The sequence below is a fragment of the Lissotriton helveticus genome, chromosome 3_1 (genome assembly GCF_964261635.1).
Source record: "Lissotriton helveticus chromosome 3_1, aLisHel1.1, whole genome shotgun sequence".
Taxonomy (NCBI): Eukaryota; Metazoa; Chordata; class Amphibia; order Caudata; family Salamandridae; genus Lissotriton; species Lissotriton helveticus.
The window spans coordinates 1,973,635,958-1,973,757,853 of NC_136061.1; the positions used below are offsets into that span (position 1 = coordinate 1,973,635,958).

Sequence of the window (121,896 nt, forward strand, 5' to 3'; positions counted from 1 at the left end):
TATTATATTAAGGATATATATTGGTGTGGTGGCCCCTGGGTTTTGGTGGCCCTGTGCAGGTGCACAGCTTGCACATGCCTAAGGCCGCCCCTCCTGGGGGTCAGCTTCGTATGGGAGACTTTCCCACACATTGATGGCAGATATATTGCTCATTTTGCCTTTCACTTGCTTGAATGACATAGCTGAAATCTGAAAAAGAAAACAAAACAAGAGGTGAAATGTGATACATAAAATACTTCATCTGATTACGTGCATAACAACTAAATGAATTTAAAAAAGTGAGGATAAAAAACATTTGTTAAAAACAATTGGTTTCATACGGTTCAGCAATTCACGGTATTAGAAATGAAAACAGGTCACTGACATTTTATCCCAGATGTACAAAGAAGGCCTCGTCACCATTGTGTCCCCCTGGATACATAGTGTGATACTTAATGATCATTTTTGATTCAAGGCGTCTTAACTCTTGTACTCTATCCTCACCTCTCTCTCTTATTGGGATACAGTCTAGCACGCAGAATGACAACAAGTTACCATTTTGGTTGTGCTTGGTCTTAAAATGTCTTGCTATCGGATATTGCTTGTCATTGTATTTAATCACCCTCATATGTTCCACGATTCTTTTTTTGGCTTCATGTATGGTACTACCGATGTAGTACTTATCACATGGGCATCTGAGGGCATATACATCAAATTCTGTGTTGCATGAGACATGTTTCAATATTTTGAAGGGTCTACACTCAGTGGATAATTTGACCTCTTTACACTTAGTACTGTACTTACAGGCTTTATACTTGGCACATGTAAAGAACCCTTGTATTGTACTCTGTTTTCTTACTGTAGTAGTTAATGCCTGACAGATTGTGTCTTTCAAAGACTTAGCTTTTCTAAACGTAATCTGTGGGTAGTCCTCCAAATGTTTATCTAGGTCAACATCTGTTTCCAAAACATTCCAGAATTTCTCAATATATATATATATATGCTTCTATGTTCATGATCAGGGTAGTTTTAAAAGCAGTGGTTAATCTGATGACTCACTGATTGAGAAAGGCTTCTCAGTGATTGTTTTTGCCGAGTTTGGTGGGACCTTACCTCATTAAACTGGCTGGAATGTTGAATCCTCGTGTGCGTGTCCCCTTTTTCATGGTGAAGTTGGAATTTGCTTTGATACACATATATATATGCTGAAAGCGACAGATTAACATTGCAACGCAATATTGAAGAAACAAATGAGGAAATTGCTAAGTTGGAACAGAGGTAATACACAAATACAGAAATGAAATGTTAGTCTGATTACAAAAGGAGGAGGACATAATTAAAAAGAGAAAGACCTTCAAGTTTCACCGAGATAAATGTGATTATGAACAGGGCTGTGTGTTCAAATTCGCTAAAAAGTTTGACAATACTAAACCAACCAGTACTGTGAGTGTGATCAGAGAGCAACAACCAAGTACCAGCAGAAATTTAAGTATGCAGTCTTCCTCATCCGACATTAGCTCTGCCATTGACAGTGAGCCTGAATTGGACCAAGCGAGAACATCTAAAGCAATGGGGTTTTCAAAACGGTCCGTGGCGCAGGAAGTCGACTGCCTGCGCCAGGACAGACGACAGACCCACAGGTCCAATGTAAGAAATTTCGATGTAACAAGAGCAGGAATCAAAAGCGGAGAGCAAGACGCAGATGTAGCAAAGCCAAACAAAAAGAAAAATGTAACCAAAAGGTGGCAACGGAAGCGTCAATAAAAGAGGCCGACTCCAGTAAAATAATCAATCTGACAAACATGGAACTTAGCATAAAGGAATCAAAAACTTTGTCTCTAGGTCTGTCATACAGCCCACAAGTGAATTTTGACTATGCCAGCACCAGGATTGATATGTATAAGTTTGTTTGTAAATTGAAGCTGCGCAAATACCACACTTTGCGAGGGACAAATAAAGGAACTCGATGAACAATGCATGCAGCGTCTGTAGCTAATCTCGAGGAATTAACTACACAGGAAAATGTACTTTTGAATGATTTGGAGGATTTACATGCGGAGAGCAATATAATCTCACAAGTATCCTTGGAAGGGGAAATAAGAGGGAATGTGCACACTCCATTTAAACCCAAATTGACATTTTGCCCGTTAATGCTGAGAGACAACTTGGACTTGTTTAGTGAAAAAGTGACTAAGGAATTAAAATCACTTTATTATAAAACAACGCACTCAGCAAAAAGATTCAATTATCAGAATAATGAATATCACAAATTGTTGAAAAAGTTACAAAAACAGCAAAAAACTATAATTCGCCAATCTGATAAAGGGGACAATATCGTGTTGTGGCCGCATGACATGTACATGTAAGAAGCTCTGGGCAAATTAAACAATAGGGAATGCTACAGACACAGTAATCAATTGAAGGTTAACACAGCGCGCAATGAGTTCTATGGAAAACTTATAGCATGGAAGTCAGCAGGTTTACTTTCTATGGATGAATTTAAATTTTTAAAGAATGATCACCCTAAACTTCCGGCAATTTATTTTATTCCGAAGGTTCACAAATGCATCTCAACGCCCCCTGGCAGGCCCATAATATCGGCCTGTGGTGGTCTGCTAGAGAACACATCACGTTATGTGGACTTCTTCCTACAGAACCACGTTAAAAGTCTTCCTTCGTATATAAAAGACACAAGTGACTTTTTGAGAAAAATGAGTGGAGTAGACTGGCAAGCAGATCATTTATTGATGACTCTGGTTGTTACAACATTATATACCAGTATTAATCACCGTGATGGTATTCGGGCAGTTGAGTATTATTTGAACACAAGATCAGAGGATATGCATTTGCACAACAAAATGTTATCTACCATGATTTTAACCTGTCTCGAGAACAATTTCTTTTCATTTACTAACCAGATTTTTAATCAAGTCAGGGGAGTGGCGATGGGGGCCTGTTTTTCGCCCAGTTACGCGTGCCTCCATATGGGTTACTGGGAGGAACAGGTCCTGAGGAAAGAATATCTGGAAATTTTAGAGAGTCAGGTTTTATGTTGGTATAGATTTATCGATGACATTTTCTTGATCTGGAGGGGAACTGAGGAAAGGGCTCAGAGATTTGTGGAATGTATTAATTGTAACTCAATTCAATTCATGAAGCTTTATTCGGTGCATACAAGATGACCATAAAAGCGCAACAGCAAATAAAAAACGGATAAAACATGATTACAATCAAGGGTTAAAACATGATTCTTAAAATATCATACTCTTACGTGCCCTAATAGACTGATTTAAAAAAGTAGCAGTAAAAAAACAGATATCTGCAGTTTCCAGATTAAATAACAAACTCATTGCCTGGTTCACTGTACATACACCATGATTTAAAAACAAGGGCTTCGGGTAAGCTATCCTAAAATTCAAATACAATTTACAAATCAGTAAAAAGTGCAAGGTGCTTTGTTTGGTGATGCCATCACATTGGCACGGCCCTATTGGATGTTTCTTAATACTTGGCTGGGCCACTAAGTGATGTGCTACTCCAAACCTCAGTCTTGTTAGCACAAACTTGTGGGATGGTCTTGTCACCAAACATAAATATCTGGGAAAACCTTCATTGATTTTGTATTTACTAAAGAGCTTAACTGTGGACAGAGAACCGTTTACTGACCCCCGTTTCCCGGCCTGATGTGCCATAAAAGTTACTTTCAGCTCGGCTTTTGGGATCAAAGTAGCGGCACCCGGGTCAGTCAATATGTTTAAATTAAAAATATCTAGGAAACAATCAGCCACATATCTTAACCAAGGAATATTGCGATATTTATCCAAAGATAGACAATCCTCAATGACTGATCTATTTAACAGCTTCTCATCCTGTAGCCAAATTGACCGCCAGATCATAAGTGGCCTCAAGGATAAGACATCAGCCAGATAGTTAATATCCAATTCCCGGTGAATCAGCTCCGTTGGGGCAGATTTTGGCAAACATAAAAGCTTTTTTAGGAAGGAATTTTCCTCCACCTGTAACTTATGATTACAAGTATAGCCCCATAATCCTGCTCCATACGTTGCAATGCTAACACATCTGGATTGATAGATATGGAGCATATCCTTTGTACGTCTGTCCCCGACTTTAGCCGCGAATCTAAAAATACCATATGCATTTCTAGCTATTTTATTACTAATATTCATAAATTCGTTTGTCCACTGTCTGTCCTTAGAAAAGGTAATACCAAGATAACAAAATTTACCCACATCTTGCACCTTATCCCCCTCAATAAAAAAGGCCTTAGAGGTCCTACTTCTGTGCCCATATGCCATAGTATGTGTTTTCCCCTTATTGATGGAAAGTTTCCTATCCTTAATAAAAGTCAAAAATCTGTCCATCAGACGCTGTAATCCAATAGGGGTTCTAGAGAGAAGAACAGCGTCATCGGCATACAATAACACTGGGACAGAATTGCCTTTGATCTTGGGTGCATCCGCATTTATAGTTTTTAAAATGGTATCTATATCATTGATAAACAGTATAAAAAGCACAGGGGCTAGTACACACCCCTGCCTTATCCCTCGCTTAACATTGAACTTAGGGGTGCATTCTCCTTTGGTGCCATAGCGCACACAGGTTTCTAGCTTTCCGTATAACCTAGCTAAAAAAAAGATTATACCCTCCGGCGCTCCAAGCTGTAGCAATGTAGGCCATAATATAGAATGGTCCACCATATTGAAGGCACTACTAAGGTCAGCAAAACAAAGGTATAATGAACCCTCCTTAGCTTCCGTATATTTGCCAATCAATATTTCAAGGTTAATGCACTGGTCAAGAGTAACCCGACCCTTCCTAAATCCATACTGGCTGTCTGCCAAAATACCTTCTTGTTCGACCCATTCTTCTAATCTAACCAGCATGACTCGGCTCATGATCTTTACTGACGAGTCAAGGAGAGAGATTGGGCGGTAATTTTTTGCGGCTGCCCTTTTTATATATTGGGATTATGATGGATTCCCCCCATGTATTAGGCGCCTCTGCTCCCACGGCCGCGTTAAAGACTTTGGTCAGCACAGGGCTCCACATCTTTGGGGCGGCTTTATAGACATCGATCGGTACCCTGTCGGGCCCCTGGGCCTTACCCCCCTTACTGGCTCCAATACCAGATTCCACCTCTTGGACAGAGATGTCCAATGGGATAACAGGTCAGGCATTATTACTGCTCGCTTCGCAGTTAGCAGATCCAAAAATCTGAGAAAAATGGGTAACCCAACCCTCACTAGATACATTGGATGTTAATTCGGGGATATTATCCTCTTTAAGGAAGGCTGAGTTTACCGTTGCCCAGAACAAGGTATTATCGGATAGCTCTGCGGCCTGATTAAGTGAATCCAATGCCTGCTGCTGTAGTTCACCCTTTCTCCTTTTTAAAGCATACTTGTACTCTAACCTTAATTTGGTAATATGGTCAGCGTCCCTAGGCTTTTTTGCAAGAGCCTGTTTTAGCTTAGTTAACAGGCTGGTACATGTATGGTCAAACCAACCCCGGCCTTTTCCACAGTGGGCATGTTTAGGTCTAGTGAACTTGGCATTAATAGATTTGTTAATGGATTTAAAGGCAGCTAAAACTTGCACGTTGTCAATGCCGTGGGTCAATATGAGGGTAATATCTGTCAGACTCTCACTGACGATGGAGTTTAGCAATTCACTGGCTTTCTCCCCTATCCATCCGATCCTTACACCGTTTGTTCTATGGGGTTCTACATTGGTAAGAATATTACCTACTTTAACAGTGCTACTCCCCCATAAGGTACAATCTAAGACTATATAATTATGGTCACTTAGGGAGCTCACCTCGATCCTAGGAGAGGCACAGTAAGGGATGATATTAGATGAGACAATCACATGGTCTATAACTGAACTACTCTGCCTGTTTTTAAAGGTAGGGATAGTCTGACCAAATTCATCTTTAACGAAATCCAGGATTTCCAGGTTATGACATCCCATAAACTTGTTCAGTATTTCGCCATAACTATTATGTTTAAAGTGAAAATCATCCATGTCATCATTATTAAGAACCCCACATACTGTTTGTGTAGACAATTCACATAAAGATAGGTTGAAATCACCCACCCAGATAAACTCAAAAACGACATTAAATTCTGTAATGATATTCTCAATTGCACTGGCCAAGTTATGGACTACTGTCGTCCTGGTGCTATCAAACAAATTATTATAGTAATTGACCAGTAGTACATTACAGCCCTGGTCTGCGGTTAGCCAAAGAATCTGTACATGAGCACCCACACACCAATACCTTTTCACTATAATCTGTCGCCTGATAGAGACCAAAATCAGGAGGCCCCCCTTTGCTCTCCCAGAGGAGGAATCTTGTGCCAACAGATTGTATGAGACGAAACCATCATAATTAACTTCCTCCCTGCACCAAGTTTCCTGGAAACAAAGTATGTCATAGCTATTGATAAAATCATTCCAGCCCAAAACATTCCCCTTGGACTTAAGTCCAGCAAGATTCCAACTGACAATTTTAATACCATTGGTATACGTAATATTATACATTGTAATAGGAGCTACTGGGGCGGCTATTACCATAGCACTTTCCCCCATCGTTACATTCCCCTTCGCTATACCCCCACATCTATTAGACTCAGATCGTTCGCCCGGTTGGATTTGCTCCGGAACTGGATTATTATTATTTAATTCGATGTCCAGGCTTATAGACCTTGTCATTTTAGATGACCCACGGCCTTCGGGATTGTAACTCTTTTAATCTTGGTTTTACAGCACAAATGAGCAGAGACACTATGAATTTTTTAGATGTGGAAGTATACATTTCTGAAAATGGGGTGAAAACTATATTGCATAGAAAAGTAACAGATGGAAATACAATTTTACATGCTACAAGCCATCACCCTGCTTACCTGATTAACAGCATTCCCTACGGGAGATGCTTCGAATTCGCAGGGTATGCATTGATGACAATGAGTGCAGGATAGCTCAGTTGAAAAGTAAGAATAGGTTCCTGGACAGGGGCTATTCAGAAAAAGTACTTGATACTGCCATGAGGAAAACAGCTATCCTTAATCAGAAAGAAGCACTCATAGCTCGTAAAAGATCATCGTCTGCATCAGATGAGCCTGTAACCAGACTTATTTTAACGTACAGCTTACAACACAAAGCCATACGCAAAATAGTGAACAAAAATTGGGCTTTGGTCAAAAGTGACCCAGTATTGAGCATCCAATCCATCCGGTCACCATGTATTACTTTTAGGAAGGCTCAATCGATGAGCAATTCTTTAGTAAAAAGTAGTCCGGAGGTCTTGCTAGCCAAAACCTGGTTAAGCCCAAAGAATTGCTTTACACGCTGTAAGATCTGTAAAGCATACAAATATGGGGTCGACAAAACAGACTATATAACACCTTTTAGGCTGAATCCAGTCCCTATAAACAAAAGTCTCAATTGTAAAACTGAATACTCAGTGTATGTATTGGAATGCTCATGCAAACTGCAATATATAGGAAGTACTAAATTGCAGGTACACAAACGAGTGCTCCAACATTTAAGAGCAATTGTCAACAATGATGTAAGCTACCCAGTTGCACGTCACTTTAAAGAGTATCATGACAGTAAACTGGATAATTTAAAATATTTTGTCATTGATGCCATTCCACCCCATAAATGATGGGGAACCCGGGAGGCTTATCTGCGTAGATTAGAGACACAATATATTTTGGAATTGGATAGTAAAATACCTCGGGGCTTAAATTCGAGCGAAGACTTTTTGGATATAACTTTTTTACAAGAAAAAAAATAGATTTTTTATTAGATCTTAAAATCTATGTTTAAACTGCTGCCTGCATAACTGAAAGGTTTTGTTACCTTCCGTTCTTTTTGCGCACATTTTGCATATTAGTAGGTCATGGCTGTGACCACTATATGTTACACTTTTTTTAGCACAAGTACTTGTTTAGGCCATTTAAATTCATGAAAACATTATTGATTATGGCCCACTTGGGCAATATTATACAGAGTCATATGTTTACATATCCCCCTTTTTTTTCGAATTTGCACATAATTTAATATCCAAACAATTATGCAATTGAATGTGGTTGATGCAAAATAGTTGTGGTTTTTTTTAAAACTCAAAATGAGGTTTTTTTTTTTTAAAAAAAGAAATATTTTAACCATAATTTATGCCTATTTATATGTATTTTAAATGTTGATAATATTTATTTATGAACATTCATTATATACGCATAATTGTTAAAGGATTGTAATGTGAATCTTGTGACCATCAGAGAAAAAAACGGAGTATGTTTTTCATGTTTATGCCTATGACGTGTTAACCTTTGCACTTGCACTTTAAATATGGGAGGCACTCCACAGGCACGTCATGTGATCAAGGGCACTGTGTTGCCCGAAACGCGTCATGGCGGTGGTGCAGGGCGTTATAAAGGAATAAAATAACATCGCACCAAATCTGGGTCTGCGTCCGTTGTTTGGAGTGAAAAAGTGTCACGAAACGGAGAAGCCCCAGTTGCCGGTGTCACTGCATGCTGCTGGAGTAACGCGGCTGGAGAATGGACATGGGATACAACACCTCGTCTCCATGGTAACCAGCTGGCACGGAAGGGGGTAAGCTACAGACACCTCCCACTGGGGCTTGTACTGACGTAATTGCCTGCACGCGATTAGGACTCGGAGAGAGAACCTGTAAGACCCTCCCCCTCAGCCAGATGACGGAGCCTCTACCAACCCGCATGAGGCTCTGTGTATTTTAAAATGGACTGCGAATAGCAAGAAGGACATTTGCATTTGACAAAGGCGATTGGATGCCGAAACGCGTCATGCAGCCCAACTTGTATTAATGAAAGGTGTGCATCCCATGTTACCTGTGTGGGCTGCTTTCATCCGGAGAGGGAAGGAACTGGTTGTATATATATATATATATATATATATATATATATATATATATATATATATATATATATATATTACCTACTGGCGGTTGCCACTAGAAAGTTGGTACCATGTTTTCATAGGAAAAGCTTTTTTTGGCTTACTATATCTTGAGCACCGTTTGATGAATCTTCACGACATTTCCCCCCCTAAAAAGTGCCCAAGTGTTTCTTGTTGCACATGGAAAGTTTTGGGGTGATCTGTCAAGTAGGGGCCAAGAAAAATGGGGTTTCAAAAGAAATGTTTTCCCATGTTAACTTCCATGGAGATTTTAGACACGAACACAGCCTGAACCGCTGGACAGAATTACATCAAATTTGGCAGAAGGTAGCTCTTGGTCCAGAAAGAACCCTTTTTGTTATTTGGTGTAAATTTGTTCAGTAGTTCTCGACTTATTGAAAAACAAATCCAGATTTGTGTATATAGGGACACAGATCCTACAAGGATTCGACAGTCCCCGTGCTGAAATGTGATTTGCTACCAACACTTGACCCAGAAAGGGGTGGCAGCCTTCTTGGGACTCAGCTTCAGCTGAGTCCCACAAAAAACATTTAAAAAAAAGAAAAGAGGGCAGGGTAGAAGTACCATGACTCCTAAGCTGCGGTCATGCGATGGAGCCTCAAATCCGTAGACGTTTTTTGTACATTCCCCCCAAAACATTTTTTTTAAAAGCACAGCTCCACGCTTGTTTTGAATAGAGCCTTGGGGTGGGCCAGGTCCAATGGGCATTTCTTTTAAAAAGGAGGGCGGTGCACGGGCCCCCATCTTAAGGATCACTGAGCCCTGGAGACCACCACTTCCTTATTTAAACAAAAGGAGGGGGTGCGCGGAGCTCCTTTCCTGAGGCTTCATATGCCCTGGGGTCACCCCGGGGCTAAAGAAACTTTGAAGGGGTGCGCGCTGACCCCCGATCCCCAGAGACCTCAACTCCCCAGGGCTATAATAAGAATGAATGGGTGGGGCAGACACGGACCTCAGGGACCACCACCTCCCAGGGGCCAAAATGTTTTTAAAGAAGTCGTAGAAGAACCATGCTGGCCTCATCCTGGGCCACATAGGACCATGAGGACCACCACATCTCCAGGGTGGCCCATGAACAAGGAAGGAGGGGGTCCCTGGGGACCACGACCCCCCAGGGCCAGCTCCTGCTGTGCCCCGCGATGCCCATCCCTGGGACATAGCTGTTTTATTTTGGCTTGGCGGAAGCCGACAGCTCGCGCCAAGCAAAAGCAAACACTTTGGTTTCAGCGGATGGGAGCTTTCAAAGTGCTCCTGCACTGCTGGAAGCAAAGGTTTAATCTCTTTACATGTCTACAGACATGCCCACTGAGGGACTCATGAACCCACTCACAGACCCACTCAGAGACTCACTCACCCACTCACAGACACACTGAGACACCTATACACCCACTCACAGACCTAATAAGAAACTCATACAGTCACTCACAGATCCACTCAGTCACATACACACCCACTCACAGATTTACTTAGACACTCATGCACCAACTCAAACCCACTCAGAGACTCATGCACCCACTCAGAGATCCACTCAGATGCACACACACACTCACAGTCCCACTTAGAGTCTCACACACACTCAGAGACTTACGCACCTACTCACATACCTACTCAGAGACTCATGTACCCACAGACCCACCCAGAGACTCATGCACCCACTCTCAAACCCACTCAGCGACTCACACACCCACTCACAGACCCACTCAGAGACTCATGCATCCACTCACATACCCACTGAGTCCTGCTGCCACTTCCGCTCACACACCCACTTAGACACTCAAGCACCTACTCTTATACCCACTCAGAAAATCATGCACTCATTCAAAGACCCACTGAAAGACTAATTCACTCACTCACAGACCCACTCAGAGACGTGTGCACCAACTCACACACCTACTCAGAGACTCATGCACCCACAGACCTACCCAGAGACTCATGCACCCACTCAAGACCCACTCAGAGACTCGTGCACCCACTCACAGACCCACTCAGAGACTCAGGCATCCACTCACAAACTCACCTAGTCATGCAGCCACTCACAGAGCCACTCAGACACTCCCACTCACAGACCCACTCAGAGACTCAAGTCCCTACTCACAGACCCATTCAAAGACTCACGCACACACTCACAGACACACTGAGACACTAATAGACCCACTCATGCACCCACTCACAGACCCCCTCAGACACTCGGGCACCCACTCATAGACCTACTCAGAGACTCACGCACACACTCACAGACCCACTCAGATTCATGTACCCATTCACAGACATACTCAGAGACTCACACACCCACTCACAGACACACACCCACTTACAGACCCACTCACTCAATGACTGACTCAAACACGCACACACACACTCACAGACCGACTCACAGACCCACCCAGGCTCACGCACCCACTCACAGGCCCACTTAGAGACTCACACACCCACTCATACATACAGTGAGACACTTATTCAGCCACTCCCAGACCCACTCAGACAACTACACACCCACTCACAGATCTACTGAGACACGCATGCACTTTTTCACACACGCACTGTCAAAGGTTACTGGTTACAGTTCGAAAATACAAATTTAAAAAACAGAAATTGACTTGAAAAACAAAGGTTACAGTGATGTTATAGTTAGGAAATAACATTAAACAACATAGTAATTTACTAAAAAAAAGCAAAGGTTACATGGACATTATAGTTAGGAAATTGAATTAAAAAATGTTTTGTAATCCAGTGAAAAAAACAAAGGTTACAGGACGTTATAGTTAGGCTCAGATTTCACTCATACAAAACCAGTGAAATTCAGCAGCTAGTTACTAGAGCTAACTTTGAATTGTAGGGGCGTAAGTTATAGTTAACTTAGGTAACTATAACTACTGAATTTCACGGGTTTTGTACCAGTGAAATCTGAGCCTAACTATAACACCCCTGTAACCTTTGTTTTTTCAGTGAATTTCTAAGGTTTTTTAAATTCTATTGCCTAACTATAATGTCCCTGTAACGTTTACAAACCCATGTACAAAAGATTATTTTAGCCTCTTCAGGCTCTATGATAGAACAACTCAAGACCTTTCTAGCTGGTCTTCCTGAACCTCCTCCTTAGTTGCCTTCAGGAACCTCTGATACAATTTCCAACAGGGCAAAAAATCACAATCTAAACGTGGTGCTTTGGAAATTTTAAAAAAGGCGTTGTTGGATACTCTGGCCAATGATCCAGAAGAAGGGGACGAGTAAGACAGAGCAGAGGGTATAGCCTCATTCCAAGACATCAATAAGGCAGATATCAACACTGATACCCAAGATGACGATAATAAGACATAATTGCTTACCATTCCCAACAGAGGAAGTATGAGCATCCTTATGCAGGGAAGGGCCCCTCAGGTTATGCCCCCTATCCTGCGAGAGGCTTTTGACCATGAGGATATAATTCACCCGCTTTCTTCATAGTGGACTGCTTCCGCAAAGATGGTTGCTTATGAGCAAAATATACTGCATAAAGCTTTCTCCAAAGAGGTACATAATAGAGTGCGTGTAGAGTGTCCTTGTCCCTTCCTATTGGGCATGGTAGCCATGAGACTGGACACAGACCCTAGGTTGTCCATCTTCTTGGGAAAATTTGGTAACCACCCTAAGAAGTGTATTGGTAGATATTGGAAAGCATGCCAAGATAAGCTTTTAGATTTGTCAGGACCTCACTCCAAAATATTGGCATTTTCGGCAAAGCATCAAGGTACCTAGATTTAGCTGTATGTTCTGGGTGGATGGACTCCGATTACAGTTAGGTGGAGTAGATTATTCAATTTACTAGCCTTGCTTATAAGTGACATTCAACTGACTAAAGTGTGATATGTTGAGCGACACTTTATCGCTAGAAAAATCAAGTAACAAGGTCCATATAAAGAGCTAAATATCAGACACTCCCACCTTTTGTGCAATGAGAAGCACTGTCCTGACTACATGGTCCATTGTAACCCTTTTAACCCCCAATAGAATCAGCGTGGACCTGCCCAGTCCCTTCCAATAGCTCCATTCCCTATCTGAACCAGTCAGCCCTGCCGAATGTGTTCAAACACCAGTTCAAACCATTCTAGCGCCATGTACATAGACCAGAACCATAGGGTTGCCATATGGCCATCTTATATCGATCTGGCCAGTATTTTAATGTTCCAGCTGGCAGAAAAATAAAGAAAATAGTCTAAAACCTATCTTTTAACCTCTTATCAGTATATCTTATAAAACACAAACATAAGAAAAGACTTTAGAACTTAGTTCTTGGGCTGCCTTAACCGTGACTGGTAATTTAACCCCTTCCCTACTTATGACGGAACCACGCCGTCATGAGCCACGGGCGGTGTGTGCTCATGACGGCGTGGTTCCATCATGCTGCGGCTACTCTGCCCACGCGGCACTGATTCCCCACATGTGTGTGCGAACTAGTGAGTGGGCGGAGTCCTGACGGAACCACGCCGTCATGAGCACAGCTCGCCCGTGACTCATGGTGGCATGGCTCCGTCACGAGCATGGCGGTGCCGCGCTCACCCTCCACACCCCCAGCGCCACGGCGGAATTACCGCCGCGGCCTATAGGTTAACAAAGGCAGAAAAGAAGTATTAAAAATAAACACCACCTCCTTATATATAAAGTCCAGTTTATCATGTCTCACCTGTGCCAAGTGTCAATCGACCCCACCATTCCTCTTCAATACATCAGAAGCAGATTTTGGGAGCTTGTGTTTAGTATTCTCAGCTGGAGTCAGTACATATCGGGGAGAGGATATAGCCTTACGGCTAGAGCTGCTTACTTTGGAGCTGGGGACCCGGGTTCGGGCGTTGGCTCAACATCCTGTGATCCTGGGCAAATCACTTAATCTCCATGCGCCTACCAAATAATGAATGTGTCCTTGTGTAACATAACTGGTGCTCATGTAAAGCGCTCCAATACCTTCGGGTCGAGTTTGTGCTATATGAATCTGCAACAAAAGAAACATATAGTCCATTTCTACTGCTCCTCCATAGTTGTGCTGTGTCTCAATATCTTTAACAATCTGTTGAGGAGAGTGAACCCGGTGTATGTAAAACGTGATCAAGAAATCAAGAGGCACTGCCAATAGCGTGCTTGCTTTTATAATAGACAATTTGAGCTTGAGCAGATCAAGCTCACACAGGTACATTTGATGCAGGCGAAACAAATTGTTGAAGGTAGTTTCAGTATTCTTTTGAATGGTTGTCAACATTCATCTTTACCCTTGAACACACACAGAAAGCCTGATTCTGAAGCTAGAGTACATCGTGCAGCATTATTAAATTACTGAGCTATCATATTGTGCACATCTAAGTGTGCAACACTTGACAGGCATCAATCATCACATACCTGCAACAGGAATGAGTCCTCCTTCTCCACTTTTCCGGACTCCCTTTAAGACACATAGCTTAGCTGTATAAAATGGTTAACAGTTTCTTTTCCATCATAGAATGCCCAACAGTAAAGGTCCGTACAGTGGCATTTACTACTCCTCTCCTTCAGACGGTTACTCCCGGCTTGGGCCTAGCAGCGCGCAAGTGGTGTCAAAGGTGCTAATAATGCGTGACTATGCATTTTAGTACAGTGATGCCGACTACAACACTAAAATGAGTATGCCTAATCCCTGATGCGTGGTACATAGGGTTGCCACCTGGCAGGTTTTCAATCAGCACCACCAGTATTTTAATGTCCTGGCCAGTACAAAAATAAGCAAAATATCCTGAAGACAGTATTTTAGGACCTTATCTGTAAATACTTCAAACAAAAAAATGTAAATAGAAAACACTTCTAAAGCTGTTCTAGAGCTGGATTAGAGATCCCTAACTAATAATTAAAGTAAACAAGGGCAGAAAAATCATGTTACAAATGCTTTTTGGTTTTGTTTAAAGTCCTACTTAGTAAGATGTCTGGGCCTTTGTATGCTTAAAAAAACAACAAATAGCCTGTATTTTTTAGGTCTCGCCTAGGCAGCGCTTGTGCTGTCTCTTCGAGACATGCTATATCTGGGATATAGGCTTGAAAAAACGTCCATCTTTTTCATTGGTTCCTCTTGCTGTCCTTTCTAAATGCCTACTTTTCATTAGTTAATATGTTTAGTAGTCCCTCCTTTTCTACTTTTGTAACCTCCCATGAAGACTGCCTCTTTTCCATATGCTGTTACTCTTCGTGTTAATTTATGGGATTTGGAGAGCACTCTTTTCTTTTTGTTGCCCTGTCTCTGCTCGTGTGGTAACTTTAGTTCGCACAGAAGGTTCCTGGCAGAATCATTAACCAGTGCTTCCACTTCACGGCAAGCCCCCGGTTGCTCATGCTTCCGCCCGAAGGACTAGCAGGCGCTGACGATTCCTTCTCCTGGGTCCAGCCGTAAAGACTCCTGGGGTTTTGCACAGGCACCCCTATTGTGCTCATGAAGAGGTACCCTTCTGTACAATTCTACCTCCAGATTGCCCTGTAACTCCATCTGCAAAACAAACAAAAACATTAAATAGTCGTGCTCCACAGCCAACACACAGGGTATGCGGTAGGGCTGGAGACGGCGTATCTGGCAGCAAAGAGTGCGCCCAAAAGACGTGGGCAGGTATAAATACCTTCCCCCAACCCTCAGTGAGCAGTAAATATGCGGCCCGCCCGTCTAGCTGTGGGACTCCTCCCAGGGTCACAAGAGTAGAGGGGATGTAGTGTGCCTAAGTGGCACTAAGGTAGCTTTTAGTTGGCCCACTGCATGAGCCGCGGGCAGCCGCATTTACAAATGGCGCTTGTGCTTAAGTGATGCTTGCCTCCACAATATATATTTTGCAACTTTAGAATAAATAGCTGATGATTTAATTGCACATCACCTGTGTCTAACAAGTGAAGTCAAATGTATTCCCACTCTTCTATCTCCATGGAATTTGCTATCACTGTGCTTCACTACTACATGATTTTATTTTTGTTTATGAAAATATCGTTCCCATTCAGTGGTAAAATACAAGTAGTGCCTGTCAATGTTAACAAAACTTTATGCTGATATAAATTGCAATTGAGATTTAAAAAAATCTTTACTTTGCTTCCTATATTACAGCCAACATTTTGTGCGATTCCCATGGCCACTGGAGTTGCTGAAATCCTACTTGCCAGCTTTTCAAGGAACGCAGACTTGTAGCGCCACATTACACATATGCAGCCTAGGTGCTGACTTTTGGTTCACCTTTATTTATCTGTGCTTGCCTTGCCTCCTTTTATGTGAAGCACTTGTCCAGCTTCGTCTAAGTGCTGTAACAAATATGCTGTGAATGGGGCTCATTATCTATGCAGGTTCCCCTCATTCCATTCAAGCCTCTCTCCCTCCTCTGCTCTTTTCACTGTGGGGAGGAGGAGGAGCTCTTTTCATAACCAAAATGTTAACAAATGAAACAGAGGATGAAAGGATACCTGGACCAGCAAGTTCTGTACACCTTCCTAAACATGAGTATCCTCTTTAGTCTGCATCCATATGTGTTAGTCCTCACTTTGACCATATCTATTTTTTTTTTTTACTTTCAAAAGATAATGCTATTGATAAAGGTAACCCAGAGTCTTTCTTCCACATTTTCAATGTAAAAAACGTACGCAATTGTTTGTCCTGATTTGCAATTATTCAATCAATCAGGGGTTTGTATAGCACAGCTACTCACCTGTTAGGGTTTCAAGGCGCTGAGAAGGGGTGAAAGGAGAGGACAGGGGGGGGGGGGGCTGCTGATCCTTCTGGGCTCTGTGGTTCAGTCGAAAAGCCAGGTCTTGAGATCCTTCCGGAATTGGGTCAGAGACGGGGATTGCCTGAGGGGGAGAGGCAGGGTGTTCCAGGTCCTGGCGGTGAGGTAGGAGAAGGATCTTTCTCCGATTCTGGTCTTGTGGATCCGTGGGACAGTGGCCAGTGTCAGTTGGGCGGAGCGGAGGTGTCTTGTGAGTACGTGGAATGAGAGGCTGTGGTTCAGCTATGTTGGTCCTGCATCGTGGAGGGCTTTGTAGGCGTTTGTGAGGATCTTGAAAGTGATTCTTCTGTTGACAGGGAGCCAGTGGAGTTCTCGAAGGTGTTCTGTGATGTGGCTGCGGCAGGGGTTGTGTAGGACCAGACTGCGGCATTTTGAACGTTCTGTAGTTTCCTGATGAGTTTCTGGGGGATGCAGGCATAGAGTGCATTGCCATAGCCAAGTATGCTGATGATGATTGCGTGGGTGACCGTATTTCTTGATTCGATGGGGATCCATCTGAATGTCTTTTGAAGCAGGCGAAGTGTGTGGAAGAATGATGAGGATACAGCGTTGATCTGGTGGTGCATTGTGAGCAAGGAGTCCAGTATGATGCTGAGGTTTTGTGCGTGGTCCATGGGGGTGAGGTTCCCAATGCGGCGTTCCACCAGGAGTCGTCCTAAATTGAGGGGTGGGCCCCAGGATGAGGACTTAGGTCTTGTCCAAGTTTACTGTGAGGCAACTGACTTTTATTCAGGTGGCAACAGCCTTCATCCTTCTGTGGAAGTTGTTTCTGCCAGCTGTGGGTCACTGGGAGTAAATCAGCTGGGTGTTGTCTGCATGGGAGACGATGGTCCATGGTTCCTGTTGATGGCTGCGAGTGGAGCCATTTAGACATTGAAGAGAGTGGGGCTCTGGGAGGAGCCCTGTGGCACTCCGCAGCTGATAACTGTGGGTTCTGAGAGAAACAGAAGTAGTCTGACTAACTGTGTTCGATCGGTGAGGAAGGAATGGATCTGTGGTACTGAAAATTTTGGACCTGTGTCAAAAACATCGTCGTATCATGACGATTTTAGTATCAGCAGACCGAGAATGACGAGTACACTACATACTCCAATTTTCGTCATATTTGGGCGGCGAAGTCACCATTAAATCAGGGACTCCGTCCTGAACCCTCGGGTTCCATTTTGTATACGGCATCCATTTTGTGGTTGCCCTCACATAGGCCGGGGACTAAGGCCAAAAACGAGTCTGAAGGACACGTTTACCTTTGCTGACTCCTACACGACCTGGGCAAGCTGACTCCACTGCCCAAGGCAAAACCTGTTCGGTCAGTTCCTCTCCCAGTGGCCGGTCGAGATAGTATCAAGGCACAACATGCCATAAACCCTTCATCGCACACAAACCCTTCCTAATCTTACACACACCTGCCTCTGTTTCTTTCTTTATGACTTGCTTTACGAGGAGGAGGCGCCCGTTTTTATTGGGGTTTCGTCGATATCTGATGAAAATACTGGGCCTTGACGGGTAATTGATTGTGGGCTGAACAAACTGAAATATGGGCTTGTCATCATGACTCTGCTTTTTCTTTGTATTGAAAATATGTGAATGGTCAACTGTAAAATAAGGAATGTTTGCCTGAAACATAATATTTTGTATAAAAAGAGAAGGCTGGCTTTGTAAGATTGAGCAGTCTCCTGAGAATATACACCGGGTTGTACTTCTAGGACGCCTGTTACTTGGTTGCAGCCAATAAACGCGATCTTTGACTTCACCTAGAAGACTCTGAGTTTCTGTAGTCTGAAACAGGAAGGACCCGAAGTCTTAGGGTGTGTCCCTGGCACCGCTGGGTTCCAAAAAACCCAGTACTTCAGTTGGCGCCCAACGTGGGGCGATATCAGCGGTACCGGTCCAAGCCAGAGGTTCGTGAGGAGCTTTGTGTGAAAATTCTGGAGGAAGGCCGCCACTTCATCGACCCCTACATGTCGACGTGGTCCGAAAGTCTTTGCTGCGAGGTACCCCGCTTCCCGACGGCTACGAAGGACTGCTGCCCTGACTATCGCCCTGTTTTGGACCCTTGATGATTGGTAGAGCGAAACGATAGACGAGTCTTCTGGTGACGTCATCGATACCTCAGTTAAGTATAAGTGGAGCTTCTCCCAGTCCTTAGTTTGGTTCTTAGTTTGGGTATCCCCTTGGGATCTTTGATTTGGAACTTGCAAGTACCAAAGCAGAGGGACTCGTGTATTCACTAGGCTATCGTATTCGATAATCCTTTGAAGTTTGAAGCTAGACTAGAGAGCGAAGATGCCTGGTCTTAGCAGACTTGGAAACTTGTTTTGTCTTGGTTGTAATAGGGATTCCCGATTGGAGGACTCGTGTCCGGTTCCTCCGATTGGAACTCCAACCTATGAGCTCTACGTGAAACACAGCGTGGGCCCCATCACGTATAATGAAGTATGGATCCAATACACCAGAAAGGATGGTGTTTTAAAATGGCCCCAATATGGTAGTTTTGACACAGAGATATTAGATAATCTAGAGGTTAGACTTTTTAAGAAGAAAGCCCGGTCGGCGATGTTTGACTCTTTCTGCCTATGGCGAAAGGAAGCCAAACAGAAAGAAATTAAATTAGCTAAAAAGAATAAAAGAGAAAAGGGTATTTCGATAATGCAAGCTGCTATGCAATATAAAGATGACGAGGAAGAACAAGCGAGTGAACAGTTGCACAGGCAACGTAAAATGGCGATCGATAAATGTTACCCAGTTTTGCCGCCTCTTCAGCAAGATGCAGCAAAAGAACTTGAGAAAGATCCTTTAATGTCTCACTTATTGAGTTCGCCACCCCCCTATGCGCAGAGTGCTACTGCACCTCCGCAACCTTTAGTTGTGCAACCTCCAGTTGTTGTGCCCCAGGTTCTTCCACAACCGCCAGCTCCTCTTCAGCTGGCTCCTACTGCTACGGCTCAGCCTCCTCAAGGGCCGCTGACTTTGCTACCTGCTCCCCCTGTACTTCTTACAACTTTGCCTACTACATCGACTACCTCTTCTGATATTCCTACTACTACTACGTCTGCATCTGCATCTGCATCTGCATCTGCCTTGCCTCACTCTGCTTTTACTCCTGTTCTTTCATCAACTTCTCCTTCTGTTCGACAGAGAATGACTAACACTGTTGCTAGTCTTCTGTATCCTCTTTTTGGGGCAACAAGTATGACCCCTGTTTCAACGAGCAAACAGTTGCGTAGTCAACTGCCGACTCTAGAGAGCGGGAAACATTGAATTATTTGGCACACAAATGGGTTACAGAGCCTACGAGATATGAGCTAGATTCATCAGTGGGAAGAGCCGAAACAGAGATACGTTTTTGAGGAAATGTGTACTTTCCTTTGTGAGGAATTGGAGGAAAATGATTTAGAATGCAACCCACCTGAGCTGTGTCGTGTACGGTACGAGTTTGCAAAAGGCACACTTGTGGGTTCTGATGTTGAAAAAGCAGTTGCGACATTGTTGTCGTTTAGGAGTGAGGGTGTTTCTCGGTTGTTGTTTGAGCATGATTCCTCTGTTAGGAGGAAAGCGCGACAGTATCCCATGAGAGAGGTCCCTCCGGTATGGAAGGAAGCAACTCAGGCTGATGTTGCTAATAATATCGATGCTGTTCCAGCACACTTTCAGCGTGTTTGGGTACATGTGCCTTGGAAACGAGCTGAAGTATTGGCCCTTAAACAGACTTTACCTGACCCCCGTAAAAATCCTGCAGGGTATTACAAGGAATTGTCACAGACTGCAGGCTCATGCATTATGAATTTAGCGGATATAGACATGTTGTTTGGAAATGTTGTTCCACAGCCTTTATGGGGAAAGATTCGTCATGCGGATCATGATCAGGAGTTAGGTGATACATGGGTTAATATTGCTGCGGCCGATGGCAGACAAGTTGGTGGTGCTAAACCCGAACCTTTAGTGGCAGACCTCCCTGGTAGGATCATTACTTACATGAAGACTTTGATGCCTGCGATGCGGGTGAATTGGGACAAATTGTCTGCGTGTAAGCAGAAGAAAGATGAGACCGTGTCTGATTTCTTCACCAGGTTCGAAGAAACGTTTATCGACCACAGTGGTCAAGACATGAGTACAGAAGGTGTTCGTTGACAAGTTCGTTCATAATTTGCTTCCTGAGTTGTGTAAGAAATTAAAAGATTCAGAATGTTCGTGGGCCGTTTCCTCTTCAGCACAGATATTGGCTAATGCCCAGTATTACGAAAATCGAGATAAAGATGAGAAAGATAGAGCAGACAAGAAAACGAAAGAGTTAAAAACAAAGGTTCTTTTACAGCAGGCGTACCCGCCTCGTGGTGGTCAGAGTAACTATCAGCAGCCTCAGCAGTTTCAGAGAAACATGCAAAGGACCGAATATCCTCAACAACGCTTTCCTGTAGGCCCTAATCAGTGTGCATATTGTAAAGAGGAGGGCCATTTTAAAAGTAGCTGCCCTGCTTTATTACAGCGTATGAATGGTGTTTCTAGCGCACGAGGTCGAGGTACTCCACAAGCGCCTAGAGGTAGAGGACGTGGAAATTTCCTACAGAACGGGCGATCTTTTCCGCCACAGAACTCAATGAATAGTTTTGATCAGCAGAATAACGCGTCTTGTAGGAATCCTCAGTACTATGCTGATGACTACTATGCAGAAGATGAGAATATGGAAGGTAATGATTGCTAGGACAGCCATAGACAAAGAGAGAGAGTTGTTTCAGTTCCAGTAGATCAGAGTGGACTTTATGTTGAGGTGATTACATCAGGTGTGTCAGAGCCTTTTCTGTTGGATACTGGTGCTACAAAGAGTTCCATTATGCACTCTAAACTCCCTGGCGCACCTTTGTCTGGCGAAATGAATGTTTCAGTAGGTTTTTCTGGCGCCCCGGTTAGGAACGCAATTTCTAGTCCTATGTCACTTTCTGTTGGACCTTGTGAATCAGAAGCACCCCTTATTCTGACAACAGGTTGCGGTGAAAACTTGTTAGGATTGGACCTGTTGAAGAGATTGTATGCGACATTGTATTGTTCTCCTTCGGGAGTGCAACTTACACTAGGTAAGAAAGTGGTTTCCCCAATGTATTTGTCAAAGGATAAACTTCCGACAGAATTGTCGCTTCTTCCTGATATTCTTTGGGCTACTGGTCCTAATGATGTGGGTCTTTTGGAAATACCGCCATATGTTGTGACATTGAAAGCCAATGTTAAAATGCCACGAATTCCCCAATATAAAATATCTAGTGAAGGTGAAAAAGCGTTGCTAGCGATAATTTATGATTTGATTGAAAAAGATGTAATTGAAGAGACAAGAGGCAACGTTTGCAATAGTCCTGTTCTGCCTGTTTTGAAGCGTACTGACCCTTCTCAGCCACCCGTTTACAGATTTGTAATTGATCTTAGAGAAGTGACCAAAATCGTTGTGCCACAATTTCCAATCGTTCCTGATATCACTGCCCTATTGACTATGATTTCAGCTTCCGCGACTTGGTTCTCGGTGATTGACTTGAAGAACGTGTTCTTCAGCATCCCGATTGCCGAGGAGAGTAGGGATATTTTCCGCTTCAGTTTAGGAGGTCGCAGCTTCCGCTTCAAACGCGCTCCCCAGGGCTACTGTGAAAGTCCATCAATATATAGTCAAGCCTTAAAAGCACAGCTTGACACAATTGTTTTACCTGATGGCGCTACACTTATTCAATACGTTGATGATTTGCTTGTTGCTGCAGATACTGAGAAAATCTGTAAAGAAGCCACGTTGTCGTTGTTGCGTCATTTGTCTGACTTACATCACAAAGTGTCTCTTTCAAAATTGCAATATTGTCGACAAGAAGTGACCTACTTAGGTCATCTCTTATCGAAGGAGGGAAGGAAACTGACCCCAGAAAGAATTCAGGCAATAGCGAAATTGAGTGTGCCTAGGACAGAGAGAGAAGTGCGTGCTTTCTTGGGTATTACATCATATTGCAGACAATGGATACCGAATTTTTCTTTCTTGGCCAACCCTTTGGTGGCATTAACTTGTAAAGATACACCGCATCCCCTCCCATGGTTTGAAGAGTGTCAGAAAAGTTTTTTCGAATTGCCCAATGCATTATGTTCGGCTCCTGTGTTGGGTACCCCCGACTACAGTAAGCCCTTTACATTGTATGTCCATGAGAAAGAAGGTTGTGCATTGTCAGTGTTGACACAGTTATTCGGAGACAAACAGCGTCCATGCGCGTATTTTTCGTCAACTTTGGACCCGGTAGCTAAAGCATTGCCAAGTTGCTTAAGAGCCACAGCGGCAGCAGCTGTTTCTATTCGGCAATCTGCTGGTTTAGTCATGAATAAAACATTGGTTGTGATGGTTCCACATGCAGTGGACACGTTGTTAAACCGGACCAAGACACAGCACTTAACTAGTGCTCGATTGTCAGGTTATGAGGTGACACTTTTAGCGAGTCATGTACACATAAAGAGATGCAACACATTGAATCCAGCTACATTGTTGCCGATTGTAGCAGAGACAGATGCTTCTGAACAGCATGATTGTTTTCTCAGAACAGAAGAAGAAACGAAAGGGAGAGTAGACCTTCAGGACACTCCTCTTGTGAAGTGTGATGGTACCTTATGGGTGGATGGTTCATGCTTCAAGCTTCCGAATGGTGATACGACTGCAGCATATGCTGTTACGACTTTTCATACGATTGTTGAAGCTGCACGTGTCCCACATAATTCCGCTCAAGCAGCAGAGTTGATTGCACTTACAAGAGCGTGTGTGTTATCAAAAGGAATGAAAGTGACCATATATACTGACAGCCAGTATGCATTCGGTGTGGCCCATAGTTTTAGACGATTGTGGAAAGAACGTGGATTTCTGACTTCGCATGGAGCTAAGATACAGCATGGTTAGTTGGTGAATGAGCTTCTCGAGTCACTTTGCCCCTGCAAGTTGCGATTGTGAAATGCAGTGCACACAAGAAGGTGACTGATGATGTTGGTCGTGGAAATGCATTTGCTGATGAAGTCGCAAAAGAAACAGCGAGGGATGTGATGAGCCGAATGTATGTTGCAGGCCCTGCGAGATGGGTTGGTGACATTGGAATGTGTGAAGACACGATAGAGAGTGTGAAGTCTATTCAAGCTGAAGCTACAGAGAAAGAGTTGAATATGTGGAGAGAGAGTACGGGTAAAATGGATGCGAATGGTTGTTGGGTTGAATTGTCAGAGCATCAGCGATGGTTGTTACCCGATGCGTATGTGCTTGCAGTGGTTACAATGGCCCATGGAATGGCTCACTTCAGTGTGAAAGGGATTTGTAAGTTGTTGGCTCCAGTATGGCAAAATGCTAGAATCCCAAAATGCGCAGAGAATGTAGTCAAGAATTGCATGGTGTGTCTGAAATACAATCCTGGTAGGGGAACCCCAACTCCAGCTGGTCATTTTGCGCCTCCAACGTATCCGTTCGAGGTTTTGCAGCTAGATTTCATCCACATGGAAAGGTGCAACAATTTGAAATACGTACTCGTTGTTGTTTGTGCCTTTTCTAGATGGGTAGAAGCATACCCCCTGAAGGACAACACTGCCTTATCCACAGCTAAAGCCCTTGTCAAAGAATTTTTCCCTAGGTTTGGAATGCCGAGAATGGTCTGGAGTGACAATGGGAGTGAATTTGTGGGTCGAGTGATGAAGAAAGTATGTGAAGGGCTAGGCATCCAACAGAAATTCCACCCTGCAAATCACCCCCAATCAGCTGGACTAGTAGAGTGCTACAATGGCACGTTAAAACTAAAATTGGCCAAGATTCAAGCAAGCTCTGGTCTTAAATGGCCTGACGCCCTGCCTTTAGCACTCCTATCAACAAGAATGACTGTGCATTCGCGAGTGGGACTTAGTCCCTATGAAAAGTGTTCGGCCGTCCGGCCAACATATGGAGAGTGCCAAGGCCGACAAAATTCAGTTAGATCGAACACCCTGTACTGCTTGACTATTTGTACGAATTGACCGCTAAATTGCGTGTTTTACACCAACAGGTTCACAATACTCTGCCTCAGGTTTCTGAAGATCCAGGTCACATCATAGATCCTGGCTCATGGATTTTGGTGAAGAATTTCCAGCGGACAAAGAATGATCAGCCCCGTTGGACCGGCCCCCACCTAGTCCTGCTGTCAACGAGATCCGCCGTGCGAGTGGAAGGCAAAAAGAACTGGATCCACGGCGTACACTGCAAGAGGGTCCCTTTGCCTCTGCTGTATGACCGGTGGGTCCAGGAGGGTGTTGCTGACTCTGAGACTGAGACTGTGCCTCGTTTTCTACCTTTCAGTGATGCACGCATAAAAGGAATAATTTCTGAACAGGAAAGTGACAAACGTTTGCAAGGAGCTGTGCCACCGTCAATTCGATTGGACACTGCAGAGACTGAACTGTTGTTTCAAGACCAGACATTACCTGGAAAAAGACGCTATAACCTGAGGCCGAGAGCTATGGACTAATACATTTGTCTTTCCTTTGCTATTTTTGAAAGTGCAGCTCTCTCATCTGAGAAACTTTTTTTATTTTTGTTTTTCGAACCACAATCCGGGTTCAGCTGTAGGGTCGCGGTTGCCCAAGTCTTTGGAGTGCAGCTGAAGACGTTAGGTCGACAGTTCTGGTTGGTCTAAGGGAGTTGCCCTGGACTGACAGAAGCATTCCTTAGCATAGAACACCCTACCATCGCGAGCAGCAATTAGAGAGGATGGAGTTTTTCGAGATGGAGAGACCTGCCATAAAAATGAACTTTAAAGCTAAAATATGTAGAATGATGACCAAGAAACGTTTTTTGATATTATGCATTTTCATGTTGTTCAGTGTAATGATGTTTTTAATAGGATATGTTTTATTCTCTTTTCGAATGACATTTGCACCCACTACACTGCCCATACCTCCTCCTACTATTTCCTCGCATTCTTTCCACCCTTTTCCTGAGCATGAGTCCGTTAGGAGAGTAGAGTTTATTAATAACTCCTTCGTTCAGCTTTTGCACCAACACCAATTAGTAATGAACCCCACTAACTGTTGGGTGTGTGATCTTATGCCTCACACAACGGATAAAGGTATCCCTTATCTGGTCCTGCCTTTCAGCCATAATGGTTCTGTGTGGGCATACAGAACAATGTTCATCTACGCACATGAAGTCTACCCCCTACGTTCTGTGAAAGATAATCCGAAGAATAGTGCTCTAGTTAAGGGTATAGTAGATATGATTAGGGAAGATACTTCCTATGAGACTATCCCAAGAGATGAGACACTAGCATACATTGGATGGAACGTGACCGGATATGGAGTTACTCTGGGTGAGAAACAGCGAGCTAAGAGATCCTCCCCGATTGGGATTGTACCCATCAGGGTCACCTATGTCTGCAAGGTAATGGCAAGAATCCCAGAGCTCAGTTAGGGAAGAGCATCTGCACTGAGACATATGTTTTTGCGTCTCAGACTTCCCCTTTGTTCTTAGCAGCTAAGGGTACCTATTTCATCTGCCATGATAGAGCCTATACATGGTTGCCCCCCTGACTTTTCGGGCACATGTTTTGTTTCGTTCCTATTGCCTCCCACCTACACAGCTGCGGCAGATTACCACAAGACCAGGATAGTTAGAGGTGTCTTCAGTAAAAAAGACACTGCAGGACAAGAATTTGGAGACTTCATGAAGGGTTTTCTGCCGTTTTGGGGACCCATGGTTAACAGCAGGAACATAAGGCAATTGACGAGGGTGGTTGAATCCACCGTAGATGAAACGGCCGGTGCCCTTAGTAACTTGACTGCTGAGCTCCAGTCGGATAGTCTTATGACCCTTCAGAACAGGGTCGCGTTAGAGGTCATACTTGCAGACCGAGGTGGGGTATGTAGAGTGATCCAATCGAGTTGCTGTGTTTTCATTCCAGATAACGCTCCAACAGTGTACCAGGCCATCTCCAAACTACATAAGATCTCTGAATCTATTCATGTGGATAAAGGAGATTGGCCGTTGATGGGATGGGTCTGGGAACTGATATCCGCCTGGGGATGGAAGATTCTGATGGTCATTGGGATGATCTTAGCCGTTCTTTTCCTGTTCTGTCTGTGCGTACAGTGTGCTCCTGCTATATGTGGCCTCTGTGCTACATCGTGTGTAAGGAAACCTGTATCGAGGGACGAGCTAAGTAATAGGATGATGCTACAGCAACATCTCAATGATTTTAGGAATACAGTCCTGGACTCAGATTAGCGTGAGGATAAGTTGATTGCCTATGTAAGGGCAAAAGGAGGGTCTGTGGTACTGAAAATGTTGGACCTGTGTCAAAAACATCGTCGTATCATGACGATTTTGGTATCAGCAGACCGAGAATGACGAGTACACTAAATACTCCAATTTTCGTCATATTTGGGCGGCGAAGTCACCATTAAATCAGGGACTCCGTCCTGAACCCTCGCGTTCCATTTTGTATACGGCATCCATTTTGTGGTTGCCCTCACATAGGCCGGGGACTAAGGCCAAAAACGAGTCTGAAGGACACGTTTACCTTTGCTGACTCCTACACGACCTGGGCAAGCTGACTCCACTGCCCAAGGCAAAACCTGTTCGGTCAGTTCCTCTCCCAGTGGCCGGTCGAGATAGTATCAAGGCACAACATGCCATAAACCCTTCATCGCACACAAACACTTCCTAATCTTACACACACCTGCCTCTGTTTCTTTCTTTATGACTTGCTTTACGAGGAGGAGGCGCCCGTTTTTATTGGGGTTTCGTCGATATCTGATGAAAATACTGGGCCTTGACGGGTAATTGATTGTGGGCTGAACAAACTGAAATATGGGCTTGTCATCATGACTCTGCTTTTTCTTTGTATTGAAAATATGTGAATGGTCAACTGTAAAATAAGGAATGTTTGCCTGAAGCATAATATTTTGTATAAAAAGAGAAGGCTGGCTTTGTAAGATTGAGCAGTCTCCTGAGAATATACACCGTGTTGTACTTCTAGGACGCCTGTTACTTGGTTGCAGCCAATAAACGCGATCTTTGACTTCACCTAGAAGACTCTGAGTTTCTGTAGTCTGAAACAGGAAGGACCCGAAGTCTTAGGGTGTGTCCCTGGCACCGCTGGGTTCCGAAAAACCCAGTACTTCAGATCCAGACCAGGGCCTTGTCGCAAATGCTGGCACCATGGTGTCTCGTGGTTAGGGTGAGATGGGAGAAGGTGTCGAAGGGGGCCAAGAGGTCCAGAAGGATGAGGGTTGTGGTTTCGCCCCGGCCGTCGATGTTGTCGGTGGCGGAAAGGCGTGCGGTCTCGGTGCTGTTGTTGCTTCGGAGCCCAGATTGGAGATGTCCAGGACGTGGTTCACTTCAATGACCTCAGAGAGTTGGGCGTTGATAACCTTCTAGATGGCCTTGGCTGGGTAGAGGAGCAGGGAGATGGGTCTGAAGATCTTGAGGTTTGTCAGAGCGGCGGATGGCTTCTTCAGCAGGGGGTTGATCTTGGTTTGTTGTCAGTCATTGGGGAAGGTGGTGGGCTTGATTAAGCAGTTGATGGTGCGGCGAAGCTAGGGACGATGGAGTTGGCTGCTCTTTGGAAGATGTGGTGCGGGCATGGGTCAGAGGGGGCTCCGGAGTGGATGATCTTCAAAGTCTTGAGTGTGTCCTCAGTGGTGAGCAGGGTCCAGTTGAGAAGGAACTGTAGGGATGCGGCGTGTTTGGGTGCAGGTCAGGCATGGTGGGAGGGTCTTGGGTGTCAAACCTGTCATAGATCTGCCTGATCATTTGGTGGAAGGAGGTGCTGAGTTTGTTGCAGAGGTCTTGGTAGGATGGGACATCTGTGGTCTCGAGATTGGGCCTGGCAAACTCCTTGACGATGGTGAAGAGTTCTTTGCTGTTGTGTGCGTTGGTGTTGACTCTGTCTTGGAGGGGCGTTTCCTTTGTGGTTTTGAGGAGGAGGTGATGTGCGGTTTCCGGGATTTTGTTGTTCCTTCATCTCTTCTTGAGTCGTCTACAGATATGTCTGAAATTGTGGAGGATGGGCGTTAACCAGCTGGCTTTCTTGGAGTGTTGCTTGCTGGGTGCCTTCTTGAGGGGAGCCAGAGTGTTGGAGCAATTAGAGATCCATTGGTGGAGGTTGCGTGCTGAAGTATTAGCATTGGCAGATGACGCCGGTGTGGTGGTGCTGAGGGAGGTGGTGAGATGTTCTTCGGTGACCTTGTTCCAGCTATGGAGGTAATGGGGGCAGTGAGAGTGGTGATGTACAGTGGGTTTGATGAAGGCGAAGTGCACGCAGTGGTGGTCGGTCCACAGGAGTTTGGTGGTGTGGCTGTAGGTGATGCTTTCGCTGGTGGATAAGACGGGGCCAAGCATCTGTCCTGCTGCGTGATTTGCAGACCATTTCACATTATCCGGGATAATTGGTTTGATGGACCACATATGACCGATAAGCAAGTGTGTTATGGAGTAAACGAGCATCTCCATGAAATACTTAATACATAGTATATAGCATTTTCCTAAATTTGTTGGGATTTATACAAAACTTGCCATGGCTAGTTCTCTATTTTGTTGATTACTATGTTGCTTCTTTCTCTCTTGCACTAGCACCTAAATGTGTCTCTGGTTCATTGCTCGGGTGCAGCTGAGGTACTCTTGCACACTGTTTCCTAAAAAAGCATAATTTCTGCTGTATAGTTGTTCTGCTGCTTGAGTCTTTCAGTATGTTTGTATGTTTGGGTATAAGGTTGATTAGTGAACACTATAACCTTTATTACTATTGACTAAATATAGGAAGGGATCTTTGCCTTTGTAACACAGTGCTGCTAGCTGCTTCTCTTGTCCCAGTGGTAATTACTTATTCTTAGTCCTCTGGGCAGCGCTGCTAGCTGCTTCTCTGGTCCCATCTGTAATTCTTCATTCTTTAAGTCCTCTAGGCAGTGCTGCTAGCTGTATCTCTGTTCCAAGTGGCAATTCCTCATTCTAATTCATATAAACAGTGCTGCTAGCTGCTTCTCTGGTTTCGTTGGTATTTCCTCACTCCATATAAAACTCATCAAATAAAATAAAATAAAATAAATAAATAAGTCCTCTACACAATGCTGCAGCTGCTTCTTTGGTCATGTTAGTTTTTCCTCCATTCTAAGTCCTCTACAACAGTGCTGCCGTTGTGTCTCTGTACCCAGTGGTAATTCCCTATTCTTAGTCCTCTAGGCAGTGCTGCATCTCTGTTTCCAGTGGTAATTCCCCAATCTTAGTCCTGTAGACAGTGCTGCAGCTGCGTCTCTGTTCCCAGTGGTAATTCCTAATTCTAGGAATGACCTCCTCTATACAATGCCGGAGCTGCTTCTTTGGTCCTGTCAGTTATTCCTCCCTTCTAAGTCCTCTATTTTATTTTTTATTTTATTTGATGCGTTTTATATAGCCCTGGCTAGACCCGGAGGTATCAGAGCGTTTTACATAAGAAAACAGCGAGTTGCAAGTTACAGAATTTCACATAAATTACAGCATGATTACCTAGTCAAGACAGAAGTTACTAGCGAATACAAAAAACAAGACCCAAAAAGACCAAGAAAGCTGGAGGTCCACAGGGAGGAGACAGCAGCAGAGAAAAAGACGTGAAATATGTCCGGGGTCCGGCTGGGTAGGTGATGGCCATAGCGGTGAGCCGGCACCAGTCTCCCCTATAGCTGTCGGTGCAGCGCCACCGGGAATCTGCCATGTGGCTCGTGCTCTGACGGATTAGAATGAAGATCATGAAGTGACCGAATGTCTTGTGTCCAGAAACGGGAGAGTGAAGATGACGAGGATGGCAGGATAGGGAAGGGTATGTAGCTTGGCTGCCATCTTATAGTCAGGCAATTTGAGTCTGTTGATCCCCGTGACACTGCAGCTGGGCTTGTCTCTAGTTCTGTGGTTTGTTTACTCAGCTATGCCATTTATCCGGATAGAACATCGAGACCCCCTCATCTAATGAGACATCTTCGCTCTCCGTTGGAGATACCTTGGCGGGTGCCATTTTGGGGTCAGGCTCGGCGAGTTCCGATTTAAAAGTTGAGTTTTATAGGGGATTAATTTAGGTGACAGCAGGTCCTCTGAACCCACATTGGGATCGCATATGGCTGTTTTTCTGCTCCCCTGACTCACCGCCTTTGAAGCGCGTTCGCTGTGGATCTCGGGGGACACTACAGGTTCCCCTCCCTCTCCAGCCGCAACCGTACCTTATCAGCAGAGCGGGTACGCAACATAGCACAAAGCGGCGGGATCCCCTAGTGGGGTCAGCAGACACTTAGAGGTGAGGGCTGAGGGGCAGGGGCATTGATTGCTGGTTGGTACGGAGGTCGGCGGCATCACCGTGCACTTCATTCGGCACCAGGCGCTTGTTCATAGCTTCTGGGGCACCATCTTAGCTTATTCAATGGGAGGGACGTCACAGCAGATATTTCTGCGAAGATCGATCGGAAAAGGACAAAATTGGTCTCAGAGTGAGCCGCCTACATTCCGGTTGCGGAAACTTCGTAGAGGGTGGAAAAGCAATTCGGGGAAAACGCTGTTCTGGAGGCTGGAGAGAGGGTTTGCAACGGAGCTTCAGCTCCGAGCAGCCATGACGGGAGCTGGCTCCTCCTCCCTCCTTCTCTACAACCGTGCTACGGCTGTGACTCTGTTCCCAATTGTAATTCCCTATTCTTAGTCCTCTAGGCAGTGCTGCAGTTGTGTCTCTGTTCCCAGTGGTAATTCCCCATTCTTAGTCCTGTAGGCAGTGCTGCAGCTGCGGCTCTTGTCCCAGTGGTAAGTCCTCATTCTCGGTCCTTTAGACAATGCTGCAGCTGCGTCTCTCTGGTCCCAGTGGTAATTCCTCATTCTTAGTCATTAGGCAGTGCTCCTAGCTTTTTCACTGGTACTGTCAGCAATTCCTCATTGTAAGTTCTCTAGGCAGTGCTGCAGCTGCTACTCTGGTCCCAATGGTAATTCCCCATTCTCAGTCTTCTCTGTAGTGCTGCAGCTACATTTCTGTTCCCAGTATTAATTCCTCATTCTTAGTCCTCTTGTCAGTGCTGCTTGCTGCTTCTCTTGTCTCAGTGTTACTTCTTCATTCTTAGTTGTCTAGGCAGTGCTGTGCAGCGGGTTCCCTGGTTGCAGTAGTAATTCACCATTCTTAGTCCTGTAGACAGTGCGGCTAGATGCTTCTCTGGTGGCGTAGGTAATTCCTCATTCTAAGTCCTCTAGGCAGTGCTACAGCTGCCTCTCTTACCAGTTGTAATTCCTCATTCTAAGGTCTCTAAACTTTTCTAGTAGAAAACAATATCATTTACAACGCCAAGAGCTCTAACTTTCAAAAATGCAAGACCTATTACATTGCAAATCCTTGTTCTATTGGAAAGGCAGACACCCGAGTGGTACAGTACTTGGAAGGGCTGCCTATAATGTGTCCCACATCGATCTATGGCTATGCCATCTCTTCTCTCTCTATCTCTCTCTCTCTGTCCTTGTACTGTCTTTCCTTGTCATTCTTGTAGGAGAGTGGGGTCTGCAATCCTATGGTCACCCCAGATTTTTGCTTTTTGCTTCACTGGTTTACGACTTTCCCTGGCTGTGGGCCTGCTAATCAGACCCACAGCCTAGCTGTTCTCTCTCTAAATTGACAACCATGTACTTTAGGTGCATTTACCAATTGGTACTGGGCCACCTTATCAGTCCCTGTACTCAGGGCATAGGTGTACCCAGGGCCTACCAGGGGCTGAAGCATGTATTATGCCACCCCTGGCTGGCCGTCTAAATCTGATACAACTGGCTGCATGACAGCTGGGGCAAGGTGGTGTAAACACCCTTTGCTGTAGATATAGTATACCTATATCTAACCCTAAAATGGACACATATATTCCTATCAGTCACTCCTATGGAAGGCCTTATCAATCCTGAAGGCAGAGTGCTTGGATTTATGTGAGATGGTGCTCTGGCATGAGCTGAGCCCGTTTGCAGCTTGCGGAACCAAGTCCTAATAGCTGTTCCATGATAACGCTATACCATATACTCTTAAGTGCATTATCAACCTCGCGGTTAAATGCTAACTCTGGTATAACATTATCAAAACATGTCGAGTAAGGTGTCATATGATTTGGAATACTACCCCCTCGCCAATTCTGGCGACGGGGGTAGCATTCCACCCTTCTAGAGGGACACGACATGTATGTAACTGTGAACCCCGGTTAAAGTTAACTCGAGCCTCTGCATCACAAAATGGATGCTGCCACCACAGACACAAGTCTGACCTCCTGCTGCTGGGAGTCCTTCCAGCGAGGATGGCTTGGACAAAGGGTTTCCTGCCTTGGGAGGTGCTAGCACCACCCCAGCCAGATTTTGTGTATTGAGGTAGGGAGGCCTGAAAGGAATGAGATATGCCTGGGGCACACAAGGTGCCCTGTGCATACACCGGTTCAAACCAGTTGCTGGGGCATCCCTGCCCCAGCTCTGGCGGGAAACCGGACAAAGGATAGGGGGTGTAGCCACCCCCCTTCCTGGTCCCACCCAGGGGAGGGACCTAGTCAGTAGTGCAGCCCCCTTTAGGAGAATAAAGGTAGGAGCTGGTCCCATTCCAAATTAGATTATCCTGAACTATTCAACAAGAAGAAACTCTGGCCTTCGACGTTCTGCTCCACAGAAGACTGAAGAATCCCCCTTGTGGACAAGGAGTGTCCACCCTGCAACTGCAGGCACCATCAAGCGTCCAGCGGCTTCCCTTTGTCGTCTTCCCTCGAGGATCTAGACTTCAGAGCCCGACGAGACCCAGATTCCCAGACCTCTCCGACCTCAACCTACATCTGCAGCACAGCTGAGATCCGTGGGTGGGACGAGACACGTGGGACCGGCCATCTTGGAAGAAACTGCACTTCGCTTCCAGCACGACTCCCGAGGTAAACTCGACCAAGTGCTTTGGGGACTGAGAAGCCCCAACCCCGGGCAGCCCCTGCACCGAAGATCAGCCCTCCAGCATCCACGAGATCTGCATGGGGCCCTTCTGCTTTGTTGCTGCTCGACGCGTTGTCTGATCACTTGCCGGCTGGCTAGTGGCCTCCCAGACGATGAACCTTTGAATCTTTGCTGCTGGTCTGGTTGCTCCAGACTGGCCCTTGCTCCCTTCCAAAAGAGGGGCACCCCGGACTCTCCTAGTCGGCACCAGACGCTTTCTTCACTCACCGCGTGGGTTGCCTTTGCCAAGGCCTGTTGAGTCCAATCCCGGATCCGACACCGGCGACAGTGAGAGCCTGCGTGGGACAGCTCGTGCCTCCATCCTGGTCGTCGAAGACACCTCCTGGTACACGTGGCTGCAGAGTCAAGCGTCCACTCTTCACCTGATCGCGACGACGACATCTGGTTCCTTCCTGGTTCCACTCCAGTCACTGGCGAGTGACTGTGAAGATTGTCCCCTCTGCTTTCAGGTCTCCTTCTTCTACAATCCACCCTTGGATTGCACCAGACATCTTCCTCGTGGTCGCCTGCAGCATCTTTTCTTTCAGGCTCCATTGACTTCAACGCGAGAACCCGACGAACTTTGACACCTATGCACCCGCGGCCCGTGGGTGAGGTAACAAGAGCATTTCGGTGCTCAAGGGTAGTTTAACTGTCCTAGTGTCCAGTTCCACAGTCGTTTTAGTCCTACCTAGTCAGGATTGTCCGTACTCACCTTTAACTTGAACTGTACTGTCCATAGACGTTGTTACGCATCTCGCGTGTGAGTTCACACTCTGCACACGCGTTCCGTGGGCCTCCTATTACTTACCTGAAGTTAGTATAGCGTGGTCCCATCGATCCTACAGCCTCTGGACAGCTCCATTCCTTTTATCGACTCTCACATTCCACTTACTTAGTATATGGTTTGTCGTGCCCCTAGGGCACCATTGTAATTTTGTGCAACTTGTAGTATTTTTCGTAAGAGATTGTCATGTGCTTAGCCCTCTGACCTCATAAAGAGTTCAGAGGTGTTGTTATTAATAAATATACTGTTTATTTTCATAACAACCTGTGTGGTGTCCTTTCACTTGGTATTCAAGGGGTTATATTGTGGTAAAACAGCTGGCTTCACATGCCAAAAGAGTTTAGCCTAAGACCGCTTTGTCCATGCTACCATTAGGATAGCTGGTCTATAAGGTTGACTTACAACCAATCACCATAAGGGTTGTTTGGACTGATACAAGGTGATCACTAGAACTACTGAGCATCATATATCAGGCCAACTTCTCACAATTCTGTTCTTCACGTGTGCTCTGGTAAAGTGTCACCAGTGGTAGAAGTGGGCGGGGACGGAAGGGCACGGCGTGCCCCTACTTTGAAAAATTATTACAGTCCGTTCCCCTACTTCTTTTATTTTTAAAAAGCGTCCCGGGACGGCAGGAATGTTCCTAATTGAAAATTACAGCTTTAGCATTCAGCCAGCCGTGTCCCCTGTGTGGTGTCTGAGCAAGGCCTCTGCAGTGCCCACGGCCTCCTCCCGCTTCCCCTCTGTAACTGGGCGCAGGGGCCTCCAAAGCAACACTGAACGGGCCATCAGTCTTGGGTTAGCACGCCTCTGATGGCCCTGCTGTGCAGTGATTTACAACTCATCACTGCCGAGGCTACCTGCCAGCCCCCACTGTGACCGATACAATGTCACATCAGGATGCTTTGGTGGCCCCCCTTGAACTCCTCGGCCCTTTATGAGGCCGAGTGTGAGACACGCCAAAAAAATCACTTCTAGAGACGCCACTGAGTTGGAGTGGGGCACAATTCAGGGACTGGCTTGAGGGCAAGCTGCAAAACTACATGGGTGAGGGGTAGAGAAGCGACAGATGGAGGGAGCTGGGTGCATGGTAAAGGGAGGGAGGCAGCGGCCAGGCAGCATCTCACTCGTTACCCTGAGCGACTCCTTGTGGCCATGGGTATTTCTACCATTACCAGGTAGAGCCCCTGAAGCCCCCTGCTTCTTTTTAAACTTGGTGAGTTTGTAAGATTTTGCACAGCCTTATAAACGATAGAGTGCATCGTCACCCACATAGATTGAGGAAAAAGGTAGAATGGCAGCTGTTTAGGCATATCATTTGGTTTAATTTGTATCAGTTTTGGGATATAATTTAATTTATCTCAACAAAATCTGGCACGTACTTCAGCTTTGTCAGGTACATTTTATGCTAACTGTACATTATATAAACATACTGAGTACTATAAACGCTTTTAAGATAGAGCCAGGCTGATCGCAATTGCTGTAGCACCATCTTGATACAGTGATGTGTTGTTATTGTAAAGTTGCATTGACAGAGTTTGCAGTTCATTAATGCACATATAAATACACAGAAGATGTGTTTATATACTGACAACATTTGTTGTTGGACAGACAGTTGCGCAGTCCTTAACTGTGCAAGCTGCAGTAGTGGCCTGTATAATGCCCATCCCCAGTTCCCACGTGTCGGTGAGGGGGGAGTTGTGCATAGTGTTTACAACAATTCAGAGCACACAGATGCCATTGGCTATGACTTTAGGGTGTTGCGCACTCGTCCAGGTACCAAACATCTTACAGATGTGCGCTTTATAAGCAGCAATCTCTTAAGTAACAGATATCCCAACTGATGCTCAGCTTTCATGCAGCAAGGCTAGCCTGCGGGTTATTCGTGTTTTACAGAGTCACACAATTATTCTTCAGGTTACAGGCTCAGGCTTCAGAACTGCCAACTGGACAAGAGAAGATATTCAGAGTCAAACCTCAAATGGCAGAGCCAGCCAACATTATAAATATGTCTCAAGCTTTGGGGAACAAACCTATCCATATCACTTAAAAGAGAGATCGTAGAGGCTAAAGTCTCAGACAGCGTTCCAACTAACGGATTAGACAGCTATTCCCGTCCCTTTTTGGGACATCAAAGCTACTCCATATGGTACTTTTTTCAGGCTATGGCAGCTATCCCTAAGGTTACAGAGATGGTTCAGGTTTAGAAATCCTAGCTTTCCATGGTGCTACAGAGATTGTAGAGACTCCTACTGTAGCGACAAGAGCTATTCCAAGTGGCCTACACATCCCAGACTTTGTATAACAAGTCTATCTTTCATGGTAAATACTGCACACAGGCTAAGCTTTCACAGAGATGAATGCTTCAAATGCCACATACCTCAAAGGGTGGCAAAGCTATCCCTCCGGTCACAAATCTCTAATAGACTTGAGGTTGATACTTACCTGGGCGACCTGGGAGTACCGGGGGAGAGCCAGGGAGCAGCGCTCTTCTCCCGTCGTGGGCAGCAGCCTTCCAGCGCCATTCTGACCCTCACAGCCCTACGAGGACCGGGGACTACATCCCCCAGCGGCCCCACTGCGACCGGAAGTCGCGCACGCCCAGTCCCGCCCCCGGAGGTGCTCTTAGTGCACCGAGAGCCCCCGCGTCGCGGGACGCGCGCGGGAGTGCGCCGGGCTAAGCCCGGGCAAAGGGCGGGCCCTCTGTGGCCCTCAGAGGCCTGAGGAGGCCGGGACGGGCCACCCCACTTTGTTCCATCACAGAGGGAGGTATCGTGCTTCAATATTATTTGACATATTATTTGCCTTTCTGTAAACTATTATAAACACGATGTCTATATGGGAAGAACTCAACGCCCTGTGTGGTACAAAGTACGTCCCTGATCCTATAACCTCCCCAACTGTGGATTCTTTCTGTCTCAAAGCAAATGGCCCTGCTGATATAGCTTACAACCAAGTAAATGCTGCGCCCCTGGGTTCCTACAATAGATGGAAGCATGACATCGAAACTAACTTTGGGAACAATACAAGTAAACAAATACTGTGCACCAATGTTATACCATTACCTGCTAATCCAATAGCATTCATCGAGGACCCGGCCGCGGACAAATTAGAGGATCCTCTTTTGTCTCTAAATACGACTTTACTGGCCAAAATTGAGCAACTGCTGGTTGCTACCATCTCTCCCTTGGTCACAAAAATGAATGATTTAGGGGAAAGGCTGACCAATATTGAGTCAGTAATAAGAAAGCACCCGCTTCCAGCTACTATGGCCACATGCGTCTGCCCTAACCCTACCATCGCCCCCGAAATGTATAAATCTGGCAAGGATGCTACCCAAATACAGCCATCATGCACACCTACTCTAATAGACCCCAAAGTATTTGTCAAACCTGCACCAAAAACCCATACAGTGGCTAGATCCGCCTTGGCAAGAATGCCACATATCAACCTGCCCCCTGAGGCCGCCCCGTATGTGTCTGTCCTCTCTGGGGTTCCTGCCCTCACCCAGGGAACACGCGAATCCCAGCAGGATCTGCTAAATAAAGCCATCTATTGGCTAAAAAAGAATAGACCCTTGCCGCCGGGGCTAGACGGGGGTATCTTGAGTGTCAGGAGGGTGGGATAGTTAGGGACGCTGCCCAAATGCACTGCTGGGGATCTGGTTCTAATTAAATTTAAAAACACCAATGTTGCCCCCTTTTTACGAGTTTGTACCCCCAAAGAAAGACAAGGCACAATTCGCATTTGGGATCTGTATGATTTTTACCCGAGTTCCCCTTACATTACATAGGACTAACTTCCAAGCTTTTAATGGTAACTGAATCTTGCACAATAATTGTTGAATGATGGTTTTTTACTGTTTTTTACTGTGTCTATTCCTAGTCCGTATCATAGAATGCTCCTGTCCCGTTTACGCCTTGGGTTTTTTTTTATCGCATGGTAACTTTACCAGATATGAACAATTGGTCAACCACTAAGCTGTCCTGCACATGCGACAATATCGCAGTACAGTCTAATCTGCACATAATGTTCTTTTGCACTTTTTATTCTAACCCCAGAAAACTTTTCTTGAAACCTCTCCTAAATCGCTGGGGTATAAGAAATTGCAGGCCAGCTTTCAAACTGTCATTAAGTTGCGGAAATCCATGTGGTAAAGCATCCCTCTTGTGGGTCCTATCCTGCTCTTCGTTTCAGTCACCAGATATTGCACTTTAAAATGTTTAGCATCTGAAATTCTTTTACTTGTCCGACTATCACACTTGTTTTTATCTTGTATGTGCATATGTAAGTATATATTAATTGTGATTATGACTTGATATATGTGCTGTGCTTTTATGATTTTATATGAAAATCGAATAAAGCTATATTTACACTTACACTCTAATAGACTCAGCAAACAGATCCCCAAACTAGAGATGTTAGATAGGGGTAAGAGTTGCCAGTCAGCGTACAAAGATACACAGGCTCGGGTTTCGCATAGCATAGCTGGCCCACGTGCTACACATGTATCCCAGACTCTGGGCAGCAGACCCATTGCTTAGATAGAGGAGGTCTTATAAGCTTAGGTTTCATTCAGAAAAACGATCCTTGAAACACACAGATTTCACTGGGGGCACTAGTTCAGATAGTTATCACCTATGTTTTCATTTCTGAGCTGCACCATGGCAGTTTAAGACCCAATGTAAAACTTCACTGATGGATTAAAAAAAAAAAAGAAAAACACTCTTGCGAGAAATGCCCTTTTTTGACATTTTTCTATTCCAAAGTGCAGCCTCGGGATGGAGAGAAATAAAAGGTTTTAAATATGAAAAATAAATACATAACTAAATAAAGCAAAACAGAGTGGTTGCAAAGTGGCCAGATTGTTTTTATTCACATCCAAACACATCAGTCTCACTTTACAGACTTTGCAGCGAAGCGCTACTTTTGTTTTCTCGTCTTTCTTTGAACAGCATTGTTGTCCCCAGGTGGGGAAGTGTACCATTCCTGGAGGTACTGCAATACCTGGTTAATGGGTGGATTGGAAAACAAAATGTGTACCTCTGTGTTTATGGATGTAGTCTTTTTAAACCATACTATTTATGTTTATTAAGGATATAAGCAATGGACATTGAAACGGTCCCCTTCAGGGCCCTGTAGTCATGTCCTTAACTTTTTAGGTAAAACCACTCACTGATTTCTGAATAGTGAGTGAGAGGTCGTTAAGGTAACTATGTTGTTTCTGCTTACATTTCACATGTTTTACTTAATCTTGCCCTCCCTATGAGTGTTTGCTTTTACTTTTTTGTTTTTCAGGCAGCATATTACTCTTATCAAATGCATAATTTGAATTAAGCCGCATCCTGGTGTTTATAGCAGGGCACAATTGGGTTGCAGCTGAAGGCAGTGTGAGTTTTTCTCAGTGGGGCACTATGGTGTTTAGTGGGGGAGAGGATGTGGCACTATGGCCAGAGCTGTCGAATTTGGAACCGGGGAGCCGGGTTCAGCCTTCATGACCAGTCCACCAGACCACTTTCCTGCAGGAGCATATTCCCATGCTAGACCTTAGAAAACCCCACTTGCTGATTTCTGAATAGTGAGTGAGAGATCGTTAAGGTAACCATGTTGTTTCTGCTTACATTTCACATGCTTTACTTAATCTTGCACTCCCTATGAGTGTTTGCTTTTACATTTTTTTTTTCAGGCAGCATATTAATCTTATCAAATGCATAATTTGAATTAAGTCGCATCCTGGTGTTTATAGCGGGGCACAATTGTGTTGTAGCTGAAGGCAGTGTGAGTTTTTCTCAGTGGGGCAGTATGGTGTTCAGTGGGGGAGAGGATGTGGCACTATGGCCAGAGCTGTCAAATTTGGAACAGGGGAGCCGGGTTCAGCCTTCATGACCAGTCCCCCATACCACTCTCCTGAGGGAGCACATTCCCATGCTAGAACTTAGAAAGCCCCACTAGACCTTAGAAGCCCAGGTGTCAGCACCAGCAGGTGGACCTTTGCAGTGGCATTGTGGGTTAACCTTGAAGGCCTGACCACCACAATCCATACTGAAGTTCACCTCCAGCCTTGCGGGCAGGCCTACGAAGCAGCACACCCGAGAGCAACTGTGATCCAGTCACTGTGACTCTGTCACTGTGGTCACGAGTACCTATTTCGGGTGGGTGCGTAGTGTTTGCAAGTATATTATGGTTTTAAAAAAACTTGCTGCCTCCTTCCTGGCCTCCAGGAACTTTCAGCAACAATAAAGATGTCATGAAAACGTTGTTGATTAATGTTCTTCCTAGAGAGAGATCAGAGTTGTGTCTAGTGGAAGGGTTGACTCCTGGAAAGGTGGCACAGAGGGTTAATGTGCCTGCTGCAAAGAACATGTACCATGCAGGTCACAAAGTGCACATAATGTTAACCCAGTTACTGCTTGTGTCAGAGAGATTATTTTGTTACTTGCAGTTTATAAGTGAAAATCCTAACATAGAACAGTGAGCTATTAAACTATACTGCCTACTAGTATGGTTGACATGTGGCTTCCTCACCTTGTAGTCCTTTGTCTTATGTAACATTTCCTATACAGTGATTTACACACGTATACATGTTTGTCTCTGTGTAGTGTTCAAGGCGTAGGTGACCTTTGGGGGCACCAACAAACATTGTTGCACAGGGCGCCACCAGCACTAAAGCCGGCCCTGCCATCGTGGCCAGTCTGCAACACCCATTGGTACCTCCATTGGCCTTGTTTCAGCAGTAGTAGCTGTAACTCAACAAGGATCTGCAATGCAGGATTTGCACACACACACCAAACTAAGTTTGCAAACTTCACACTCTCTGCTTCATGCACAAGCACTTTTAGCATGTGCTACCTGCTCTGGAGCCCCTGGAATGCAGTAATGGGGGACAAAATGATGCTGTAGTGTTGACTACATTATGCAACAGAAGAAAAGGCTGCAGCATAATGCAATATATTTTCTTATACTTTATTATTCAGACATTTTTACACATGTTAAGTCTCTGCAAAGAATCTGCCCCATTAGTATCAGTATAACATGCAAATGCAGCAGTGAGAAAGGTGATCAGTCAACCTTTGCAAAGGGTCGTCCACTTTGCAGCAACTCAAGTCACGTTTTTAGTAGCTTTTTATCCGTTTGAGCTACAAAAATGATTAGTTAAAACTGCAAGATTATGCAGTGGATGATGGATTATGTGACAAATATGGCAGAGCCATAATTATATAGAAAACATTTGCAAACTAAGATATTTTGCCATTCATGTTTGAACTACTCTTGTGGAAGAAGGGAGGAGAAGTCATAATGAGAGAAACTGCATGGCTTGGAGACAAATGGCTTGTCATTCCACATTTAAGCATATTTGGGACATTGTGTGATTGGAAATGTATTCCACTTTTTGAATGTATTTAAATGCCAATAACTCCTATTAAACCTTACATAATCAAGTGTATCCATTGGTTGAATTCAATAACACAATAAGCTGTAACTGGTCGGTGAAATGCCAAACAAATACTAAACATTGGGATGTTTGGCACATTCTGGCCAAACCTCTGACTCCACCTACTGATCCAATCCTTGGGTTATCCCCGCCCTCTGAGTCTCCACCCACAGTTCCCCTACTTTTTCCCCCCCACTTCGACCACTGACTCACGCATAATGCAGGAAATGTGACACATATGCAGGCTAAAAACATGAAAATGTCACAAATGGGCAAACTAAAAACTTGGCACCGCTGGGACCTAATTTCCATGGTAAACTCGAAAGCAAGACCGTTTTAAAATACTTCTTATTCAAAATGCCAGCCCCTTTCCCGTCTGAGCTCTTCAAACGTACAAAACTATCGCTTTCCCACAGGGAGCCTCTTTGAGTATCTCTGCGATATTGTGTCATTAGGAGTGAACTTTAACGTTCCAGTTCTCGCTATTAAATTGTGCCTAGCATCAAAGCGGGCGCAACATCAATCACGTAAGCATGGCGGCCATCTTAAAAGGTTAACCACAGGATTGGATATATAATGTTTTTATAAAAATATGCAACAGTAGAAGTCGTTTTTTGTTTTTCAATGAAAATTCCCAGAAAAATATATATGGATATCATTGTAGTATTTAAGTACTGCTTCAGACTGCACTCGTGTCGCTTTAAATAAAGCAAATACTGTAGACTTTTCTACCTACTTTCAAAAAAAGTTTTTATTTTACGACTTTCCTTAATAAACAGTGTCACGGTAGATATTACTCGGTGCCACTACGAGGTGGTTGTGCTTGCGTGACGTGTATTGTCCTCTAGTGATGACGTCACCTAGGACGCACGTTTAGGGCGCGTTTCTCAGGCGTGTTTCTTGTTCTTGGCAGAGCCGTGGAACAGAAAGTGTGCAAGATGGTGAAGTTAACCGCAGAACTCATCGAGGGGGCTGCACAGTATACCAACGCCGTGAGGGACCGTGAATTGGACCTTCGGGGTAAGCATGTCACGGGGACGAGGGACACTTAAAGGTGGATGAAGAGAGTAAGCCGTCTGTAAGGGAGGAAAGGAGAAGCCAGTTAATTGCATTTTGGAAAGGAGTGGATGTGATTGGAGAGAGGAGTTCAGGGAACAGGTAAACTTCCAGCAGAGAAATCTCGAATCTAATTCGAAGGGCTAAAAAACCCTGGAATGAACCAAAGTTTGAGGGCTGAAACGAAGTATTAGATTGCGACATCAACACGAGATGAAAGGGTTGTATATTCTGTGGTGTTGTGGTGATAGTCCTGAGAGAGAACTTCTTGGGAGTCCCTCGAGAGGGCAACAGGAGTGTGGAATTTGTGTTTTAATCTACTAGTGCTGCGAGCAAACTGCTACCGAAATCTAATTGCCTTGTATAGAAATATATTTGTCCACTTACTTCCTAGATCAATTAGAATGCTGGATCAAACCCGTTTTTTTCCCTCTCGTATTGAAACTGTCCAATACTGCGAATACTCAACAATCTGATAATGTGACATCTATTTCTTCTTACTAATTACTGTAAATTTTTGTGTGTGACTTTGGTACATTTTCAGAGGGAATATTTGTTTTTCACCGTAAAACTCAATTGGTGTACATGATGTCAAGGGAGTTCTGTGTGCTGTTTTGCTAATGCTCAAACCTCTAAAATGTTACGTGCATATTGTTGCTCTATGTGCATTGACCCACGTATTTAGGATACCAGGTACAACTTGTGATAAATTATATACAATATCTGCATTGTGTGCATTAACCCACTGATCTTTCGCTCCAGGATTAGATCGTAGTCTAAGGAAAAGGCAATAATCACTGCCTTTGGTGCATTTATTTTTAATTTTGTAATTAAAATATGTATACTGTTAAACCCTTAAACTATAGCATCAGAAGTGATACCCCTGAACAGCTGCAATTTAGTAATATGCGCTTTTCGTTGGACGTCTCAGTAACATTTTAGCTTACAACAAAGATGTCTTTAATATTCTTTTTCATTTTGCTAATCCTCTTTTCAAGCGTTGATTTCTAGGCCTGTGATTGTTCCTTTTATTGATTTTCTGTTCTAACATACGTTTTCTTATTTTCTTTACTACCTTTTGTTAGTCTGCATTTACTTTTTTCTCCCTACCTAGTCTTTGCCCTCTTCCCATCTTTTCCTAATTCTTCTCACACGCTCATTGGCAGTGAATTGCTGGTAAAGTAACTAATGGTGCGGCAGGGAGTAGGGTGGGTTAATGTGTGTGCGTTACACCCCCCCCCCCCCCGGCCAGCTCATGATATCTACAGTGTAGATTCCAAGAGGAGTGCCTGAAAGCACAAGTTTGCAGACGCAACCACATTCATTTCCTGCAGCGACATGCAGTCTTCCATGAAACACACACGTTGATGAGAGGAATGCTTGCAATTTGTCTAATCACTGGCAATCAATCTCTTGGGGTAGCATCACAACACATTGTTCTTTTGCCCACTTGGACACAGCGATATGCAAGTCAGTTGTGACCCTGCTCCTAGTGGGAACCGTCCATCCCAAACTGCCATGCCGGGTCCTTTCTGAACTGGAAAGCAAACAATCCATGACCATTTTTGCTCTAGTTATGGGCTCATCAGCGGGTTACAGCTTGATTCCAGTTACACATAGGGTGACCAACTGGCATTGGTGCAAATTCAGGACTGTGAGTGTAAAAATTCAGGACAGGAGGTCAAAATTCAGGACAAAACTTCAGGACAATAGGTACGTTTTACAGACACATCAGAGGTCGCGCAATAGTATGTAAGTAAGCCCAGCCATTTCCAAACATATTTAACCATTTGCAAACCTATCCATCATGTATCCTTCCATCTATCATTTCACTCATCCATCCCTTCATCCATCTCCTCATCCATCCTTTCACTCATCCTCCATTATCCATCCATCCATCCTTTCACCCTATCCGTCTGTACACTTATCCATCCACTCTTCATCCCATCCATTCAGCCATTTACCCGTTCACCAATCCAGCCATCCTTTCACCTACTAATCCTTCCACCCATCCACTCTTTTAGTCATCCATCCATCCTCCCTTTCTCTCTCCATCGACCCTTTCACTTAGCCTTCCATCCATCCATCCACCCACCCACCCATCCATCCATCTACTCATCCAGTCATGAATCCATCCATTGACCCTATCACTCATCCATCTATCATTTCACTCCTTCACACATCTATTCATCCTTTTGTCCATCTACCCTCCCTTTCACTCACTCATCCATCCTTACATCCACCCTTTCACTCATACGTCCATTCATTCACCCTTGCACTTATCAATCCATCAATCCAGCCATCATTTCACTCATCCACCTACCCACCCATGATCCACCCAACCATTCACCCACCCACCCACTCGTCCATCCTTTCACCCACCATCCCATCCACTGATCCATCCTTTCACCCACCCACCATCCACAGACCCACTCATCCATCCTTTCACCCACCCACTCATCATCCATCCATCCTTTCACCCACTCATCATCCATCCATCCTTTCACCCACCCACTCTCCATCCATCCATCCTTTCACCCACATATCATCCATCCATCCCCTCATCATCCATCCATCCTTTTCCCTCATCATCCATCCTTCTACCCACTCATCATCCATCCTTCTACCCACTCATCATCCATCCATCCTTCCCCTCATCATCCATCCATCCTTCCCCTCATCATCCATCCATCCTTTCACCCACCCCCTCATCATCCATCCATCCTTCCCCTCATCGTCCATCCATCCATCCTTCCCTTCATCATCCATCCTTCCCCTCATCATCCATCCATCCTTTCACCCATCCATCCATCCATCCTTCCCCTCCATCTATCCCCTCATCCATCCATCCCCTACTCCATCCATCCCCTACTCCATCCATCCTTCCCCTCATCCATCCTTCCCCTCATCCATCCATCCATCCATCCTTCCCCTCATCCATCCATCCTTCCCCTCATCCATCCTTCCTTTCATCCATCATCCATCCTTCCCCTCACCCATCCACCCATCTCATCCATTTATCCTTCCCCTCATCCATCCATCCCCCTCCATCCATCCTTCTCATTCATCATCCTTCCCCTCATCCATCATTCAGCTACCCTTCCACCCATACATCCAGCTATTTACATTTTCTCTCCATCCTTCCCCTCACTCATCAATCCATCCTCTCTCGTTATCCATTTATTCAATCTTTCATTCATCCATTCACCCTTTCACTAATTCATCCAGCCATTCACCCATCCCTTCACTTACTTACTCGCCCACCTTTCCATATTAATTTTGAGCTGAGCCCTTTTGAGAAGAGGCCCATCAAGAACTTCACCCTCGCTGCAGGGGCCGTTCCAGGACTGGGACAGAAGCCACCCAGGGCGGAGACAGGATCCACCACATGGGGGGAGAGAAGCCATCACAGGCGGGGGGTGGATTGGAGCCACCACACGGGGGGGGCAGGAGCCATCACTGAGGGGAGGGCAGGAGCCATCACAGGAGAGGAAACAGGATCCACCAGGGTGGGCACAGGGGTGGGCATGCAGTATTCTAGTATCATCTTGGGCTCCTGCACAAGACAACGAGAAGACAGGCTCTCTGTCCAAAATGCCACCCCCCACTGTGTTGTACAGTACTTGCAGGAGATACTCTAAGAGAACTGATTGAACTGAGTGTCCTCCATACTTTGTTAATCTGTGTGGGTGCGATTGTGCCATTTCTTTATTGTATTACATTATAGACTGCATGTTTGAAGAACCGAGGTTTGCATACAATTTAGTGACAGTAACTAAGCTCGGTGAAGAGAAGCACATGCTGCCTCGGTGTAATCAGGGGTGTAATCTGGCCGAGTCTAGGATGTTTGGGGCCCTGGGTAGAAATGGAATGTGTGAGCCCCCCTCTAAATAGCAGAGACATGACGCATTCAGGGCTGTTTGCATGTGAATAGATGTCGCTGCTCCTCAACCTGCAGCCCCTCCTCTCAGTCACCTTCGAAGCACCTCTTAACAGGTCATCAAGGGCTGGACGTGTGAGGGCTGCCATCCCGCTGTGCCTCTCCAATGCTGCTGAGTATCTGAGGAGCTTTGGTGCAACATCGGAGTGAAGAAGGGAGGTGGGTGCAAGCTGTGCTTTAGGGTGAGGCAACCGGTGCCCTGTTAAAATGACGGACAAATGGCGTCCGTTAAAGAATCCTTCACGGACAACGGACAGACGGCCAAAATTACGGACTGTCCGTGAAATTTACAGACGGTTGGTCACCCTAGTTACACAGTGAGCATGGGACATACAGCTGCCATACCCATGCCATTTAAGGCGGTACATGAAACACACACAACCCATATGTAGGGTGAAACCGATCCTGGGTTGCTTGTATTTTGGTTCAGGCAGTACCTGGCTTGGCAGTTCTGGCTGGACTGTTCCCATGAGGAACGGGGTCAAGACTGATTTGCATATGGCTGGGACGAAACTGAGGTGGCATGATGAGCAAAAGAATGTTGGGTTGGAGTGCTACCCCAGGTTGTTGCAAGTGGTAGACGTATTACAAGCAGCTTCCCATCACCTTCTGTGTTTTTTCGTATCACTTTCAATACTTCAGTTATCCAGTCTGACGGACCTACTACACATACACATCCTGCACAGACTTAATTTCCTGATAAACTCTCTAACTTGCAGAGAAACAAGGTCACAACAAACAACCTCTTTCAGATACACATATCCACCCACTGGACCTGACCAGTCTCCTGCTAAATACTTCCACCCTTTAGACATGTACATCCCTTTATATGTGTACCCTCTGAAGACACCAACCTTTTAACCGATGACCTCCAGACACACATCTTTCCATCTTGTTCTCCTTAAACATGCAGACGTAGGCACCAGTAAACCTGCTTTCTGACCGCAGCAGACCTAGCAAACTGAATGCCCAAATGGTACAGGCTGCTGCCTTAATCTTGGGATAAAAAAGCAAAGAGGTGAACTACCACTGGAACGAAGAGGGACATGTTTAGTATTCAAACTGCTACCAAGAAGGAAATGATGCGTTCCTACATTTGCAGAGACTGCCTCCAGGGGAGAAATGGATGATCATGGATAAGTATGTTCAGATCCATTTTTAGGTTTTGCCTGGCGAAAAGATGCGCTCTGCGCATCTTTTTCGCGCAGGCGAAAACCTGATGAGAACTGTAGTGTGGGTTTGGGTCGGCCCTCGTCATTCATTGGCTGGCTCCATAAATGGAGCCTAGCCATTGGACGAGGGGCCTGTCCGTCAATGCCGGACCAGATTCGGGGGCGTTCCCGAGATTCTTTGGCTTTTGCCGACGTCACGCGACGTCAGCCGAAAGCCGGGAACGCCCCCGAATCTGGTCCGGCATTGCCGGCACTTCTGCGTCTCTCCACCCCCCTTTCCCGCCCCCTCCCGCTTGTTGCCTAATCGGAGGTATGCGTGCTTGCTCAATAGTACATTTACATTAGCATGCACTTCTGGATGAGCCCTGGGAGTTTAACGGCTGAATTGTGGGAAGAGTTTCGGTGAAACGGTAGCTGCTCTCTTAAACAATACAACAAAACTCAGAGGAACCTCAATGGGGAATTGAGGAGGTGGGAAAACATCCAAATAACATTCCAAAGCACCGGAGGACTTTAAATGCTGTTTTCCCAAAACTACCCGCAAGCGTCGTTATATCAACACTTGTTGCTCAAGTTTCGGGAGGCGGGGCGTTCCTACCTGACGGACACGCGCTCTTCCTGTTGAGTCTAGCAGCGCCCGGAAGAAGGAGGAGCCGTGCTCGCACACCTAGACCTGTCCTCCCGATTGGACCCGGAAGTTGGCGCCGTCGTGAGCGCGCTTCGGTTTCGGCCACTCCAGCACACTCCCTCTGTGGCCGAGGCTTGGCCCGCGGCTGTTTTACGCTGGTGCCGCGTTCACAGTATTAGCTTCCCGAACCCGCCACTCCTATACATTGGGCCTGCGCGGAGGACGGCACCTGTAGGGCGTCGGTGCCCGCAAGACTTCCGCCATGGATTCTTCGCTTGGGCCTCCAGCCGTTCTTTGCCTACTTCTATTAAGTTTTTCCGGTAAGTTAAGGATAGAGTGCTTCCGCGATCGTCCTGGAAGGAAGCACAGGGCGACAATGTCTTTGAGGTCACAGGCTTCCCGGTCCCGCGATTTGATTGGGGTTACTTTTAGTGGTACTTGAAGGAGAAGGCATTAGTGTGGGGTGTGCATGGTGGCGATTGCTACACTTTCATTTCTGATTCAGGAATTCGCCTTCATTTCAATTTGAATGAAGACCACGTTTGTCAAGGCGCGTGAATGGAATTAAATTTGAATATGGGAAGCCTTTCTGAAAGTGCATGTGGTACTACTGCGATTTTACTAATATTGCATTCTGTATTTGGTAGTTGTATAGCGGTATGCCCATATCCATTATCCTTAAGTCACGAGTTGGACGATTTTATTTAGTTCACTTCTCTATGACTGAAAGACTTTTTATACCCAGGAAACGCATTTGAAAGGACCCGGTTCTCATGACGCATTAAGGTAGCTTGTTAAATATATTCTGATTTGAAGGTATCTGATTTCTAGTCGATGTCAACGCTGTGAGTTGTAATTTGTATTGGTACTAACGCCTGAAAGCACATTTAAACTTTAAATAATATGATTAGAAACGTAATATGCAAAATTATTCGTTTAAAAAAAGTTTATGAAAGTGTGTGGCAGTCTGTGAGTTAGCGCCTTACAGAGAGAATTCCCCATAGCTACAATTCTACTGCTGATCGTGATTAGAACATTATTTAGTCATAATCACATATCAATGATACATTTCAATAACATGAGTCAGCCGTGCTCCTGTTGGACGATTAGAGGCTTTTTGTTATTGTTGCAGAAGTGTAGCCAATGAGTCAACTCCGTTTTTTGTGAAGTTCTGTGGTCAGAGTTGCAGAGGCAGCGTTTCGTGTGCCCTTTAGACTGAGACTCTCATCTCTCAGGGCAAGACCTGGTTGAGTTTTGGGACGAAGGATATGGTTGTCTTTTTCCGTTGGAAATTTGTTTGCATTTTATGCTGCATCGTCTAGGCCTCCGGGTGGTTGGAACACTTGTTCTCAGGACACAGGCAATCCAGAGTTCCTGGGCCACATATTAAGATGGCTCAGCGACTTAAAGTTCACCAGTGTTACCTACACTATGGAAGCATAAAGAATTTGAATCCGTCAGGGCAGGTATAGGAGTCGGTGAACTAAGTTGCAGTAAATTACGTAATAATAAAATGTTATTTCCAGCATTTAGAAATGGCTTGAGTGTGCTGAAAAGCTTCATATAATACCAAGTTTTTATTATAAGTGAGGTGCAACTTAAGTTATACAGGGGTAGCATTTTTGAGACCTATGTGCGAGTGTGTGTAGCTGTTGCTCTTGATTTGACTCATTTAGAATATAATTTCTAGAATGTCTGAATCACTGGTGCGTTGCATTCTGTAATTTCCAATAAAACCCTGTAGTCCTTAGTCGACTTAAGTTGCACCTCTCTAGGTACGTGACTTACAACCTTTGGGTGTATTATTGCTTTTGGATCTTGACCAAACTGGTTTACGCTTGGGTTGGACCATGTGTGAGAACAGTAAACAAAAAATATTAAATATTGCCTAGGGTGGTTAAGTAGCTTTGATAAATGAAAGCATCTCATCCATCGCTTTCTTTGTTTCTTGTACTCCAATGTCTATAAACTGAAGCTCCGCGTGTATGCTCGGTGAGTCACGTGATGATGAATGTATCCTAGCTGGGTTGCATTTTTTACATGCATGTAGGTACACGTAAAGACCGCGATTCTGAGTCAGTGGATGCTTGTGTATTGTTTTCAGTTTCTAGCTGCACACCATTTAGGACCTTATTTGTTCGCGTTGTATCTTCTTGAAACACCAATGGTCACTCTTAGACTACTGAAGTGGTACTTTTGTGTTCATTCATCCAGCTTTCCACAATTCAGGAGAAGTTACCACTTACTGTCTTCGTTGCTAGCAGTTTTACTTGTCTGCCTAAGTGAGTGTCGTCCCAAGGAATTCTAATGCTTGACATACAGGCGTGGACTTGGGGGGGGGGGGGGGGGGGGGGGATTTCTCGGCCAGTGATGTGCATCCTCACTGTCAAATACCTGCGGCGATGTAGTGGCATTCCTACAGTTATCACTGTTGGGGTGCCTCCGAATACTACTTGCAGATGTGGTTATATTGAAAGTAGAATTCCCTTACTTGAAGAGTCAGTTTTGTTTTGTGAAGTCGCTAGAATTAGAAAGTTCCCTCCTGTGAGGTTGGCTATATCTGCACAATAAGATGATATACCCCCAGAAAACCTACACGTGTATACCCAACTAACACAAAGGGCATGGCAGACATCGGAATACTGTGACACAGCAGCCCATAGCTGTCTGCCTTTTGATTATTAAAGGTAAGGAGACCTACGTATTTAATGTGTGGTCTGGTTGGTGTTGCTAGTTTCACATTTAAGTGAGCATGCTGTGTGTCAGACGTCTCTTCTGACCAGGAGGGCTATCCTCCAGCCCCTACTGGGACACTAATCAAATGTCCCTGCTTTTTAGGTTTTGCCTGGCGAAAAGATGCGCTCTGCGCATCTTTTTCGCGCAGGCGAAAACCTAATGAGAACTGTAGTGTGGGTTTGGGTCGGCCCTCGTCATTCATTGGCTGGCTCCATAAATGGAGCATAGCCATTGGACGAGGGGCCTGTCCGTCAATGCCGGACCAGATTCGGGGGCGTTCCCGAGATTCTTTGGCTTTTGCCGACGTCACGCGACGTCAGCCGAAAGCCGGGAACGCCCCCGAATCTGGTCCGGCATTGCCGGCACTTCTGCGTCTCTCCACCCCCCTTTCCCGCCCCCTCCCGCTTGTTGCCTAATCGGAGGTATGTAGAATGCTTAAAAGAATGGGAAGTGCAGACTTGGAGAGAGTTACTGTTGGCACGTGCCACCTGAACTGCGAGCAGATTAGCGGTGCTTTCGAGCGAGTTATTGAAACTAAAAGAGCACATTCTATGACACCTCTGCAAATGTAGTGTCAGCGAGACATAACAAAATGGGGGGTTTGAAGAACATTCTTATGAGATAACCGCAGGGTCTCTGTTGCGTTTGCACCCTTCCCAGGATGCCGAGCGGCCAAGAGGACAGGTGGATTGTTGACACATTAAGTGAACCCATTAAACAGACAACGCGTGGCGAAATGGACGCCGTACAAGCAATAGGAACTAGTACAGCCGAGGTTCCCTTGCCTTCTCTAACTTTAAATGGAATGGGCTCCGAGACCAGAGGGGACACTTTGGAGGAGTCTGTGGTAGCCCAGGCTGTGGCAGCTGATTCCTAGCTGCTGCCTCCACTATGCAGGTGACATCTGGCGATTAAGAGGGTGACGTAGGTTTGAAAAGTAGATGACTAAACGTGGGTGACACCTGTCAAATGCGGCTGAGTTGACCGCTATGCTGATGGGCTAAAGCCATTTCAACCCAATGGGCGTTGCACTTCTGCAAGGAAGCGAGCGGCCTCGTATTCCAAAAGGACCCCTGAGGCGTCAGAGTTTCGAGGCGCTGTACACATTCGATTCAACACAGTGCAGGTTAAAGTGCAACTCCACTCTCGCTTGACACCAGCCTAAATCTTCCAGTGGAGGTAGCAAAAAGCAAAAGCAGAATGTGTGCCCGAAAATTGGCGGGTTTTAAATGCATACAGGGAACAAAGAAAAGCATGTAGTATCGGAGCTATGTCCTCCCGCCTAGATCAGGGGCTAAGTAATGGCCAATGGGACCTAATACAAGCTAGGGAAATTGGCCCCGTGACCACTGTTTGGGTTGAAAGTACTGCAAACATATATAGGTTCATTTTAGCCTCTGCACCTGCTGCACCATTGATATCTATACATACCCCTACTAGGGGAACATTTTGGGGCATGCATCCAGCGTTTAAAAAAAAAATTAGGGGTGTTGTACAGTAACACAGGGCTCTACGCCTGCTGCTGGGAGATACGGTGCCCGCCTTCGTCGTTATCGTCTGGGTTAGGGCGGGCGGTGCAGTGGGCGGGGCCGCCGTAAAGGAGGCAGAGCCCGGATCACATGTTGTGACTCCAGGCGCCTCGTACATGCTGTGTGTGTCGGCAGTAAGATATTTCCATCACGTAACCTGAGGCCGGGAAAGGTGAGTAAACATTGCAAGAATGACACAAATGTCTGCTTAACCCGTACACGCCTCCCAGGGCCCCACGTCCCGCGCCGCTCACACTCCCGTGGCTGCTGCCCGCCGGAGCATGGCGCCCACTGCTGCCGCCGAGGCTGAATGACTGGGGTGAGTTTACACCACTTGGTCCCCAAAAGGATAGCTCGACTTTTCCTACATGATTTTTGTTTTTGTTGCAAATTTAAGGTGGGCAGAACTTTCCCGGCAGTGGGAGGAGAGGGGAGTGGCGGCGCTGGTTTTAGGACAGTCTGTCTGTGAAAAGCAGGTACATACTGCACCTCTTTTAGGAGGGAATGGTAAACTCCCAGCATATGCCCTTCTCGTTTCGCGCTGGGCGTCGCACATTGTTTTTTTTTTTTATTTGTTCAACAAAGTGAAAAGGGGCGTACGTGTTAATTGATGTTGTTAGTAACTTTTTGTAAGCAGTGGTGTCTTATGCGTTCACACTTTTACCAAGATACCGAGATCGTACCTTAAATAAAAGAGGGACCCACCTTATCCAGCTTAATGTAAAATATATACCAATCGAGTTGGATCTAAGAGAATACCACTGTTCAATGTCAGACAACTCCATAGCTACCGAGTAGCTTCACAGCTCTTTTTAAACCAACAGCACTTTACGGGCCGAGGTTTTTAAGTACTTTTTTGCCAGGTTAAAAAAGAAACTACAGGTCCCAGAATGAAATGAGAGGCACCAACAATGTCAAGCTTCTCACGTGGCACCGAGCTATGTAGAGCCCTATATAACCCAGGCCGACCAATACTTTTCCCCCCAGACTGGGCTAAGAGACACTGGGGTAAAACTGGAGACCAAATAAAGCGGAGTAATGTCCAAACGAGTCAGGAAATGCATTGACTGCGTGGTCTTTAAATAACATTTTTGTGTGTGTAATGAAGTCTCGTTGATTGTGTGGAGAGAGAGGGTATTTTGCCACTCTGACTCTGTCATAAAATGTGTTTGGTCCTTGATTTAGCGTGCCCTAGTCCATATAAAACACGTATTAAACATATCAACACTTTTTCGCGCAGGCGAAAACCTAATGAGAACTGTAGTGTGGGTTTGGGTCGGCCCTCGTCATTTATTGGCTGGCTCCATAAATGGAGCATAGCCATTGGACGAGGGGCCTGTCCGTCAATGCCGGACCAGATTCGGGGGCGTTCCCGAGATTCTTTGGCTTTTGCCGACGTCACGCGACGGAAGTGGTTTGCTTGTGCCTCCGTGTGCCCCTGTTGCCCGCTTGTGCTGTGTGGGTGTGTGTGGAGGGCTCTGTGTGGCTGTGTGTGTAGGAAGCTTTGTGTGGCTGTGTGTGTGGGGGGCTCTGTGTGTGTGTGTGGGGGGGCTCTGTGTGTGTTTGTGTGTGTCATTTGCGAGAGATAAAGCTAGTGGCATTGTAAATGACAATGCCATTTATTTATGTTAAAAAAAACATAAATAAAAATAATGTCAAGAGCAATGCCAATAGCTCTAACTTTAACAAAGGCAAAACCATTGCATTGTAAATGCTTGTTGAAACAATGGAGTAGCAGGTTCCAGGCAGAGGAAATAACGTTCATGGAGGATCTTAAGGATACACTAATGCAACGTGGTCGTCTGAAGATATCACTTGGAGATAGCATCATTCTAAAAAAAAAAACTACTATGCTGCGTTTTCTCTTTTGGAAATACTACGTTTAAAGATATAATTAAGACTTCAGGAGAGAATAAGGTGGAAGGAAGAGTGCTGCAATTGTAGTGTAAGATGTTGCTGGACTGTCTTAACTGAATGTGTGTGAAAGAGGGAGAGGTCCCATAAAGATTGTAACTAGGCCAAGTTTCTGCGTAGAAGGGAGACAGAGGGACTAAATCGGGTGGTTTTAATCTCTGCAGTGACAAAGGCAGCCCTGCAAGGGGGCACACAAAACCATTGTCTTTTAGAGATTCATTACCCCAACATTCTGATTCATATCCAGCCACCGAAGAAAGGGGCCAGGCACCATGTGTGAGCCAAGGACATGTAATTGTCAGCCTTGCACAATTAACAGCTGAAGCCTGTAGGAGGGCAGCAATTGTCCAAGGCCCATGGTGAGCCAAAAGGAAGCAAATATATAAGGCGAGGGCTGTGTGACAGATGGGTTGAGCCAAGATCCATGGGGCTAGTGAGGGATACATACAAGGCCCACAAGGATGAAAACGGCTTTGGGCACGAATCCAAGATGACCGGCACTCCACTCCTCAACCTCTTTACCAAACACTGTGGGTAAGGTGTGTTGTCCTGCTGCCTCAGTTGCAGCCTCGGAGTTGCTCTAAGGGACCGGTGTGCATTTGTATTTAATGGCCTTGTTCTGGATAATCTGCAAACTGTGCACACACCCTCCAATTACTCCACAAGTGGAAACACAAAGCCTTCAGCTAATGACATGCCCATGCTGCTTCCTTAGTAGAAAGAAATACTTTCTTGGGGAGCAGGATTAATGCTTCACTAGACCCATTTTAGATTCTAATCCAGTCCTCCAGTCAGACCTTTCTCCTGATGATGGTGTTTGTCAAAGCAATCCTGATTTGCTGTGAACTCCAGGCAGCCACAGCCATATCCCTTTTTCTCTAATTAAATTTTTCGTTGTCCTTCAGGCAAACTAGAAATTAAGGGTCTGATTTGGATGTCTGGCAGTCCAGTCACAGACAGGCCGTTGGTGGCGGTCCGACTGCCATATTACTATGCTGGTGGTAAGACCCACTTCTGTATGATGCAAGACTGCCGCCTCCGCCAGGATCAGAAGTCTTGACGGTGCAGCGGTCGGAGATGCGTTCCAAAATGGCGGTGATGCCAAGGCAGGCACCGCCTTCGGGATTACAGTTTCCTTTTCTGACAAACTTTTCATGGTGTGAACACCGCCATGAAAAGTTAGTCTGAAACAGATATCAGAGCCCTGTCTGTTGTGGACATTTGAAAGTGGCACTGGGGGGCACATGCAGTGCACCCGCACAGTGCAAGGTGGTGTTGCCCAGTTGAGGCACATTCTGCTGCCCTTTTATATGCTCAGAGCATTCCCCCGCAGCGTTTCCAACGTCATCTCGGTGATCGCGTCCTAATGAGGCAGTCAGATCGCCCGCTTGCATGTCGGCGGTCTACTGACTGCTGCAGTTGTGGTCGGTGGTCCAACCATCCGGCATCATAATGCCCTAAGACTTCTTGTCCCCATAGGAAATATCTCCTCTCAGACCAAAAAATCCCCACCCCTGGGGAAAAAGGAAGATTAAATAAAAAAAAGTTGGGAACTGAAATGCCACCTCCATAATGTACTTTTCTGACACCTGAACTGCATTTACCTTTGAACCCATTCTGAACCGTGACGGGCACACCAAACACACTGTCATAGTGACGCAGGTTTCATGTGTGGAGCAAGTTGGGGGCAGCATACCTTATTGGTGAATTATAGCAACTGAATTTTTAGGTTTCGCCTATTACCATTCGCTTGCGAATGGAATAGGCGAAAATTCAAGGGCTTGATCGACTAGTGAAACCACTGCGGTTTCTTCACAGTGCATGTGAGGTCACGTGAACACAAAAGCGGGTCACGTGACCACACAAGCACGAGCATCTCTCTAATCCGCCTGACCCCACCAGGCTCTCCCGCCCCCATCCGGCTTCCCTCCGCGCATCTGCCTGCCACACTTCTCCCCTCGCACGCATTCCCGCAGCCAGTTCTCCTCCCCTTATGGCCGCAGGCCCCGTGACTCCCTGACTCGCATCCTCGCATCTCCCAGCAGGCAGCCCACCCCCCTCCCACTCCATATGGGCAACCCACCCCCTCACTCTCCAGCCCCTGCCTTCTCTCAATACAGCGATGTTAAGAATTTAGAATAATATGTCGCAGAAGAATTGCTTGCACTTTCGGGCCCTCTAAGCCATCTGTTGCTTCCCCAGTGCTCACTTCTCCTCCCCCCTAATTAACAACCCTGCTGTTTCACACTTCTTCACGGCCGCGAGGCCGTGCTTCAAAGGGATCTGCTCCCCCCGCCCCTAAAAGCTTCTTTCGGCTTCGTTTCTGGCCGTGTCGTGTGGCCAATGCTTGTTTATCCATGTAATGGCTGGAACAACTGTGGCTCAGTTTGGGATTCCTGGGATAATGTTCTGCTATTTGATTAGGAGGGCACTCATAACGTTCATCCTTCCTGTGCCAGGCACGGTTTCCAGCCCAGTACTTTGGACTTTTTCTTTTGATCCCTCACTGTGACCTTCCGCAGCGATGATAATGCACTAGCACTGCAGCATAGATGTTATCAATATTTTGACGTTCTGCGCATTATAATCACCTCATGCCAATCCAGCTCACCTTCTGGCACCGGATGGGAGGCACAGGCGTCATTGCTTGAACTCGGAAACATCTTCTAGCACCTTTAACCCCAAGCTCTGCCTTTCTAACTAGGACGGAGCAACCAGTACATGCTGGCTCTCGCCCCCTCGCACTACGCAGTGAGCACGCAGTTCCGCAAAGGGCACGATTACTCAGTGACACAGTGATTACCCACATCTTGTAGTACCTTCTCCAATCTTATGTTTATGCCAAGGCATGTCCTCCTACCCAGACCGCCGGTGAGCGTCATGCACACGGAAGTGAGTTTACATTGGTGCAAATGCACGTCAGGGTTTCTCGAAAATATTTTTGACCTATGCAAAAACCCTCATCTTTATTATTTGTTTTTTTTTATGCAGTTATATATAGCGCAAACTCGACCTGAAGGTATTGGAGCGCTTTACACGACCACCAGTTACATTAAACAAGGCCACACTCCTTTTTGGTAGGCACTGGGAGATTAAGTGATTTGACCAGAGTCACATGATGTTGAGCCGACGCCGAGACTCGAACCTGGATCCCCAGCTCCAAAGTAAGCAGCTCTGGTGTTACGCCCCCTTCTGTTTAGTAAGGTGTTCCCTACCCATTCAAACCCTCGATAGGGATTGACTCCTGCTCGAGAAGGATGGACTCTCCATCCCCAGGTTCCAAAGTCAGTGGCTCTGTCCGCTACGCCACACCCTCACCCACCCAGCTCTCCCCTATCTGTTTCCTCCTCTACCCCACCTTTCCATGGTCTCTGCCTCTCTCCCCACATGCTTTCTCTTTTTTATTTGCCCTTCTAACTGTTTCCTCTTTTCCACCTCCTCTCCACCGCCCTCAGCATATTTCTGCATCTTTTTCACGCCTTTCTCTGCCCCATCTTATCTTAGTCTTTTCTCTCAACTTTCACCATCTGTTCTTCCTCTCTCTCACGGTTCACTCTCACTGTTCCAACACTCGGTCTCTCCATCTCTGTTGATATCCTCCCGTCCTCCTTTCTCACCATCATTTCTCACTCAGTTTCACTCTCTAGCAGTGCAACAGTCTTTGAACTCTAATTCTACGTCCATAAGCACAGCGCTGCTCCTGGCACCATCATTCAAGGTCAGCTGTCGCATTCTGCTGGGGGGGTGTTGTTTATATTTGCAATTTGCTGCGGGACGTCTCGGGGAGTTAAACGCTCGCTACGGAGGTATGTGGTGAACTGCAGTCAGATGTTTGAATCACGACTCACTTTCCCGAAGTTTGCACTGGGCAGTAACAACCCTTTTTATTTACAACACTGAGAAATAGCAGAGAAGTGGTATATTAGCCCGAGAGCATCAAAGCTCTTTAGCCGAGCACCAGTTACATTGCACAAAGTCATGGCGTTTTTAAAGCACGGGGAAATAAAGTGATTTGCACAGGATCACAGGATGTTGAGCCGTAACCGGTACTCGAACCTGGTTCCCCAGTTCAAAAACTGGCAGGTTCGTCTCTTACGCCACATCTGCTCAGTATTTACTTTAAACGCTAAATTAATAACGTGCTATTTTAAATTTTTATTAAAGCAGTTCCTGTGACTGCATGTATTTTTCTGCTTTGCATTTCCCTAGACTAGTACTGTAGTGTAGCTGCCCTTTCCATTTGATTCCCGAGCCGCCTGCCTGCTTCACACCTCAACGGAATGCGACCCCCGCCCACGCAATGCCGAAAGCCAGTTTCTGTTTGATCAGATTCCACTTTGCTGGCTTCACGCTGGCTCGGTACCTCCTTCCCTTGTGACAGATTGTCGCGATAATGCATTCTCTGCAGAGCAACGGGTTTATCAGAGATGTCTCGTTGTGAGAGCTGGGTACACTCTTTTGTGTATGGGTGGCACATCAAGTTTCTCTGTGCAAAGCGAGGTAGGTAGTGTTACACTGAAAACAATGTATTTTATTTTTCCCCAGCGCCACGTCTGTTCTGTACCAAAAGTGTTTTTATGTCTCAAGTTTAAAGCTATATATTTTCATACATCGTTTCCTCTTGCTTAATGCTCTCATTTTAAAGAAGTATGTATTTCATCATTTTATCTTTGCTTGTGTTTTATTTACGCGTCGCATTTTCTCTGATTTTTCCTAAAGATGTTTATCCAAAAAGGCTCAATTTGAGCATGCAGTACCTGGAGTGTTTCATATTTAAAAAAAAAACACACACACACACGAGGTAGGAGAATGCGTGCAGTGGCAGTTAACAAATTAACAAAATGTAAAATAACAAAATGTAAAATAAATAAAGATGGAGGCAGTGCCAGCTTGAGAACCTGTATGAGGAGCCATATAGTAGCCAAATGTGTTCTCCCACAACCTCAAATATGTCTGCCCCACCCCCCTCTGACCAACACAAACTTACTCACACATACAACAAGCACTGGCGTTGCCAATAGGTTTCGCATTTGGAAAGTTGGAGCTATTGGATTTGTAAATGACATTTTATATTTATATATTGTTATTGACAATGCCAATAACGATATATAAATATAAAATGTCATTTACAAAAACCAATAGCTCCAACTTTCCAAATGCGAAACCTATTGGCAACGCCAGTGCTTGTTGAACTGGGAGACATGGATGTGCACCTACAGGCGCATTCATCTAAAAGTTCTGCTGCTCTCGATGAATCTATGATCCTGCCAAAATTCCATGCATTGTACCTGTGCGTGTGTAATGGGATTGATGGTGTTCTATGCACTAATAATACAAGTTTGCGGCTTCCTTTTTGGAAGCACTCCGCATGGATTAGAGAACAAGGTATAGGCAAGGTTCATTTCCCCAGACAGCATATGTGTATTGGTGGCATCTCTTAATGGGAGGGCGCAACACCACATGATATATGAGACAGGCTTTCTTTAGAGATGCCAGGGCCCTTTCTGATACTTTTGGCTATAATTGACTCTGACTGCAGCTGCCTTCAGCTAAATGGCAAGGGGTGCAGGGTGAGACCTACAGCATCCATTGTTATGGCCAGGAAGCCTTTGAAGGGTCACAGATTCCTGTCTCTCTGCCTGAAATGTGAGAAAGGGGTGCAAATAGTTAGGTGTAGCATGCTTACACTACTTTGTACTTCTGTTATGGGTACTCCACATTGAGACGGTCTACAATGCTTCTACAACATGACAAAGGCCATCACCACAAAGAACATCACCTGAAGTCTTATCTAAAAGGAGGAATTTTTGGACTGTCCTGGGTGCCCAAACATTCTGCTTGCAAACAAGAGAGAGAAGCCTCAACCCTGCAGGAGGAGGCAATCCTAGAAGACACTGTCCTAGTGGACCTTGGCCTAGAGTCTGTCTGATGGGAGTCACTAAGCAAGGGCACTATATGATCACCATACTGCCGAGCCATGCAGTGCAGTATTAGTCTCCTACCCCGTCGTAGCTGCAAAGACACTGGGAGAATTGTTCCTGAGTGGTAGATTTACCAAAGCCAGGATAAGCACCTGCTGGTGGTCTGTATGCTCCTCAATTGGACTGCGTGACTGAGGCACTGCCCAAGTGTGCTGTTGAGTCTGGACTAATCCAGAACATTTAAGTGAACCGAGAGGTAACCTGGTGCTGCCTTGTGAAGAATCTGGGTCATTGCCTCAAGACGCTGTATGCTGAATATAGCGCTGGGCATCTGCTGCGTCGAAGAATCATCTGCGGACATGTAGCTGTACCCTTCAAGAAGAGCCTCCAAGTACCAGCCAGACTAAGTCACGACCCACAAGCAACTACTGGAACAGGGCCACTTATGGAAGCCTCTGCTCCTGCCCTAAGACTGTGTGCTGCCAGGAAGCTCCCTGCAACCAGAGAGATGCTGTGAGGGCTGAAAGCAGCTGGGAGTCACTCTTGCGAAGTGGGTGAGAGACAGAGCAGGCCTAGGCCAGAAAGCATGAGTGCTAAGACCAAACCTTTGGTGAGGAGATCAAAGGTGAGTACGAGCTGTACCTATAAATCTTACCTCTAACTCCTGAGAGGGAGCATGGACGAAATGGGGGTGAGGGCGGCATAGAAACAAGCATAGGAATAATTGGATTAGTCAGCAGAGGCCCCTTGTATTGAGCATTCAAGCATTATGGAATGTGTAGTGGAAGTCTTTTATAAAGTACTTGTCACCCTGGGTCAGCAGTGGCAAAAGGCCTCCACCCCGACGATTGTGGGCCCAGATGTCCCTTCCTGCCCCTTGTCCTGAACGGGGCTAGCAGAGTTCAGGTGTAGGGAATTAAAAAAATGTTCCAGAGAGCAGCCTGGAAGTGTAGGTACAACATTGATTTTTGTGTCACTTCAGTTGATTAACTTACCTTAGCAATACTTATGCAAACTTTGCATCGCAACACTCTGCGAGACCTCCTGTGAGCAAGAATTTTTCAGAAGGGGACTTGAAGCTCTGCCACTCTTTCATTGGCTGATGTCACCGTTTATGCTAAACGGTGGTCTGCCATTGGAAATGAGGATTTAGAGCGGAGGAGAGCACTGCAAGCGGTCGGAAGGCGGGTGGTCGCCGTGCCCACTGACCCTCCCGTCAGCCTGCTTTAAGTGCAGGGGAGGCCCTTGCACCCTGTCAACTATGGTCACATGCAGGAATGTGTGGTGTGCAGTGGGGGATCACGAAGCTGCAGAATTCCACAGCCGAGGCCTTTGCAGTGCTGCGCAGGACAGACAGTGAGGTGTGTGTGTGTGTGTGGTGGGGGAGGGAGGAAGAGGGTGCTACTCTGATGCCACTCAGACTCTTGTTCTTGCCTCGGGGAGCATCAAAAGGAGAAACGCATCTGTGGAATGTTGGAGTACGTCAGGTTAAAGGGAACCTTCGGGGGTACCCCAAGGCAGCCAGCACAATAGGGTACAGGGTAACACCTCGCTTGTGTACCCCTTCACAAATGCCATGGCCCACCTCTCCTTACTGTATAAAGCCACACCTGTTGCATGTGAAATATGACATGAAAGGCGTGGCCTCCGCATGTTAATTTCTATCCTGACCGCCGTTGTATAACGGGTGGCGTTGAATTCTTGTTTGATTATGATACAGTGTGACTTGTGAGTGATCACGTTCTCTGTGTTCCCTGTGACGTGGCTGCTTGAGGATCATTGGCTGCTTCTTAAGCACTGCTTATTTTTGTATTGAATAAACTAAAAATGCATGCGTTTTTGTTGGCGGAACTGCCTTCGATGGGGAGCCATTTAAGAGTTTTGAGAGCTGGGGAAATGTGATTACAGATTTGAGTGGAGCTAGGTGGACCTTGGGGATTCCGGTGAGGATGGCATTGCAGTAATCCATTCGCGAAAGGACCAGGGATTGAACTACTAATTTAAAATCTGACTCGGGTTTGAGTGGGAGGGATGCTGTCTCCAGGTTCTTTCCATCAGTCTTAATGAGCGTTATTCATTCTTAAGTTCTAGGTTAAACCATGATTCGCAAGGGATGTTTCTTGGAGTTTTAAGTTTAGGAGAGACCAATTGGTCTACGACATCCGTGACAGCTTTATTAAAGTGATCCGTAAACTCATTTGTGTTTTGTGAGAGGACTGAGGAGTAGTTGAGCTTGGAATTTGTACTCCAGCTCATCAGGAGGGATAATTTTAAATTTCTGGTCCATTTCATGGATTTAATTTAAGTGGGGGGGGGGGAGGGGCGTGAAGGCAATAGTGAACAATATGAGGTGGTAGTTGGACCAGTCAATAGGAATGATGTTGGTCAGGAAGGCCAAGACATTGTTGGTAATGGTGGCGTCCAGGATGGCTACTTTGGTGTGGGTGGGGGACTGACATATTTGTTTGAGGACATTGATCTCGAAGGTTGGTGAAGAGGGTGGTAGTGGGATCATTGATGTCATTCAAGTGGAGGTTGAGGTCTCCAAGGAAGAGATTTTTTAATTCTGATATTGAAGATTGTGTCATCAAGTCGTTCCTCAATAAAGGGTTGTGGCTCACTAGGAGGGTGGTAGATAGTATGTAAACTAATAGGGTGGGTACCTTTTAACTTTAAATTCAGCTTCAAGGTATTTGAAGGTGGAGTGGCCAGAGTTGTTAACGAGGGAGAGCTAAAGTTCGTTTTTGAAGATTATGGCCAGGGTCCCTCCCCGCCACCCCCCCCCAATTCTGTCGGTCTGTCTTTTCGGAGGATGAAGTATCATTGTGCCAGGTTTCTGTGAGGAACGCAGTGTCAATTAATTCGCTAAGGATAGATTAGGAGATTCTAGTGGTGTGTCAGACGGCAGATCGACAGTTAACAAGCATGCAGGCGAGTGGTTTGAGGTTGTTTTGGGGGAGGCCAGGAGTGGATGGTGGTGAGTTGTGGAGGGGTTCTGGGGAGGCAGGAGAGGCGGCAATTCTGTTGGTACCTAGAATGACGGATGTTGGAGTAGGTTGGAGGTGGGTTGTTGACTGAAGTACTAGGATAAGCATTGCAGAGGTCGGATGGAGAGGTGGCTCGAGGTGCTGCGAGGACTAGACATCTGGTTGTGGGGGTGGGGTGGGGTATTCCAATGGTGACTATTGTAGTTGGTGGAAATTTTGCAGTTGGGGTGGTGGAATTTGCACGCATGAGTCAGGTTCCAGGGCTGAGGGATTTAACATCTTCTCGAAGTCAAGAGTTCATTCGTCAGTAAAGAGAGATTGCGTTCAATGTTGTTTAGGGTCAGGGTTATAGAGGAGAGGCGGATCTCTAAAGATGAGGATGAGAGGGAATGGATAGTGTTAGTTGCAGATAGGGGGCAATTGTGTGTAGGGTGTGTGATGTCAATGGTGGTGGAATGAGTAGAGTTAAGGCTCTACTCATCAAGGGGAGAGGGGTTGGCCTAACGGCTAAGGCGCTCGACCTCGGACCTGGGGATCTGGGTTCGAGTCTCGGTAACGACACCAAAAACCCCCTGTGATTCTGGGCAAATCACTTCATCTCCCCGTGCCTAAAATGAAAGTGTGTCCTCTTGTAACGTAACTGGTGCTATGTAAAGCGCACTGATAACTGGTTCGGTTCTAGTTCACGCTACAAAAAACTCTAAAAAAATAAAAGGCTATTAGCCGTGGGTGGTGGCGTGATGGAGGACAAGAGATTTGAGAACTCTGGGGATGTGGATTTAGATCCTATGAGGGAACAAAGGGTTTGAAGTAGGACTCCGTCGATTAATGGTGGCGAGAATTTCAGTGGTTGTGATGGAGGATTAGGAGAGGGTGAAGGTGAGGCCGGAGGTGGTACGATCTGAGAGCCAGGGTGGAGGGGTAGGAATTTGGGTTGGGGGTGTCCGGGAGGATAGGGGTTAGTTATTTTAGAAGGGGTTGAGGGGTACAGGTCATTGGAGAATGTGAGTGGTTGGGAGAGGGGGTGTGCAGTGGGGATGTCGGGAAGAGGGAGGATCTTTGGAGGGAGAGAATATATGGGTGACCGTGGTTGGGAGATGGCATTGACTATAGATGACGGGATGGGGAGTGGGAAGAATGGTGTTTGTAGGAGGGAAGACATGGGAGGGGGAGAGTGGGGTAGGGGGAAAGGGAGAGAGCAGGGGTGTTGAGCGGTTGGGTATGCAGAGGATTAGAGATAATTTTGTCTAGGTGGAGAGACAAGGTGCTGAAGTGGTGCTCAAAGATGGCGAGGTATGATTCAGCAGCTTGTATGAGGATGTAACCCGTTTTGAAGATGGATATGTCGATTTCACCTAGAAAAATTGGGGAGGAAGTAGTGGATCATTTAAATCCATTGGGAATTTTGATTGAGTGAGTGACTGGGAGCTGGCGTAGGAAAATGCTTTTCCATTCGGAGGGACGTTTGGAATAGAAGATGTAGTTGTTTTTTATGGGGGAAGAGAGGCTGAGGTAGTTATCGACAATAAGTGTTTCAGGGTAACGAATGATTAGTTTATGTTTGAAGTTTTTCTTAGCATTTTTAGACAGATTGGGGATGGTCCAGGAGTTATGGCCATGTTTGGAGTGAGTATAGTCATGGGGGATGTGTGCGTGATTGAAGGGGGGCATGTTGGGACGGGGCTGAGAAGTAGAGAGTTAGAAGAAGGTCATGAGGGCAATTAGAAGTATGGTAATGGGGTGATGTATCAGGGGGAGGAGAGTGGGAGGGATACTGAAGCGCTTCTGCCAAGTGTTCCTACTCTACTGCAATTATGAGCACCAACAAGATAATAAGAAAGTAAAAGTAGTAATATGGCCTCCACAGGAGTGCAAGATATAACATAGTCTGGATGGTCTGGGACAGAACAATTACACTTACAGATAAGGAATGGAAAGAACAGTGCTAAGTCATTGCCATATATGTCTGGTAAGGGATCGAGTTTAGCGGGGGTTCAACGGGCTAGTGAGTTCAACAACAAAGACTTCAATAGTGAAAGTAGGTTACTAGATTGTGAACAAGGGATTGGTAACTGTGGAGAAGATATCCGCTTGCTGTTATAGTATTTCTACATACCACTAGCTAAATGTTGATAAGCTATCACAAATGAAGACATAAAAGCATATAGGAAGATCCAGACGGAGGGTTAAAGGAAATGCGTTCCATAAGAAAACAAACATTGGCATAGCCAATAGGTCTCGCCTTTGGGACCTTATAAGTGTTTAGCCATGCAACAGTTAATGTTGTTGCAGTAAGGATATTGTGCTGCATATCTAAATACCTATAAGGTCCCAAAGGCGAGATCTATTGGCTATGCCAATGCTTGTTCAAGTACTCAAGGTCTTGCAGACAGCGCTTGCGTGCTGGCTCACACTCGACCTAAAAAAGGCTCTGTGTGTGGACTACATAAGTACCATCTGCACCTATCCAGACACCCCCCGTGAAGCAGAAAGGAGCAGTACCGGGCCAATAGGACAGCAAGAGCAATGTAGGTTGTTGAAGGAAGGTGTAACACATTTGCCATAAATTTAACTAAGGACTGTGGGTTGCAGGGAAAGTTAAAGTAGAGGGAGAAAAGATGGACGGCAGACTATATGATGGTGCCGGAGAAATGTGGCACATGTATGAAGATGCAAAGAAGGGGGATTTAAAGGAGGTGTGGCCACAGTTACAAGATGATCCCCTAAACTGAAAATGATCTCCGTTAAAACCAACAAATGCAACCTAAATAAAACGGAACAAAATTATGACACAGACTCGATTTTTGACAGTGATGTTAATACCATTAAATTTGATACTACCGTGTAAATCCGCTCACAAAATAAGGATAGTGTGACCCACTTTTGACCCTGTTGAAGTAAGAGGCTTCATTTACCTGCAGCCCGCCTTAACGTATCGCTCATCACCCTCGAGCACTTTTGTTTTGCACGAAGCCCATTGAATGTTGGCATGAACTCCAATTCCGTTTGTGATTGGATGACGGCGTATTCGACTAGGCACTTGCACTTTTATGTTGCGTTGGTGTATTTGAACTCTCAAGTTCACATTATTTGTCATCCACATATTCAGTCACCTAACATATGAGTGTTTTTGCACCAACGCTCCATAAGCACCTTATGTTTAGCTCACAGCTCGTGTTCGTTAGCGCACCAGCAAATCGTTTTTCACCTTCACTTTACTAATGTCTGGCTCGAGACAGCCTTGTCCAGTAGAATTTTAATACCCACCATACTCCTTATATCGTTCGGGTTTCTTCCACTACTATCTTAGTTTCACAATCACTGATTCGTGTGCACTCTGTGTATGTTTGTTTTGGTCACCTTTACCTACACACATTGCCATGTTGAAGTCCCCCCATATTTTCTGGCACTTACCGATACCCCTCGGTATCTTACTGACTCATTCCCTCTTGGAACACGTTATATAGTTTTTTTGTACCTTTTTTCAGAAAACCCCCCTGAAGATGAGCTACAGCTCAAAATGCACCGGGGACATTTCTAACGTGCTAGCAGCATGCTAATGGATTATTAACATCTTTTGATCTATACTTGAATTAATTTCGTGTGTAGGGGGGCTCTGTGTGTGTGTAGGGGGGGCTCTGTGTGTGTGGGGGGCTCTGTGTGTGTGTGTTGACAGCGCAATAACTCTGCTAGGCCATATTTCTTACCTCTGCCATTCCTTCCTTAAACGTTGCTTTTTTGTTACTTTTTCACTTTTCTTTTGTTCCTACTTTTTCATGAAGTTCTTAATCTGTCTGTCCTTTCTCATTTGATCCTTTCATTACTCCATTATCCATGTACACGCTAATTTATTTGTCTTCATTTCTTCAGTCTATTTCCATTCTATCCCCTTTATACTTGGCCACTTATCCTTTCTTCTCCTTGTTCCGCACGTTTGGTTATCCTTTCTGCATTCTGTTTTGCCATCAGTCTAATTTTCTTTAATTCCTCTTTTCTAGTTTTATTTGCTATTCTTTTTTTCCTTTTCCCTATATTTACTCTGGTTTCTCTTTCGTTCCTCATTCCTTTACTTGCTGTACTATTTAACTCCTTTTTAGGTCTCGCCTGTCGATGCGCATGCGCATCGAGCTTGCGAGCCTATTGCGGCTTAAACAACTTTTAACTAAGAAGCAAGGAATCGTGGCGATTCCTTGCAGTGCCCGTGACTTTTAAGCTCAATGCGCATGTGCATTGAGCTTAAAAGCGCGTGCACAGCCGCAATCGCCGTCAGCCGCATTCCTCCGACACCTTTTGAAGTGAAGCTTAGCTTCACTTCAAAGGCCCGGCTTCTTAACACCCACATGCCGCTCTCCCCGCTCCGCCCCCTCCCCTGCCCGCCTTGTGCATTTCTCCCGACTGACTGTCTGCTCTCTGTGCTATCTTGGCCCGGCTTCTTAACACCCACATGCCGCTCTCCCCGCTCCGCCCCCTCCCCTGCCCGCCTTGTTTCTTTTCCTTTTTATTCCACCCCTCTCTCCTTCCTTTTCCATCTGCCTTACCCTGCTAGCGGCCCCTCATCCGTCACATGCTGCCCTGTCACCCCTCTCCCCTGCCTCTGCTCCGTGCAGATTTTACCCCTGCGTTCCGTCTCTCATGGCCCGTGATGCTGTGATGCGTCCCTGACTCACTCTCAGACTTCACAGAGACTGTTAGGTTTCTTTGATTGTAAAGGGGATTGTTGGGGGGCGGGGTGTTTGCAGATGACAGAGGCGCTTACACTGCCGTCTAGTGAAATAGATGGCTTCCACGCCATGTCAAATCTCCCATTCGGCTCCGCGGTCCCTTTATAATCTTACATTTCCGATATGTGGCAGTCTTCTCTCATTCTGCCTGCATTGCTCTTAGGTCTCTTGGAGTGGCGCTACTGCTACAGCAAGAGGTTTGCTTGGGGGCAGGAACGTGGCGGGACTGGGAGATGATGCTGGTTTTACTCCTGACTACCGAGGTTCAACAAAAATCTTTAAATTTTTGGCAGATCGCCTCATTTGCTCGTGCATGTAAACGTGAATGTAACATGCATGTTTGCTAATTGCACGTTCACCTCTGGAGCTTCTTGGCGCTGAATAACCGAGGTTTACTGTTACCCGCCGCAGTGATACTCATTTTATGTTTCATGTAAATATGTCATTTAAAAGCACTTGTATTTTTTACTGTCCCAATCACGCGTACACCCCTCCGTTTTGTGTAATCTAATTCACAGCACTGCGCTGCGCCAGATATACAGGGACGTGTCTGTAGAGCTCTGTTTGTCACTGCAACAAGATCTACGCTGTGTCGGTCAGGGGGTTTGCTGCAGAGGCAGACTTCTGAGGAACTGCCTCAGTTGTGTGATCCTGGGCAACTCGCTCTGTATCACTGCGTTCAGATCGGCATTCATCAAAGTGAAGCAAACCAAAGCCAGTGCCTACCATTGTGTGAAAATAGGACAGTGTGTAATCTTATTTCAAGCAAAAGTCATACATCTCAGGATGCGCTCACAATCCCTAAGTTATCACAAATTCAACACCCTGCAAGTGGAATGTGTTAATTTGTGTGCGTGTGAATTCGAGATCCTACATTTTTTAATTAAATAGTGGAAAGTATGAGGTCCTAGAACAATGCCCTCGAGGGACCCCTCTGCCACACCCTGAAAACGCCCATTATTATATGTGCACACATGTTGGTTCTATGAGAGCAGTTACTTCACAGCCTTAAGGCCACACTCCATGTGACATCCCTTTTATGCACCATATGAACATGACCTGCACTTGCTTAATTCTTAGATGTTTGTATTTAGCCCCTATGCAGAGGGTTGAGGCGATGAGGAAGGTCACGTGCCCAGTAGATGTCCCAAGATCGTGAAGACAGGTTGTCTTTTATTCTGAACCCTCTCAGATGTATGCATGACCTTAACATATGCATGTTCTTTCATATGCCTGGCCCTAAGATGTCCTCAGACATGCCTGACCATAACATACTGTGAACAGAATATGAATGTACTTACATATTTTCTCAGAGATGTCAGATGCTCTTGGGTGGTGTGCCTGCATGTACGCAAGAGCGTGTGTTGCTTTGACTAAAAAAAAAACAAGCACTGGTGTTGCCAATAGGTCTCGCAGTAGGAAAGTTGGAGCTATTGGTTTTGTACATGACAAAGCCCTTTATGTTTTTAAAATTAAAACAAAAATAAAAGGCATTGCTATTTGCAATTGTAATAGCTCCAACTTTCCTACTGCGAGACCTATTGGCAACCCTTCACCCTCAACCTCTCACTCACCCTCACTCACCCTCAACACCTCAGCCTCCCCCTCACTCACCCTCAACCCCTCACCCTCACTCACCCTCAACCCCTCACACTCACTCACCCTCACCCTCACCCTCACTCACCCTCACCCTCACCCTCACTCACCCTCACCCACACTCACCCTCACCCTCCCTCAACCCCTCACCCTCCCTCAACCCCTCACCCTCACTCACCCTCAACCCCTCACCCTCACCCCTTCACCCTCAACCCCTCACTCACCCTCACTCACCCTCACTCAGCCTCAACTACTCTCACTCACCCTCAACCCCTCACCCTAACTCACCCTCAACACCTCACTCACCCTCACCCTCACTCACCCTCAACACCTCACCCTCAACCTCAACCCCTCACCCTCACTCACCCTCACCCTCACCCTCACCCTCACTCACCCTCACTCTCACTCACCCTCACCCTCACTCACCCTCACTCTCACTCACCCTCACTCTCACTCACCCTCACTCACCCTCAACCCCTCACCCTCACTCACCCTCAACCCCTCACCCTCACTCACCCTCACCCACCCTCACCCTCACTCACCCTCAACCCCTCACCCTCACACAGTGCAATAGGTCTCAGACCATTTCAGTTAGAGCTTTAAGAAATGTTTATGGCTTTTTTTATTTGTAATTCTTTAGCATTGGCTACAGGAAACAAAAATGCTAAACATTTACAAAAAAACCCCCATAAACAATTCTAAAAGCACTAACTCTAATGGTGCGAGACCTATTGCATTTCCAATGCTTGTTTCCTAATCTTCCACTCCTCTTTTTAATACCTCCCTTCTTTTGTAACTCCCATTTCTTTGTTTTCCTACATCTGTACTTTTTCTATTTTTTCCCCTTCACTATGCTTCTTGCATTCCATCTCATTTGGACTCTGCTCTCCGCATCCCGTATGTTTGCTTACCGAGACCCAGAAACACCAGTAACTCTGGGATTAGTAGTATTGGCTTTAGTATTATCCTCTACTTTTAGCCGGCCATTCAAAGCTGAGTAGGTGCCCTCTTCTTACCATGTTCCAGCTGTGGCGGTGAATGGGGAGTCTTTGTCTTGCTCTCTTCGAAACAGTGCAGGTGGTTGGTGTGCTTTCTCTGCCTACTACTGTCTTCCTTGTATTGTTTTTCTGTCCCTTGTATTGTTTTTCTGTCCCTTGTTCTCTGTCCTTTTTTTTATCCACATGGTTGTTCTCACCCTTTCTCTGCCTGCCACACACACCTTTACCCACTGCTGTCCACTGGGTGTTGTCTCAGGCCTAGTCTTAGAGCTGGGGGAATTATACTCCACACATTTTGCATTTATAAATGTTAGTTTTTGTTTTAATTTCTGAACATATATTGATTTTGCCCCCTCTCCCTCCTTCCCAAAAATAAAAAGCCTTGCTGCTACCTACGACGTTTTTTTGATGGCATCCCTACAAAGTGCCTATGTGTACTATAACTGAACAAGTTATCAAAATGTATTCTCTCCATTTACATGTCTGTAGTGATGAATCCCTTAGAATATAAGAAAAATATTGTGTGTAGGTTTTTGGGTATTGCTGGTTTCCCATTAAGTTGTAAACCACAACTTAAGCAATGCCATTCCCGAATAAGACTTCTAATTATAGACCTCAACTTAGAGAACAAGAACAATGAAAACGTTTGAAGGGATGCAACGAGGGATTAGTAATCTTCAGTTGGTTTTAAGTAGTATGGACTTTTTACTAAAACCCAACTTCCTTAAGGTAACCTTTACGTTTCTTCTTTGCAGGATACAAGATTCCAGTTATTGAAAATTTGGGTGCAACTTTGGATCAGTTTGATACAATTGATTTCTCAGATAATGAAATCCGGAAAGTTGAAGGATTTCCTTTGTTGAAGAGGCTTAAAACATTACTGATGAATAACAATAGAATATGGTAAGTGCTATTGTTGTGACATGCCACTACTTATGCGTGTAGGGCATCTACTGGTTTTCTCTTGTGTTCTGTCCACCCCATGCCCCCCCCCCTCCAACACCCCATGTTGCAATATTGGAATACACTTTTGATTTTTTTTTTTCTCCCCATATATTGCAACAATGTAGACTGGAGTCATTTAATGTCCACTGTTTTTTCCTGTCCGGATTTTTTTTTTTATTACTTACTGCGGTTTTCCTCTCTAAACTTGTATTTCCTTAAAATTGCTGATAATATCTTACAGTATGGTGGCCAGATTTGGCAAGATTTGGCTTTAGCAGTGAACATGGCAAATAGGCGGGGTCACTAGTATTATGCGATTGTGCGGCCAGAGTTTTTAGCATAATTCTAGAATTGTTGCATTTGCCGCATAATCTGTAGATTTTAACCAAAAAATTGTTGCTAGCTCAAACGTTACAAAAATTCTAGCAATGCGTGTTGCCGTGCAGTGGAAGGCCCTTTACAAAGGTTGCCTAGTCGCATGTCTCTTTCTTATTGCTATATTTGGGTGTAAAACCGGTACTAATGAAGTGCACTCAATGCCCAGACAGGGTAAAAATGAAGTAATATCACAATACGTGCCTTTTCTGGCCATTTAATTTACTCTACCCTGCTGGCAATCTCAATCATATTGCCCTTAAATGCACAACACATTAAAACATCTTGGAGTGTGTCGGGTGCAGGACTCTTGCCTTTTTTTCTTGCATCCCTTAGTAATTAAGCCCTTACGTTCAGTAGTCCCTCGTAGCAACAAAAAAAAACGGTCCACCCTGAATGGTGTTTGTCCATTGTCGCAAAAGGATTAGACATTACCCTCTCTTAGGCTAACCTGTGTTACCAGGATCTGACAAATTCAAATCATTCAGCTTTGTATCTCTTTATGGGCGTTCCTCACCACCTGTATTGAAAATGTTCACACTTTAATATGGAAAGTCATTATAAAATTTTAAGGTACAGGAACACTTGTGCCACCGTCTGAAGGCCTGCCAACAATGCCTATTTGTGATTCATTTGTTCTGTGTGGTAGCTTGAAGCTGTTAAGTGAAGGGTTAATATTTTTATTTTTTATTATTTTACTGCGTGTATCATTCTGTAGCATGAACATTTTTCCTGTAAGATCTTTATTCCTCCTTATGTTATCTCTGGATTGCTGCTTGGTCCTTGATGTATCGTGCTGACCTATGTCACCCTCTGGAGCAATTTTGCTTGCAGTGTTGCTTTAGAGATCTTTTTTCCAGTTCTAGTCACGCTTTGCATATTTCATATCACCAAAGACTGACAGGAGTGAACTCCGATGTTTAGTTTCTGGCTACAGACCTCTGTAACTGTCTGTTGTGAGCCCTAATATGATTAGTAAGGGGCCACAACATTTTACCAATAATTACACTGTGCCATTGATGCTTTGATGTGTGGAAAAGTAGTATGTGACTTGTCACAGCCAGTGCAGATCAGTCTGAAGCAGAAACGGCTTCTTTACTGGCTATCCTTTCAGGTCATAGGTCTGCAGCCCTACTAGTTGCACTCTTCCAGACTCCTCCTGCTGAATGTGGTTCTCTCATAACTGCAAAGCTCTTCATACAGTAGAAGCCGGGTGCCTTGGCTTTGCCAGTGCTTGTTATTAAAAAGCATACATGTTGTTGCTTTTTGTGGCTTCATCTAACTCAAGGGTACTCGCAAACTTTCTCTTTGGTAAGGGGGCAAAATTACAGTCTGCTTTGTGGCCGAGGGCCTCACCGATGGACCTGTGGGTTGGGCCTGCGAGAGCAGCAGCAACAAACAAATCTGCGCCTTTTCAAAATATTACTAGACAATGCTTTATTTGGAAAGCAGATGTAACTACAAAGCCACAAGGAGGGCATTTTCATAATGGCTTTTTATTATCCGACAATAGCAATCCTAAGAGGCATTGTATGGTGATTCTCATTAAACGGATTTTCGGCAGAGGCCCGATGCAGCACAGGTTTAAGTGAGTCAAAAAAATAAAGACCGATCTACCTGGAACTTATTTTACACTTAATGTCTCTTGATTAGTGTTCAGTAATCTGGTACTTTGTCTGAAACGCCAAGTCTTAAGAGATCCAGATGCAAGTCTGTAAGCTCATTTCTTAGTTTACTCTTCAGCAGTCCCCTTGTCGAAAACTAACGTTCACAAACGTATGCTAAGCTGGACATGCAAATTACTTACTGGGCCACTGTAAAAAGAAGAGGAAATTTGTCAGAAGGTACAATTTTCCAGATTTCTTCTGGAGCCAGCCCCTAAAGATGCTTCAACAGCTTAATTGTGCTGCATGTAATGCTTGTGCCCTTTTCATGCCAATAAGTTCCACAACGTTAACATTTCGTGTACTCTCCATCCAGGGCTTTTCAGCCCACCGGAACAGAGGGGTGAGGGCTCTGATTTGAGAAAACGCCTTTTAATCTCCCCAGAAATTCCCTCGAGACATGCACCACGGTCTAGCATTGACTGCATTTCTTGTGCATTTGGAAAACTGAGTCGCAGCCAACCGTTTTGGGAAGTGGGTGAAGTCTGCATCATCAGTGTGTTCCTTTCAAAGCTTCGCTTGCTTAATCTTCCCGACGGCCCCCAGCGCCTAGAGACCCTTACGGGTGATTGTGCGCTTTACAAATGTGGATTATTATTATTACTTTCAAAGATATAAATAGCATTCATCATGGAGCACACAAGCTGTTGCTTGCCTTGCTGCAACAAATTAAAAGCATTGAAGTGTGTGAGTAGATCTGACATAAAATGGATCATTATAAGCCATTTCACATTCTTTCGTTCTGGGAATGCCTGATCTCTACTGTGTACAAACTGTTCAATTTCAGGAAGCAAAGCAATGAACTGCTCCAGAACTTTCCCTTTGCTTAGCCACCGCACTTGAGTGTGCATCAAGAGGTCTGTATATTCAACATCTGAATCCTGCATCATTGCTTTAAAGTCTGTAGTTAAGGGCTTCCACTGCAAGTTTTAGGACGTTTTTCATTTCTCTGTGCTTTAACTTTGCGCACAACACTTCTTGGTGAATAATGCAGTGGTAGTCTAACAGTCTGTTCTTTGAGCTTCTTTTTAAGCAGATATACAAAACCTCTGTCATGGCCTACCATGGTAGGAGCCCCATCTGTTGTGATGCTGGCAAGAGTGTCCAATGGTATATGATGTGTTTCAAACTATTTGCCGATACTGTCCAGTATATCTTCTCCTCTTGTGTGCCCTTGAAGTGGTAGAAGGCTCAGGAGCTCTACTTTGGAATGAGGCAAAAATTCCAAATACCTCAGCCAGGCTAATAACTGGGCCACATCACCTATAACTGTGGACTCATCCATGGCAATGCTGTAGAGCGTTGACGCTCTGACGGCTTGGATCACCTGCTTGTGGAAGTTGCCACCCATTGCCTCTATTGTGCATGCACATGTGGAATCAGATAGCTGTAATGCACTAGTTTCCTTTAAAATGCTGTCTTTATTAATATAGTTTTCAAATAAAGTTTAAGCTGCTGAAAGGAAACCTTTCTTCACCAGCTCTGCCTCCGTGAAAAGTTTTTTGATATTTGGCAAGCAAGTAGCATATTTGGAAGGATGCTTCTATAACCGCCTCAGATTCCTTCATCTGGCAAAGGAAGAGCTTCTGCTGGGAAAGAAGCATTTGCTTTAATGATGCCACTTTTGCAGAATGCAGTTTTGTTTGCAATGGGAAACTCGAAGTATAGCTTGAGTGCCGAGTTTTGTGGTGCCGTTCCAAGTTATATTGCTTACGGACATTTACTTTCTCCTGGCGAAGCAAACGGGTGGCTTTCTCTTTTGGGCATCAACAAAGTACTCTTCTTCCCATGCTGTCTGTAATGCCCCATGTTCAGTCTGTATGGGTCTTGATATTTTGCAAGGCTTGGTAACTGGACTGTAGGCCATTGCAGAGCTCTACAGCTTGGTTGTTATTGTGCAAAAAGTAATCGGGACCAGTTATCAGATTTTCCGCCTCCAACCGATGGACTGACGCCGCCTCGCAACCGATTGACCGACACCTCGGCACACAACAAAAGACCAACAATGCGTCTCACGACAGACATCTGTGACCAACACCAAAGTAATGTTATTTATTTAACCCTATAACGTCATGTGTAAATGGAGGCATGCACATTGTCTAGAGTGCTTCCCCTGCCTTATTCTAATCTCCAGGCAAGTCACTCAAAAGCTACTGTTTGGTTTCTAGATCCCTACCTCAGTGAGCATGACAATCCTACATGTCCACTGAGGTTCTCCCTGTTTACATGGTTTGAGACCCTAGAGCTTGGCTCAGAGGTCGAGGGGGCATGCCCAGTGCACCCCTATTTTTCAGAGTGGCTACTGCCCTCTCTATTAAGGCTGTGTTAGACTGACAGTGGTGGCAGCAATAAATCGATAGTCAGGAGGGGTGAGTCCCTAGGCACCCTCCTGACCAAGTCTGTGCAGTCTGCCATGCCTTTGGTACTGTTGCCTTTGTCTACCTGATGTGTGGTTGAGAGCCCGTGGGTGTACTGGGGAAGAATGGTGAGCTGAGCCAGTGTGAGGAATGCGAGCTGTTCTGCTGGACTTCCCAGCTTCCCAGTGCCCCTCTCCATTTCCTTGGAAAGGCCTGGTGGGCTGGGGTATACACTCCGCTCTTATATGGGTTTCGCTGCACTAACTCTGCTAAGAGGACCCTCCCCCACTGGTCAGTGCCTCCTGGGCTGGAGTTAATTAAAATTCCTCTTTAGGGATTTGCACAGGCTAGTACCAGGAAAACATGGAGGTAAATTGTGCATACTTTACCCGTACATTGAACACGCCATGAATGGTTTTTGCTTGGAGGTGTATTCGGGATGCAAAAGGAGCAGACCCTCTGATTGGATGAGCCTATCAATCAGAGGTGGTCAAAGTCTGGCCCGAGTAGTCAGCTGTTGTTCAAGACTGATCTGACTGAAGAGGCGGCCACACCAGGTCTGGAGATAAACACCTGTTGATTAAGGAACACATCTTGAGAACACACCTTAGGATCAACTGCCTACTGTCAATGCCTGTCCGTGCCTTCAGGAATTTATCAAGCTAATCTTATTACTGTTATGTGAAACTCTGAATGTTGCAGTGCATAGTATTAATTCCACGGGACTGAAATACCAATAGCCAGGTGCAACCTTCAGTGTGAAGGCAGGAGATAAGACACTGTTTACTGCGTCTGGAACTAAGGCAATTTTCTCTATGACGGATGGAGTCTGCTGTCAAGAGTTCAAAGAGAATCCACGGCACCAGCAGCATGGGAGAAGACCAGCTGTTACTTGGTTATCCAGTTTTGGGTCCACCAGTACTGAGGACCCAGGATTAAAATAACGAACGGGAGTTTGATCTCTTTGTGGAACAGAGTTTTGTACCGCGCATGTCTTTGTCCCTGTTGGCATACTGAAAGAGTACAGCATTAGACACTGAGAGGAAGTAGTGTTTCTTCACGATTTTCTCTAATTCCGCAGGTGCATCGGGGGCTTGTGTAGTGAGGAAGTAACTTACGCTTGTGTACTCATTGGCAACACTGGAACATTCTGGAGGTCAGTGGCTACTGCATGAGTTTGCGTACAGTCGGTAGTACAAATGGTATGGTTGTTTACTGACTTCATGCTATTGGTATTTCAGTCCCGTGGAATTAATACTCTGCACTGCAACATTCGGAGTTTCACATAACAATAATAAGATTAGCTTGATAAATTCCTGAATGAACTGACAGGCATTCACAGTAGGCAGTTGAGCCAAAGGTGTGTTCTCAAGATGTGTTCCTTAATCAACAGGTGTTTATTCACCGTCTAATCGTTTTGAAATCTCCAGTAGTGGATCGAACTACTGAATCACAGTTATGTTGAATTACGAGACTGGGTTAGATGGCCTGAGTTGATAGAGAGATGATCAGGTGGAAGTGACTGACAATTTGTTTCTTTTTTTTTTGGTTGTGCCTATGGTGATCTAGCATAGTGCTGTGAATTGTAAGTACAGCTGCCTAATCAATTATACTTCACGTCACCGTGGTGTGGGTTGCATGACACAACATCATAATCACGTAAGAGTTACACCTTCACAACCGATCCCAAAGTGCTTCAACTGAAATGTTTCCTTTCTTTTTACAGAATACCCCTGATGAAGGGACGACATATCCCGAAATGCATTGGGTTATTGCAATTTATTGCATACAAGAATTTGTTGTATTCTAAATCTGGTTTAGGATGGTTTGTTTTTGATATTTAAAAAAACTTCTAAATCAAAATTGTATGTGACAGAATGAAACTATAAAGAATTGATTCTTTTGAAGAAAAAAAAAATATGTGCATTGAATGTTTGAATTGTTTAATAAGTAGTGCGTGTTGGAGGCCTAGTCGTCATTTGGGGCTAGGCCGCTTTCATGGTTTCCTACTCATATGCTCCGCAGGCATATTACCAACACTGCACACATACCGTAATACAGATTAATTTCACTAATAGAGTGCGCTTTTTACCTACATTATTCATTACAATATGTGCTTCAGCCATTAGAGGCCTTCCCTGGTCACAGTGCCCCTGGTACCCATGGCACCTTTTACAAGGGACTTGCATGTGTCAGAGAGGTACCAATTGGGGGTACAAAGGCACAGTTTTGGGAAAGAACACAGGCCCTGGGAACTTGATTGGCAGGGACCCAGGGCACATCAAGTCAAAGTGCATCAGAAATCTGTCATAAAATGGGGGGTGGGGGGGTTACTACAACAGAACCCAGCTTCCCACACACGCTTTAACTCAGCCTTATTTATAAGGCGGCATAAGCCAATTAATGTGGCTGAATGCTGCCTTGTAAATTATGCTTTTATCCACACAGCAATAATACCTGATGTTAAGCAGGAGTTAAGAGGAGAAATGTTTTCCTTCTGCTCGTATTATGCTTTCCACACGTGCTACTCATAATTAGACAAATCTCCTGTAAATATTGTTTATATGCAGAAAGGTGTCCCTTCCTGTACATAAACAATTGCACCTGCAGCGCAGGCAACCTAACAGAATGGCGTCAGGGTGCCTGCGCTGGTGCTAAGGAGCATTTTTAGCACCAGCGCAATGTGTATTGCAGGGGTGAATGGCATTCTTGTAAATATGGCGCTTCCCTGTGTTTTGAAACTGTTCGAGCACAGCGGTTCTAATTTTGGTGCTACACCGTGGTCTGCCAGTTTCTGTCAGGGGCGTACCTTAATAAATTAATTTTGTGATAAATAGTTAGGTGCAGGTGCTTTCAGTTGGGTTTGGGAGGTGTCTGATTTCACCAGGAAGCTTTACACACACACACACACACACACACACACACACAAACAAAGTTGCACATTCTCCCTCGCTCTGTGTCTAAAGACATTAACAAATGTTGATATTTCATAAAATGTGCTTTCTCTAACTTAATATCCCTACCAATCCACATCCCTCTCCCTTTCTGCTGCCTCTTGTGCCCCCCTGCTTGTCATATAATGTATTTTTTATAATATGTTCCAGAGTGATTGTTGGAGAAAATAAACCTCCCCCAGTCTCATTGACGTAGCAACACCCCTGGTTGGGTGTCAAATTATGATGAAAATTGGAGAAAAGTGCAATGCTACTGAACAGGCTTTAATAAAACAAACTGACATCCAAGAAAGCAGAAGATGGGGAATGTTACAAATATCCCATAAACACTAGCAGAAAATGTTTTGTTCTGGTGTTTAAAAATAAACACTGCCACATGTCGCTCTGCCCCAATACCACCTAATAAGCGTGAGCACCTGGAAGCCCACAAAATAAATTATAAATGGACAACAAAGCAAAATCCTTTCAGCTGGTGCCCTCAAGGTACCTAATTCTATATCTGCACCAGATCACCTTGCCCTCTCCAACTGCATTTACATGTATTACAATTATGTGCACCATAACTAATATGCAAAGAAGCTTGTCTGCGACAGCGAGGAGGAAAGCGGGCTGGCTTCCTACTGCACACCTCAATGGCGGCCAAGGAAGGCCTGTGTTGCTGGCGGCCTGCGGGCCGTACTTTGAATACCGCGGACTAACGCAACCTTAAATGGCAAGTAAATAAATGAGTGTATAAAACATGCATGTACTGAAGGCCTCAATCATAAAAAATTTGACTAGACCTGCAGGTCTAGTGACTTAACTAATCTACTTAATCTTGTTATGCTTTTGACCCCTAAACTGGTTTCAAGTTATGTGATCCTGGGCAAGTATTTTCATTCACTGAGCCACTTTTATCACATATGAGAGCACCTTCAAGTACGCAAGTAAAACATTTTAGTTTTATTTAATAGACTAAACTTTTGCTCCATATATAATACAAATCTAGCCAAAAATTGAATACACGTGCTGACTTTCCTCTTAGTTCATTAACTGCACAGTCATCGGGCGGGGCAAACATTTTTCTCAAATCGTGTTTAAAAACTATCACTAAATACATACCTGAAGCATGAAGTTAGCTCACTTAGTTGCTATCAACAGATTTTCCATTGAAAAACGGCCACAATATTTACTAATATTTCTAAATCATGTACAATGTTTGGAAATTTAGTTTCTACAAATGTTATTTGCACGTTACCAAGTAAAGTGTTGTGATTTGTTTAGCTCCTATTTAAATATATTTTTTCTGTGCATCACTTCTGAATTCCCCCAAACTATCTTTTTATATTCCTGATGTATTTTGAAATACTTGTACTAGTTATTTACAAGCTGTTTAAGTGTTTTATTTTTTTTAAACTGAAAATTAACAGCTTTTTGTTTCACAATCCTTGTCAAACAGCTCACTTGACAAAAACCTGCAACTGTAATAAGAGAAAGAAAAGTAAACGCCATTTTTCAGGATAGAGCAACAATTAATATAGACAAACTGACATCTGACCTCTCCTTGAACAGACCGCTAATGTCCCGATAAAAACCTGAATTTTTATTGCTCATTCACTTTCTTAATAAACAGAACACCTGTTCCATCTTAAGGTCACTCGCCAGAAGGACGAGTATGTGCTAAAAATAGCTTGACCTGATAAAATCTGACTCGTCGTAGTGAGTGGGAAAGTTGGTTTCTTCGTTTTAGCGAGTGGGAAAGTAGATTTCTTCGAGGCCTGATCTTCGTATTTGATCACAGAAAAGGGGACCTTGAATGGTCTTATGGCTGTTTGGTCCCTCAATATACACTAGGAGATTTGTATCTTATGGCTAAAGGTGGTATCTGCAGGCACCGCAAAGTGTTTATCATGCAAGCTCCTAGCAGCGGCAGGTGGCATCTCTTCTTGGGGAATCCATCTACAGGGGTTAGTTTATAAGGAGTAGTTCCTGAGTGACTGGTGCACAACATAGCTTCCTCCTCACATTTGTTTTCTATTAATAGAATTTGTTACCAAACATTAATTGGCAAGCATAAGTTTTGACGCCTCACACTTTTGTTAGCTTCAACAGTAACTTTGTCCCTTGGTGCACCTCCAGCTTGCTTGGCCATTCTTCTCTAGAAAAGTTCCACATATTGGCATAAAGTCCCCTATTAGTGACAGAGTCCAGTTATGAAGGTGCTAACTAGATTTGCAGATTTCGAAATTAAAAATATTGTTTACCTTACTTGTGACCTCCTGGACTTTATTGAGGTGGCATTCTGATCCACTGACTAAATTTGTTGACCATGCTTAGGTATAGATTTTAATTGCACAATATGCCCCACATTCTATATCCTGTGAATGAATGAAACACCAATATATCCCTGTTGCATCAATAGAAAATTTACTTAGCTGGGTAAACATGGTATGAATGTCCAGTTGCTGAGATCACAGCTCCAGGGCTATACACAGGCTGATAAACCACCTTAGTGCTTTGACTCCTTTTGCATTCGGGTGCCAAACTGACCAGCACTTTGAGGTCTTGATTTTCTATGTTGTTGTTATTTTCCTTGCAAAGAAAGTAATTTGTATTATTCTTGTTTCAGTCGCATAGGTGAAGGACTGGAACAGGTTTTGCCCAACCTGACCGAGCTAATTCTTACCAGCAACAACCTTGTTGAGTTGGTGAGTATTTTTATTTGGGTTCACTGGTGATGGGTGTTATCATTTGCAACTGATGGATCTGTGAGCACGTGCCAGACATTGAGGAGACATTTGTTAAGTTTATATCAGTAGCTTACTCGTATACACATCCCTGAATATGCTGCAGAAATCCCTTACAAAGACTTTTACAATGAACCCCTCCCGCCCTATTCCTCGGGAGAATGTGCCACCAATATTATAATTTCAAGAGACCAGATCCATGGAGTACAGGCATTAAGATAGTACTCTAAATGCCCTTTATAAATTCGCAAAGTCGTAAACTTAGACATTTGGTTTAAGCTTAGACCAAACGTCTAATTTTACCTTTGTGAATTGGGACAGCTGAGGGTACCTGCGAGCTATTGTGTAACCAACAACATTTTACTTCAGGAGTTGGAATGGAGGAAATCAAATCTGGTAACACTTTTTTATTTAAAATCCTCGAGCTATCATCACAGGTATTCTCTCCACTCTTCTGCTTTCACATTCTCATCCGCAATGAAGGTGCAAGCCCTCAAACACTTCACAATTCTACCAAAATTAAGCTGGAATTTAAAAGCTATCCGCAGTATCTGCAACCAAATCACTTACTTTCTAAACTTCAACTCACTGTACCAGACTACTGTTGAAACCGCTATGCCCACAAAGCTAAACCCTCTCAAAGTCACTCTTGTCCTGGAACATATCTTCAGTCCTGCATCCACAGATTATTCAGGACCAGATCACCATCCTAAACCCCACATTTTTTCCCCAAAAAGTTAAATATTCAAATAATCCGTAATTGACAATTTCTAATGATTTGTGAAAAATCTTCTACTCTTACCCCATTTTATACCTCTACTCCTTAACTGGGGAGTGACTAGGTGTAGGAAGCTTGCTCTGTATATACTATACCAAAGTGAGGTATAGTGTGCAGTGGAACCCCAAATGTAGGCAGAGGTAAAAATAGATAGCACCTTACACTCTATTTGTGGTAGTGTGGTCGAGCAGTAAGGCTTTATCAGAGGGTAGTGTTAAGCATTTGTTGTACAGGCTCAATCAGCAAATGATATCCCACTCAAAGACTGAACTTCATACCAATTGGTTTTGTATAAAATACATAATTTTTGCTATTTTATTTCCTAGAACTAAGCAAGCCTGGCACAGGTAATTGATAAATACTATGCAGTAATATAACAGTTTCGAATTGTGTATACGCCCTTCTCTCATTAGCACTACAGGCGCTGAAGAGGCAGGAGCCGAAATGCATACGCCTTACAATTACTGTTCTGTTACCCATTGCCTGAGCTGCGATTAAAGACCTCCTTTGTTTCCTCATATGGGCCTCATCTCTTTTCTTTAGAAGCGTTTGCTTTTGGATATATATATATATATATACCATCAAAAGTTGCCTTTCAGTGAGAAAGCCCTCACGGTGATGATCCCCATACAGAAAGCTTAGCAGTGGTGGCAAACACACTCCGTAAGCAATGCAAAGCAGCACTGACGCGTTTCGCAAATTACTCCTTCATCCAGAGCCCCTCACAAGTAGACCAGTGACAACGTTGTTTGGAACACCTGCTTTATTTCAAATGTCCCGCCCACCTCCACAGGAACTCACACCTCCTGTGACGTGGGCTGCAAGGCACTATGGTATTCGCAGTCCAAACATGAATCAAACCCCAGTGGGTGCTGTCGCTGGAGAACAGTGAGAATTAAACCCAAGTGGGGCAATGTCAATGCACAGGGCAGCGCTCGCTGCTATTTGTCCAACACTCGCTATCGGGTGTCACTTGTCCGTGAAATATGCCAGGTCCTCCCAGCAACACGGGCCGCATAGCTCGCAGCGGGGCTTCCTCGCGAATTAGGACAAAGCCGCTAAACATACACCATCAAAAGTTGCCTTTCAATTAGAAAGCCCTCACGGTGACGATCCCCATACAGCAAGGTTAGCAGTGGTCACAAACACACTCTGCAAGCAATGTAAAGCAGGGCTGGCGCGTTGCGAAAATTACTCCTTCATCCAGAGCCCCTCACAAGTAGACCAGTGACAATGTTGTTTGGAACACCTGCTTTATTTCAAATGTCCCGCCCACCTCCACAGGAACTCACACCTCCTGTGACGTGGGCTGCAAGGCACTATGGTATTCGCAGTATATATATACACTTTGGTTTGGTTACAGTTTGAATTCCTGGTAATGCAATACTGTGAATAGTATACATATACTTTGTATTGACTTTTCAATAGGATGTAAAGTAGATTACTTTACAGATTACTTTTCTTACACAGTGTAGTATACATAGATACTACACTGGGCGTTTTGGTTATTCAGGTACAGCGTTTTGGTTATTCAGGTACAGTTTTAAAAATTTTCATAGATTTTCCAACTCCACACTTAGAAACTTTTCACAGAAAAAGTCTGTTATTCTATGGGGGAAAATAGAGTTATTGGTTCAAAGGCAAGTATTCGGTTGTGGGAGTTGGTATTCTGGGGGTAGACTTGGGGTTCTCCCAGGGTCAAGGATGCACTCTTGTTACACCCTCAGCGGCACTAGGACGGCGGGGTGCAGAGTGCTGAGGTCCAATGTTATGTAATTGGGGATAAGGGGGCCTCCGGTTGGTGGCTGCTTACAAGCAGGCCACAAGGTTGTGGGAGCCAAGCTCCTGGACTTAAGCTCAGGGCAAATTAGGGTTCAAGATGGCACCAAAGGTGCACCCTCCGCAGCACTAGGGTGTCCGGGTGCAGAGTGCTGTTTTGACGTCTGGCTCCCTGTTACTTTCAATGGTGTTTCTCCGGTTTGCAAACCCACTGCAGGCTCTGGGACGAAGTTCTTCTGGGTGCGACCACCACTTGGAGAGGTAAGTTGGGATGCTGGGGGTTAGCTAGACACCGGCGGTTGGGCTACCAAAGGCCGTGGAGCGTCTGCTGAAGGGGTGTTTTTTAGGGTCGGATCTTCTTACCAGCTCCTGGACGTGGTTGGGGAACCATCTGGATTTAGGCTGCAGGCATCGGCTGGAGGCTTCAGGCAGGTCCGGTATCTCTGGATCTCGGGTCAGTGTCGCCGGGGAGACCACCTCGTGGTGTTGGGCCACTCTAACTCAGGCTGGGGTCGTCTGGTGCAGAGTGCTGCAGATTCGCGGATTTCGCCGCAGTCTGTTGATGAACAAATCTGGTGTTCACGGGAGACTCTTTGGTTCGGAAGACAGGGCAGGTCCTCGGGGTTCTTGAGGTTGCTGGCTGCAGGACATACCGGACTTTCGCTTCTGCAGGTTTGAGGTAGGGACAGGCCGGTAGGGCTGGGGACAAGTCAGTGGGCGTCGTCCTCTTAGCTTCAAATGCAAAAACAGTTGGACAGAATGCAGAACAATGTCATACATTCACCCCAGTACAGAGATCTGGGCCTAAATCCATCGTTTTTTTGCTCACCACCCACCCCAATTCAGACATGGCCATATGCAAATCAGCCTTTACCCTGTGCCTCATGGGAACAGTCCAGCCCGAACTGCCAAGCCATGTCTTCCTTGGACCGGAATCAAGCATTCCAGGACAGGTTTCTGGCTATCAGCCGTCTTCAGCCATGATAGCTTGACTCCAGTGGTGTGGAGAGCACAGGACTCATGTCTGAGCATACCCGTCCCACTCGGGGTGACAAATGCTAAAACAACAGTTGATGGACAGAATGCAGAACAATGTCATACATTCACCCCAGTACAGTTGTTTTTGCATTTGTCTTCTTAGCTTCGGCACAGCTGTTCGGTCCTTCTTTTCTTGTAGGTTCTTGTTTGAGTTCTTGGTTCGGGGCTGGCCCCTAAATACTGTATTTAGGGGGCATTTTAGGGGTCTCTGGGTCAGGAGCCAGTGGGCAACTGACCTTAGAGTGACTACACCCTTGGTGTGCTCACCCCACGTGGGGGAGTGAGCACAATCCCTAATCCTGATTGGGGGAGTACCTGCCATCTGCAAGATGGCAGGCACTGAAGAGTGGGCATCACCTCGCCCTCCCCACCTGAGGGGTGGAGTTGGCCACACCTATTGGGCTGGCTAATTTTTCCTGCCCGTCTTCCCGCTGGAAAGGAGGGGAGACAATAAGGGGGTCTGCTTCTGATAGCAGGAGAGGCTGGGGGTCGCATTGCAAAGGCTGCAAGGCCTTAGAAGCTCCCCATCTACAGATGGCGCTGCCTGGCCTGTAGGAGGTGTGAACACCTCCACCCAGGCAAGGCTTTGTTTCTGGGCTCAGGGTGCAAAGACTCCCGCCCCAGGGGGCCCAGAAACATGTCTTGTGGTGGCAGGATGGTGTGCCAGTCCGAGAACCTACCTGAGGCTGGTTGTTTTTCAGGGGACATCCCGAAGATGCCCTTGGAGTGCATTTTCCTTTAAATCCCACACTTGCATCAGTTTGGGTTTAATTTGCTGAGAAGTTTGATATCAAAGATGGCTTTACTGAACTTACAATGTGTAGGAATTGGTATAGACACTGTAGAGGTACAGGGCTCATGCACCTGTACCCTCACCACTGGTATAGTGCCCCCAGCTAGAGGGGTGGCTGGCCTATGCCAGGGCAGTGTGTTGTATGCATGGCACACAGGGATGTGTGCCATGTCGACTCCTCACTTGGTTCTGCAGCACAACACGCAGCAGGCAGTGTGTGTGTAAAGGTACATGGTTTCTAAGGGTGGCACAATAAGTGCTGCAATCCTTGGAGGCCTTCCCTGGCCATGGTGCCCTTGGTACCCATGGTACCTTTTACAAGGGACTGACATGTGGCCAGAGAGGTGCCAATTGGGGGTTTAAGTGCAGTTTTGGGGAAAGAACATAGGCCCTGGGAACTTGATTGGCAGGGACCCAGGGCACATCAAGTTAAAGTGCATCAGTAGTCTGGCAAAACGGGGGGGGGGGGGGTTATTGCAACAGAAACCCAGCTGCCTACACTAGGGTCTTTTGTACTCCGCTCTGATGCTGGGTTACTTCCACCCATCCATTGCTATAGTGCGAAGTGTGGCCCAACTTGGAAAGATGAAAACTGTTGACATTCTTGGAGAACTATACAATTATATACTATACAATTAGGAGCGGTCATTGAGATCCGCACTGGTGTATGGAAGTAAACAGTTGATATGACATTTCTGCACACTATTGTAAAGCACATCCACGTTTTCCTAGTAATATGATATTCATATTTAATTGAGTTGATTTTGGAATATACAAAATGTAGCAGCCAAAAATGCTGAGGATGACTATCTCACAGCCAAGCATCTCTGCCTATCCCATAAATCTAACTGTAGAGAGCATAAGTATTGAGGAAAAGGCCTACATTCCAATTATTTTTTTTATGATATGACAGACTGTATTTATTCCTTGCAATACTTTGTGATTTGGGGTTTATAACGTGCGCAATTACCTGAAGGTGTCCTGGCTCTGAAAATATTAGGAAAATAAGATGTGCGGCTGATTGCTAGAAGAGAAAAGTTTGCAAAATCTTATAGGCTCTGTTTCAGAGCAGTTGGCAAGGGGGAGACAATCGGGCCTGTGCTGTGATGACCAAGAAGGCATGGCCACCAATCCCCTTTCTGTAAAACAGGAGTATGGTTGCGAGATGAGAATGTGTATGCAATAGTCTAAATGGAGAGCATCTAGGAAACAGACCTATATATATATATAGCTATTGTAAGGGGCACTGTGAAGAGTCTTATGGCAGAAATCGAGAGCCAAAAGTGTCTCTTTAAGTCACAGGAAGTCAGTGAAAACTGGTGAGATGAGCAAAGATCCTGGCCAAATTATGAAGACCTCAAGTGAGCCTAGCCACATCCTTCTCAGTAAGCTGCAACATGTGAAAGAGGTGGGTGGAAAGACCTACAAACAAAATAACAATGATCAACCTACTCGTCACGGGGGACTGGTCTAGAATTTCCTTCGTAGAACTGGGAATAAGCGCGCTCATTCGTGTGATGGAAGCATTTGCACTAACACATCAGCTGTTTTAGATTTTGCTCTTCTCTGCAGTGCTCTTCTCTGCAGTGTTCCGTCATTTGGTAGGTCAGCAGATCCATCCAAACCTACACCAAAAAGCAGCAGCCTAGGCTGAACCAACGGGGCAAGTCCTCTGTGCATGAATTTAGACCTTTTGGCCTGTTATTGGCACAGTGTCTGCTCAGCAAATAAGTCCACGTCTATACCTGGTTCCACATACTTAATGATAGGTCAGCTATTACAAAAGCATAGCATAAAATGCTTGAACTAATACTTTTAAGTTACTAAGTCTGTTCTGTGACTCTGGTGTTGCTTGTAGTCTCGTGCAGATATCACTTTGACTGACGGTTGCGGCTGGACCGTTTGGTAAATAGTTTTGAATAATTGCATACAGTTGGTCTGCATTTGTAATTGCGTCGAAGAGCAAAACCTGGCTTCTTTGAATATTTTTTTAAAGGTTTTTATTACAGGTTTAGATTCTGCATACAGTGCCTACAGATCATAAGTTAAGCTGTTCTTATAGAGCGGAAGTTTCATTTCTGATTATGGTCCAGATCCTCTGAATTAGGGGTAAGCCAGCGCCTCAATGACTGTGCCTAGAGTTAGACAGTTTTATGCCATGTTTTTCCTAGCAGAGTTTCCAAGAAGTTGCCATATTGTCGTACAAAACTTTTAATACCTATTCTGATGGAATCTTTCCACCATAATCTGGATCACAATAGGTTACGTAATGAGTACATGAGTTTTTGTTTAATCAATGTTTCATTTGTTTGAAGTGTAAATCAGGCCCCAAGGGGTGTCTGAGAAATGTACATCAATTAATAAATGCAAAACATCAGTGAAGGAGGAAGGTAACCTATGCTTTAATCTTGTGTAGGAGTGCCTGGGTCTAGGTTCATGGTAAGACATTGCTTCCGTTTTACAGAGTATTTCTTCAGTGCCTACACTGACTTTTTTTTTTTTTTTTTAGCTCAATTGTGTTTGGTAAATTACTAGCTAACTTTTTTAACATGATACGCATTGAGGTTTAGAATCTCAGAGTTAAGAACTAGGTAAACTTGTTTTGTTGAACCATGGGCAAGAACATTTTTGCTTACCATGAAATTAAAAATCGCACTACTGGATGATAGCTGGTTACTCCCAGGCCAGCTCTTTGCACCCTAGAAGGGCCATAGGTTCTACATACAAAACTTTGTCAGACTCCCGGGTTACTGTCATTTCTTCATGATTTCTTCAGTATATGCTCTACATTTTGTGCTAGATAAAAACACCCTTTCAATTTGTAAATTGCAGTGCGATATGATTAACAGTGGTGATCTTCATTTTGTCTTCCATAGGGTGACTTGGATCCTCTTGCATCTGTTAAAACTTTGACATATATGAGGTATGTAAAGGTAACCTATATATTCAGTGGGCAACTCTTTGCCTCCCTTTACACAAGGTTGACCTGTAAGTCTTGGCTTATAGTTTGGTGATGTCTGATCTAAAACACATGTTTATGCATTGTGTGCCTGCCCAGATTTGTAATTGGTATTAGTAATGTGTGGCTGGATGTGAATTTGACCAAAGCAATTGCCAATGGCTGTGATTATCTCCGGCATTCCCCCAGTTATCCTTTTACACTTACTTGTAACAAAGCAATCTGCTTGATTTCATTTGATGTGGTTGATGGTTGCACTCTGATTTGCTCGGGTATGTGAGATCGAATCGAAGTTTTCATTGCTACAGTGCTAGAAGTCTTGTTCGTTCTTCAGTTTGGGCTTCCAGTTACAGATGTTTCTCCACAACATAAATCCACAGGAGACTGCAAGAATGGAAGTGAAAAGTGTGAATTTTCTGGGGTCATTGTAAGTAAAGTACATTCTCGGGGGGGGTATGGCCAAGCAACATGGCCGACAGGACATGAGCTCCACCGGCTCCCGGCCATCGGACCCTGAAATCCTGTTAAAATATCCTGTTTGGGCTCCTACGGCATGACAAAGCGGGCTCCTATGGCATGACAAAGCGGACTAGGTGACCCCCTAATCCTAGGGGCCACCTTATTTGGCGGAAGAGGGCGAGCTGCCGAACATACGGCCGAGTAAACAGCCCGGACGGAGAAGGCCCGGGCCTCTGACTACGTGAGGCCGGGGTCTACGGCCTGTCTTCGTGGGGAGGCGGAGTCTGAGGATCAGAGGCCGGCAGAGATCCGGAGACGCGGACCCCGCAGCGGAGCGGATCCAACGACGGAGCCTGCTCCCATCTGGGGCTCTGACGTCGGAGAGCCTGCGGGATTGCCTGGCTGGACCGGAGGGGGTGCGAGCTCCCAGTGCCCCCGCGGTGACTGCTGCGGTGTGGGCGGAGGCTGGCCCTGACTGCCTGTATCCCGGCCCCTCGGTCGGCGCATAACTGAAGGGAAAGCGGCCCTGCCGGGGGTGGGGGGGCCCTCGATGGCGGGGAAGTGCCCGCGAGCTTCCCTGTCGAGGAAGATGGAGGGAGGCCCGCTGCATGGAGGAGCCTCGGTCTGCGGCCTGCGTACCTTTAGCGGCGGCTCAGAACTGGGTGAGTGGGTCCCCCGAAGCCGGCGGCGGGTGTCGGCTGGATCCTGCTGGGGGCCTGCTGTCCTCCGGGAACCTGAACCTGCGGGGGTCTCCAGCCAGGGAGACTACTCAGTGGCTGTGCGGGAAAAGGGGAGGCGGCCCGCGCAGCCTATGATCACTGTAAGGCCCCGGTGAACTGAGTGCCTGAGGCATGAGCACCTGCTGCGCTGCTTGTGAGACGCCGGCTGCTTTACCGGTACTGGTGGCCCAGGTGTCTTGTGGTGTGGACTTCCCTGGGGGGGGCGGACACGCTGTGGGGGACTTGGGGGCCACTGATTGACGTGGACCCTTTGGGGACTGTTCGGTGCTGGGGGGCCGGCCTCCTATCCCATGTTTTCCCTGCTGTAGCCGCCCCGCATATTGGCCGTCCAGGGATGAAGCCTGGGACGCTGCACCGGCCGACTACACCGTAGGCCCTCTTGGCGAGCCTGAACTGAGAGTGCAGTCCCACTGCGACACCTTGTGCGACCTGGACATTTTGTGGCCCATTGGCGCCCCCGTACCGCACTCCCACCCTGAATTTGGAGGCTTTGGAGCCTGATGTGACGGTGGGCAGCGGGTCCTGATCCCTTGGAGCGGCTGCGGGGAACTGGGAGAGGAACCCCTACGATACTGGACGCCCCTGGCCGGCGGGGGGTCCCTGGCGGAGGTGTTGGGATCGTTTGGCATGTGGAGCTGAAGAGTATATTCGGGACTTGTGATTGGAGACGACCTTGAAGTGATCGGACGATCCAGAGTAGAGTCCCTGTTGCCCCCCCGGGGAGCCGACTAGGACATGTAAGGTGCTGGCAATGCGCAAAGACAGGATGTCTCGCTCCACGCATCCCAACACGATAACTCAATACACCACCCAACGACTGCCGTCCCAGCGGATCATGAGACAGTCTGGTCGGGACGAGGGGGTGCGGAAGCCCCCATGGAGCCCTCCAGGGCAGAACTGCTGAAAGCGATCCAGGGCTCCCACTCGGCACTGGAATGCCAAATAGAAATGGTGTCCATTGATGTCTATCTGCTGCGGACCGACTTGAGGAAAGTGGCGGACAAAGTATCCGATGCAGAGGGTAACATAGCACAGCTGCAAGGCGAGCTGGCATCCCTTCAGAAGACGGTCTCACAGCTTACGGCCGCGACGGGAGCCCTGGAGCACAGGACACAGAAGGAAGGGCGCGTCACAGTAACATTCAAGTCCTTGGCGTGCCTGAGCGAGCGAAGGCAGGTAACGCAGTGCACTTCCTTGAGAACTTGATTCGTACACAGTTGTGCCCGAGGGGGTTTATCGGAGGTATTTGTGATTGAGAGAGCCCATCGGGCACTGGTCCCGCCGCCGCGGCCAGGGGCTCTGCTGCGGGCCCTCATTGCCAAAATTGTAAATTATCGATACAGACTGTATTCTGCGGGCGGCACGAGAGACGGTGAACCTCACCTTTGAAAACAGCCCGATTTCCATTTATCCGGATTACACCCAGCAAGTTCAGGAGCGGCGGAAGTCCTTTCTGGGAGTCAAGCAGAAACTCCGTGAGATGCACCTACAATACATGCTCCTATATCCAGCCAAACTTAAGGTACTGTCCCAGGGTAAGGCGCACTTCTTCGACGCCCCTGCAGAGGTTTGGGAATGGTTGGAGATGAGAGGATATGACCTCCTGCCAGGCAAACGTGGAGTTCCCTGAGGGAAGTGGGGTAACCCGACTGCCAAGGGGGCGCACCAGTAGACGACGACGCCGTTCCGAGGCAGCGGAAAGTCAGGAACTACGCAGAGTCCCGGTCGGAGACGATGGGGCCTTACATCTGGAACCGTCTGACGCTGGTGAGGAGTGGGGGGCATTGCAGCCTCATGAACCCGAAGGCATCCTGGTCCCAGATACACTGCAAATTACGGCGGAGGGCTTGTCACTCACTGCTCCGGTGATCCCAGAGACTGCAGAGATCGGGACACCTGAGGCGGGGGGGTCCTTCTTGAGGGGGCCGATAGACTGAAGGTGCTGCGTATTTGGCGTATGGTAGGGTCTGTTTGGACTGTGTTGGGTCAACTACAGTGTGAATGATCCGTGTAGCGGGCCGTTACCAAAGGGAGGGGGGGGGGGCTTGTTCTTTTCAAGGAAGGTGTGCATGCAGGGGGGAGAGGGAGTGAATGCAGACAGCGAGATGAGTGTGTACGATCCTTGGCCGGTTAGTTGAGCCCCAACTTACTGCATTGACAATGGGTCTCCTTGAGTGAGGTTGCCTCGTTGGGCGAATGGGGTGGCTGTGCACGTCCTGGCACCGGCAGGGTAAGGGCATATTGGCACGTTTGGTTGTTGCTGATATCTTGCTCGTGGGAGGGGGGTGGGGGGACTGTTTGAAGGGGAAGTTGAGGGGAAATATTTTAGGCATCATTTGTATTACACCAGAGGGGACCTACTATGTACATGGAAGGATGCGGCGGGGTATACTTTGTTGGGAACCATGGCGTATAAGTTTTTAAGCTGGAAAGTGAGGGGGCTGGCTACATGCACTAAACAATAGAGTCCTCTCCTTCCTTGGAAGACATAAAATAACCATAGCTTGTCTACAAGAGACCCACCTGGTGGATGAAGGAGCACAAAAATTAGGGAAAAAGTGGCGGACAGCTGTTTCATGCGTCCTTTTCTACCTACGCTAGGGGGGGTTTTGATCTGGGTGGCACCTGGGGCACCATTCACTATGTAGTATATGGGAGCGGACGTTCATCGTCGATACCTGCTTCTTAGGGCCAAGCTCGATGGCAGGGAGATGGTCATCTTAAATTCTTACGCACCCAACACTGATGACCCGACCTTCTTCGGGACTTTGCAGGACGTCTTGATACATGACCTGGGGCCTCCAATACTTTGGTTTGGGGATTTTAACTGCATTCGTGATCCAGTGATTGATAGGTCTCCACCCCGGGAGGGCACAAAACCCCGTATGACTGCCCAGCTTAGGGAGGTCATGGATAACGTGGGGGCGGTGGATGTTTGGCGTCTCAAGCACCCGACTCAAAAGTTGTACACCTGTTTTTCACCCACACACAACACATACAGTCGCCTAGATAGCATCTTAGTGGCGAATGCTGAGCCTAGTTTGTCAGTGGACGTAACACACCAGGCCCGTTTCTTATCAGACCATTCTCCAGTAACTTGTGTGGTTCAGTGGGGGTCTCCGGCTGTCCGTCCTCGTACTTGGAGGCTCCCAGTGGATATCCTCCGAGACCAAGTGGGAAAAGTGCACGTGGAAAAAGCTATCGGGGACTATGTCTACATCAATTGGGGGGAGGCAAACGTGTCCCTGGTCACCAAGTGGGAGGCCCTTAAAGCGGTAGTACGCGGTGCCTGCATGGGGCTCACATATGGTGTCCGGAAACCGCTCCTCCAAGATCTCCGGAGAGAGGACGCTCTTCTGCAGGCCCAACTTGTGGTGGACCCTGGCGATCCCCAGAGGCGGGAGGAACGGGCAGCTCGGGCCCGGGTACATGATATCCTGGATAGGCTTTACAAGTACACCCTGGGCCAATATAGGCAGCGCCTCCATAGGGAGGGTGATAAGTCGGGCGGCTTCTGGCTTGGATTCTGAGAAGGGAGCAGACCCCAGAGCGTATTGTCGCCCTTCAGGACCGGAATGGGGAGGTGGTTCACTCGGAGCAAGCCCTCCTCCAAGCCCATTTACAGCATGTGTATGCGGCGAACCCGGATATCTCCGAGGCCTCTTATCTCCCCTATTTGCAGGGGTTGCTCATGCCGACCCTCTCGGACCGGGAGGAATTGGACGCAGGTTGAGGTTCAAGGGGCACTGGCCCACTTTCCGCCTGCTAAATCGCCGGGGAGCGACGGGTTCCCTCCGGAGTTCTATAATTAATTCCGGGATTATTTAGCCCGGCTCCTGTTGCAGGTCTACCTTGAGGCCTTTAAAAGAGGGGATCTTCCACAGAGCATGGCTCAGGGGGAAATCTGTACGATACTTAAACCAGGGGGGGACAAGCATGACTCTTCCTCCTATCGGCTGATCACCATGATAAACACAGATATCAAAATTCTGACTAAGCTGTTGGCCACCCAGCTTGCACCTCTCATGGAGCAATTAGTGCACCAAGGCCAATGCGGTTTTGTCCCTGGACGAAACATGGCGATGAACTTAAGACTGAATCACATTCAGCATGAGGTAAACGGCAGGGGCGAACAGACGGTGCTGGTCTCAATAGACCTGGCCAAAGCGTTCGACACTGTCGACTGGGGCTACCTGCAGGAGGTTCTTCGGACGATGGGCTTCGGGCCCAACCTAGCTTGCTGGGTCAGGATCTTATATAGCTCCCCCGTCCCCGGGTGCGTCTGGGAGGTGCGCTATCGGAGGAGTGGCGGCTGGGACGGGGCACGAGGCAGGGGTGCCCCCTCTCACCTCTACTTTTTGCCCTAGCTATAGAGCCGTTCGCGGTCAGGATTCGCACAGAGCTGCAGCAATGGGGTATCCAGGTGGGCGACACGTGTCATGTCCTGTTGCTATATGCGGATGACGCTTTGTTTTACTTGACAACCCCAAGAGAGGCACTACCGCGGTTGTTGCACCTCCTGGATCGTTTTGGTGAGACGTCTGGTTTGCGGCTTAATCGCAGTAAATCCCTCATTTTTCCGCTTTCCGGCTTCGAAACGATATCACTTGAGGACTTGCCGGAGCTTGGGTTGAGATGGGAACGGACCAGCTTCCGATACTTGGGCATTTATGTGGCCTCGCTCGTAACGCGGATAGAGTTCTTGCGTCTCTTCGCCAATCGGTAACCTTCTGGAACACCCTACCACTCTCACTAATGGGGTGGCTGGCCATCGCTAAAATGGTGATGCTGCCAAGGACTAAGTATATTCTCCAGTATTCGTTGTGCCCTCTTCCACCGAGGGTTTTCCGAACCCTTAATATGCTGCTCACATACCTGCTTTGGGCGGGACGGCGTAGCAGAGTGGCCCTCAGCACCGTCGTGCGCTCCTTTGTGGAAGAGGGATTGGAAACCCTGCGATTCGATCTTTACTATTACGCAGCACAGCTCCTTCCGGCGGCCAGGTGGTTTGCCAACACGGAGGTGTGGGAGACGAGAGTGTTGGCAGGTCGGGCCACGGTGCGGGAGCTCCAGTTGGCACTGATGCGGGGGTCTGGAGCTGAGGCCGAGCTCCCTTATGTGGTGCGGCAGACAACCAATGTGTGGCAACGATTCGTAGAAAGGGTCCAGCGTTCTGCGGGATTTCATAAAGATTTACCGGTTTGGATTTTGGCCCCCATGGTGGAAGTGGAAAACCATATGTCCTTTCGCGAATGGAGGGAGGGGGGGGGTGTGAGCTCCTTGCAGATTTGTGCTCCTCGGAGAGTTTCTTGACATACGAGCAGGCGGAGGAGTCATTTGGCCCTAGTGGCGAACAATACTTGCAATACCAGGGATTGCGCTCCATTGTGCGATCGGTCTGGCCGCAGTGTCCAGAGATACCCCAGATGACACATACCTTATATATATATATTGTTGTCCTGTGGCAGAGGACGTAAATTAATTGCCTTATTATATGCGGCTATGAAACGTGATTCCGCTCCCCCGGTCCCACCGTCATGGGCGGCCTGGGAGGCAGACCTGGGTGCGCCTCTGGACCAAGGACCGCGCATAGGGACTTTGATGCGGCGGGTGTCCTGTAATGCTCGCTTTAAGCTCATTCATTTCACCTTCCTTCATCGGACCTACCTCACTCCAAAAACAGTGAGCCGTTACTCGGAAGACAGAGGGGATAGCTGCCCCAGGTGTGGCGCGGGGGTGTGGGATTTCTACATCTGGCCTGGGAATGTCCGTTGGTGGGGAGCTTTTGGACAGGGGTTGTGGGTCGTATAACGGCTACTACTGGCCTCCGAATTGACTTGTCCCTCTTACACTGTCTGTTGGGATTGGTACCCAAGCCCAGGAAAAAGAAACTTCCCTCCATATAAACTACTGCAGCTAATGTTGGTGCTGGCTAGGCGCAGGGTCGCCATCGCATGGATGGTACAGAGAGCCCCTGAGGTAGACACTTGGCTTAAAGATGTGAGGGAATTCACACTTGCAGAGGAAACACACATGCAACACACTAGAAAGGATGAAAAATTGCAGGATGATCTGTTGGCATGGCGTACCATGTGTATAGCAGGTTTCGCTACGGAGTCACATAGTGATTCGGAGGGCACCAGTGGCGAATTGTTCCTTCCTTTGTATTTTGCAAAATTGAAAAATAAAGTTTAAAAAAAAAAAAGTAAAGTACATTCTCTAATGATTTGATGCTGAAAACACAACCACTTGGAAAAACTTCCCTGGTTACAAATCCTACCAGGAAGTCGTTCCCTTTGACTGGAGAGCATCAGTAGCAGACTGCTTTTTAAAAAGCAGACTTTCATTCAGAATACGTCCTACAGTGTAAGTCTTTTCATGGTGAACTGAGGAACATTTATGGCTTATGCATGTTAATTCCTGCTTTTAGAATTAGACTGTAAAGCTGGGACCAACTGGTTCCACAATAAAATGTGCTTGCAATATTTGATATCACCATGCCTACTGCCCTGGAAGGTGGAAGCGGAAATCTTGGCTTTAAAGGTGCATTTAGGAATCTGTGCATTTGGTGGTGAAAACATTGCCTTCTTATTTAAGGAATGAGTAAAATATGGACAGTATAGGCTAGTTACAACTGGGAAGAAAGTATCGGATGTGATCCTAAGAGGCTTCTTCATTTACGTGCACCTGTACTTGGACATAGCTCTGACCAAATTTGAAAGGAATGAATGTGGAGAAGCTTATTAAGTGGAGGTGCTACTCCATAGGAACACAATGCTCAACGAGTAGCCCATCTCTCTTTTGGACAATTTTTCAACCTTTGCAAGTTTTCCCTTAATGCAAGACTAATATTCTTATGTTCTCACTAGAGTGTGTTATTACTTTGACCAGTATACACAGTGTTAACTTTCATTTGATAACACATTGTCAACATACGGTGTGATTTCATTTTCATCAAACCCCAGCATCTAAGTTGTTCTAATTTGTTGCAGTTAATAATTATAGGCGCCTTTTATATTTTTTATCTTGTTTCTTTGTTTCATCCAAATATTAATATTTTATGTATGATGCCACGCAAGGACACCCTAACCGGACTTTCATTTTGTAATTTATGTATCTTGGAATTATGAGCTTGTCAAGATATTCATTGTGACAGACTAGAACTCTTAGAGGATCTGTAATCTAACCATTTTCTAGGAAGCCTAGATTTGTACCCGCCTTGAGGTGAAATGCGCAGGTTGAGATTACATGCTTGTATGGTGTGGCAGGTGTCTGCTGTGCAGCTTCTGTAAGCGGAGTTAACAGATGGTACCAGGGTGACTTTGTAGGAACTTCAAAGTATGTTGGTCCCCCTTCTTTGCTTTACAATCATATTACACACGGTTAGAAGTTCTTGGCCACCTGCTTTCATGGAGCCTTTGCGAATTTTGAAATGTTTTTGAGTAGTCCAACCATGTACTTACGGTGCATTGAATGTACACTTTTTACTGTTTTCCACTTTAGGTATTACTTACACTTGACATGCTGATTTACAGAACACCATGTTTATGCCATGATTAAGTGGCAAATGCATGTTGATAAAGAATTTATAAAATGTAATTGTACCCTGGATCCTTGTGAACACAACCTGAATCGAAGTTTGATACTGTCAGACAAAGAAATGTATTTTCCTGGAAATCAAGCTCTAGTATCAAAAGTTGTTTTAAGTAACATAATTCACTCATCTTGTGCCTCTACATTTGTTTTTCTGAATTAAGTTATTGTATTTCTTAATTGTTCAGTTTTAAGAGGGTTGAAGTGGAGTTGGTTTCATTCCTTGATTCATTGCATAGTAACTTTAGGGCTTGCATGACTGGACTTAACTGAAAGAATATTCTTCGAGGTTTTCTTTTTATGAAATGATTAGCTAAAGATGCACATAGCTCATGGGATGGTGAGCTATTGAGATGCAGTGACCGGTTTCTTTTTGCTGACTTAGTTTATATAGGTGAATAGGAAACATTGCTGATTTTGACCTGTGTGGAAGCATTGCACTCTCTCCCATTTCATATCTAACCAAAAAAAGGAAGTGTCGTATTGGGATTTGTACTCCTTATGTGCCATGCCAATATTTTGTTAATAGGGAAAAGCAACAGCCATGTAGCTAAAAACCAGGCACTCCCCTTGTTTTTTTATTTTTTTTGCTTAAGCTAGCAAGATGCTACATTTGAAACGGATGTTTTAACAATGGCAATATATATTAATATTTTTGTTTTTTAGTGTTTTGAGGAATCCAGTAACCAACAAAAAGCATTACAGATTGTACATAATTCATAAGATTCCACAGATTCGGGTGCTGGACTTCCAGAAAGTGAAGATGAAGGTAAGTTGGATATGGCTCTAGTATTGCCTCATTCTAAATCTATATTGTGTTTTAATGCTCAGTCAATGACTAAGGCAACAAATGTGATGTGGTTTTGTTTAGTAGTATTTATCATATTAAAGTTTACCTCATGTTGATTCCTACAACAATAATACCTTTTTCTTCTGATCTAAATACTGATGACGTTACGGTGTCCAGTTTCACAACTGTCTTGAATGTGAAGCTTTTTAGCAAAAGGTGTAGGAAGCGTATTTGCAAATGACTGCCCTATTTTGCTTACTATCTGAGTTTCTCGTTTGGGAAGTTTCGAAAAGCTGCATCTTCCTGGGCTCATCATCCAGTTAATTGTGTGGTGCCAGAAAATTAACTTTTCTTAATGCTGTGCTGATTGTTGTGTAAAATGTTTGTCTTGAAGAATTGATGTGCTAGATAATGGGTTTTCAGCTTTGAGTTTTTTTAAATCCATTACCTTACTTTCAACAGCAAAGCTAAATTGGCCTACCAAAACCCCATGTTCTTAGGTACCATGTATGAACTAAGTGCTGTGTTTCTTGTATTTCCACGAATGCATATAAATCTAACTTCGCTTTCTAGTTAATGATCATCTCAAGCACCCTTATAACAGTAGCTGCTGATATTCAATAAATGTAATGATCAATAAGACCCAGTGGTTGGCCTAGTTTTCTTTTTCTAACTGTGCACATGCGTCTATATGATTGGATTCATTTCAGAGTGCTAGACCATGTCCAGGTTTCTGTGACTAATGTCATTTCTGATTTTCTTTACTTTAACCTTTTTTTTTTTTTTTGCTGTTCAAATAGTAAGTTGATATTGAGAACCTGTAGCAGTTTTTTAGGTCGAGCATTCAAGACCTCTTTAGTATTTACTACTTTGTGTGCTTACAGCCCGCCCACTGATTTTCATTTCTGTTTGTGTCCTTTAAAAGTCCTTGCTTCCTAGTGGTCGTTTCCTCCTTTTGCTCTTTAATTTACTCCCACGGAACAGGGACCTAGTGCTGTATCTTTACTCTTTAGTTGTTCTGTCGTTTGGGGGGACTATTTATTTTTTGTTTCTTCCCTGCTCGTGCCACACTGCGGGTGCGTGTTCAGCTTCTGGCCCTTAGCTGCTTGCATTTTATTGCAGCATTCGTCTCTCCCACCTCCACACATGTTGAACATCTGCCGGACCTTCCAACCCCCTTAACCTTAACAAAAGGTAGCTCCCAGGCTCGGCTTGGAATGGAGAACAATTTGCATTAATTGTTGTGGCATTAACTCTATCCGACATGATAGCCGCTTCGGGAAGCCACAGCCCTTTCTTTTGATCTGCTGGCTTGTTTTAATGCACTTCAACCACTGGGTCTAAAGTGCTATACCAATCTATTACTTAACAAAACCTTGTATTTGGGGCGATAGCTTCACAATGGCGCTTCCTATTTCAATGATTCGATTATGTGACGTTGTCCCTCCTCGTTCTCTTTGCTGCTAGGACTGAGAGGTTCCCTGGCAACCGCCTCGCATTCAGGGCATGGACTCTGCTCCCGCTGCCACAGGGAATGCTAGAGGAAGCTCGGAGGCTTTCAGCTGACTGGTCTTAAAAGGGGGACATTACGCAAGATGTACAGTTAAAGCCCATTGTCTATGTGAAGTGTTAGGCTGTCTTATGCCATGTGTGTGCATGTTTCATTAAGCCTGTGCTGGGCTTTCTAGCAGTCCTCCTGGTGGCATATCTACCATTTTCTAATTGAAGATACAAACTGTCCCATAGCCAGTGTGAGTGTCTTCACCAGGGCTCTTTGGAGTTCTCTAGTCCATCGTGGAGAAGTGTGGCTCAGTGGTTAGAGGCGGCAGACCCGGAAGCTGAGATCGGCCGTGGACCAGGGTTCGATTCCCCGCCTCGGCGGGTCTCGGGCTCTAAAATTCCACGGACTTGATAATTCTCGCTCCGGTGCCTACTCGACTCACGGGGTCACACTCTGCGACTCTGGGCAATAGCTTGCTTAATCTCCACTACGGCCCCTCGCGGTGGGATGCCTGGCTTTCACCTTGTGGATACCCTGCCGGGGAATACCAGGACGGGTTCCCTAAGCAAGCGCTTAGATACCGTGTCGGTGATTTGCGCTATATAAATACATGTACATTTACATTTACATTGTAAATGTCTCATTCAGTCTGTTCAAATATCAGACACACGTCAGATGTGTGTGTATCGCACTACATATTCAGAGTTTTTTACCTGCCCCATTTCAGGTGTGGCTGTCTCGCCCAGTCTATTCTTGGTCATGCCTGAGTGTCTCATGCCATCTATCCAGAGATCTGCAGAGGCTGCATTACCTGCAAGTAACCTGCTCTGTCCTTGTCCCTTACATTTTTGCTACAAAGTCTTTATTTAGGCTTATCACCTGTACATTCATTTTGTCCGATAGTCTTGAGGAGTTCAGAAGTTTGTTTTGCAGTGGAATGAACAACTCCTAATTTGCTCATGCACTTCCTCAGGAACTTTACAGTTTAAAATACATTAACAGTATTTCCCCAGTTTGTGCATTCTAATTGGTTTTTGAGGTATTTTTTATTTAATTTTTATTTTTAGGAGCTTGATCAATGTGATCAGTTTTTAATGATTTGGGGTTTTTGGTATTTAGTGTCCTGGTTGAACATGCCCGTTATCTTATTTCGCTAAAACATTTTTTTCTTCATCGCGTATAAAAGCACTTCCAGATATAGAAGTTCAGACTACCAGTTGAACCAAAAAACGACTTCTTATTGCAGTGTTATAATGTACCTATTGGTTTCAAAGCTTCTTTATTAAAGAAATACACTTATGAATTTTGAAGAAACTTTATCATATTTTGATTAAATAGTACGGAAGCCCATCCTTGGGTGTGTGGCCATTCACCAGTAGCACATGAAGTAACTGTAGATGTTGTAGCACCCAGAATAATGTGCCTCATTGCTTTAATACTTGAAAGGTCCCAAAGACTGGACCTATTAGCTATGCCAATGCCTGTTTACAAGTCGAGTAGGAAATAACATTATGGAAGCATGTGATTTCTATGGCGACGTACATACTCTGACTGGGTGCAGGTTTGTGGATATTTACGCTTTGCACTCCAGTGATTGAGTTACTATCATAAGCCATTACTTGGCACCTCCTGTTTTATGAGGTACAGACTGAATTGCTGGATTTGTCAGATCTACTTAGGTTGTTTTTAACCAACTGCAGAGGTTGAGGCTTAGTTACATAGTTATGAAAGGAAATGTAAAGTTAGGTGGTTATGTACAACAGTCTTTCACTTTTATTTAATGGGTTAGCTCCATGTTGCAGCATTTTTTATAACTTTCTTCACTTGCTCAACTAGCGTTTTAATCCCTTGGTGCTTTTGCTTTGTTTGTGTTCCTACCAAGTTCCCACCCTCTGCCCATCATCACTTAGGGCTTTCTCACGTCTCCTTTCCTTCTTCAATTGGATCTTCAACTCCTGACTAGGATTCATTAGTTGTTAACCTCATTTGGAGGATGCTTGTTTCTCTTTGTGCTTTTATTTTGCTTCATTTGCACATGGGAGTGTGAAACATGTCCCGATCCATGTCAGATTTTTAGGATAGCCACCTAAGATACATTTACATTCATTACTCTAAACAAAAGTAATTTACATAGCTATTCCTAAAATCTAGAATGGAATCGGGCTCCTGTGTTGGGCACCTCTGATGTAGGCTTTGGCCTTCTCATTCAAGCATGTGCTCCACAGTAACCAAGTGGATATTTGCTATTAATGTGCCTTGTTTGATTAAAGCTGGAGTCGTACCAAACTTTCTGTTGCTGACTCTTATTCTCTTTCACCTTTTTCTTCAGCTTTTCTGTGTTTTCCTTCCATCACTCTTGTGTGAAAATGATGCAATTCTATTAGACATCGGCAATACTTGCATCTTATTTGCAATTATTGGATTAAAGCAGGAGCTGTCATGTTGGAGACTATCAATTTTGGCTGTCAGTTTTCATAATTCATTTCTAGTCGTAAGTGTATTACTACTGTATAGATTCCTACCCTAAACATGTTTTTTTAGTAGAGCATGCTGTTACCTGCCTATCAGGTTTCAAGTTGGAGGTAAAGACAAATGAAATGTCTTATTGTTTGGATTTTATATTAACCTTTTATGTGTATGATATCGCTGCAGGAGCGTGAGGAGGCAGCGAAAATGTTCAAGGGCAAACGGGGTGTGCAGCTTGCAAAGGATATTGCCAAGAGAACCAAAACGTAAGATACAAAGATCTAACTTCACATGAAGTTCACCTTCCAAAACACCCTGTCTTGGAGCACTGCTAAAAACTGAATCTCGTGGCTGTCCGAGATTGTGTGAAACCTGTTCTTTAGCCACTATTTAAATATATTTAAAATGGTTGAAGCTATACTAACTGATTTCTGTACTTACACTTTTTATCTTCTGCCCTAAGGGAAGTGGTGGCGGGGTGTAGGGGTAATGTTGATTAAATGGCCCCACCTGTTCTCCAAGCCATGGTGTTTCTGGAGAAGATTTTGCTTCATTGTATCAGTTTGTTAACAAAGATAAGATACTACACTGGTTTTGAACTGATCTCCAAAGTTTATCTTTGGAAGTTTCGGGAGGCAGAACATTAAAAGCCTCTGTGGTTGAGTTAATATTTCATTTTTTCCCTTTAAGGTTTAACCCAAATGCTAGCTTACCAACTGACAAAAAGAAAACCGGTCCATCCCCAGGAGATGTTGAAGCTATAAAGGTATATATGGATCGTTTTGGGATTTATGTAGAACTTTTCCTATCTGTTGTACTGGGAGATTTCACTCACTATTCACTTCTGCCTTTTATGCTTCATAATTGTTCAGAGAACAGAAAGTTGTGGTCTTTTGGGCCTTGGCTGTCTGGCATGTTCTAGCCAAATAACTTATTTGGATTTTTTTTAACTATTTAAAAAAAATACTCTACTCCAAGCAACGCTCCACAATTGTACAACAATTTAACTTGTATTCATTCTATTGTTTAATTGGAAAACAAACTGGAGTCGCTGTCCTGGTTGTCCAGACAGTAGATCGCACCTACACAATTTAGACTCTACAGTTGTGAGTAATTTGAAGGCTTTCCTCATGTTAGAGATATAAGTTAAGCTGGCTTTAAGTATTAAACTTTAACTAAACCACTTCTGATATGAAAGTAGATGTGCTTTATATCCGTATTTCCTCCAATACAGCAGTTTCACAACCTTCTCCTAAACTCTGAATGTTGCCAAATCTAATTTGTGTTTAGAACTATGTAGTTAGGGCAAAAATTTAAATGTTTTGTGAGGTAAAGCCAGGCAATCCAAAATCTATAGAGGCAGTGGTTTTAATGTGCAACTATAATTAATTGATTTAGATTCTTAAACTTTATTGAAGCAGTTAGTTTTGTAATAGCTTCAAAAATGAAACACTTAATCCTTTTAGTGGAAATGTTCTTATAATGATGTGCTGTGAAGATGGTCTCCTTATAAAAGATTTCATTGAAAGTCTAGTTTAAATGCTTTTTAATTTTTTGCAATCAACACAAATGCAGATCTGATCTGGAAAGATGTTGGGGTTTTTGGAAAGTTAAATAAAAGTTTTTCCACCCTTCTGCACTGCAATGCATATGAAGTAAATCTTCCTGCTCACCTCACCCTAGTCTTATTAATAAAGGAATCAGACAGCCACTTTAAGGTTAAAGACTTTAACTAGGTGTGTGATGGAATTGAAACAATGTTCTCTTAATCAGTCCATTTGTGGTTGGTTTAGCTTTTTTGTTTCTTGCACAAGTCTAGCAGTTTCCAATAAAGACTGCTTTTAAAATGTCTACCCGCTTAAATATGTAAACTTGTCTCCAATAGTCATTGGATTGGCACCCTCTTCTGTATGCATTTTGACAACTGATCATAATTACTATCCACATGCCTTTTAGTTTTATTACCGCTTTGGATGTTTAGCCCATTAAGTTGTCCGTGTACGTTCTTAGGCCAGTGACTAATTGGGGTTGGTTGGTACTAACCTCTCAAAGCTATCGCCCAGAGTTTTTGTGGCACCTTTCGCAATTGTCGTCAGGGTCTTGGGATTTAGTTATATATAGTTTGACTGTTGAATCTTGCATCACACTTTGCTTATCCTCATGCCTCTCCATTGAAACAACTAATCGCACTAACAGTGATTTGACCTAGTTAAATCGAGTAATCTAACAAATGTTTTGTCCTTGTAGTTGGGCATTGGTGCCATAGGGGAAATTTATCAAAAGAGGATACTGAGAAGCTGACTTTGTAATGAGACAATCTTAAAATAATTCAAAGCTTTCATTTGATTTGAAGTAACCCTGAGCTGCCTTATGGGTTGCTGGTGTAAACGAGAGGCAGGTCTGTAGAATACAAACTTGATTTGTGGCTGTTTAATATGTGGCACCTTTCTGAACTGAAATATCTGAATAATTGCTTTTTGTCATCTAATTAACCCTAATTTATTTTTATTTTTTGGAAGTCTACCAATGTCACCACATTCTTATTTTTGACCCCCCACCCCTTTCAGAAGTTTTTAACTTATTTTTTCTGATTGGTTAAGTGTGATGGTGATTTATTTGGTAGATTCTTCTGATTATTTGTGATATTTTGTACCTATTACAGAATGCTATTGCTAGTGCCAGCACACTAGCGGAAGTCGATCGACTAAAGGGCTTACTGCAGTCTGGTCAGATTCCTGGAAAAGAGAAGAAACCAGGTATGTATCTTTTTTAGGTCTTGGCTGACAGACAAAGCAATCTGGCTTGTTGTGAAAGACCTTTTATTGGTGTAACAAGAATACATACTGGCATTACAGCCCATACATTGCTTCTCATTGGCTGACCTTATGGTCACTGTTATTGGCTCCTTTTATTCTTTGGCGTGCTTTCTCCTTGTTTGACCATCCCATGGAGCGTAGACTCTTCACTGTCTTTGTGACTGACTTGTATACTTTCGCTGAACATTTTGGATCACGCTCTCCCTCTTTTGCACCTCTTCTGCCCTATGTTGCTCCCACATGTGATGTTTTGTTTTACTCCTCCCTCAAATACTCCCTGCTACTTCCCTCTACCCATGCTCCTTAATTGCTTCCCAGCTCCCTTGAGGACCTTTTTTTTAAATATTTAGTTTTTATATATTCTTTGTTTTGGGTGATATGTCAGTTGCCATTTACTGCAGGCCAGTCTGCAAAGCAGAAAGTGCTTTTGTGTAAAAATAAATGCTGTCCGAGGCATGTATGCTGTAGATGCACATGCTTTGTATACTCCTGCCATCTAGTGGTGGTTCCAGATCTTTGCAAGTTGTTTATCTTCGAAGAAGTCTTTCCAATCACGAGGTAAGATGACTCCTCCTTTCAGTGATAGTGCGCATGGGCATCGACTTCTTTGGTTGTTTTTTTTCCGCTATCAGTTTCTGACGTGTATTGCTGCGCTCCGGTACGAAACAGTTCTTTGGTTCCCCTCGGTGTGCAGTCCTCCCTACTCTCAGCTGTATTTTTCTCGAACATGTTTCCCTGGTCTCTGGTTATCTAATTGATCAGGAAACTCAGGCTTCGGTCTGAAGCAACAGTGACGGACCTGGGCTTAACTGCATTGGTCCATCCTTCCGTTGATGGAACAAACTCCATTCCAGTACTGTCCTCTGTGCCGCTCCAAGTACCCTAGCACCGACCTACATCAAGTTTGTTACTTGTGCCTTACACCGGAGCACAAGGAGGAAGACTACAATGCCTATATGTCGTTTCAGTTGAAGAAAACTACATGATCGTTGGGCTCAACGACGTGAAATGCAACACCAAAGCATTCAACACATTCTAGACATCTTAGGCGAAGATTCCAAACATGATGAGGTCGCAGCGTCTGCGTCAGAAGAAGAGGCCATCTCCGTCCCAGAGTCTGATTCGGAACTAGAGATTGACTTAGACTAAGACGTGCCTCCGGGACAAGGACAGTGAGTACCAAAAAACCCTTGCCCCCTCAACTTTTTCCCAAAAACCATATGGCTATGGCACCTTCTGGCCAAGGTCTGCACCGATGCAATGTTTCCGATGTTCCGCCTTCTGGCACAGCACCGAAACAAATAGTCTAGCCTTCCAGCTTGGGACCAAGTAGGCCGAAACTATTCATCTTCGGATATGAAACCCTACGGTTAGAAGGACAGATCTGGTTTGGAGCCGAAGTCGTCTGCTCTCAAAAGCAAATCTATTTTGGTGCCGAAATCAAAGGACCGCCTCTCCGAGCCTCCTGAGACGTTATCAATGCTAAATTGGACCCTAAAAAGAAAATGTATATCCATCCTGATACAGGATATCTTTCTTCCAAAGCACCAGTCAATCGCAAACATCCTTCAGAGGACCCTGCAGACAAAATCCCTCTGAATAAGGACCTGGCCACAAGCCCTGTTTATCCTGCCCGCAATCCCCTCCACAATTTTCTCCACATTTACCACAAGATCCCTTACACATAAGCCCTCCGGGATCTCCACATACTCAGCCTGAAGGGATTAATTTATTTTATTTGAAAGGTTTTCTATAGCAAGAACAAGACCCATAATGGTATCGGAGCGCTTTACAGGTGAGCGTAAAAGAGGAGACCTAACAATCAAACAGGGTGGTAAGGAGTGCAAGGGCAGAAAAACCACTATATCTGCATGGAATACATAAATATAAACAGTTTAGGGTATGGAGAATAAAAGAACAAAAACTAAACTAAGCATGTTACAAGGACATGAAGGATTAGCATGGGGAGAACTGAGCATAAAAAGAGTACAACAGTGCATCAAATCAATACGATACAAGTACAATAAAAGTAAGACAGGTAAAAACCTTCCTTTTTGAAGTTAATAGTAGAAGGGACCGTCCTGATTTCCGGAGGCAGGGAGTTCCAAATTCTCAGGCAATACCTGAGAAGGCTCGATCATCAATTCTTGATTTACGGAATTTGATGCTTCAGCAGAAGGGTGCTGGTACTTCTGGGGTATATAGTGGGGTGTTGTAGTGTAAGGCTTTGAGTCATGCAAATTTTTGTTGTTGTTGTATCCTTGCTTCGTAGGGGGAGACCATTTAAGATTTTAATCTCCGGTGTAATATGGTGGTATCTTTTTGAACCAGTGAGGAATCTGGCAGCAGAATTGAGAGGCCAGAGTGGTAACATCTTTGATCTCTGGAGTCCACAGAGGTTTGCGCTACCGTAGTCCAACTTGGAGATCACCAGAGATTGCACAGCAGAATTGAAGTTGTTGGTGGGCAGAAAACGTTTAATTTTCCTTAGGATGCTAATTGGGAAATTAGCTCCCCTGGTGAGGGCGGCAATATGTTTCTGCATGTTCAGGCTCTTGTTGAGCATTATGCCCAAGGAACTTGTGGAGTCAATGATGTGAGGTATGCAGTTAAGAGCTGTTAGCGGATTCATCCATTCATAGATGACCGGGGAGTGGTTGGGTGAGGTGATTAAGAGTAATTCAGTTTTCAGAGCATTACATTTGAGATGGTTTAGAGTTAACTAGTTTTGGGCTTTCAATAGGGTAGAGTTGAGGGCACTGATCTTATCAGGGGAGGAGACTTACAGGTACTGTTTGGTATCGTCAGCATACATATGATAGTGGATATTGGATAGTTTTAAGATTTCAGTTAGAGGCTCCATGAACAAGTTGAAGATAGTTGGAGAGAGTGTGGACCCTTGTGGAACCCCGAGGTGGACTGAGAAGGGTAAGATAGAGATTGGTTGACCTTGAATCTTTGAGTTCTATTGTGGAGAAAGGATGTGAACCAATTGAGGACGTGCCCTGAAAACCCCATCCTATGTTCCAATAGGTCGAGTACGCAGCCATGTTGTACTGTGTCAAAAGCTGACGATGGGTCAAGAAGGATTAGAAGGCAGGAGTCGTTCTGATCCAGCATTTTGAGAGCATCATCAACAATGTGGGTGATGGCGGATTCTATACTATGGATCAGACCATGTTTTTGGCCGTGCACAACCTAAATGATAATCCACACTTAGAATGGGTCTCGTGCTCCAAAGGATGACTCCCCGCTCAAGAGGACAATATAACAAGAGGTAGCACCAACACAGATGTGGTGGTGTCTCCTTGGGCACTGATATATGTGCTGTAGGACAATAGCTAATTTTAAAGTGAAACAATATAAAACATCCAATGTTCTTATATTCTTTTATTGGCCGTAAATGATTTATTCATCAGTTACTGCGTCCAGGTAAAACGTGAATTAATGCTTTTTTTCACTCCTGGGTTTCCATTTTACATTTTTTCTTTCATTCCCAATGCATTTCGGCTACTGCCTTCATCTGGGGAATATCTGGTAAGAAACACATTGTGTATATCACTAACAATGAATATACCACTGAAACCTATCCATCACCTAATGTGCATTTTCAGGAAAGTGAGATGTTAATGTGATTGTGTTTAAAAATCCGTGCAGGCTCGAAACGGTGCAAAAAGAAAATAACGAGAACATATGTTACCAAAGGAGCGTATCTTGGATATCACAAATGTAAATGTGTTCGAATTAATAAACATGTTTAAGTCAAAAAATCGTGCTTGAATCAAAAGAACGTGGCCTATAGTTAAGACGGTGGTGAATGTATAGATACAAACGGTGGAAACGTACACAGAAGTAAAGTGAATAGCTGTACCATGACCATGACGGAACCCAGATTGGAATTGGTCTAGAAGTTGGAAGCTATCTATGGTATTGCAAAACTGAAGGTGGACTCATTTCTCAATGAACTTGGCCATGGTCTAAATGTTGCAGATAGGGCGGAAATTGTTAAGAATGGGGGTAACCTGTCCAGCTTTAAGAGTCTTGGATAGAGCATTGAATCAGTGAGGCATAGACAATCTTGCCCCAAAGCTGGAGTAGGGATAATTTGATCTCCTTGAAGAAATTCGATGGAAGACGGTAATTTAATTGATTGGTTGGTTTGTGTTGTGAGCGTTTGGAGAATGATGTTATCGTCCAAGATTTCGAAAGCGCTCCAAGAGGTGTTGTTCTGGAGGGTAAGAGCTGGAGCGTGAGATGGTGCTAGACATTGAGGGGGGTATGAACTGATAGGAGGAGAAATGGGCAAGCGCTCCAAAGCAGACTGCAACTCCAGTTCCTTCTTGGATGTCTTTCCGATGAAGAAAGAGGAGAAATCTTCACAATTCGGCAAGGACGTGGTCCGAGCGGGGAAAATGTTGATTTTGCTGTTCGATTGGGATTTAACAATTTCAAATCGTTTTGGTTTTTTTTGGCCTGGTGTTTTTGTTTTTTTTTTGGTTGCTAGGTTCTCTTGGTTTATGAAAGTTAGTTTGCATAGCCTTATGTGTTTGTTATAGATGTTCCTAAGTGATCTAAGATGTTTGAGGTGAGCAAGGGATGGGGAGTATCTCCACAGTCTATCCGCTTGTCTCTGGTTCCTTCTCTCGGGGTTTAGACTGCTGTTATACCAGGGCTTGGAGACTTTGGAAGGTATTCTTTTTAGCTCTAAAGGGGCTACTGAGTCTAGAATGGTTGGCCAGTAAGAGCCATCTGAAGCGAGGGAGGGTTATGGGAGGATCGTGTTTTGACTGGCAATAAAAGAGGGCACATTAAGTGGCTGTATGCGGACACTGGCGAGTGGGGTGGGGAGTGTCTGACTACTATCTGGGGTTGGAAGTTCAGTACCGGACTGTAAGGAAGATGAGTCTATGATGATGGTTTTGGGCCTGTTGCTAGAGTTGTGGTAGCTCATGGGTAAGGAAGGGGTGAATATTAGATGGTCAGTGGTGTAACGCAGGGCTAGCTACTCTGCAGTGGGAGTGAGGGCAGGTTTGGCGCATGCTAGGGGGCTGCTCAGACTCAGTAGTAGGAGATGATGGGTTAGTGTCAGGTAAGCAGATATCATTAGAAGAGTGGAGGTGGAGAGGGAAGGGACAGGAAGGCCATCTTGGTTGGGGACGGATGTGGGGTGAGGGACCAAGGAATGGCAGGAGGGGTATGATGGTTTCGGGTGGGGGCGGATTACATGTTTAAGTTTTTTATGATTTGGGGGGGGGGGGTCAGAACAGGTCAAGGTTGTGAGTAGAGGATTGAATAAGGCTAGTTCCATTATTGTAGAGGGAGATGATGGCTTCAAATTTATAAGCTGGTGAGTGGGCATCTATGATTATTAGACCATGGGAAGTTTGTTTGGATGTGGGGATTGTGAATAGTGAGTATAAAGCGCTTCTCCATTGTGCGCACCTTTGGGTATAGAAGATAAGATCACAGATTAAAGCTCCTCTTATGCAGAAAAAAGGATCCGAGATGAGGGTTTCTGGGTGTGATTTAAGGAGTCTGTTTAAAATTTTTACCTGTGTTAGACAAGTTGGGGAGGGGATATATGATTTTATACGCGTTAGGTCTGTAGGCTCCAGGTGCGAGAGTGAGACTGTGGATAAATTGGTATCCATATTGAACTTAGTGGAGCTAGAGGGGGGTGGAAATAAGTGTGATGCAAGTAACTTGAAAATGCTGTTTCATAGGAAAGGGGTTACAGAAATGAGGAGTGCAAAAAGAGGGCCCCGGAGGCGCTGGGAAGGTAACAGGCAAGGGAAGACCCTAGGAAACTAGGGATAGGATGAGAAGAGGCATCATTGATTAAGATGCTCATTTGCTTGTAGACCCAAGGAGTTACTACACCATTGACCCTCCGTTAGGTACTGACCAAGACCTCTACACTGAAACACCATGACCACCGGATGATAATGTAGCTTATTGGGTACTTATTGCTAGAGAAGCAGAGTACCATGGGTGGCTTTACATAAAGAGTCCTTAGAGGAAGACTTTTTATTTGAAACTCTTAGGTTTACACACAGGTAAAGTCAAACACTCCCTATGCTAAAGGGCATTATGAGGCATTCAGATGACCTCTTCAAAGACCCTGTGCAAGCACGTATTTTAACTCCGAGTTGATAAGAAATATAAACCTTGTCCATCTGATCCTGGCTTAGTCAAAGGACAATTAACACTAGATTCCCTAGTGGTGTCCAATGCTTGCAAAATGGCTAATTAACAAACATCTGTTGATGCACCTCACCCAGATAAAGAATCTAAGCTTCTAGATGCCTCTGGGAAACAAGTGGCTGCTCAAGCTGCAAACCACTGGTGCATCGCAAACACACACGGCCTACTAGCAAGGTACGACTTGGCACACTGTGATGAAATTGAGCAACTGCTCCAATATCTCCTAGACAAACACAAAAGCAAGGCACAAGTGTTAGTTCAGGAGGGCAAACTCCTTTCTAACTCATCTATCAGATGTCCTCTAGATGCCGCTGACACCGTTGCTATGGAGATAAATACCAGCATCTTCCTGAGAAGACGTGCATGGCTTAGGATTTCGGGTTTAAACTCTTAAGTACTGCAATCCTTTTTAAACACCCCTTTGGACAAGCAACACCGGTTTGGTCCTGAAGTCGATCAGGATTTAGAAAAAATGAACAACCAATAGGTCTCGCCTTTGGGAGCTTCTGTGTTTAGGCAGAACTTTTGGCTATGTTGTAGAGCATTGTGGCTGCTGTGCATCATGTTGAAAGTTATAATCAAAAGTGTTAAGCATTTTTGTTACCTCCGAGGGGGTGCTGTGATCTCACTGAGGGAAGGCTATTGGGCTGTGCTCACTGGACTGAGGGGAGCTGTGGTGAGCCGGCTGAAGGAGCCTGCGTGTCTGAACAGGGGCGCTGTGTGGCTGTGCTCACTGCATTGAGGGGAGCTGTGGTGAGCAGGCAGAGGAGAGCCCGAGTGTCTCCGAGGGAGGGGGGCACTGTGATCTGACCGAGGGGAGACTGTGCTCTCCACAGGGAGGAGAGCTGTGGTGAGCCTGAGGGGAGCTATGGGGCTGTGGTGAGCCGGCTGAGGGAGCCTATGTGTTAAAGGGGAGGGGCCGCTGTGATCTCACCGAGGGGAGTCTGTGAGGATGGCAACCTATTCGACCGGGCACTCTTAGGCCACTACTGGGCTCTGGTAGTTTAATCACGGTAAGCCTGGACACTCTGGTGAGCTGACGTGGGGAGAGAGGAATTAATTGGTGAAACCTGTGCTGGGTTCATTGAGTGAATCTTTAAGAAACGCCCTGAAGGAACCTCCAGAGCTGCTCCTTACTGAGCCCCGTGAACAGTGCACTTCACACTTCTGCCCTCACACTGCGGAGCGCCATGTCCCGGACACGATAACCGCACCTCTGTTGTCATTACGTACGACATGGAAACACTTGACACGGGGGACGGGAGATTGCTTGTCCCGAACTCCACAGCAAACACTGCATGGAAAGTGGCATCGGGAGAAGCTGACCCAGAGCAATGGCTGAGGGCCGCCCAGGAAGCAGAGTTATTGCAAGAATCAAATTGCGGGGATAGGTGGTAGCACACATGCTGGCTGCCCATAATGTGGGCGTGAGAGGGGAAGGTCGGTGTCTCCGACGACCCAGTGAGGCTGCGACAGAGAAAGAAACTATGAGAGACTCAGCCGCTCAGAAAGGTGAAGTAGTCTGGCATCTGGAGGAAGAGCAGTGCAAAATACCCCACAGCGAAGCCTTGTAGGTAGGGAGCTGGAGGGGTGGTCAGTGAAAGGGAGCCAGAATAAAAGATAGATACACACTGAGGAGCACAGTGAGAGATCCACGTAAAGACTAGCAGAGAGCACCCTCAGGGAAAGTAAAAAGCAATTGTGAGCCAATAAAATCTAAGGTGAAGAAAGGGAGAACAAACAAGCCGCCTTGCGCTGAAAGGAGGCAGCAGGGGGAGGGGAGAGAGGAGGGGGCCTGCACCGGTTTCCCTTGCGAGAGCGAGCAGTAACTATCTGTTAATGGTTTCAAAGCTCGCTCCCGCAAAGGAATCGCCAAACGTGTACGCGTTGCCGTTCAAAGCAATGCAATGCATGCACGTTTTTGGCAGAAAAAGGGAATCTATTGCTAAAGGTCTCCTATGCAGCACATGCGTGGCCTAAAAAGGACACAGGTAGCAAAGTGAATGAGTACACTCCAGTCTCCGTCAAATAGAGGCTCCTTTTGCTGCCTCTTTTACAGAGGGTGCAAAGCCACATCTTCAGGCCCAAATACTTCCTCGTGTAAAGGCAACACTCCAATCCTCTCACTCTAGATGTTTTTATAGAGGAGTATATAGTGCTAACAATTCCAAAGGTAGGGGTAGAGGTGCCGCAGAATTGAACTTCCCTTCCATTCTCCCAACAAACCATGATTTGCCAACATTCCCCCCCTGATTGTTTAACTCCTGTTGGGGAAAGACTTCAATAGTTTCTCCCCATTTGGCAATCCATAACATCCGACAAATGGGTGATCTATCTTATCCAACATGGTTATTGCCTGGAGCTTGCCACCAATCCTCCAAATATTCCACCTCACACTCACATAGTGTCATCAGTCCACTTACAGTTACTCCAACAGTAAGTACAATCTCTATTCGAAAAGGGAGCCGTAGAACCAATTTCATTACAGTACTAAGGCAGTGTTAAACCTGTACATACACTCCCAACAGGTGCTTCCACTTCAACAAGGCGATTTTATGTTCACACTAGACTTAAGGCGCATACTCATATTCCGGTCCATCCAGCACATTCAAAGTACTCCCATTCAGAGTAACTACTGCTGCCCGAGTATTTATCAAGTGTCTAGCAGTAGTAGCAGCTCCTCTCAGAAGACAACAAATTCATGTCTTCCCGTACTTAGATGGCTGGTTCAATAAAGCCATCAGACGTGTCTAAAACACACTCAGACCATGCTAAACGTACTCCACCGATTGGGCTTCGCAATCAACGTGCACAAGTCTCCTCTACAGCCTTTACAAATAGAATCTTATCTGGGAGCAATTCAACACTTACACGGCTCTAGCCTCTCCCAGTGCAGCCAGAATTTGCAATATTCAAACACTGTTAATGCAGTTTCAGGCCAATCAAACCTTAACAGCCAAAACTTTTTATGCAACTGTTAGGAATGATAGTGTCCTGCATAGCAATAGTGCCTAACGCAAGATTACACATGCGTCCTCTACAGGAATGCTTAGCACGTAAATGGAATTAGTCACAGGGTCAATTAACGAATCTCGTGTTGTAGACCGCCACACCCATCGCTCCATTCAGTGGTGGAACCCACAAAAAATTAATCAAAAGGTTTTCCCTTCATCTTCCCTGTTCCACAGATTGTGCTGACAGCAGTCTCCTCTCACAGGTTGGGGTGCTTATCTCCACAATTAAAAAATGAAAGGTCTCTGGGACAACGAGCACAAACGCCTCCACATCAACTATCTAGAGCTTCTAGTAGTATTTCAAGCCCTGGAAGCTTTTCATTCTCCTCTCATAGGCAGAGTTGTCCTTGTCCACACGGACAACATGACAGCCATGTACCATGTAGGTGGGTGGGGGGGGTTGAGCGTGGGTGTCACATTTTCTCAAACCATCTGGAGCTGAGCAGTTCATCACAAAATTAATCTTCTGGCAGAACACCTTTCAGGGGTCAACAATCAGAACTTCATCCCCAAGTTCTCCTTCCATACTTTTAACAATCGGGATTCCCACAAATTGATCTGTTTGCCACACGGGACAAAGTAAATTGCCTAAATTTCACCTCCAGGTTCCCACACCCTTGCTCCAAAATCAATGCCCTGTGGATCTATTGGTCAAAAATATTTGCTTACACTCCTTCTGCCCAGTCCTTTTTCGAATTTGAAAGCTTCAAACATCGCTCACACAGATTTTGGTAGCTCCAACATGGGCCAGTCAACCATGGTACACCACACTTTTGAAACCCTCAGTAGTTCTGCATCAAAAACTGTACCTCAATTCCAGCCTTCTTACTCTGAACCATGGAGAAATCAGACGCCCAAACCTCAAGGAGCTCAACTTACCGATTTGGCTCCTGAAGCCGTAGAGTTTGGATACTTTCTCAAGGCCGGGTCACCCCCTTGCTCCCCACGCCTGCTGCTCGCCAGCCTCCTTGCCAGCCTCCTTGACGCCGACACCGTCGCCCCCCGAGCGGCCCAGCCACTCGCCACTTTTCCCGCCGCTGGCCCCCTGCGGCCCTGCCCACCACCGGCCCATTGGCCCAGACGCTAGCCCAGCCCAGCTGACCCGCCCTCCCGTCCCCCTTCTTATGACGCCCCCAGAGCGACCGCGCAGCGGACGCGCGCAGCGGGAGCACCGATTGAGCGCCGAAGGTGCGTCAAAGGTAAGGCCGTCTGCGCCTGGACCGCGCCCAGTGCCAGGGCCCCTGGCCCCCGCTGACGGAAGCCGACCCGACGGACCTACGACGCCACCGAACTCTACGCACTCAACGCCGGAAGAACCCCGGGGTGCTACCGAGCCACCCCGAGACGCACCCACGGACCCTTCTGCTGCAACTCCTGCAAGTTCACCTGCATCCAGACCTCCGCTACACCAGCACCGACCAAGACCAAGCCGAACACCAGCAGCACCCACCTGAAGTGCATCCTGCTCAACACCCTCTCCGTCCACAGACACGCCGTCGAGCTCTGGAACCTGCTCGACACCACTGCACCGGACGTCGCCTTCCTCACGGAAACCTGGATGAACGCCTCTTCAGCGCCCGACATCGCCATCCCAGACGGCTACAAGATCATCCGAAGGGACCGCATCAACAACACAGGAGGAGGCGTCGCCATCATCCACAGGAACACCATCCGCATCTCGACCAACACCGACGACACCCTCGCACCCGCCGAGCACCTTCACTTCCAGGTCCACATCAACCCCAAGACCACCCTCAGAGGCACCCTCATCTACAGACCCCCGGGACCACGCACACAATTCAGCAAAGACATCGCCGACTTCATCAGCCCGCACGCCCTCTGCTCTGCTGACTACATCCTCCTCGGGGACCTCAACTTCCACCTGGAGAACAACAACGACCGCAACACCACCACCCTGCTGGACAACCTTGCAAACCTCGGACTCAAGCAGCTGGTGACCACCCCCACCCACTACGCCGGACACACACTCGACCCCGTCTTCTCATCCAGCAAGGACATCGCCTTCAGCCACGCCACCGGACTCCACTGGACGGATCACAGCTGCGTCCACTTCAGCTTCAGAAGGACCACGATCCACCACCACCACCAGCAACAGGTTGCACGCAGAAGCTGGAACAAGATCACAGCCGACCAACTTGCGACCTCCCTGAACATGAACCCTCCCACCAGCACACCGGACCCAAGCCAGGCGGCCACCAACCTCACCAAGTGGATCAGCCACTGCGCAGACGACCTCGCCCCCCTGAGGACCCCGCCTAGCAGACCCGGCAGCAAGAAAGCCCCATGGTTCACCGACGAACTCAAGAATTTCAAGAAGAACTGCCGAGCCCTCGAGAACCTGGCGCAGAGACCCAACTCCGGACAACATGGCTGCCCTCAAGCTCGCCACCCGAAAGCACCACCAACTTATCCGCGCCACCAAAAAAAACGCATTCAAGGAACGACTGGACAACAACGCACACAACAGCAAGGAACTCTTCAACATCGTCAAAGAGCTCTCCAACCCCAACGCCGGAAACAACGACATCACCCCTTCGCAAGACCTCTGCAACTCCCTCGCCTCCTACTTCCACAACAAGATCGCAGACATACACAACAGCTTCAGCACTCAACCGACGCACGCCACAACCGAACTCCCGCCCCCCACCACCACCCTCCGCGCCTGGACCCCGATCAACACCGAAGACACCATCCGCACGATGAACTCCATCCACTCCGGATCTCCGACCGACCCCTGCCCTCACCACGTCTTCAACAAGGCCGACGCTGTCATCGCACCCCACCTGCGGGACCTCATCAACACCTCCTTCGACACCGCTACCTTCCCGGAGAGCTGGAAGCACGCCGAACTCAGCGCCCTACTCAAGAAGCCTTCAGCCGACCCCACCGACCTCAAGAACTACCGCCCCATCTCGCTGCTCCCATTTCCTGCAAAAGTCATCGAGAAGACCGTCAACAAGCAGCTGGCCGCCTTCCTCGAGACGAACGGATCCCTCGACCCCTCGCAGTCTGGCTTCCGGGCAAACCACAGCACCGAGACCGCCCTGATCGCAGCCACCGATGACATCCGTGCCCTGCTCGACAACTGAGAAACAGCGGCCCTCATCCTCCTAGACCTCTCCGCGGCCTTCGACACTATCTGCCACCGTACCCTAGTACAGCGCCTCAGCAACGTCGGAGTCCAGGAGAAGGCACTGGAGTGGATCATCTCCTTCCTCGCCGGGAGAACACAGAGTCCGCCTCCCTCCGTTCAGATCGGAAGTCATCTGCGGCGTCCCTCAAGGCTCCTCGCTCAGTCCAACCCTCTTCAATGTCTACATGGGCCCCCTCGCTGACATCGCACGCCAGCACAACCTCAACATCATCTCCTACGCCGACGACACCCAGCTGATCCTCTCCCTCACCAACGACCCCGCCACCGCCAGAGACAACCTACACGAAGGGATGATAGAGGTAGCCGAATGGATGAACAGCCGCCTGAAACTGAACTCTGACAAGACGGAAGTCCTCATCCTAGGATCCTCACCCTCCGCCTGGGACGACTCCTGGTGGCCCCCCGCCCTGGGCAACGCACCCCAACCCACAGACCACGCACGCAACCTGGGCTTCATCCTGGACTCCTCCCTCTCCATGACCAGACAAGTCAACGCCGTCTCCTCGTCGTGCTTCAACATCCTGCGCATGCTACGTAAGATCTTCCGGTGGATCCCCACCGAGACCAGGAAGACGGTCACCCAGGCCCTCGTCACCAGCCGTCTGGACTACGGCAACTCCCTTTACGCCGGAACCACCGCCAAACTCCAGAAGAGACTCCAGCGGATCCAGAACGCCTCAGCACGTCTCATCCTGGACATCCCCCGGCGCAGCCACATCTCCGGACACCTGAGAGATCTGCACTGGCTCCCGGTCAACAAGAGAATCACCTTCCGACTCCTCACCCACGCACACAAAGCCCTACACAACCAAGGCCCGGGATACCTCAACAGCCGCCTCAACTTCTACGCTCCCAAACGCCAGCTTCGATCGACCGGCCACGCCCTCGCCGCCGTCCCCCGCATCCGAAGAGCCACCACAGGAGGACGGTCCTTCTCCTACCTCGCCGCCAAGACATGGAACTCCCTCCCGACCCAGGACCACCTCGCCTTCAGGAAGCAACTCAAGACCTGGCTGTTCGAGCAGTAGCGGACCCCCCCTCCCTAGCGCCTTGAGACCCTTTGGGTGAGTAGTGCGCTTTATAAATGCCGTGATTGATTGATTGATTGATACTTAAATCTGCTTCTAGACTGTATGACTATTCTAAAAGAAGCAAGAAAGCGAACTAAGAGAGCTGATTATGCAGCAAAATGAAAACCATGTTCTCTATTGTAATGACAAAATGAATCCTCTGGATGCTTCTGTTCAAAATATTGTTTGTTACCTTCAACACCTACAGCAAACTAATCTAGCTTACACATCTATTCAATTGCATCTTGCAGCAGTGGCGGCATATTTTCATAACAGACAGCATTTATTTATGTTCAAACTCCCTATGATTAAAGCCTTTATGGAAGGCTTAAAAAGAGTAATACCATCCAGAATACCTCCGGCACCAGTATGTTATCTCAACATTGTATTTACAAGACTCATGGGTCCACCATTTGAACCATTACACATTTGTCCTTTACAGTTCCTTTCGTGGAAGGATGCGTTCCTCATTGCAATCATTTCATCAAGGAGAGTTTGTGAGCTTCAGGCATTCACCTTAGAAGAACTCTTCTTTCAACTTCATAAAGATAGGGTAGTTCTTCGCACCAACCCAAAATTCATCCCTAAAGTAGGTTCTGCTTTTCATTTTAACCTATCAGTTGAGTTACCAGTGTTCTTTCCTCAACTTGATTCTGTAGCAGAACGAGCACTTCACACACCTGATGACAGAAGAGCATTATTGTATTCTATCGAAAGGACCACATTTTTCCCGAAAACAAAGCAACTGTTTGTTACATTTGCACCACCTCGCACCACCTCACAAGGGCAATCCTATCTCCAAATATGGAATTTCAAGATGGGTTGTTAAATGCATTCAATCTTGCTATGTAAAAGCTAAAATAACTTTATCGATACCCCCTAGTGCGCATTCCACTCGCAAAAAGGGGCATCTATTGCTTTTTTTTTTAGGTAACATTCTTATAGCTGACCTCTGTAAGGCAGCAACATGGTCTACACCACACACATTTATTAAACACTATTGTGTGGATGTATTAGCATGCCAACAAGCCAATGTAGGGCAGGAAGTGCTAAAGCCACTCTTTCAGACCACTGCAACATGTACTGGTTAGCCACCGCTTTGAGAGAATACTGCTATATATTCTATGCAAAGCATGTGTATCTACAGCACACATGCCTCAAACAGATTGTTACCCAGTAAGCATCTGTTCTTGGCATGTAGAGCTGTAGATTCACATGCACCCTCCCCGAACAACTGTAGTTGTTGCGGTTCTCATTATTTACATTGCATACGCATGGACTTCTCTTTACTACACTCACTCCATTCTCACCCTCTTGCGTGACAATAATCTAACAATGTTGTCGATGCCCATGCACATTATCACCAAAAGGAGGATTCACCTTACCTTGTGACTGGAAAGACTTCATCATAGAAAAACAACTTGCAAACATCCTGACCAAACACTAGATGACAGGAGTATGCAAAGCATGTGCATCTACAGCTTTACATGTCAAGAACTGATGCTTACTGGGTACGTAACATAATCCTTACCTATCCTGGTGACGTCCTCCATCTTCGACTGGCAAACAAAGGAAATGACGCCCCCATTCTGCTGGCTTGCACATGTATGGTGCCGCATGTGTACGAATGATGTAACAGTCATTGCTCGCTTTCCTTCGCCAAAACCCCCTTCACCCTCTTGGGCGCCCAAAACAATCAACTCAGGCTACATCATCTTATGTAATGTGGGATACATACCAGTTTATCTGGGATGTATGCAAGTACTTTTGTACATGAATAATCGCATTACGTCACCCTGTTCATGCACCAAAATATGGTAGTCTGGCTGCCGCCAACATGTTTCTGTACTTTTCAGTGATAAGATGCCAGAAGACATTCTGCCAATTCATCTCTGATCTAATCCCTTAAACATCAGGCTGAAATTAAAATGTTAAGCTGATTTATTCCCAGAGGTTAAGTACACAGGAATCGTATTATGAATGCTTTTTAAATATATTTTAGGCTCTGATTTTTGCATGCCTACATGCACCATTAACTGGTTTCTTCTATTTTAGCATTTGAGCTGGTGACTTTCCCTGACAAGTATATTTTATGAATGCTCTGTCTTTTTCTCTGTACAGGCCCAACAGTGGATGTTGCAGAAGAAGATCTAGAAGAAACAGTAACTAACGGATCATGAGGTGTTGAATCGTTTGTAAAGTGTACAGTACAGCAGTCAGAAGTGTTTTTGTTTCCTTGTTTTGTATTACCCTAAATATGGTTTTGTTAACAGTGGATATTCTTTGTTTTAGAATTGAAACTGTGATGTAATTGTAAATGTTCATTTAATAAACTTCTTGTATTTTCCTTATTTTTGAGTCTGTTTAGTGATCATTTTAGTTATATTACCATTTTAACCTAAACATTTTAGCATGGTATTATAAATGTACCTGGACAGACTGTTACTGCTTTCTGTAGCTCACAATGCCCTTGCTTTCTGTTTGAGAGGGTCACAGCATTAGCTATACCGGAGTAAAGTTTCTATATTTACATTTTTCGTCTTTACTATAATGCTGCTTCTACTGGGCTATCCTAATGGTTGTCCATTCATGATTTTCTTTGAACAAAATGACTGCGAGGATTTTT

At 45.7% G+C, this 121,896-nt stretch overlaps 1 protein-coding gene across 1 annotated transcript; it reads left to right on the top strand.

Moving 5' to 3' along the window:
* Nucleotides 1-42,753: 42,753 nt before the first annotated feature.
* Nucleotides 42,754-121,621, top strand: SNRPA1 (small nuclear ribonucleoprotein polypeptide A'). Its single transcript, XM_078683098.1, has 9 exons — nt 42,754-42,896; nt 71,830-71,977; nt 81,978-82,056; nt 89,360-89,406; nt 98,901-99,003; nt 103,178-103,257; nt 103,682-103,757; nt 105,654-105,747; nt 121,392-121,621. Exons 1-9 carry the CDS (start codon nt 42,815-42,817, stop codon nt 121,448-121,450), a joined length of 768 nt encoding a protein of 255 aa, XP_078539224.1. The 5' UTR covers nt 42,754-42,814; the 3' UTR covers nt 121,451-121,621.
* Nucleotides 121,622-121,896: the final 275 nt, after the last annotated feature.

Excerpts from the sequence above, each read along its gene's own strand:
- SNRPA1 (XM_078683098.1), top strand. The coding sequence starts at position 42,815 with ATGGTGAAGTTAACCGCAGAACTCATCGAGGGGGCTGCACAGTATACC. Across the intron at positions 82,057-89,359 it reads GCAACAACCTTGTTGAGTTG|GGTGACTTGGATCCTCTTGC; the intron begins GTGAGTATTTTT and ends TGTCTTCCATAG. Across the intron at positions 103,258-103,681 it reads ATTGCCAAGAGAACCAAAAC|GTTTAACCCAAATGCTAGCT; the intron begins GTAAGATACAAA and ends TTTCCCTTTAAG.